Genomic DNA, 144179 nt, shown 5'->3' with positions numbered 1-144179 from the left:
GGCACTTTGTGTTGGCGAACTGTGTACTCCTAGATAGCTGCTATGTTTGTGGATTGTGACCTGGTGCATGAGGCATTGAACAATGCATAGAGACAATGTGCAGCCTGAGAACTTTAGCTTTGTGACTCTCTTTTGAGCTGGTGGCTGAATGAGGGTGAGAGATTACATGCTGAGATTACAAGCTGGGGATCGGCGAACTGCTTCATATGCACCCTGTGGTGAGTATGGCTAGAAGGTGTACCTTGAGGGGTGTGTTGCTTGCCTCAAGAAAAGGAGTGGGTGCTCTCAGAGAGAGAATGAAGCTTGCGAAGGATGCACAGAGAGAGAGAGAGAGAGAGAGAGAGAGAGAGAGAGAGGGAGAGAGATTGAGAGCCGCTGCATGTGGTAAAGGACTTCAGTAGAGTGTGCGGTTGTGGTGGGCCGACGCCTTGCATACCACTAAAATTAGTGAGCGAGACTCGACTGCATGTGAGGGAGAGATAGAGTATTGGGAAACAGTGTTGGGACGTTGCATGGTGGGCTGGAAGTGGAGGTGTGTGTGCACCCATAAAGCACAGAAGGGGCGATAAATGTGTGCGTGTCTGCCAGTAGGTCAAACTTCAAACAGAAAACAACGGCTAGATTTTGGCAGTCAGGGTGGGTGCATGACGACAAAGGGTGGGCACACAGATGACACTGCAGGTGGGCGCCCCCTTTTATTTTTTATTTTTTTCTTTTGAGAATCTACATGGCGGCTAGAGGGCGAGAGGGAGAGAGAGAGAGAGAGAGAGAGAGAGAGAGAGAGAGAGAGAGAGAGAGAGAGAGAGAGAGAGAGAGAGAGAGAGAGAGAGAGAGAGAGAGAGAGAGAGAGAGATACATGGCTATTACTCTTGCAATGAACTAGCAACCATGTGTGTGTATGGAAGCTAGTTGCTTGACGGCACAGCCATGCAAGGATGGAACAATCGCAACCAGTGCGTCTATTAATTGGGTCGGCCGCTGAACTGTGTACTCATCATATCAAGTGGTTGAAGCAAAGCTGAATGGAGTGCAGTGCTCGGCCTTAAGATGGCTCTATCATCTAGGAGTTCCAGTGCGTCGGATGCATCAAGAGATGAGAGAGAGAGAGAGAGAGAGAGAGAGAGAGAGAGAGAGAGATGACACCGCATGGTCAGTGGGTGGCGAGACTGGAGTGGAGAGAGAGAATGGCATTTGAGAGAGAGAGAGAGATAGAAATAAAAAAGTTGAATCGATGGTGATCTGCCGAATGGTAGGCACTGCCACTGCCGCAGCATTGGTCCTCCCTGATCAGTTTGGGCAGCATCGGCAATGGATGGACAGTGTGGGCCGTTTTGATGATTTGATGGACAGAGACGTTTGTTTGATTGCTGCGAGCAAGCAACTAGAAGCGAAAATTCTATAGTCTAAGGGATTGTTCCTACATGATGTGATTTTATCCGACTAATCTTCTTCTTAAACCTCCTCTTCTCCTACAAATTTCTTGTTGTAAGCAGTCAAAGCTTCGCTAGTCCTCGTATATCCTCTTTCTCATCATCTTCCACTATATATGCTCTCGTGAAGCTGATTCTATGACACGCAAGTGAGAAGAAAGAAAGAAAAAGAAAATTTCATGCATCATATTAACGCATACTATGCTCGAGAGTGTAGTTATCGTACAACCAATTATCCTTACCTATATAGATATGCGATTAAACACACACACACACAAATAAAAAGACAAAAAAATCCAATATCTTTAAACAATTCGAAATACTTATGCTGCGAGGAGGTTCGTAATTATCACATACCTCTAATTTTAAACAAGAAAAAAAAATTAATTGTAAGTAAGCATGACTTATCTTCGTTCACCGTAATCTCCATAGCTATCATCGCTGCAAGTCCAAGAGCATAGCCACAGCTCTGATACCACTGCTACAAACGGGAGCGCGATGGCCCTGCAAAATACTCATAATAACACAATTCATACCATAAAATTATAAATCGGTATACCTGAATCATCACACACGCACATAATCAACGACGTACGCGAACAGAGAGACATAGAGCGAGAGAGAGAGAGAGAGAGAGGAAGAGCACGTGCAGATGCGCCTCCTAGAGCGGAGTGCCACATCGGCACAACGAGAGAGAGAGAGAGAGAGAGAGAGAGAGAGAGAGAGAGAGAGAGAGAGAGAGAGAGGGAGAAGAATAGACACAGGCGTTGGGTGCAATCTCCCCCCGTGCAAGAGTGACCAAATCCCTCTTGCACGTATTTGTTTCATAGATTTCTTAAATGGTCAATTGTGAGTACAAACTGGCCGGCCGGTCATAAATGGCTAAAGCTCATAAAGAGCACTTGAATAATAAAATGTACAATATATATATTTCCATTCGCATAGGCCTAGCTCGGTCTAGTCTTTTCCACATGTCAGCTGCAATAAGTAATAAAATATCAATTCTATAACACTCCCGGCCCAAAAAGGCGCCTGTCATAGATTTTTTATTGTTGGTTTTTGTGCACTTTGTGTGTCATTTCTTGCTATGGATGGTTGTTATTGCATCAAGTCTGGGATGTGTTACTAAACGTAATGATATTTCCACCTTTAGGATATCGACTACTCACTATGGTGTCGATCATAAAACAATTGCTAATGGCTTTTTTAGGCTGGCAAGTATATGCATGTTGATGCAATCTCTGTTTTTAGAGATTTATGTTGGCTTGATAGACATAGTTGTGCTTGATACCCGAACTTAAACAAAAGGCATGTATGTTTCTTCTTAGACTTGTATCTAATGATGAAGTATAGGCTACTACGGTCTGCCTGATGATTTTACTAAAACCATGTACACTTGGTTAAAACTAGATGTGGTGTTTCATTTGCTACAACAAGAAAGAGCAGGACAACCTTGCAAAGAGTGTTATGGTGCTATAAGGTTGAGACATAAGTACCAAAAAATCATTGCGATTTTAAAAAAAGGGGGGTATTAGGACACTTGGATCGGAAGGGGTGATGGCCTTCCAATCAGAATGATATATATATTAATATCTTTTGAAAATCTATTAAAAAATAGGGCTATATAAAACGTTACATATAACTACCGCCATAATTCAAAAGGATAATACACACCTTGTACCTTACAAAAACACTTTGAACATTTGTTTTAGGTTTAAAAAATTGTAAGTTGGACATGGATAACAATTGATATAGTCCGTTGACACCTGTAAAACGCATTCAAGGCTTACATGCTTGTTGTCTTGTTTTGATGGATGCAGGTGAGGACTCTATTCTTTCTTGGAATTTTTTTGACTTAAAGCAAATGTCTACCCTTGACATACCAGGCTTTTGTCATCTCATGAAACATACATTGTACTTCTACAGTGGAATGAGACCTCATTCTTATAGCAATGTACAAAAATAGTTCTAAGACTGAGTTATTTTTGTACTAATCATTATCACTTGTCTAAATCAAGTTGTCCTTTAAATTGAAAAGTTCATTTATGTTGTATTACTTAAGTAAAGAAACCACACACACACACACACACCTCCCCCAACAAGCACACAGACATAAAATAGTTAAAAATATATTTTTTTACAATTAATTTTTATATTTATATTTATTGAAAGGTGATAAATAGGGGGGACATAGATCATTTGTTCTTCATCTCTTTCTCTCTTTGTTAAGTTCCATCTTTCTCTGTGTCTCCTAATATCTGTCTTTTTTTTCAAGTTCTAACTCTCCTTCATCTCTCAATTTACTATCAACCTTAATCTCTCTCTCTCTCTCTCTCTCTCTCTCTCTCTCTCTCTCTCTCTCTCAATATATTTAGTTCAAATAAGCTCTCAACTTTCCCTCTTTCTCTAAAGCTTTCATTATCTATCAGGATCTTTCTCTTTCACTATGAGGACTCAAAATCTATCCAAAAGTGGTGTTGGAGATGAGATTCCCATTAATGGCATGCAAGAATTGCCTACACAAGCCACCGAAGAAAGTGATCAATCTCAAGCGGCTAGTTCTTTAGACCGTGTCGTGTTCATTGCGACAGGTGGAGCTGGAATTGAACGATCAAATGAAGGGTTGGATACTAAAGGGGAAGTTGCATCCGAAGTAGAGGACATCGGCAATGAGTTCTTTGGAAATATGGTCAACGAGCACATTTCTTTGGGTTGGATAGACACTCATAGAGATTCTTACCATAGCAAATTGCCACGCTTACCTTTTTGTTTCCTTCTTTCAAACCCTATCATTCGCATGCATGATGATCAGGTAATGGATTTGCAGCGCTCCATTGCAAACAAAGGTTACCAACCGACCATGGCAAGGTTTATTATGAGTGAGCGGATTCCCGGCAAATATTACAGTCGATTTATTCATCGCGGCCATTATGTTAGAGGTCTTGTGATGTCATACGATTTAGACGAGGAGCTTCATCTCATCCCAAGCTTAGTCATATGGTCAAGAGATATTTTGTGGTTTGGGATGGGAATCATAGGTTGGAGGCATGGATGCGTTGGATGAACAAAAACGACATCCCTACGGAAGAGGTGCCCCGTGTGAAGTGTGTGCTTATAGAGTTCAAATCGGAGGAGAATGCAAAATTCCTACTTGTTTTAGCAAAGATAAATAGGTACAATTGAATCGATTTTATGAATTTGTTTGCATGTTAATTTATTAGGCATCTTGTTTTACTTTTGAGTGTTTGGTAGGGCTACGAGGATATCAATCCCTCACAATACAACGCACGATATTTTTATGGTGCAAAAGCAGAGCCAATATCACTCCTTGAATTTTTTTCAAAAGAGCGAGATTAGAGGCAGAAAGGGCTTTGCACTTTCGCGGGCCAAATAAATCAAAGTGGCTCAAGTTGCCCATGGCTTTCCTTGCTCAACTAATTTGGAAGTATGTGTTGAAAGCAATGTGAAATGAGACTGTGTGGATCTTGCACATGTTTTGAGTGCATGTTTTGCAATCAACAGGAAGAGTTTGATGCTTTCTACAATAGCAAGATAGAAGGTCTGCCAAGAAAAGGGAGCTTCAATTACAATTTGGCACCGAAAGCATATGATTAGAGTATTGCTTAATCCATTTCTCAAATGGAGTAACATTTCTCTCTCAAAGACCTTGAAATAGCGACGGTTTCAAATCAAGAGAATGGCAATGAGTTCTTTCAAAAGTGCGTATCATATACCGGCTGGGGCAATAAGAACACAAAAATGACACCATCTAGAGTGGTTGAAATCGCATGCCCATTGTTGGGTGAAGAAGGGAGTGAGGGAAGCTATAGACGCGCACACACACACACACACACACCCGCAGATGCACACACACACACACACACACACACACAACAAGAAGCTTGATAGCTTGAATCTCCCTCACTTTGTTATGAGAAGTTCAAGTGTGAGTATGAGAGAAAGATACGAGTCTCCCTAAGTATGACGTACCACCACACATGCATATATTGTGTATATGTGGTTACACGGGGAAAAAACCTCTAGCCAGCACTAGAGTAAAAAGTGCCCGTGTATAGGGAAACGGTTCACATCAAAACTACCCGGGGGACACGTGAGTGTAACAAACCCCCCTGGAGTGAATGATGTGAACATGTACAAGGAGGTGACAGATCAGCCCCCACATGATAACAAGCCTAAAGCTTTCCGAAAATCTTCAAACTTTTCCCTTGGAAGAGCTTTGGTGAATAAGTCTGCCACATTGTCTTGTGTAGGTACATACGCCAAATCAATATCTCCTGCATGTAGCCGCTCTCTGACATAGTGATAATGCACCTCAATGTGTTTTGTGCGAGCATGAAACACGTGATTCCTCGCAACTGCCAATGCACTCTGACTATCAATGAAAATGGTCGTAGACTCATGTGGCTTCATGCATAGATCCATCAAGAGACGTCTGAGCCATACACACTCCACCATAGCCGTGAATGCTGCCCTGTACTCAGCCTCACAACTGGATGTGGCCATAGTTGGCTGCTTCTTACTCAACCATGATATGCATGATCCACCAAGAAGAAAGCAATTGCCACTAGTGGACACTCGTGTATCATAACAACCAGCCCAATCACTATCTGTAAATGCATGCAAGCATGGTTGATTATCTCTACCATAGAAGAGACCAAAGTTTATAGTGCCTTTGAGGTATCTAAAGACATGCTTCATAGCTTTCCAATGCTTAGTGTCGGGGCTATGCATAAACCTGCTCAACTGGGAAACAACATATTGTATGTCTGGCCGAGTGTTGCATACATAAATTAAGCATCCCACAGCTTGTGGTAGAGAGAAGTGTCAAATGCATCATCACAATCCTCAATTGAGAACCTGAATCCTGTCTCAACAGGAGTTGAAATGGACTTGCAATCCTCAAAACCAAAACGATGAAGCAGCTTCTCAATGTATTTTTCTTGATGTATGATAATACCCCCCTCAACAGAAACAAACTGGATACCAAGATAATAGCTCAAATGACCAAGATTTTTTATCTCGAAAGCTTGTTGCAAATCAGCCTTTAGTTCCTCAATTTTCAGATCACATGACCCAGTCAAAAGCATATCATCAACATAAAGAACAAAGTCATTGCCATCTTTGCGTACATAAAGTGTGTTCTCAATCGGACTATATTGGAAACCAAGAGCAATCAAGTGCCGATGCATCTTCTCATACCATGCACGTGATGCTTGCTTACGTCCATACAAAGCCTTTCACAAGCGACATACTTTATGCTCTTGACCTTTAATAGCAAAACCAGTTGGTTGTTTGACATAAACCTCTTCATGGACGTCACCATTCAAAAATGCAGTTATCACATCTAATTGATGCACTTTCCAACCACGATGAGTAGCCAATGCAACCACAGCACGAATGGTAGTCATGCGTGAAGTAGGCACAAAAGTCTCCTCATAGTCAATACCATATTGTTGCGCATAACCTTTTGCAACAAGTCTCACTTTATAACGTTCAATACTGCCATTAGACTTTCGCTTAACTTTGTAAACCCACTTAGTACCAATTGCGTGCTTACCTTTAGGTAAGTCACATAACTCCCAAGCACCATTCTAGAAAATCGAATCCAATTCGGATTGCGTAGCAGCCATCCACTCCTCATTTTCAGATGCATCTTCAAAAGATAGTGGTTCTTCATTACATGTTGTTGCAATGAGAGCTACATCCACAATCACACTCGATACATGGCGAGTAGATGATCTTGTTCTACCACGCAAAGGAGCACTCAACTTACTATCTTGTAAAGTTTTCTTCAACCATCTTGGCATTGCTTGTGCATCCCTCATAGAAGTGCAATTTATGTAATTCATGATCAACTTGTACATCATCAATGGGTTGAACTTCATGCTGATTTTCAGCCATGTTTGGATGCAATCATCTCTTTGAACCTCATTTGGCTGCTCTACATGGTCATTATCCAATGTACCACTTTGAAACAAAGGCATAAGTGTATCAAACATATCTTGTGACCCAATAATTGGCTGCGTTTTACATTCAAGCAAAGGATGGGCTAAATTTTTAGCAAATACCACATCATGACTTACAACAATCTTGTCCGCTAATGGATGATACAAACGATAACCTTTACTTTCAGCACTGTAGCATACAAAGATATATTTTATAGCCTTGTCTTGTAGTTTGTGACGTTGTTGTGAAGGCACAAGAGCATATACCAAACAACCAAACACACGTATATAGCTCACCATTGGCGACCATTCCAAGCCTCATAAGGTGTAACAACTCTCAAAGCTTTAGTGGGACATCTATTCAAAACATAGTTTGCACACATGAGCGCTTTCATCCAAAACTTAGCAGGAAGATGCTTTCCTTTAACCATACAACGTGCCATTTCCAAGAGAGTACAATTCTTACGCTCAGCAACACCATTTTGCTGAGGTGTATTTGGCACAGTACATTGATGCATAATACCTTTGTCACGAAGAAAGACATTAAACTCATGCGACATATATTTCCCACCACGATCTATGCGAAGAGTAATAAGTTTGTTGCCACTGAAATTTTCAGCCATAGTCACAAAGTTTTTAAAGCATGCAAAAACTTCATTCTTTGCTTTCAATGGATATACCTAAGTATGGCGAGTAGCATCATCTATGAAGGTAACAAAATATACATACTTTCCAAAAGATGGAGTCTTCACAGGACCACATACATCACTGTGTACAAACTGTAATTTTTTGGTAGCATGAAAAGAACCATCCTTCGGAAAAGAGGCACGATGCATTTTGCCAAGTATACAACCTTCACAAGCATGCTTCTCAATGGAGCCAAGTGTGGGCAAAACAACAACCATATCACGCTTTTGTAAATAGAGCAAGCTATTGAAGTTTAATTACCAAAACGTGCATGCCATAACTCCGTTTCAGTCATATGAACAAGCAAGGCATTTGATGCATGTCTCTCATAAGTATCCATGCGATACAAGCCATTGCATAACGTCACCAGACATAACAATAACATCACCATTGCTGAAGTCATGAACCATACATTTGGAATCCACAAAATGTACATGAAGACCCGAAGAGGCAATGGTAGGAACCGAAAGCAGGTTCTTCTTTATGCCTGGCACATACAAGGCATTCTTGAGAGTCACAACACCCCCATTTGTAGCCGTAAGCTTTATGTTCCCAACTCCAATGATAGGGTAAGAGGCATTATTTGCGCAAACAACATGCCCCCCCTTTGGTGCATCTTGCAAGGACAAAAATAACTTCTTACATGATGTTATGTGCTTAGAAGCACCACTATCAAAGTACCAATCAAGATCAGCCTCATGCACTGTCATACATGTAGAATGTAATGAAGAATCATATGTGTATGTAACAACACAAGCCCAAACATATTGAGCAAGATTAGCTTCATCATCCTTTGCATTACTCGTGCTCTCAATGATAGACATGTCCGGTTGCTTCTTCTTATCATTACGCTTTGCAAGCTTTCTACATTCCTCAATGGTATGTTCCGACTTCCGACAATACTTGCATCTCTTCTTTAATCACCATCACTAGAAGAATTAGTGGAAGAGGGAGTTGGGGGCTTTGGTTTTGATGTGCCCAAAGCTGGTCCGGACTTGTTTTTACCTCTTTGAGAGATAGCAAGTGCTTGAGTTCCCTCGATCAAACCACTTCTATTCATTCTAGATTGCTCTTCTTGTAAGAGAAGTGACACAACCTCATCAAAAGTATACACGTTGGGATTTCCTTTTGCAACCAAACAAAGAGTAGTAGCAAAGCTTTGAAAAGAATCTGGCAACCCTTTAAGCAAAGTGGAGATGAGAGAATTTTCCGAAATAATCTCATCTATGTTTGCCAATTGCTCTTTCAAATCCTTAATCTTTGTAACATACACATCAACGTACTCACCTTCAGCCATATGCATTTCCTCAAGTTGCTTCCTCAAGTAAGCCACAACGGCTTCATTGCACCCGACATACAAAGAAGCAAGTACATCCCAAACTTGCTTGGATGAAGTGCAAGACCGAATGTGCGGATGTGCGGAACAATATGACGCTTCACGGAAAGAGAAATTAAAGTATGTGCTTGGGCATCCTTTCCATCCCATCTAAGCTGATCATGTGTAGGTGGAGAAGATGAAGAAACAACTGTTGAAGAGCTACTTGCATCTGTAACAGTAGAAGTAGAACTGCAAGGTCTCTTGTCTACATCCGCCACAATGTTCCATAGTTGCTTTGCAACAAGCACATGTTTCATCATGTAAGACCACATCGGATAATTGGTCCCATCAAGCTTATCCTCAGCTTGAAACATGCCAAACAAGTCATTGTTGATTGCCATAGCACCCACGAACAATAAACTGGCAAGAAATGCACTCCCGACAAAAACTACAAAAAATCTATAGACCTGTAAATGTTGTTACATCAAAGCCTTAATGCATCCAGAAATGTTGATTCGTGATATCGTTGTGTAGTACTTGTTCTTAGCTTCGTTTTGAGTCCTAGGTTGAGCAAAACGGACACCCGGAGCACCCGTGGCGAGCAAAACGGTGACTAGCTGTCCCGAGGTTGCACCTCCTGCAAAACCTAATATGAGGTATGGAGGAAGGAGAATGCTTTTGGGAGCTAAAGAGCCTGATCTGATACCATTTTTGGGTGAATAAGGGAGTGAGGGAAGCTATAGACGCGCACACACACACCCGTAGATGCACACACACACACACACACAGAGCAAGAAGATGCACACACACACACACAGAGAGAACTCCCTCACTTTGTTATGAGAAGTTCAAGTGTGAGTATGAGAGAAAGATACGAGTCTCCCTAAGTACAACGTATCACCACACATGCGTATAGTGTGTATATGTGGTTACACGGGGAAAAAACCTCTAGCCAGCACTAGAGTAAAAAGTGCTTGTGTATAGGGAAACGGTTCACATCAAAACTACCCGAGGGACACGTGAGTGTAACACCCACAAATTAGCACAGAAGAGTAAGTTAAGTGTTTTTTGTTGTTCGTTTGTGGAATGACTAAAATTATGACCTCATAAACATTGTTTTCTTATTCTTTTTGCCAGAAAGTCTCATTTAATTGACATGCTGACTCAACCTTAAAGAAGAATGGCATAGTGTCGATGGAGAAGGGTGGTTGGATCCAATGGCTTCCGTACCATGTGTATTGGTGGAAACTAGAGAGGTGGGAGATGGTGATGATGTTTTAGTGGTTAGCTTGTTGGAAGTCCTAGACATGCATTGAATTTTGTGCAGGCAAGTGCTTGAGATGGTGGAGAAAATGGAGGCAAAAAATCAACATGTTGCCGACCTACACTTGAAGGTTGAAGAGATGCATGGTTGCACACTTATCGTAGAAAGTACTTACACAAAACTTTCAGGAAATGGAATGCACGGATCAAGTCCACACACGAGCCTGAAGAGCAACCACACTTTGCTTGCACGTCACAACACTTGTTTTATACATGTGACTTAAGTGCTCATCTCTTGACGTATGTTTTTTGTAATGAAAACGGCCTATGAACTTTGAGAATAGCGGAATTAAGAGAATTAGAGTGAGCATTTTTGTGACACTACTTTGAGAACATAGAGGGTGAACTTAATTAGCGGTAGCAACATAACCATAGTACTTAATTAGCTTGGCATGAACAATACTTTTGCAAGAGAGAGAGTTTAGAGAACTTGAGGACCGGATTTATGTGGATCCGGTCCCCCCTCCAATAGGCTTTTGTATTATAGATTCTCCCATCAAGGGAGACTTGGTACATTACAATCTTTGAGTTCCTTGTGATCTAGGTGATGCAATGAAGATGGAAAGCTTCATGCATCACGAGCATAACATAGACTTACTAGAAAGCATAAACCATCCCCGGCCTCAGTCCCAAGGTCTCAAACACCTTCAAATGTGGAGATAGCTAGCGGACAATGGGTGTAGGTAAGAGGAAGAAGAAACATTCATAGGAGAACGAAATAGTTCTTAACTTATCATCACTCTTCTTGCTTAGCATATATAATAGCATAATAATGAAGATGGAGAAGATGGCAAGCTTAAGCATTGGAGCACGACTCTTGGTTGGATTTGCATTCCATAGCCAAGAGTGTTGATGTAGGCTCTCAACTTCTCAACAAGCTTGGAGAAGGAGATGGAGCTCTTGCACTTTGCCCTTCACACAATGAGTTTGTGTGTGTGTGTGTGTGTGTGTGTGTGTGTGTGGGAGAGGGTATATGGGCAAGCACGCCCCCTACTTGCTTGGGGCGACCCCCTCTTCTAGCACTAGCCTACATTTGATTGGGCCTCCTCAAGCCTGGCCAATCACATGCTTAGTGCATATCAAGAAACAAGGGTAGCATTAGGACAAGTGTCCTTCTTACCCCTTTGAGAGAGAGTGCTTGAATAATGCTTTAAAAATTAATTAAATAAACTAATTCCTCATTGGACCCCTTGAGAGGCCAACTAGTAGGCTTTAGGAACCTTGTGAGGGCAACATGGAGAGGAGCTTGACATGTGTCCTTGTTGCCTCCTTGATTTAGGCTTGCCTTGTGTGAGTGTGTGTGTGCGTTCTCTCTCATGTCCCCAACTTGTAGGGCTTGCCCCCTCCTTGTAGGGATCCTTGTTGACTTTTTGACACCTCAAGCCCTTCAACCTTGGGCCCGGTTCCCACCACAAGCTCGACCCTTAAGCCCTTCAAGCTTGGGCCAGGTTCCTACCTCAAGTACAACCCTGGCATCTCAAGCACGAAAAGCCGCTCAAGCATATCAATAATCAAGCACCTCAAGCATCTCAGTCATCAAGCACCTCAATCATCAAGCACGACAAGCACCTCAAGCTTGGGCCGGGTTCCCACCTCAAGTACAACCCTAGCTTACCTAAGGTCCAAGGCTTTTCATACTAACTACTGGAAGTCTTTAATGAAGCTAACCATAAGGTCTTTTAAGCTCCATTAGCATTGCTCTTTGATAGACCATCTCCCGTTTGGCCCATTACCTTTGGGCCCGTGTTGAGATGCATCTAAAGCACATATCTATATTCTAACTCTTGTTCCCGTTTATTCTCTCCCATTAAGTGATCAATTTAATATGAGAAAATCTTCAGGTATAGTTAGAAATTAGATTTTATGACATCACCTCTCTCTTGAAATCATAGTCGTCCTTGACTATGAGGTAGAAGAGATAAAGCCTTAGTCATTAGTCAATGTTTCTTAGCGGGTAGAGGATCCCTTTTTACCCTACGACATCATTCCAAGATGGATGACTAATTCATTTGGTGCTTGGGAGACGTAGCTGTCGCAAGCATGTCTGCTCTTTACTCCATTTCATTCTCCCAAGTAGAGTGACAAATGCTACTTGGTGTTTGAGAGACGTCGTCATCACAAACATGATTCTAAGTATGCATACTACTTAAATTTGTGCACAATAAAAAGAGAATTAGTCTTATAAGACAAAAACATTGATCATTTAAAAGAAACATGTACATTTGCTTGCTCTAATGTAGCATTGTAAGCATTGACAAGGTTCATACTATCCTTAAGTTGTATTCCTTGCATTCATCTAGCATCTTCAAATAAGATACCGTTGAATAATCTTACCATGTCATAGTACCTTAATAAGATACCGTTGAATAATCTTACCATGTCATAGTACCTTGTCTTCATGTCAAAGGATAGCTTTGGGTTGTAGAACCTCTTCTTGGTCTTTGATTTTTGGAGGGGCTTCAATAATTGGTTCACTTGGGAGCTCTCCTTTGTAGGGCTTAAGTAGGCTCACATGAAAAGCATTGTGTATGAGCCAATGGTTGGGCAGCTTGAGTTGATAAGACATCTCATTGATTGGCTTCAAGATTTGAAAAGGACCACAATATCTTTTTGCTAGTTAAGCATAATACTTTTGATGGCTTGTAGAATTATTTCATGTCGTTTACCTCGATCGAGCCCTGGGAAACTTAAATAAGACCCAATCATTTTCTTTGAACGTGAACACCCTTCTCTGCTTGTCAGTGGTAGATTTTGGCCTTTTTTGAGAAATGGATATAGCCTCCTTAATCTTTTGGAAAGATTCTTGTAGGTCACAGCTGTACTCATCAAAAACGAAGATCTTTCCATGTACTTTAAGTAGCAAGGTGCTTTTAGGTCTTCCCTCTATGATTTCAAAAGTTGCTTTTCCCATAGAAGTATGGACAGTATTATTGTACGCATACTCTACAAGGGGTAGGTACTTCTCCCATTGTGAGCGTTGATCTACTTCTGTAATATAAGTCTTTCATAGATCGAGAATCGTAAGATTGGCTATCTCACTTTGGCCATCCGTTTGAGGGTGATAGGCCGAAGAGAAATTCAATCTTGTACCTAGATTTTCAAAGAGACCTTTCCAAAAATTAATGGTCTGTCTAAGATCTCTATCTGACATGATGGATGTTGGTAATCCATGGTGTTTGAAAATTTGAGATATGAAGAGAATTGCCATTTGGTGTGCCTTAATAGTCTTTTTTACATGAATAAAGTGTGCTTGCTTGCTCAACCTGTCGACTATTGTCCATATTCCCATATTCCCAAGGATAGACTTGGGTAATCCAAAGATAAAATCCATGGATATACTCTCCCATGGTGAATTAGGAATTGGCAATGGCTGGAGTAATCCAAGTTGCTTCCCTCTATCATATTTAGTCTTTCGGCATACCACACATATCGAAACATACTCTTGTATGTCCACTTTCATGGTAGGCCAATAGAAGTACGTCTCTACTCCTCGAAGAGTAGGTTGAATGCCTCTATGCTCTGCATAGGAAGGAGCATGGAATTTATACATGAATTTTTCACGAAGGGAGTGGGTAACACATAGCCTATTTCCATGGAGAAGATAACCATCCTCTAAGGTGAATTGTTCTCCTTTCTTCCCCAATGCAAGGATTGACATTATGTCTTTAAAGTCAGGGTCAAAAGCATACTCATCTATCATAGAAGATAGATCAATGCAAGTTGCTATAGACACTGAATTAACTTTTGGTCGTCATGAAAGTGCATCGACCACTTGATTGTGCTTACCAGCAACGTGAGAAATATGAAAATAAAATTACGAAAGAAAATTTTTCCACATCATTTGTTTGTCGGAAAGCTTGGTTTGCGCCATGAAGTACTTGAGACTTTGGTGGTCAATTCGGAAAATAAATGGATTCCCCAGTAGATAGTGCTTCCATGTGTCTAGGGCATGTAGAACATCTAAAAGCTCTTTTTCGTATATGCCCGAGACTCATTCATCGTTGTTGAGCCTTCGGATCTCATATGCTATGGCTTGCCCTTCTTGAAGCAAAACTGCTCCAAGGCAATCACCACAAGCATCACATTGGACCTCATATGGCTTTGAGAGAATTTTGTATGCACACATACCAATAAAGCTTCTTAGCTTATGTAGATTCCTTGGATTAGGCCATTCTTTTATTACCTCCAACTTTGATAGATCCATACGGATACCATCTTGAGAGATAATATGACCTAAGTATTGAATCTCTCTTGAAGGAAAACTTCACTCTTCTTTTGATTGATAAAAAGCTTGATCTCCCTCAAAGCTTGAAAAATCACTTGGAGATGTTGCTCGTGTTCCTCCAAGGACTTGGAGTAGATAATGATATCATCAAAGAAAACTCTTGTGAATTTGTGATAGGGTCTAAGTATTTTCTCCATTTAACAATTGAACATGGATGGTGCATTAGTCAAGCCAAAAGGCACGACTAGATATTCATAAATACCAAAGATTGTACGGAACGTGGTCTTTAGGATATCTTCATTCACTATCCTTATTTGATGATAGACACTTTTAAAGTCAATCCTACTGAAGTAGGTACAGCTTTGTAGCTTATCACACAGATCTTCTACCCGCAGTACGGGAAATCTGTTTTTGATAGTGATATGGTTTAGTGCTCGATAGTCCACACACATGCGGTACGTACCATCCTTTTTTTGCACTAAAAGAACCGGAGAACAAAAGGGAGAGGAGCTAGGCCTCACCATCCCTTTGTCTAACAATCGTTATACTTGCTTCATGATCTCCTCTTGTTGAGCTTGGGAAACTCGATAAGGAGGCTTGTTAGGTGGTGAGCTTCCTGGTAGTAGCTCAATTCGATGGTCATCATCCCCTCATTTTGGAGGTAAGTCCATAGAGATATCATCGATGAACACATCTTGGAATGCATTTAGAAATTAGATGTTAACCCTCACGGCTCACGGACACTCTATCACCTACGACGGACGTTGTAACCTACGGTGGACATTGTATTATTTATTTGGTAGAGTCAAGTACCGGGCTTGTCGGTCCAATAGGAAAAGGGTAAGAGTGATCGCCGATGAGAGGCGCACTCTAACTGGAACATTCAAGGGATTAGTTGGCTAAGCATGGGCGCCCAAGTGTGAATGGGGCGAGCTAATATAAAAGTCAACTAAACCTAAAATTCACTTATTCTCTCATTTGTGCAATAGAAGAGTGCTCTTGCTCCATCTCCATCTCCATCTCCATCTTCTTCTTCTTCACCTCCTTGTGTGTGTGTGTGTATGTGAGAGAGAGAGAGAGAGAGAGAGAGAGAGAGAGAGTGTGGGCAATCGAGCATTACGAAGGCACGACGGCGGTGAAGCAGTTGAGCGCGGCGTAGCGGCGTCTCCTTCTTCTTCGCGGCGAGGAATCCTCCACGAAGCAAGCGTAGAGCGGTGAGTGACACACCATCGCTTTCTTTGAGCTTACTAGTTTAGGCTTGTTGTGTGCTTGGAGCCATTTGTGGCTCGCACCCAGTGTATCGGCAAATTCCTTGCATTGACAGGTGCGACATACGCGCACATTTTTGGCGCTGTTGCCGGGGAGTGCCATACATGAAGCTCGAGTAGCACTCTGTGCTTCTCCGTGGTGCAATTTCTATTGTAGGAAAGGTAAGGAAGGAGTGTGTGTGTGTGTGTGTGTGTGTGTGTGTGTGTATGTGTTGAGAAGAGGGATTTGGTGTTATATTGTGTGTTTTTTATTATTAATGGAGTTTTCAAAGGTTCTGTGTTTATTCTCTGTGTATTAAGGTAGTTAGTTTTCTTTGTTAATAGAGATTTCAAAGGTTCTGTGTTTATTCTCTGTGTATTAAGGTAGTTAGTTTTCTGTGTACAGTAAGTAGGAAGTAGATTAGTGAGAGTTAATAGAGTGTGTTAGTGTGTAAGAGTAGGTGTATTAGTTAGAAGTAGGTAGAGAGAGTGTGTGTGTGCTCTCGCGCAGGCCGCGGCGGCTTTATCCTTTAAAATTAAAAATAAAAAATAAATAATAATAATTTCAAAAAATATTTTTTACAAAAATTAAAAAAATAATTTTAAAGGTAGGACCGGGATCGGGAATATCTCCCAGACCCAAGCCCAAGCTCACGCTCAGGCCTAGGCCTCAGTCACCTTTAAAAAATAAATAAATTGAATTTTAGCTTCACACGTAGCTAAAAATCGATTTTTTGAAGACCAACGGAACGTCAGATGCCCAAAAATTGTGTTGTAAAGCACACAGCGACCCTTTAACTGATACGCTCGTTTCGAGCTATCACACACTTCAATCAAAAAAATCAAACATTAAAAACGTAAAACACGCGAGTGAGAACGGACGCTTAAAAAAGGTAAGCGGTTAACCTTCGATGTTATTCGCAGACACTTGTAGGGCACCCAAAGCACATGTATCTACGCTCTGGTCGTGTGCTAGAGTCCGAACAACTAGCTAGTGCTTCGATTTACGAGGGTACTCACTATCCTTCCACGCTAGGGTCTACGCCCTCGGCGGGGACCCCAGGTAGTGCAACCCAAGACCCAAATATAGCGGCTAGCGACTCTTCCTCTGACTACGATATTATGGAAGAGCATCTTACACAAAGCCCCGAGGGAACAAATGAAACCGTGCCTAGCTGGGCCCAACAACCTGGAACTAGTGTTTTTACCTGTTTGATGGAAACTTTTAGTAGAGCTACGCGCTCTGAACCTACGGCTAGTGAAGTAAACGAAGGGGGTGGGGAAGTAGAATCACCATTCACATCTCCTGTAGACCCCACACTCCCTCAGAGTGTCCACGTGAACATTCTGCCTACCTCATTTAATGAGGGCCCTACCGAACTACCACCTTCCACAGTCACCTCTAAGGTAGCGGTGACTAAAAGTCAAAACATGGGAAGCAACATTGCATCAACCTCACAGCAACCCTCTAGTACACCAATTTTGGACGGGGTATTTCTCAATGAAAATTGGGAATATGACCTACACACGGAGACTTTGACCGACCTATACAAGGGCTACACATACCATGTGGGTTGGTTAGAAGTTGTACAATCCACATCTAGTGCCACTAGTCTAGAGGAACAACAACACATGATCTGCAATGTCATCCATAGGATTATCCAGTCCGAGAGGCAAGATCGAGGAATAAACATACCTTCGACGGGTCCTATGCGATTTTTAGACACGGGCAAAGGGAAACAACCCACTCTATCACAAATGGAGACTCCCCCAGTGAGTCCCATCGATCCCCCATATGTTGTTTCGCCAGGGGTCTCAATGCAATCTGAGCCCACAAGTGATAGCTTTACTTTTCCAAGTCTAGCTCATCTTTCCCTGGATGACACCACGGATACCATGCCTACCCCAATGATGGGCATGCCAAGAACCACACCATGGACCTCGTTTGTTAGTAAAGCACCGCTACATGGTAGCTCAATGCCTGCAATAGTACCTACAAGTGCGAACCAATCGTATGCACCTATGGGTCCACGTACTCATGTAGTCCCTACCCCTCCCATTGTTTCAACTACCTATGCTCCACAACCACAATACACAAGTTCTTATTTCCATGGGACTATACCGGCTAGCATTAGCATGTCACATCCGACGTCTGCTATGCCTAGGGCCACTCCTATGAACTATGGACCACCACATGGCATAACATCGAACCCAACATGGAACCCAAGGGGTTCCTATGCGCCAAGCCCAATGCCAATACCTACTCCACATGTAGTCTCTGGAGCGCCTTCACCCACGGTGCCTGCTCACTTAGGTGACTTGGCAACATTTGCTCAAGCTATTGGTCGATCTATTGCTGAGAATATGCGTAACACGCCTGATAGAGAGCCTAGAAGTAAGGCAGTACAAATAGCCAAGCTCACACAAAAATTTAGTGGAGACGGGGATGTGAGAAAGCATATCGAAGTGTTTGAACAAATATGCGATTCTCTAGGAGAACACAATGACCTACATAAGAGCAATGCTTTAAGCCTAACCTTAAGTGGACAGGCTGGGGATTGGTATAGAACCCTAAGGGTGGAAGAAAAAACGATTTACCCTACTCTTAGGAGACTGTTCTTAAAAGAATACATACGAGAGGGAGTGCTTTGGGGTGTAGCCTCTCAGCTCCAGAAAGCCCAACGAGAGAAAGGAGAGTCGGTGAGAGACTTTATAAGTCGCTTGAAGCATTTGAATTCTCGTTGTAATCCAAATGAGTGCTTCAACAATAACCAATTGCTTGATAGATTCATCAGGGGATTACGACATGAGGATATCTACAATGGCCTAGTCATTAGAGGTATCACCACTTGGGAAACAATCACCACCAATGCGATCCAATTGGAGGATAATTTAATGATTCAAGGAGAAAGAGTGTCTGTTGAGCCTAAATCTATTAGCTCGCAAGCATCACGACATCAGCCAATGACCCTAAAGCCTATTGCTAAGGAGCCAAAGATATATGAGATGACTTTAGCAGATCTCACCAAGGCTATTCAAGAGAGTCTTAGAGACAATCGTGCTCTGCAAAACAATCATATGTATCCAAGAAGGGAGCAGCAATGGTGCTCAGTATGCTATGGACCGCATAGTACCAGTGAATGCCCTACTTTTAGAGTAAAATTCAATGGGAATTGCAATGCATGTGGGAGGTATGGTCATCAAGCTAAGGATTGCATAGTATTTATGTGTGCGATGGCCAATAGACCAACCTTAGCATGGACAGACACACCTCGAGTGCCTGCCTTGATGCCGGCCCCACCTCTTGAACAAACAACACAACACATGGTCCCTAGGGCCCAAAATGTTGTTCAAAAAACACCCTTACCACCTCCAGTGCTAGGATCGCAACCACCACATCCGAGAATCACTTTTGTGAATCAAGTGGGTTGTGAGTCATCTATTTCTTGTTTGGAAGGCTATGAGGAAGATATAGATCCTAATATCGCCTATGGAATGGATGTCCTTGAAGAAAGTCCACGATACTACATGGAGGACTATTGGGGACAAGTCAAACCTGTATATCAAGTAGCTGCTCTTGCAGCAAGAGGCCAAAATATCAACTACACTGTTAAGAGACCACCTCTTCAATGCTATGAGTGTGGAGGTCCACATCGTATAGCCGAGTGTCCTATTAGGCTACAAAAGAACGCCACACTAATTCAAACCAATCAAGCGAGCACGTCTACAATGTCGATACTCATGTGTAATCGATGTGGCATAGATCATTTGATTGCCCAATGTCCAAATAATCCAAATGCACCGAAGATCACGCCATTAAACTTGATTGAAGTTACCGAGGAGCCATCACTGAGTACACCCGTGGTACCAGTAAATGTACTCACACGATCGATGCTCCAAAAACAAAATTATATTCTTGAGGAAAGAGACACGGCATCAATTGCCCAATCTCAGAAAAAGAAGAAAACACGAAGAAAGAGATCTCAAAAAGCAGCGAAGTCAGACCCCAGTTCAAAGACCAACATAGGGACTGGTGATGACCCCGTATATATGAACGACGCTGAAGAAGATTCTGATTCAGGTGAAACCATGGAGACCAAAACGACCACTAACATAGAAACCAACAAGGAAGATCTTCATGAGCCACAATGGCCAAGATCCAAAAAGAAGATAGGAACTTACCCAAACCCTACAGAGGAGATTGAGAGAGTCAAGCAATTAAGGAGTTTGGTAGAAGATACCCAAAGGGATCTAGAACCAGCACCTAGGAAGATCCAGATTACAGACACCGTGTTCCCTACGCAACAACAACCTCACCAAGTCCATAGACCCTTGGACATACCTAGTGTCATCCAAGAAGAAAGTGACTTAAAGTCATGGGAAAGTGGGCGTACTCACTTCTTGATGGAAAGAATGTTTACAGAGGGACTACCTGATCCTATCGAAGAAATGGAGATCCCATCTTCCCCACGTCAAGGGACTCAAGGCCAAAAGGTGCCGTTAAACATTGCCAAATTGATGGATTTCATGTCTTCAGAAGTTAGAACCACCATCATGTCCAAACTATATAAAGACCCCGAGCTAGTCTCAGCCCTTCGAGCCTTCCTCAATGGAGAACTGAAGTTTGGGCTACCACAATTGTTACGAGACTAGGCACCCTCCTGTTGTAGTGGTTAACTGCAATTGGGATAGCTGGGCGTAATGGTTAATTATGTGCTGTCTATTTATTTTACTAATTGAGTTGATGATGATTTTGTAGAGTGGAATGCGGGGAGTTGATGAAGAGGCGACGGCAATTATTCTTGGCCATTTTATAGTTGCACAGTATCTTAGAATCTCATTTCAATAAGCCACTATGGCTCTGTAAATATTTGTAGTGGGAACTCCCCTTATGGGTCATGCAAGAACCAATGAGCTTCACTCATTTACAAAAGTGAAGTGGTTGTAAAAGAGGGGCCTCAATTTTTGGCACCTCAAACTCAAAAATAATATATTAAATACCAACTCCACAAGAGAGGTGCCGTGGAGTTTGGGGCTAGATTTAGGCCTTTCTCTTGCAAATTCTCTTCTCTACTCTCTTAAGCTATGGTTATTTTGCTGTGTACTCTCTAATCTAGTCTCCATCTCTTACACATCTCTTACACCTCCTTACAAGCTTGTCTATATCAATTCTCTGTTTACTGTGTGTGTGTGTCATAGTCTAGGTGAGTGTGTGTGCTTGGAAATTGGAAGAAGAGGTGGACAATTTGATGGTGATGGCTTGAAAGCTTATGTTGAGTACTTTAAGCGGTCGATCTCCCCCTCTTCTCCCAACAGTGGTATCAGAGCCTCAGGTTCGAGGATTAATCGGCACCAGATTTCAGTTTTAAGAAGGAGTTTTCTCTAATCGACAAAACCCCAATTGCAATTCATCGACTTTGCAATTCAAGGATTCAAGGGTTCGTGGAAATTCGAAGTATAATTGATCGAGTTCACAGAAGAAAAACTCGATTGTTAATTGGTGGCTAGTCGGCAATCAATTTTCAATTTCGGCTTCAAGACGATCAAGAACGGGTATGTTCAACGGTTAAATTTAAGCACTCGCTAAGCTTGCGTATACATGAAGATACGGACGAGAACAATCTGCGAGAACACCCTCCTGCACACAAGAAAAGCTAAATGTCAACCTTATCAAAAGCTGCAGAAAATACTGTCAAAAGTATTGGCTTAGTTTATGCATCAATTCTTGCTTTTGTCTTGTAGCCTGGAAAACTTCTAGAGGTCGCCATCTCAATTTTTTTTGGCTTGAGTTGTTCTTCCACAGAATTCCATGCAAACTTAAAAGTTAAAGTTAACTTCAAAGACTTAAAGTTAAGCTCAAAGAGGTATTTCAGTGGTCAGCCGTCCATTTCATCTTCAAGCTTAATAACCTTGAAAGAAGACAAACACCCTTTCAATATCCTCAACACTTTGGCTTTGGACACAATTAGTAAGCCTTGCACCCCTTGGTCGGCACCACTACAAACACAACCGTAAAAATCACATACTCCGCCTTCATTAAGAATTCTTGGGCCGCCAACCTTCAAAAAAAAAATAAAAATCTTCGGCTGTCTTTCGGGATTGCTGATTGCCATTGCTTTTGAGATACGGGAGATCGGGTGCCACGAAATTCAACTAGCTCGGTGACACACCGTCGGACTGTCTATTCTCTGGCAATTTCCTAGCGCATCGCCATTCTAGACTGGATGCCACTGCTCTTTTTCAGCTAAGTACATTATATTTTTGTTATTTATTTTATTTTATTCCGCATATTGCATCTGTGAATATCAGCAAATAGCCTTTTTAAGCATTACCATTTAATTATTTATTTTTTTTAAGAAAAACAAGAGAAAAAAATTAAAAAAAAGAAAAAAGAAAAAGAAAAGCACGCAATCATGGCACATCTTCCTCATGCACCCACGATTGCAAAGCAACTTCAAAATTTGCAGCAGTCACTCACATATGAACGCATGCGAAGGCAAGAACTTGAAGATAAATTATTACATTTTGCACGCACCGAATCTGCACCGGCACCCAAGAAAAACAAAATTAGCAGAAAAGCCTTCACTTTCAAAGATTTTGATGGCACTAAAGATGCTAGCACGGTTCTAGCATGGGTTAGTCAGTTAGATGACTACTTTCATGATGAAGACTTTCCCGAGCGTGAAATGGTAAAATGTGCATCCAATCATCTCACTAGCAGCGCTGCATTGTGGTGGAACGCCACCAAACAACATGGAAGAAGACCACGCACCTGGAATGCATTCCAAAAAGTGTTTTTACCCCAATTTTTGCCAACACAGTACAAAGCTAAAGCACGACGTCAATGGGATTTAATTCGACAGGGTAGAAATGAAGATGTAAAGGGTTACACTGACCGTTTTTGGAATTGTTTAATTCAATTGCAAGCTATTGAACATGTTAGTCGTAGGAAATTGAAGCGAAAGTACATATCAGGCTTGGCACTACAAATTAGTGCTGAGGTAGATATGTTCGAACCAGATTCTCTGTCAAAGGCCATTAACTTGGCTCTCAACGCAGAAAAGAAGAAAGGTGGACATTCCTCTCACACTGATCAACCTGCTAACACTAACCGCAACAAGAGACCTCCTTTCTCTCCTAACTCTGACAGAAGCAAACACCAAAGCCGTACCTTTTTCAAAAGACGAAGATTTGACAATCCTCTTACCACTGCTCAACCTCATATGAGCAACAACCACAAAAACACTCAGCAACGAGGCAACCAACATCCTTTCAACCAGCGTTCTCCTCCAAATTCTAATGGTAACAAAAAGTTGAAGTGTTTTAAATGCTTTCAATATGGTCACTATGCAGATAAGTGCCCAAATGGTCATGCTAAGGGCAATGGTCAATCCAATGGCCATTCAAATGGAGTCAACAGGAATTCAAGTCAAAAACCCTTCAACAACAACCGCCCCAACGGAGCTACTCTTAACCTCATCGAAGATGCTACACCCGACGACAATGAAGTGGAAGTTAACTACGGTGAGGGATATGATCCTGATTATGATAACGATGACAACCCATCCTCAGGTACTCCTATATCTCCTCACACTTTGTTTAAAGTGCAAGGCACTGTTAAGGGTGAAAATGTCACCATTCTGCTAGATGATGGTAGTAGCCATGATTTCATTTCCACACGATTGGCACAACAACTATCACTCTCTGAAATTTGATCACCCCACAAGGTCAAAACTGTTTTTAATAATCAACGTTTTAATTGTAAAACTCAAGTCACTGTTGAAGTTTGCATTGGTGAATTCACACAAGCACGTACATTTTTGGTAGCACCATTGCATGGACTCAATATGATTTTGGGAATGCCATTTCGTCATGAATTTGACCCGTTGATTAATTATAAAACACGTACAATGTCTCTCACTCATAATAATAAAAAATTCTCCATCCAAGCAACACTGGCACATCAAAAATTTCCACTCCTCTCTCACACTCAAGCCAAACGAGAAATTTGAAAACAGGGGAAAACATATCTAGTATTGGTAAATCAAATTTCTGTTGAAACTGAAACTTCACGTAACTCCACACACGATGAATTTCTCTCACAATTTAAAGATTGTTTCATGCATGATCTCCCACTTGGAATTCCACCATCACGCCCAGAAGACCACCAAATTGACATCATACCGGGTAGTGAACCTCCTTGTAGAGCACCTTATCGTGTATATCCTACCGCACACAGGGAAATACAAACTCAAATCACTGATTTACTTGACCAAGGCCTAATCCGACCTAGTAGTTCACCATACGGAGCTCCAGTACTTCTTGTCAAGAAGAAAAATGGAACCTTTCGTATGTGTATCGACTACAGGGCTTTAAACAAGATCACCATTAAGAATAGGTTTCCTATTCCTAGAGCGGATGATCTACTAGACAAGCTGAAAGGGGCAAACATCTTTAGCAAAATTGACCTTAAATCGGGATATCACCAAGTCAAAATGTTTGAACATGATGTCTACAAAACTGCTTTCAGAACACAAACTGGGCACTATGAATTTCTTGTCATGCCATTTGGTTTGACAAATGCACCAGCTACATTCACACGCATGATGAATCAAATTTTCATTGACCATCAAGATTTTGTGATGACATTTTGGTATTCAGTAAATCTGAAGAAGACCATAAGCAACATTTAACACGTGTATTTGATCTGCTTGCACAAAATCACTTGTATTTGAATCCTGAAAAGAGTTCATTTTTCCAATCTGAAATTGAATATTTGGGACATATTGTATCGGGTAAAGGAATTCATGTCGATCCAAAGAAAATTGAAGCCATTCAATCCTGGCCTAGACCCAAAAACTTGCATGAGCTACGATCTTTTCTTGGTCTTTGCAGCTATTACAGGAAATTTGTTCGTAATTTTGCTTACAAAGCACATTATTTGACTCTCTTGTTGAAGAAAAACACGCCTTATGAATGGACTGATTTGCAAGAAAGCTCATTTAATGCACTTAAACATGCTTTGACTAATGCACCTGTATTGCAATTGTCTGATTTTGAACGACCATTCTTTGTGGTAGTCACTGATGCTAGTGGTAAAGGTATCGGTGCAGTCCTTATGCAAGATAACCATCCCATTGCTTTCGAAAGTCGTAAATTCAAACCGTCTGAAATAAAGTTTAGTACTTATGATAAAGAATTGACTGTTGTGGTACATGCATTGAAAATCTGGAAACACTATGTAATGGGTACTGACTTGATCATTAAAACTGATCAACAAAGTATCAAATATTTACTTTCTCAGCCTTTAATAGATGATAGACATATTAAGTGGGCCGCTTTTATTCAAAGTTTTCAGCCCAACATTCAATACCAACCTGGTAAAGAAAACGTTGTAGCCAATGCTTTGAGTAGACGACCCTCACTTAATCATCTATCAACCATTACGGGAACTTCATTTGACACTATGCTTGACACTTATGCACATGATGATGACTTCAAAACGACATGGTTGCACATGCTTGATAATTCTGTACACACATTTCTCGAATACACTATTCAAGAAAACTTCCTTTATTTCAAACAAAAATTGTGTGTGACTAAATCTTTTCGTACATTAATTATTGAAGAATTGCACAAACCACCTTATGCTGGACATAGAGGATTTGCTGCAACTTTTCAAAATTTATGTCGTGATTTCTATTGGCCTGCTATGAGAATGGATGTTAAACAGTATGTGTCAACTTGTTTGATTTGTCAAAAAATCAAAGCAGCTACAGGTAAGAAATTGGGACTTTTACACCCTCTCCCCATTCCTGAAAGACCTTGGGAATATATTTCCATAGATTTTGTTACTGGTTTCCCACTCACAATGCACAAACATGACATGATATGGACTATTATTGATCGTTTCTCTAAACAAGCGTATTTTGTTCCGTGTAAGAAAACACTCACAGCACATCAAGCTGCACTTTTGTTTCTGAAGACTGTTTTTCCACATCATGGTTTGCCTAAAGTGATTATTTCCGATCGAGACTCAAAATTTTGTAGTGCTTTTTGGACTACTGTATTTGAAAATCTTGGCACTACACTTGACTTTACTTTTGCATTTCATCCTGAATCTAATGGTCAAACCGAAGTCACCAACCGCACTATTATTGACTTATTGAAGGCTTATGTTTCCTCTCAACCTAAGAAATGGGATGACTACCTACATATTTTGCAATTTGCATACAACAACACCACTCACACTGCCATGGGTAAATCTCCCTTTGAAATTGTATACGGTCACTCACTTCCTACTCCTGCTTCACGTCTTTCTAATGTTGTGCCTGCCGCTGATGATTTCACGACTGACTTTCATGCTATTTATGCAAGTGTGCATTCTGCCATTAAACACTCACAAGAACTTTACACCAAGCATGCTAACAAGCACCGCAAGGCACACCAATTCAAAGAAGGTGATCATGTTTTACTTCGCATCGAAAAACGAAGGATCAAAAGTGTTGATACTAATGTCTTTGTTAAGCTTGCTCCTCGTTTTTATGGACCTTTCAAAATTTCAGCTGTCATTAATGATGTTTCTTTTCGTTTAGAATTACCTGCACATTGGCACATTCACAATGCATTTCACATTAGTCTTTTACGACCATTAGGAGGACCCCTACCTACACACCACATTTACGAAGACCCACCTTCACTTGTAGACCAAGAAGAGCAACTCATCCCTGACAAAATAGTTGACCATGAGACCACCACTACACGCACTGGAATGGTTTATAACCGTTACCTTTTGACTTTCAAGGGCCACCCTAGAGAGGATGCCAAATGGATGCCTGAAAATTTTTTTCGCAACTTTCCCAACCTTCTCCACACTTTCCATCACTCACGGTCCAGTTGATTTCTCTATTGAGCAACTGAGGACAGTTGCTATCCCTGGTGGGAGGGATGTTACGAGACTGGGCACCCTCCTGTTGTAGTGGTTAACTGCAATTGGGATAGCTGGGCGTAATGGTTAATTATGTGCTGTCTATTTATTTTACTAATTGAGTTGATGATGATTTTGTAGAGTGGAATGCGGGGAGTTGATGAAGAGGCGACGGCAATTATTCTTGGCCATTTTATAGTTTCACAGTATCTTAGAATCTCATTTCAATAAGCCACTATGGCTCTGTAAATATTTGTAGTGGGAACTCCCCTTATGGGTCATGCAAGAACTAATGAGCTTCACTCGTTTACAAAAGTGAAGTGGTTGTAAAAGAGGGGCCTCAATTTTTGGCACCTCAAACTCAAAAATAATATATTAAATACCAACTCCACAAGAGAGGTGCCGTGGAGTTTGGGGCTAGATTTAGGCCATTCTCTTGCAGATTCTCTTCTCTACTCTCTTAAGCTATGGTTATTTTGCTGTGTACTCTCTAATCTAATCTCCATCTCTTACACATCTCTTACACCTCCTTACAAGCTTGTCTATATCAATTCTCTGTTTACTGTGTGTGTGTGTGTCATAGTCTAGGTGAGTGTGTGTGCTTGGAAATTGGAAGAAGAGGTGGACAGTTTGATGGTGATGGCTTGAAAGCTTATGTTGAGTACTTTAAGCGGTCGATCTCCCCCTCTTCTCCCAACAACAATTTGCACAGATGGATGGAGCTGGGGAGATGCCAATAGAGGAGGAATACATAGATCCACAACCGAACCTAGATGAGAACCTTGTTATAGAAATACATGTTAACAAGTTAGGACAATACTTTGAGGGTGATGAATCTAATGCGACTATACCAATCACTACTAAGGGATTAACTGTGAAGGGAATCCTTGATGGTGGTGTTGGGGTTAGCATTGTGACTAAAAATTGTTGGGAAACTATGGGAAAACCTCGCCTTGCGACCACAACCATAGTAGTGAAGATGGCCAATGGGTCTATTGTTAAACCTATTGGGATGCTAGAAGATCTCAAGATCAAGGTCTTTGGACATAAAATACGAGTTACCTTCATTGTAACACACTATGGCATCTGAGATGATCTTAGGACGTCCTTTCATGAGGGAAGCAAAAATGGTGCATGACTGGTCTAAAAACCATGTCTACTTGCAGTTCCAAGATTCTGTCATTCAAGTGGATCTGGTGACGGGTCGAGCACATCCTCTAGGAAAAAGGTTTATAATTGATCATAGATCTGACACCACAGTTCACTCGGCCCCATTGCAGTATTGTTACACGTGTAAAGCGGACACTGATGTTAGGGAAGATTCTCCTTATATGGATGTACTACCTGGGATGGCTGAGTCGGACAATGTGGATTGGGTCCACCTAGCAGCAACCATAGACACTTGGGGAAATAGGGAGACGACCGGGGTAACACCTGAAGGGGATGAAATGCCCGTACCCTTAAATATGCTACAAGCCATGCATATAGCTTCTGACAAGACTCATCCTTATATGACGAAGAAAATATACAAGTGGGTCCCTAAAGCATCTTTAGCGACCATAACTAGTGCTAAAAAATAGAAGCCTTGTAAGAAACGTACCACTTGCTCCAAGAAAAAGTACGAAAATGTTGCGATGGATACCTAAACGACTATTGGAAGCCCAAGGCTACTATCAAGGAAATGATCGAATCTGGGTGCCAAAACGTAGATTGTGTTCTTACCTGTCACCTAACCCATGTGAGCCCAATCTCGTAGCTCCAAAACAAATTAACGACCGTGGAAAGAAAAAAATCACAGAATGCTACACACCCGCTCCAGAGCTAGTTTGGGTACCAAATAAAGAACGATTTGTTCCACCTAGCTCAGGAAGTGGGGAGTCCCATGAAGCTTCTAGCTCCTCATGTAATGCATCCATAGAGGTAAAAGCTTCTCCACAGCCTCCACCTACAATAGTCGACCTCCATAAAGTTACAAAGGAATCCACACCTCTCACTGTTCAAGAATCACCTGATGAACCACTTCAAGTTCGATCCTGGGAGAGTACCTTACCACCCTTGCAACTTGACGAGGCACCTAAGGTAAGAGAAAACTATTGGCAAAAATCCTCACCTATTACCAACTGGAACGATTGGTTTCAAAGGGTGACAAGCTCATTTCAAACGGTATGATCTACCCAAGGAAGGGGGGAATGTTTGCTAATAGTCATCATTCACTTGCTCCTCTCTCAACCTTGTTTCCCTGACCTCTCAATATCCGAATCTTAGGGAATGTATATATAAATCCTTATACTCACAAAAAAAATAAAGAGCAAGAGCAATTAGCAAACGAGTATGCACAATAAAAGTCAAAACATTGACTCAGACCTACACATTCATATCCGGTACACTAAAACAGAAACCTATGTCATAAAACACCTTTGATCCTCATCACTCAAGTGAAGGAGGGTAGGTAGAATTAGTACGATAGGAGTAATTGTGTTTGAGAGTTGAGTGATTAGCAAAGTTCCCTTTCCCACTGATGTGCCTCCTAGAGGTATTCTTGTGTTTCATAGTGTGTACAGGAACATGTTGTTGTTGTTAGGATTTGGACCTTCATGGGATCTTTATCTCGACTCACTCTTCAAATCAAGCGCGACCATCAACACAAACAGGTGTTTCTTGTCCATTAGCATTGCCCCTTATCTTTTTTGCATCTATGATTGTCTGCTTTGATTGTGATTGGTAGCATAATATCCAACACATTTGCTTAGTATCAAACATTTAATTCAATGTAATTTTTTGTCATAATCACTTGTCTAGGTTTAAAAATCAAGCAAGTTCGACTAAGCTAGTTTGACCAAGTTAAGTGTTAGAGATCTTCTCTTAATACCATGGGGAATGCCTTCCTAATAATCAATGGTTACTTAGGTTCTTAATCCAGTTTAGGCAGCATTGTGTGAAATGTACTAGGGCTTTCTAGTGGGCTTGACCCTATTGACCTTTAGCTTAAGTATTATAAAGGGAGTTTGCTTGTGTGATGAGCCTGGGGAGGTGTATCAGTGTTATACGACCCCCCAAAGTTACAAAAATGTTGAAAACAAACAAACAAAAAATCAAAGTGCCACAATGTAAAATCTTAAGCTAGAAGAGAAATCTCAGCTTGATTGGGTACTTCACTCACATGTATCGCCTATGGTACTAGAGCCCTAGAGGTTCCCAGTATAGGCGCTTTTCTTTGAAAAGCAAAAAACCCAAGGCATACAAAATAAGCACACACATCAAAATTGAATCACTGTGAAAAGACTTTGGGGGATCAAAGAAAAGGTAATCAGTCACGCAATGATTTCATGAGAAATTCCTTTTATCGTAGCTTAACTACAAGGTCTTCTAGGTATAGCCTCTAGTCAGCCCTCAAACATGAAATACTTGGCTCTCGCGATTAAACAACTTAATTGACCAGAGAAAATTAAGAAGCTTACCCATGGTATTAATAGTCGATCTCTAGTGCCTTTCGACCGTTAAATTAGCGACCCCAGACTTGTTTAATTTTTTACCTTTACATATGTTTATGCATTTGATTATTTGCAATTTAATGTTTATTGCTAACAAATTGTTTAAAATTCATTACGAATCAATTTGTCTGCCTAAAACTACATATGCTTTTTAATCGCTTATGAGAATGCAATTACTGTGCCAATGTTGTTTGATTTTGCAGTGAGACTGAAGAAGGCTAAGGACATTCATCTCAAATGCTCTTCCACCTCGACGAACGAGCTTCAACTCAATAGCTTCCGAGGACGGAATCTACATCAGGAAGGGGGGCATGTTAACCCTCACGGCTCACGGACACTCTATCACCTACGACGGACGTTGTAACCTACGGCGGACATTGTATTATTTATTTGGTAGAGTCAGGTACCGGGCTTGTCAGTCCAATAGGAAAAGGGTAAGAGTGATCGCCGATGAGAGGCGCACTCTAACTGGAACATTCAAGGGATTAGTTGGCTAAGCATGGGCGCCCAAGTGTGAATGGGGCGAGCTAATATAAAAGTCAACTAAACCTAAAATTCACTCATTCTCTCATTTGTGCAATAGAAGAGTGCTCTTGCTCCATCTCCATCTCCATCTTCTTCTTCTTCACCTCCTTTGTGTATGTGTGTGTGTGTATGTGTGTGTGTGTGTGTGTGTGTGTGTGTGTGTGAGAGAGAGAGAGAGAGAGAGAGAGAGAGAGAGAGTGTGGGCAATCGAGCATTACGAAGGCACGACGGCGATGAAGCGGTGTGCGTGGCGTAGCGGCGTCTCCTTCTTCTTCGCGGCGAGGAATCCTCCACGAAACAAGCGTAGAGCGGTGAGTGACACACCATCGCTTTCTTTGAGCTTACTAGTTTAGGCTTGTTGTGTGCTTGGAGCCATTTGTGGCTCGCACCCGGTGTATCGGCAAGTTCCTTGCATTGACACGTGCAACATACGCGCACATTAGACAAGTCTAACTCTTCTTGATTCCTACCATTTACTTTTGATGAAACATTAGGACCTTTTAAGGACTCTTTGACAAAAATCATGTACGCAAAAACTGAGCTTTTTATTGATTTGTCAAAAGAAGAAGAATTTACGAGTGGTATAGTATGACCAGACTCACTAGCATCTATATACGTGCTCTTTTCCATGTAGATGAAGTAGATTCTCCTTTCAGGGAGCTTCACGTCGGTAGCCATGCGGTTGAACCATGGTGCCCCCCTAGGATAACATCCTCATGTTGGAGAGGAGATATGAAAATTTTTTCTTTATCGGCATAGCTTTGGACATGAAGCTTCAAATTCCTAATCAAGGGAGTAACGGAGGCTTGCTATCCCTTAAAAGCTCCATCGGTAGTTACAGTATTTCCCATCTCGAAAGCTTGAATGCCCAACTTAGTGGCCAACTCCATTGATATGAAGTTGTGAGTAGAGCCATGGTCAAACAAGATAAAGGCATCATGTTCCCTTACCTTTCCCCAAGCATAGGAGAGAGGCGATCCTTTGCAATGAGCATCCTCTTTTGGAGCTTTGATCATGGAAGCTCTAGGAGTCTCATTGTGGGCTTTTCTCTTGGGACAAGAACGATAGCCATGTCCTTGCTCCCCACACTTAAAACATTTGTGGTCCTTACAAAAAGCATCAAGCTCTTTAAGAGAGAGTTTAATTTTACCTTTGTAAACTCCCTTCTCCTTGGACCGTTTGTTGTTGTTGTTGTTGGAATTGCCTTGGGAAGAATTTTGGGCATTGGTTTTCCCTTTTGCATCACTTTTGTCTTTGCTTTTCATGGGCTTGGCATTCCTTCTAGCCCCTTGTTGGAAATTGATGTGCGAAGCAACCATGGTGTGGTGGATTACTTCTGTGATAAAACCGGTGGATTACTTCGGTGATAAAACCAAGCCGTTGGGAGTTGACATACTCAGCCATCTCTTCAGGTAATCCCGCACATAATTGTTGCTTCTGCTCGGCGAAGTCTATCATTTGAAAGACAATAGCCTTGAGATGTAAATCCCAAAACTTGTCCACATATTTGTGGATAGACTCATGGGAGAGAAGCTTCAAACTCTTCCATTCAGTAAGTACTTTATCCTTTGCATCACTTGCAAGGAATTGCTTCATGATGGAAACCGAGTTTTCCATGGCTTTGGGGCTTCGCCCTTGCCACGAAGGCTAGCCCACCATTGACGAGAAGATTTCTGAAAGTGCATAGCTACATGGCGTAGCTTTGGGGCTTCGCCCTTGCCACGAAAGCTAGCCCACCATTAAGATTTCTGAAAGTGCATAGCTACATGGCGTAGCTTAGAGGACTCTGTGAAGCCCTCGTCTCCAAAGGCCAGATGAAATTGTTGGATAAAGGCCAATACTTTGTCCATAGCACCAAATGTGCCATCATAGGTGAGAAAAGAGATACTCTTTCCTCTCTCTTTGAGATTCTTGAGCTTTTGGAACCTTCGCCATGCAGGGTAAGATTTGTGATGTCCTCTCCTCTTATATTCTCTAGGAGAATAGCTGTTGCTTTCGTTGGAGGAGGAGAAAGGTGAAGAAGCAAGAGAAGAGGGTGACCTCTTTCTTACCCTTTTCTTCCTTTTTTTCCTCTCTTCCCGTTCGGAGTGACGAGGAGAAGGACTATGGGTTGACTGTTTCCTCTTGGGAGGAGTTGGTGACCGTCTAGACCGCCGTCTTTGTGGAGCCACATCTTCAGAGGAACTTAGGGATTCGCTTTTTTCTCGTTCTTTGGATTCCTCCTCTCTTATGGGAGAGAGACTTCTTTTGGGGGTCTCGTCAAGAGGTCTCCTAAGCTCTCTCTCCTCTTGGAGAGGAAGGGGAATCCCATAAGCACAAAGTTGTTAACTTCGGCTTGCAAAGCAGGGTTGCCCATAGCTTGGTACAACCTAGTAACAAGATAATTGACAAACATGGGGGCATCATAATTAGCACCTTCATGTGCAAAATCAAAGTTATCAATGTTCATTCTACTCTCTTGGTTATTGTCATCCATGCTAATTAAACTTATGTATAGATTACTATGTGATTTTGTACCCTCAAAACCCTTAGTCGCTACTCTTCTTTACCTTTAAAAATTAGTTCTCAAGCAGCCACACCTGTGGTTTAGACACTGTTGATTGCAAAGACTAGTGGAGAGGGTCTAACATTGCTCGGTTGATTATGGTTCCTGTTGAGCTTGCTCGTAGCTCAATATTCGTTAAACCAAAGGCAAGCCCCGAGAGTCTGTATTATTAGGACTATAGTTCCCAACGATGTACCTCAAACTAAGTCCTTCTCAACCAAGATAATAGATCCCTATCCTACTTACCCTATTGCAATAAACAGGCCCAACCTTTCATGGACAACTTAAGGACCTCTCTTTTTAAGCAAGAAAAGAGAAACCAAATGCTCTGATACCAATTTAATGGAAATGGCATATGGACTTTGAGAATAGCGGAATTAAGAGAATTAGAGTGAGCATTTTTGTGATACTACTTTGAGAACATAGAGGCCGAACTTAATTAGCGGTAGCAACATAACCATAGTACTTGATTAACTTGGCACGAACAATAATTTTGCAAGAGAGAGAGTTTAGAGAACTTGAGGACCAGATTTATGTGGATCTGGTCCCCCTCCAATAGGCTTTTGTATTATAGATTCTCCCATCAAGAGAGACTTGGTACAATACAATCTTTGTGTTCCGTGTGACCTAGGTGATGCAATGAAGATGGAAAGCTTCATGCATCACGAGCATAACATAGACTTACTAGAAAGCATAAACCATTCCCAGCCTCAGTCCCAAGGCCTCAAAGACCTTCAAAGGTGGAGATAGCTAGCGGACAATGGGTGTAGGAAAGAGGAAGAAGAAACATTTATAGGAGAATGAAATAGTTCCTCACTTATTATCACTCTTCTTGCTTAGCATATATAATAGCATAATAATGAAGATGGAGAAGATGGCAAGCTTAAGCATTGGAGCATGGCTCTTGGTTGAATTTGCATTCCATAGCCAAGAGTGTTGATGTAGGCTCTCAACTTCTCAACAAGCTTGGAGAAGGAGATGGAGTTCTTGCACTTTGCACTTCACGCAATGAGTTTGTGTGTGTGTGTGTGTGTGTGTGTGTGTGTGTGTGTGTGTGTGTGGGAGAGGGTATATGGGCAAGCACACCCCCTACTTGCTTGGGGCAACCCCCTCTTCTAGCACTAGCCTGCATTTGATTGGGCCTCCTCAAGCCTGGCCAATCACATGCTTAGTGCATATCAAGAAACAAGGGTAGAGTTAGGACAAGTGTTCTTCTTACCCCTTTGAGAGAGAGGGCTTGAATAATTCTTTTAAAAATTAATTAAATAAACTAATTCCTCATTGGACCCCTTGAGAGGCCAACCAATAGGCTTTAGGCACCTTGTGAGGGCAACATGGAGAGGAGCTTGACACGTGTCCTTGTTGCCTCTTTGATCTAGGTTTGCCTTGTGTGAGGATGTGTGTGTTCTCTCTCATGTAGGGCTTGCCCCCTCCTTGTAGGGATCCTTGTTGACTTTTTGACACCTCAAGCCCCTCAACCTTGGGCCCGGTTCCCACCACAAGGTCGGTCCTTAAGCCCTTCAAACTTGGACTGGGTTCCTACCTCAAGTACAACCCTAGCATCTCAAGCAAGACAAGCCACTCAAGCATCTTAGTCATCAAGCACCTCATTCATCAAGCACGACAAGCACCTCAAGCTTGGACCGGGTTCCCACCTCAAGTACAACCCTAGCTTACCTAAGGTCCAAGACTTTTCACACTAACTACTGTAAGTCTTTAATGAAGCTAACCATAATGTCTTTTAAGCTCCATTAGCATTGCTCTTTGATAGACCATCTCCCATTTGGGCCCGTTACCTTTGGCCCCGTGCTGAGATGCATCTAAAGCACATATCTATATTCTAACTCTTGTTCCCGTTTATTCTCTCCCATTAAGTGATCAGTTTAATATGAGAAAATCATTTGGGTATAGTTATATATTAGATTTTATGACATTTTTTAAGTTGGACTTTTGTGCCATGCAACATTTTTCTCATATTGTGTATTATCATCTCACATTGTATACCATTTTTCAGATGGTGGAGAGATGCTCTAGTCTTCCCCATTCCCAAGCACCCGAGTGATGCATAGTGCAGGTCCGAGAGAGAGGAGACAAGCTTATATCCAGATGCATGTATAGATGACCTGTGACCAATACCTTCAATAGAAGCCCTTTTTTCCATTCGATAGAAACCAATGGATTGCTGCCAAGTGGTGCAATTCTCCTTGCAACTTTTTGAGAATCTCTCTTACACAATCAAGGTAAAGAATCTTTCAAATAAATAAGCACCCCATGCTTTCAATTTTTATTGCCCAAAATCTCCACAGGTTCCTCCACTTTGTTCCTTGCCTTGCTAGGAGAGTAAAAACTCCAAATGCCTTGTAGGTTTTGAACTCTCGCAGCCCGTACATGAGCCTCAAAAACTCCGCTCTAGCCATGTTGCACCCGAGCGATTGGTGCTCGTAGGGGTAATTTCAATTATTATAAAAAAATATTTCCCAGCGCTATGCGGCATTGTCGCTGCCTCCCGAGATTTTGCCTTGGACCGGTGGCTCGCATACATGTTCCACTTGGCCCCCTGCGCGTCATCTCGTTGGAAACCACTTGCCACTTGCGATTTCTTAGAGCTGCGACCCCCTGGGGACATACAAAATGTACAGTGCATGGCTTCCGCTCCATGTAAGCAGTCCCACAAAGTTATCCTGAGACCTGGAGCGCATCGAGGTTGCACTCTAGCAGGTCTTGTGCGGGACGCAGCTCCTAATCAAAGGGGGCCGCATGCACAGTATTTCTCTGGACTATTTATTTTCAAGAATCGTGGACACATATTTTGCACCAAAATTTCCAGTCACCCGGTTAAAGGGAGGGAAGAGAGCGCGCGAGAATCACCCGGTTAAAGGGAGGGAAGAGAGCGCGCGAGAAAAGAAATTCTGAGTTAAGTACTGGCATCGCCATCGTTATATCATCGTCGTCCGCCTCCGCCTCAACCTTGCAGACTCCAGGTTCGATTTTCGCGCGCCAGATCTCTTCTCCTTTCTGTGCTCTTTTGGTTTTAGGTTAAAGAGTTCCAAGTCGTAGATTTGTACGATGCTGTTTCTATTTGTTTTAGCTCATTTTCATTGCTCCATCGTTGAGCAAGCTGTGCACAAATTGTAATCTCTGCATTTTCACACACAGCCAGAGAGCTGTATTGCAGGTTGCAACCTCCGATGCTATGAACATGAAACTATATTATATCTATGTGGTGGATGAATCTATGCTATATAACAGCTTCTAGGCACATTGACAACAGATAGAACCGTTGGAAGCACCTAATGCATGTGTATATGTGATGTAGATAATGTAGATTACACCCAATTCATGTGGAGTCATGTTGTGGAGCTGCTCCATGCTTAAATTATCTTTGCAGGCTGCATGTGCGGGGCCTGAGAGAGAGAGAAAGTGAGAGAGAGGGACTTTTTGGCAGAGTGGATAATGTCTACTTGGAAAAAATATTTTGAGTCTGGTGCCTTTTTGTTCTTGTAGGTGGTTTTGTGTTAAGTGCAATGCATTAGTGTATTCACTGAATCACAGGTATTTTATTGTTTGCTAATATCAATGAATTTTCTCTCTCTACTCTCTTGCCCCTTTCCCTTTTTATTGTTTGCAATTTTATACTGATTTGTCTCTACTTTTTCTTGGCCTGCAACAAACCCCCCCCCCCCCCCCGTTCCTCCCCTTCCCTTTCGTGATTATCAGAATGGTTCAGTGCTGTTCAAAGGTAGTCTCTAGTACTTTTGTTGAAGGTTCATTAGCCTTTTATCACTTAGAAGCCTTAAGTAAGTTTTTACATTTTAGGGCCTTTTTCAGTCTATGAGCCAATAGCCGTATTCTAGGATCTGATTGTGTGGTTTTTTTATGGTTATCTTTTACTAAGAAGGTCTGTGTTAAATTGACTCATTATTCTTAGAGAGGAGCTCATAAAACTTTTGGGTCTTTTAGTGGAGGCCTTTCTTGGCAAAGAACGTTGTATGTTGCCAATTGTGATGTGAGGTAGGAAAATACACCCAATTTGTTTCTTGATTTTTTTTGCATTTTTTGTAGGAGACATTGCAAGGCTTTGACATAGAGGATTCAAAAAAGTAGCATCTTGCTTTTTCATTTGATTACTGTGGGGAGTCACAAAAAGCTGGTGTGGCATCACCAAACTGGACCAGACAGAGTAGAGTCAAACGGGAAGCCAAACTAACAGTCCAGGTATCAGCACAGCAACTCAGATTTTGTGCCGCGGATTGTGCGCTGCAAATCATGAGACTGTACTGACAGATGCTATGTGGCAGCCGCGGATTGTGCGCTGGAAATCATGAGACTGTACAGACAGATGCTATGTGGCAGCCGGACATGTTAGCACGGCAGCATGCAAACAAGGCTTACATGGTAGATTTTGCGTTGGGAGCTGCTTTTTGGGGCCAGTTAACAAAAGCAGAAGCCTTTTGCAGGCGTAATCAAGGGTGATTACTTTTCTTTGACGGTGGGGGTGTGTCACAAAAAGGTAACGTGGCATCATTGAATTGGACTGGACAGAGTAGAGCTGAACACAGAGCCGAGATATCAGCGCAGCAACGTGCACTTTCCGTCACAAGTCATGGGACTATATGGACAAATGTTGACATTGCTGGCTGATGAAACCAGAGGGGCACCACGTGCCTACTGGAAAGAACAGCTGGAAACAACTTTAGCACTTAAACACTTGAATTGAAAAGAGAACACTCAAGACGAGATGTGAAGTGACGGAGTTCCACTCTCAGATGCACTGGCCCTGAACTAGGTGCCTCTTGACGGTAGTTTTTATTGCCACTCACCTAGTGCTGAATCCCAAAATAACTCCCCCTAGGCTCATATTTGAAGGTCCTTCATCACGTGCACATCTAACTCTATGTGCATGTTGTAATGTGCAGCAGAAGAGATTGATGGTATATGCTTAGGATGAGTGATCAGTGAGTGCTCAAGGTTCCTTTCACTTAGAGGAAGGGAGAGCCTTCCTTAAACGAGAGAATGTGCAGTGACCCAAACTCGAGTGGAAACTGTGAGAGAAAGTGCACAGAGAGAGAGAGAGAATAAATGCGACATTAGATGGTCCCAAACCCCCTCCAAGGGCCCCCCCTCTATTAAAGAGGTATTTGCTTTAGGCTGCACAAAGTCTGGTACAATGGTTCTAAATGATGTGATGCTTGATGACGATGACAACGATGATGTTGAGGCTAAGGGCTGAAATCTGAAAATGCTCTTGATGCTGGTGTCTGAAATCTGAAATCGTTGGGAATGTTGATGGGAATTTGCTAGTGTGGTGAGGCTATGGCTGACCGGCCGTCGTCGGCGACGACGATGGCTGAAAACTGAAAAACACTACCTGATCTACTGGCTGAAACCTATTCTGCTAGCTTGGTCGCAATGGAACGGGCCACCGCGACGAGGGAAGTGCTGGTCCCCGGTGGTGTTGCGGCGGGAAGCCGGGGAAAGCAAAACGCTGCTGTTGGCTGAAAATGCTGATGCCAAAACGCTATGTACTGCTTGAGAAAACACCAGGAGATGCTTGGTATCCCAGGCACGGCTTGGTGCTACCATGCTTCTGTGTCTTCTGCCTTCTTCAAGCGCCCAATGGGTCACTTATATAGGTGCCAGAGCTTGGGTCGAGCAGCTCTCCAGAAAGCCCCACGATTTGGGTAGTTGAAAAGTCACTTCATTAATAAATTGACTGCAAGAGGTGGTTCACGGGCAGTTTGGGAAAATTGAGTTCATGCTGTGAAAATGCTTATGCTGGGTACTGATGCTACTGCTAATTGGTTGTGCAATCAGAGGGTATGCAACTACTCTTAAGTGCCTAGACATGCACGTCCTGCGTACAGGCTCACAAAGGTACCAGAACACCTCCTACGTTGCCACTCTCAGACTCTACGTCCAGATGCTCTGAGAAGTGAGGGCCGAACCACTTATTTACTGGTTACAAGGGATGCCCAAAAGCAGAGCCCCAAAATCAAAAGCTTAAAGGCTTTTCAAAAATAAAGCAATTTATCCCAAAAGCTTCCAATTCAGCCTCAGTAGGTTTCAGCCAGCGCAAAAGCAGCAATTTCTGTACGCATGTCAGCGCTTTTTGCGGTGCAAAATCCGGAAGTCCGTACATCTTGCCACGTCAACCTATCGACGCGTTTTACGTGGGTTCCATACAGTCTGCTACCACGTCATTGTCCGGGCAGTCTGCTACACATCACCGGTTTGTGATACCACCCGAAGTGGAATGGATACTTTGCATGAAGGTGATGGGAGTGGAGTTGCAGGAGACATTTTCTACACCAGGAGGACCAGGAGGACTGTTCCCCGATCTTCCCCCATCCCAATCTACGCCATGAATTTGTACCAAGCTCTATGGAACCTTTGATCAAGTCAATGATGGAGATGATACTATAACAAGAGGCTCAATGTGCCGCCATGGATAGGGAACAAGAAGAACGAAGGACAACTATGGAGCTTGAGCGTGAGCAAGCACGCGAAGCTCAACGCATAGCAGCTCAAGAAAGAAGAGCAGCTATGGAGCTCGAGCGTGAGCAAGCACGCAAGCCTCAATGCATAGCGACTGAAGAAAAGCGAGCGGCTCTAGAGTTAGAGCGAGAGGCACAGAGGGACCAGAAGTTGATCCTAGAGGTACTCTCTACGAAGAGCGAGCCACTCAAGGAGGAGGCCAAGTCATCACGTAGCACAGGTAGAGGCGACGACTTCAACAATCCAGTCAGTGAGAAGGTGACGTTCAGTAAGTATGATGGTAAGATGGATGCTTCTGTGATTCATTCTTGGTTGCATCAATTTAATGCTCACTTTGCGACCAACAAGAAAACAAGCAACAGTAAAGTTCTGATTGCTTCCATGTATCTAGCACATGATGCCATTAATTGATATCAAGCTTGGCAGGAGTCACAGTTGGCTGAGCATCTTGAGCATGCCGAGGAAGGCATACCCCTCTCTCAGTTGGAGCGACTTCCAAGACAAGTTCAAGGCTCGTTTCATGCCACCGGAGTACCTAGATCGGTTAATAGAAGATTGCGTGGTCTTAAGCAAAATGGCACTCCTGTTATGTCCTTTTCTAATCGTATTCCAATGTAATGTGCAGCGGAAGAGAATGATGGTGTATGCTCAGAATGAGTAATCAGTGAGTGCTTAGGGTTCCTTTTAAGAGGAAGGGAGAGCCTTCATTAACTTAATGAGAGAATGAGCAATGACCCAAACAAGAGAGTGGAAACTGTGAGAGAAAGTACTGGGAGTGATAGAGAGAGAGAGAAGATACGACACCAGATGGGGTCCCAAACCCCCCTCCAAGGGCTCCCCTCTCTATTAGAGAGGTTGGTTAACTCTTGAAGAACGAACCGAATTTGCAAAGGAAGGAAGATGTTTTGAATGTCACACTAAAGGTCACAATAAAAGAGTTTGTCCTAAGAAAGCACCAAAAGAACCCACAGAATTTGTCGAGATGTCGAGCTCTACATCTTGAGTTGGCATCCACTACGGGTCTTGGTCGCTTATGGCATTTACTCATTGGCGCGTTAGGTGACCGACACGGAGGATCTCTTCCAATGATTCTATAGCTGGACTACACTTATAGTGCCAGCCTAGTACGCTTCTAGCGAGTTCACACTTAGTGACCGCATGTACATATGTGCTACTTTTCAGTTTTAGCACTTAGTCATTTTGTACTCTCTTTTCTGTGAGGTGAAGAAGAAGCTTTCCATCTCTGTGTGCTTTGTGCTTGTCTTGTGTAGCTCTCTTGCATCCTCTTTCTTTACAGAATTAACATCATCTGTTAATGCAATCACTGAAAGCACTAATGTGTCCCAAGTTTCTCATAATCATGTAGATGTGTCAGGTGCAACGAAAGATGTTTAAGGATTTAGCTCGGATCTAGTACTTCGTACAAACACAATAGACACGTCACACTTTACTTCACTAGAAAGAACTACACTCAACTAAATGAAAAGAGAGAGAGAGAGAGAGAGAGAGAGAGAGAGAGAGAGAGAGAGAGAGAGAGAGAGAGAGAGAGAGAGAGAGAGAGGACATACCGAAACCCTCAAGGGCCCCCTTGCTCTGTTGCCAAAGGAAGTACTTTTTTATTCTTGCACAATGCTGAGCTAAATATTGAGATGCTGATGCTAATGGGTATTGATGCTTTTGATGCTAGGTACTGGTGGGTACTAATGGTACCGAGTGTACTGTGGGGTACTGAGGTACTAATGGGTTTTATGTCAACGACGAGGTGCTGTTGGGATCTATGTCAACGACGATGATGTCGACGACAACGAGGTTCTGATGGGTCTATGTCGACGACGATGACGGATGATGTCGACGACGGCGAGATTCTTGATGGGTTCTGTGGGTCCTTATGCCGAGCCAAGGTACAAGGGGTACTAGGTGTTGGGGTCTATGTCAACGACGACGACGACGATGTCGACAACGATGACGACGACGCTATGACTGAATGTCGGAATCTGCTAGTGATGTCGATGGCTAGGGAACTGCAAACATGATGAGGCTAGGCTGAAAGCTACTAGCGCTTCCAAGATAAAAACGCTGGCCATTCTGGCTGAAAAACTCTGGTCATCAAGGGCTGAAAACGCTGGTGAGAAGGGGCAGAAAATGCTAGGTGCTGGCCTGCAATTCCAAGTCTGCAAGTTCTTCTATTGCTGCTGCCTCTTCTGCCAAATCCTAGCGCCCAAAGGCTCCTTATATAGGAGGGAAAAGCTGGGTCGAGTAGGGACAAAGACAGCCCCACAACCTTGCAAATTATAAGCCAAAAAATAACTTATTAAAAATAGCATGCTAAGAGGTGGTTCACGAGCGGCAAATTACCTACATGCTGAAATGTTGTCTTGTGCAAGAGAGGGTATGCAACTATGACCGGCTTGGGCATGCACGTCCTGCTAGAGGCTCACAAAGTGCCAGGCTAGGTCCCAAGCTAAGACTCATGCTAGATTGTAGTAGAAGCATGTCCACGTAGCGCAAGTGAAGTGCGTGACATCCCCCCCTATTAAAGGTGAGGCACAACTACCGAAATTCCATCTTTGGATGCTTTCTGGACTTCTGATGTTGACTGCTTCTAATGCTTGTGGATGCATAAGCTGATGAAAACTCCTCTGAACTTGTGGATACTACGGATGTAGGTCTGGTGCAATGTAAACACCAACCATACGAGTCGCTAGGTAGCCTTACTACTGTCATAGAATACCAGCCTTGGTGCTGACTCTGCCTTGCGAATAAGTACGACCACTCGAATAGTCCTGTCATGAAAACATTGCGGGTGAAGCTGAAAGGTAAGGGTGCTCGGAGGTATTCCCAAGTGTTTCTTGTCGGCGGAAATGGATGCACGCTACATGCGAATGCGAATGCGTCCCTTCCATATCCGCATAAGAGGCAAGTAGATCTTGCTACTCAAGATCTAGATTTACGTGTATTTGATGTCGATCTTCCTTCAAAGACATGGCAATAAAGAGGGGAGCTAATAAGTCCGGGATCCGGGCTTGAAGATTCTTTTAGGAAAAAAAAAACCAGGAAAGATTCTTTGGGTTCTTGGTTCTACTTGGGTTCTTTGGGTTCTTGGTGGTTCTTGGGATACTTGATGGTTCTTCCCTTGAGTTTGCGAAGTCGAAGCACGCAGAGAGCTCTGATACCAATGTCAGGTGCAGTGGAAGATGTTTAAGGATTTAGCTCGGATCTAGTACTCCACACAAACATAAGGGACACTTTACTTCACTTGAAAGAATTGAACTGAATGGAAAGAGAGACACGAGAGAGAGAGAGAGAGAGAGAGAGAGAGAGAGAGAGAGAGAGAGAGAGAGAGAGAGAGGACACGGTATGTTGGTCCCAAACCCTCAAGGGCCCCCTTGCTCTCTTGCCAGAGAAAGTACTTTCTTTATTCTTGCACGATGCTCATACAATGGTGCTAAATGTTGAGATGTTGATGCTAATGGGTATTGATGCTATTGATGCTGGGGACTAGTGGGTATTGATGGTATTGCAGGTACTGCGGGGTACTAAAGTACTGATGAGTTCTATGTCAACAACGATGACGAGGTATTGCTAGGGTCTATGTCGGCGACAGCGAGGTTCTGATGGATCTATGTCGACGACGATGTACTGATGGGTCTATGTCGACGACGATGACGGATGATGTCGACAACCGTAAGGTTCTTGATGGGTTATGTGGGTCCTTATGTTGAGCCAAGGCACAAGAGGTACTAGGTGTTGGGGTCTATGTCGACGACAATGACAACGACGCTATGGCTGAACGCCAGAATCTGCTAGCAATGTCAATGGCTAGGGAACTACAACCATGATGAGGCTAGGCTGAAAGTTGTTGGCGCTTCCAAGATGAAAACGTTGGTTGTTCAGGCTGAAAAATGCTGGTCATCAAGGGCTGAAAACGCTGATTATCTAGGGTTGAAAACGTTGGTGAGAAGGGGCTGAAATTGCTAGGTGATGGCCTATGATTCCAAGTCTGCAAGTTCTTCTTCTGCTGCTGCTGCCCCTTCTGCCAAATCCTAGCGCCCAAAGGCTCCTTATATAGGAGGGAAAAGTTGGGTCGAGCAGGGACAAAGACAGCCCCACGACCTTGCAAATTATAAGCCAAAAAATAACTTATCAAAAAAAAATTTGAGTCTCTCATTCGTGACGGTCTCTTATATTTTTGTCACCGTCTTTATGTGTTACCTTTTCATAGGAATGCCATATTGCATGATGCACATGATTCACTCACGGATAAGCACAGATGCATGAACAACACTGTAGAAAAGATAGAAATTTCGCATTCAAGGAATCCACAATGTTTCACGATTGTACGTCATGTCAGCAGGTTTTGCATGTTCATTCCTTGGCAGGACACAATCACAGCAAAAGCACTAGCACGATTGTCCGTCAAGCATTGGCATTTCCGTTGTGGTATGCCACAATCAACAGTTTTAGGTTAAGTTTAGATCGCATTTTTTGCATGTACTTAGTGAACGGTTTGGCACTCCGTCACATCGTTCGTTTACATTTCATGCAAAGTCATTTAGGAAGAATAGTCTTTTCTCAATCACTCGACAAGGAACGGATATGTCTATATATTGTGTTTGAAGTGGTTTCAGGGATATTCCTCAGAGAAGATTTTAGAAGATGGACCTGAAGCATTGGAGCAGAAGTAGATTCTTCTGTCGCTTTCGCGCTGCCCATAGAAGAAAGCACTGCAGACCATCCTGAAGTTCAAGTATCGCGGGACCCACCCAGTAGTGTGGCCGACGAAGAATGCTCCAAGAGTTGTTGGCAGATTATACATGCCATATAGCTCGGTACCAGTACCTCACCTTGAAAAGGGGGGGGGGGGATGTCACGTGCACATCAAACCCTATGTGCATGGGGACAAGCTGTACCTACTTCTAGGGTTTAGAGCACCTACCTGCTCTCTTGTACTTTGAACACAGATTAATACAAAAAGAAATACCGAAAGGGGCGCCAGTCTTTGGGGCCAATATCTCTAGGCACAAAACTACTCCGGGCCATGTCGACTCAAGTGTGAAATTGTGAATTGTTTTGAAGTGAATCTCTGACTTGGGGTGTCGAAGTTTGTTAGAGTGGTATCAGAGCGCGGCCGATTTCTATTCTACCGGGAAATTCGATCCTTTTCTCGCGACACTTACGGATTCCAACAGAGAACAATCGACTTTTTTTGCATCTGGGAATGCGGGAGGAGATCACGAAGAAGATTCGCATGAAGAGTATGGCCCACCTCGGCCTACTCAGGCAGAGATTGAAGAGATGGAACGTCGACAAGTGGTTGACGACGCAACAAAGATGATGATCAACATTGCGAAGGATCCAAAATTTACGAAATTTTTGACTCAGCAATCCTTCGAAGAGGTGCACACCCAGTGGGGCAGAAGGCCAGAGAGCCACCCATCAAACCAGCACTCAAGAAACCTCCAGCTCGGAGGATGTTTACAAAACAAGAATTGGAAGAGGTGGTTGATGCACGGATCAGTCAGCTTTTGGACGCAAACAACAAAGCCAAAAAGCATGACAAAAAGCCGAAGAAAGGAACCGACTTCCCGGGATATTTGGGTCATCAATCTACTTTTGCATCGGCAAAAAAGCAGAAGAAGCGTGTACGATTTGAAGATCTATCCAGTTCTTTTTCTTCTTCTTCTAACAGTTCTTCTAGCTCTCCTGACTCGAGCGAAGAAGACAGGAAAGGGAAAAAGCGAAGCAAAAAGCAAAGCCTCGGAAAGGGCAAGAAAAAGGCAAAGAAGCTTAAGTTTTGCCCAATTTCTAACAGTTCTACAGAGGACTCATCCTCAAATAGTTCGGACTCCGACGATCACATGTTTTACACAAAGAAGCATTTCTATAAAGCCAACCAGTACGACTTCCTCGAAGATAAAAGCAAGAAAGCTAGAGAATTTAAAGAAGGTGGACAGTCAATTAAGTTTGACACTTTTTCTGGATTCTGAGATGCTTCGAGGGCTTTGGCCTTCATATAGCAGTTTGACATAGCTTTCTCTGGAGGGCATAACTCAGAGCACTCCAAGATTTGGAGGGCTACCTCTTTCTTCAAGGGAAACGCTCGAACATGGTGGTCCACCCTTCTACTGAACAAGGAAGCTCCGGTTAAATGATTGAAATTCAAAAGGCTTTTTATTTCTTTTTGGCTGACTCGGGAGCACGAACGAGATATACAAACTGCTTGAAATCATTTTCTGATGACCAAGAGAGATTCTCCGGACGCGTATTGCGAGAGAGTTTGGAGCTCTTTTCTACCAGCTTCTTCATTTAAGAAGAACTCGTTTAAAGAACAGATTGAGCGGTTTTGTTGTGGACTTTCTACAGAGATCTAAGATCATTGCTTAGAATAAAAGTCAGATTCTATTCAAGAATTGATGGGCCATGCAAAACGGGGTTTCGCCATACATTCAGGCAATCTGACTTACCCCACAGATGAGATCCTTACTCAGAGAACCGAACAGACTTCTAATAATGAAAGTAGAAAGAAAAAGAGCCCCCAAGAAAAGAAAGATAAGGATTCATGACCCCGGCTCACTCTTCGAGAGAGGGCCAAGAGGGGAAGTGTTTTGGATGCGGGGAACATGGGCACGTCTCCGTGAAGTGCCTTAAAAAGGCACAACAAGAATAGAATGAAGACGGGCCAGAGAGTTCGAGAGCAGTTGAGGAACTTGGACGAAAAGGCAAGATGAAAGCAGGACTGGTTCCAGATTGCATGGGTACTGACCCAAGCACGATAGATGAAAGTACAGAACTTTGCCGAGCTTGGGGCAAAGTGAAAGATCAAGAAGCCTTGATTTTCTTTGATGGAGGAGCCAAGGCCAACTTCATTTCACTTGAATTGGCGGCGCGGCTCGAGATTACACATGATCCGATGGGACCACAAGCAGAGGCAGTTCTAGCGGCACCCGGCGGCAGGGATGTGGCCATTACACCTGTCATTGGCAAACTTCGGTTGCATTGTCAGGGGTATTTGGGGCACGAGGACTTCTACATAATGCCCTTGGAAGATTGCGATGTCCTCTTGGGAGTCCCTTGGTACCATAAGAACAACCCCGTGATCGATTATCGAGCGAAGAAGGCGACATTGACTACTGAAAAGGGCCGAAACATTGTACCTGATGTGAAACTGAAGGGCGAGTCCGTCCCTATTGTATCGGCTTTGACCGTTTCTAAATTAATGAAATCCAGTTTGTTTGTTTACTCGATCTTTTTGAAAAGAGTTGAATGATGAACATAAGACAAATATATGTGAACTTGATGAAGTACGCCAAGATTTTCTCCATACTCATGCCGATTGCTTTTCAGAGGGCCTGCCAGGCGAGTTGCCACCAGCTCGTCCTGAGGATCATACCATTGACCTAATACCTAGAAGCACACCACCGAACCGGCCACCTTACCGTGTGAGCCGAGCCCAAAATGAAGAGATTATGAACCAAGTGAAAGACCTCTTGGAAAAGGGTCTTATCCAACCGAGTACTTCACCTTACTGCTCTCCGGTGTTCTTGGTTTTGAAGAAAGACGGATCTTGGAGAATGTGCATTGATTATAGAGCTCTCAATAAAATCACTATCAAGAATAGATTTCCGATTCCAAGGATCGGTGATATTCTTGACCGACTATAGGGATCCTCTTGTTTTAGCATGATCGATTTGAAGAGTAGATATCATCAGATCCGAATTGCGCCGGGAGATGTCTATAAGACAGCTTTTCGGACGAGCTTCGGTTTATATGAATTTTTGGTGATGCCTTTTGGCCTTATCAATGCTCGAACGACTTTTAACCGAATGATGGACATGATTTGTAGAGAGTACAGATCTTTTGTTGGCACTTTCTTTGATGACATTATTGTCTTCTCCAAGGATGAGGCAGAACATAGAGAACATCTGCTACAGGTCTTTCAAGCATTGCGAGATCACAAGTTGGTGATCAATGCAAAGAAGAGTAAATTTTTCTTATCAGAGATACACTTTTTGGGACACATCGTCTCAGCAGCAGGAGTGAGAATGGACTCGGCCAAGATTAAGACTGTTCGTGATTGGCCTGCGTTGAAGAATGTCCATGAAGTTAGAAGCTTCTTGGGCTTATGTTCTTACTATCGGCGGTTCATTAGAAAGTTTGCAGAGGTTGCTTCCCCTTTGCATATCTTGACACTAAAAGGAGTCGTTTTCTCGTGGGGACCCACAGAGGTGAAAGCCTTTCAGACTTTGAAATAGAATTTGACTACGGGACCAATTTTGACTTTGCCGGATATGCAGAAGTCATTCGAAGTATATTGTGATGCTTGTGGTCGTAGTCTGGGTGCGGTCTTAATGCAAGAAGGCCATGTCATTGCCTATGAGAGCCAATTGTTCTCAAGGCCGGAATTGACAACACATATATATGAGAAAGAGCTTTTGGCGGGTATCCATGCTCTTACTCAGTGACGATATTATCTACTTGGAGTCGATTTTACGGTCTTCACTGAAAAGCAGATGCGGTGGGCTAACATCTTGTCACAGTTTCACTTCCAGATTGTCCATGTGCAGGGAGGGACAAAAGAACTTGGTGGCAGATGCTTTGTCTCGGAAGCTGTTGGTCTTGGCTATTTCCGCGATTCATCATAGAAGCCTCGAGGACATGGTCGATTAGTACGCCATAGATCAAGATTTTGCAGATGTATTCAGTCGAGTACAGAATGGGGAGGTAGTAGCGGGATATTCCATTCGGGATGGCTACTCGATGAAGAAAACGGTGTTGTGCGTTACACAGCCGTTGAGGGAAAAGGTTCTAACTGAATGCCACTGTCCACCATTTATGGGTCACCGTGGCATTGATACCACCTTGAAAGATGTGGAGCGATACTTCTTTTGGCCGAGACTCAAGAAGGACGTGGACGATTTTGAACGCAGTTGCTTGGTATGCCAAAAGGTCAAGTTTGACAAGCATAAAGCACAGGGATTGTTACAGCCTTTACCCATTCCCACTTAAGTATTGCTATGGATTTCATATTTGATCTTCCGAAGACACGGAGTGGGCACGATGGTATCTGGACTGTTATTAACAGATTTAGCAAGCATGCTCGTTTCATTCCAGTGAAGAAAACAGTCAAGCCGGATCATTTAGCGAGACTGTTTATTGCCCAGATATTCAGATTACATGGCATGCCTGAGACAACAGTCTTTGACAGAGATCCTTGATTCATGAGTTTATTTTGAAAGGCTATTTGGGAGAACATTGGCACTCGGTTACAGTTCTCGTCATCTTTCCACCTGTAGACAGATGGGCAATCTGAGATTGCAAATTCAAGCGTATTGGATTTATTGAAGTCTTACATTTCGGATTAAAAGACTCAATGGGCAAAGTTTTTTCCTTTGGTGGAATTTGCTTACAATAACACGATTCACTCTTCGACGAGGAAGGCGCCATTTGAGATTATTGAAGGTGCTCCGAAGGTTCCACCCTTCCTAAGCACGAAAGATAAGATTTTTGAAGCCGACCAATACACGAGGGACTTGGACACTGCTTTTGCCAAGGTCCGGGAGGTTTTAGAGAAATATCAAGAAAGACACAAGAAGGCAGCAGATCGACACTGTGGTAATTTGAAATTAAAGGAGGATGATTGGGTGCTCTTACGTTCTGAGAAGGCACGCCTCAGAAAGAAAAAGGGAAAGGCGCGGCTTTTTCCAAAGCTTAGCATGAGATACTATGGTCCTTTCCAGATCAAAGAAAAGATAAACACGGTCTCCTTTAGATTGAAGCTGCCCGATACTTAGAGAATTCACAATGCTTTTCATGTGAGTCTCTTTAAGCCTTTTAAAGGCGATGTGCCCGATGATGGGGAGCCAGATGAGCACCCAAAATGGAGGAAAGCGAGGAGATACTCGTTCCAGAATAGATACTGGCACATAAAGATAGAAAGATTAAAGGTAAAGTGATTAGGTGGTTCTTGGTTAAATTCAAGAACTATCATGCATTGGATGCAAAGTGGATTGAGGAGGACCTAGCAGATACTCCTCAGATTGTGGAACTTTACCTTGAAGCATCCGGTTTAGCATAGTCTACTCCGATAGAACCCCCGCCGACTTCAGCATGGGCGAATTTAGTGCAGGGGGTTTGCACAAGAGGGGAGTCACTCCGCTCCTTTGTCGACAGATTGCCTCGATATTTTGATATAGAGTCACTAATGTTTCTTTGGGTTTCAGGGATATTGCTGGGTTGACAGTATTCTGCTTTATGACTTTATGAACTGGAATTCCTGATAATGAAAATGATAATGATTGATTTGTACTTGACTTGTTTGAGTGCAGGAACTGATAGACGAAATGACTGCAGCATTTTGGTCTCATAAATCTCTATAGACATGTATGCAAGATGGATTAGTTAATCGGGCATCTGTGAGGTCCCGATTGGATCTAGATGTGATTGCTAAATACGTTGCTGATTAATCATGGTTTGAGATTTGGAATGATTTTTGAATGTGATTTGTCAAGTGATGTCCTGTGATGTGACCGTCGATTGGTACATGTGCTAGATGTGTTGTCTAGTGCGTCGGTACTAACAGTCAGTGTCTGCTAAGACAGTTTATGGCCTCTATCTGTTTTGCAGGCGTAATTGAGGGTGATTACAATGCTTTCAAGGGGGGGGGGGGGGGGTATGTCACAAACCGGTGGCAGACTGCCCGAACAGTGATGTGGTAGCAGACTGTACAAAACCCCCGTAAAACGCGTCGACAAGCTGACGTGGCAGGATGTACGGACTTTCAGATTTTGCGTCGCAAAAAGCGCTGACATGTGTACGAAAATTGTTGCTTTTGCGTTGGTTGAAACCTACGTAGGCTGAATTGGCAGCTTTTGGAATGAATTGCTTTATTTTTGAAAAGCCTTTAAGCTTTTGATTTTGGGGCTCTGCTTTTGGGTATCCCTTGTAACCAATAAATAAGTGGTTAGGCCCTCACTTCTTAGAGCATGTGGATGCAGAGTCTGAAGTAAGAACCTACTCGCTCTCTTGTACTTTGAACACAGATAAATACAAAAAGAAATACCGAAAGGCGCCAGTCTTTGGGGCCAATATCTTTAGGCACGGAACTACGCCGGGCCATGTCGACTGAAGTGTGAAATTGTGAACTGTTTTGAAGTGAATCTCTGTTGTGTAGTGGTAGAATCTTGACTTGGGGTGTCCAAGTTTGTTACATGATGACCATGCACCGAGTTCTTGGGTACTTGGTGTTCTTTGGTACTTGGGTTCTTGGCTTGCAAACTGCATTTAAGAAGGCTTTTTTCTTACCCACGCTCAACTCCTTCTTGCGGGTGCACCCCTTGGCCGCCTTGCACTCACACCAAGGTTTCTTTTTCCCACCTCACGTTGATTGGCTTACCGCTAAGTGCAAGGTTTGCTCTCAATGAGTGGAAAAGAGGAACGAGGGGAGTCTGGACAAGCCCTTCTTTTCTGGGTTATCTGCCACTCTTCAAAAACACAGATTAGGGATCAACATGCCCAAGTGGTCTTGGGTTACGTGCGATCACAACAAGCAAAAAAATAATTGTGGTTCTTTGTGCTTCTTTCCTTGAGTGATGATACCGAACACTGCCAAAGAGCTCTGATATCAATGTAATGTGCAGCGGAAGAGAATGATGGTGAATGCTCAAGATGAGTGATGAGTGAGTGCTCAAGGTTCCTTAGAGGAAGGGAGAGCCTTCCTTAACTTAATGAGAGAATGTGCAATGACTCAAATAAGAGAGAGAGAGAGAGAGAGAGAGAGAGCGAGAGAGAGAGAGAGAGAGAGAGAGAGAGAGAGAGAGAGATACGACACCAAATGGGGTCCCAAACGGTAAACCCCCCTCCAAGGGCCCCTCTCTCTATTAGATAGGTATTTGCTTTAGATTGCACAGTGTTTGGTACAATGGTTCTAAATGTTGTGATGCTTGACGATGACGACAATGATGTCGACGACGACGATGTCGAGGCCAAGGGCTGAAATCTGAAAATGCTCTTGATGCTGGTGGCTGAAATCTGAAATTACTGGGAATGCTTATGAGGATCTGCTAGGGTGGCGAGGCTACGGTTGATCGGCTGTCGTCGAACGACGATGGCTGAAAACTGAAAAACCTAACTGATGTGCTGGCTGAAAACCGTTTTGCTGTCTTGGTCGCGACGGAACGCGCGACCGCGACGAGGGAAGTGCTGGTCTGTTGTGGTATTGCGGCGGGAAGCCGGGGAAAGCAAAACGTTGTTGCTGGTTGAAAACGTTGATGCCAAAACGCTAGGTACTGCTTGCGAAAACGCTAGGAGATGCTTGGTATTGCGGGCACTGCTTGGTGCTATTGTGCTGCTGTGTCTTCTGCCTTCTTCAAGCACCCAATGGGTCACTTATATAGGTGCTAGAGCCTGGGTCGAGTAGCTCTCTAGAAAGCTTGTAACGGACTTGGACACTTCAAGTCAAGAATCTACCGCGACAACACCAAATAACCACTTCAAAACAGTTCACAGTTCACAATTTATTCGACATTGGCCCGGCGGAGTTCCGTGCCTAGAGATATTGGCCCCAAAGATTGGCGCCCCTTTTGGTATTTCTTTTTGTGTTCACAGTACAAGAGTGCGGGCAGGCGCTCACACTCAGACTCTGCGTCCAGATGCTCTGAGTTGTAAGAGGCCTTACCTGCTTATTTAAAGATACAAGGGATGCTAAAAGCAGAGCCTCAAAAGCTTTAAAAACCAAAAGCTGTAAATTTCTAAAAGTTGGCCTCTCACAAGGCTTAATTAAATTAAAGAAAAAAGGTTTTCTCTCTACTGCCTTGCGTGAAAATTAAAGCAACTATTTTTGTGTAGCTTTCAGCCCCTTATTTCACGTAGCCAAAAGCTGTCCCCCAAAAGCTTACCGTCCCCCCTGTTGCCACGTGTCAACAACTGCGCCAAACGGGGGCGTCCGTACTGCAGCGCCACGTTAGCAGCAGCCACGCCAGCCCTGTAGCGTCATTTCCGGGACTGTTTTTTTTCCCGCGAGCTGGGGTGTGTACCGCTGCCCATAGCCAAGCCATGCCACGTCACTGATTTGTGACATACCCCCTCTTGAAAGCATTGTAATCGCCCTTGATTACGCCTCCAAAATAGACAAAAGCCATAAATTGCCTTAGCAGCCATAAATTGCCTTAGCAGACACTGACTGTTAGTACCGATGCACTAGGAACACATCTAGCACATGTACCAATCGAGAGTCACATCACACGATGTAACAAACTGCTGACGTGTCGACCTACTGAAGAACGGAGCTACCGACCGAGGGGCCTAAACTCTAAAAGGAACAAGCAACAGAAGAAGTGTCACAGAGTGATGACGTGGTTGACCGAGAGCAGAAACCCTAACCCTAATTTCTGCCAAAAACCCTTACTGCTGAAACCCTAATTCTGGAAACCCTAACCCTAAAACCTGCAAACCCTAATTTCTGCCAGAAACCCTAACTGCTGAACCCTAATTCTGGAAACCCTAACCCTAAAACCTGCAAACCCTGATTTCTGCCAGAAACCCTAACTGCTGAACCCTAATTCTGGAAACCCTAACCCTAAAACCTGCAAACCCTAATTCTGCTGCCAGAAACCCTAAAACTGCAGAAACCCTAACCCTAACCTTAACCCTAAGGACAGATTTCTGCGTTTTGCGACGTGGCAGGCTGTACGGATTTCCATGATTTACGCTGGCAGCTTTTTGGCTTTGCTTCTGGACCAGAAGCTTTTGAGTTTTAAAGGCTTTTTACTATAACTGCTTTTCAGGCCAAGGGCCTTTAAATATGAGGCTAGGGCTCATTCTTTGGCATGCTTCAGTACGAAGGTGCAGAGTTTGGAGTACCGGCTTGTACTGTGTTGATGCAATATAAAGAAATACCGAAAGGGGCGCCAAGGTTTGGGGCCAATACTCTCTGGGGTGGAATTCTGCCACTCCGTGTCGCGTGTCGTCTCTCTCTCCATTTCAGTTCAGTTGTTATTTGAAGTGCTTAAAGTTGTTTAGTCTGTTGTTTTCTATTGGCACGTGGTGCCCGCCTTGTGACAGTGGTATCAGAGCATCAGGCGTGTGCTTTTTTGAAAGCATACCGGTCCTACAAAAGAGCAGACAGAGGTTTATTCGAGGATATCTTCGCCCTCCAACCCGGACTTATTAAAGAGCAGACAGCTTTATTCGAGGATATCTGCGCCCTCCAACCCGGACTTATTAGCCACTCCTCCAACCCGGACTTCATCGCGCATCGGGCGCGCTCCCGTCTTCACCGCAGTGTCTTACAGGGCATAAGCCAATTAAGATCACTTGCAAGAGAAGGATCCAGATTTGTTTCAAGTCACTGTTTTTCTCAGAAGCAGTGCTATGCAGGTGTTGATTTCTACAGCTACCAAGCAGCATACTCCAAGTACTTGGCAAGCTTTCAAGAAAATTTTTGCCCGAAGTTGTATGGTTTATGACATCTTCCTTCGGAGTGCAACTTCTGGCAAAGTGGGGTATCCTGAAATGCTTGCCATGGAAACCCTAGCAGATTATAAATTGAAATTTCTCGACATCTCTCAATAGATGTCTCTTCACGAGCAGATGACCTTGGAGGTTCAGTGTGATTGCTATCTCTTGGGACTACCATCGCCGCCAAAGAAACACCGTCTGTCCAAGAGTTGATGGACCATGTTGTGCTCGGCTACGACCTCATGGAAGGAACCTAACCCTAATTTTTGGTGCAGGTTTCAAGATGGAAAGTCAGTCGACTTTTCGAGCTCGATTGATGTCGAGATTGCTTTTTAAGTTTAAGTTCTCTTTGATCTTGTTTGGTGATCCTGTTTGGAATTTGTTTGAAATGGATGATATCTGTTTTGAACCTGTTTTGGTGCCGATTTGAATTGTTTGACTCTGGTTTGATACTGGTTTCAATGATTGGTGATTTTACTCCCGGGTGGAGAAGTGAGAAATACTGTTTTGGTATTGTTTGAACCTCGGAACGACGCAGGCCGATGCTTGGGGAGCGTTTCGTTGTATGTTTGAAAACCTCCAAACGACGCAGGCCGATGCGTGGGGAGCGTTTGGTTGTATGCTTGTAAAATAATTGTTGGTGTGACTCTCGGCCCGGACCTGGATGGTTATGCGGGAGGAGTATTAAGAAGTCTGAGCAGTGGTTACTCTCAGCACCTCCAAACGACGCAGGCTGCGGTCTGGGGGGCGTTTGGTTGTAAAAGGCCTCTATATCTCCCGGCCCGGACCTTTCTAGGTTATGCGGGAGGAGTGATGAGGGAGTCGTTGAATATCTCCCGGCCCGGACCTTGTTAGGTTATGCGGGAGGAGTGTTCATCGGCGGCTTTATGTTTTTATGTCCTGTAACATGCATATGTGAGCATTTGTGTTGCATTGTGATGTGCCAACCATTGAATATTCCTAATTGGATGAGATTGCCTGGGTATGTAATTTTAGTGCATCAAGACACTCGAGGAAGATCAGTACGGTCTGGGTGTGATGGCTAATTTTACTACGCCGGAATATCAAGAGTTCCGATCTGGACGAAAGGAGAAGCTAACTCCTTGATCAAAACAGCCGATAGGAGCAGCTAACTCCTTGATCAAAAGAGCAGAAAGGAGAAGCTAACTCCTTAATAAAAAGAGCAAATTGATTGTCCCTCGGAATGACCCTCGGAAATTTTTGAACTAACTTGAGTTGTTTTGTAGGTATGCTGTAATCGCGGACGATTATTCTCTTTCAAGAAGGGGAGATGTAACAAACTGCTGACGTGTCGACCTACTGAAGAACGGAGCTACCGGCCGAGGGGCCTAAACTCTAAATGGAACAAGCAACAGAAGAAGTGTCAAAGAGTGATGACGTGGTTGACCGAGAGCAGAAACCCTAACCCTAATTTTTGCCAAAAACCCTAACTGTTGAAACCCTAACCCTAAAACCTGCAAACCCTAATTCTGAAAACCCTAACCCTAAAACCTGCAAACCCTAATTTCTGCCAGAAACCCTAACTGCTGAACCCTAATTCTGGAAACCCTAACCCTAAAACCTGCAAACCCTAATTTCTGCCAGAAACCTTAACTGCTGAACCCTAATTCTGGAAACCCTAACCCTAACCCTAACCCTAAGGACAGATTTCTGCGTTTTGCGACGTGGCAGGCTGTACGGATTTCCATGATTTACGCTGGCAGCTTTTTGGCTTTGCTTTTGAACCAGAAGCTTTTGAGTTTTAAAGGCTTTTTACTATAACTGCTTTTCAGGCCAAGGGCCTTTAAATATGAGGCTAGGGCTCATTCTCTGGCATGCTTCAGTACGAAGGTGCAGAGTCTGGAGTACCGGCTTGTACTGTGTTGATGCAATATAAAGAAATACCGAAAGGGGCGCCAAGGTTTGGGGCCAATACTCTCTGGGGTGGAATTCCGCTACTCCGTGTCGCGTGTCGTCTCTCTCTCCATTTCAGTTCAGTTGTTATTTGAAGTGCTTAAAGTTGTTCAGTCTGTTGTTTTCTATTGGCACGTGGTGCCCGCCTTGTGACACACGACATCACAGGACATCACATGACATTCAACATTCATTCGGATCTTAGACCATGATATATCGGGAGTGCAGTTAGCAATCGCATCTAGATCCAGCTTGGACCTCATAGATGTCCGATTGACTAACCCCTATTGCAACCATGTCTCTTCGAGATCAATTAGACCAAAATATTGAAGTCATTTCGTCTATCAGTTCCTGCACTTTAAAAACAAGTCAAGAATAAATCAGTTTCATATTCAGGAATTCCATTTCATGTAATCATACAGCAGAATACTGTCAGCTCTCAGTATCCCTGAAGCTCAAAGAGACATCAGTGACTTCTAGTATTCTAGAATCAAGGCATCTGTTGACAAAGGAGCGGAGTAACTCCCCTCTTGTGCATCCCACTGCACCAGATCTGCGGCCAAGCTGAATTCTGGGTTCCATTTGGAATAGACTATGCTAAATCAAAAGCTTCAAGGTAGAGGTTCACGATCTGAGGAGTATCTGCTAGGTCCTCCTCCTCCATCCACTTCGCATCCAATGCAGGATAGTTCTTGAATTTAACCAAGAACCGCCTTCTTACTTTACCCTTATTCTTTGTGTCCTATGTGCCAAAATTTATTCAGGAACAAGGATCTCCTCGTTTTCCTCCACTTCGGGTTGCTCGTCAGGCTTCCCATTGTCAGGCACATCACCTTTAAAAGTTTTCAAGAGACTCACATGAAACGCATTGTGCCAGGCAGTTTCAGTCGGAAGGAGACATCACTGATCTTTCTGGAGATCCGGAAAGGTCCGTAGTATCTCATACCAAGCTTTGGAAAAAGCCTCTCCTTTTCCTTCTTCTTTCTCAGGCGTGCCTTCTCAAAGCGTAAGAGCACCCAATCATCCTCCTTCAATTTCAAATCGCGACGATGGCGATCCGCTGCCTTTTTCTGTCGTTCTTGAGATTTTTGCAAAGCCTCGCGGACCTTGGCAAAAGCCGTGTCTAAGTCGTGCGTATACTCATCAGCTTCAAAAGTCTTATCTTTCGTGCTTAGGAAGGGTGGAACCTTCACAACACCTTCAACAATCTCAAATGGCACCTTCCCTGTCGAAGGGTGTATTGTGTTATTGTAGGCAAATTCCACCAAAGGTAGATACTTTTTGTCACAAGGCGGGCACCACGTGCCAATAGAAAAGAACAGATTGAACACGCTTTTAGCACTTCAATAACAACTGAACTGAAAGAGAGAGAGACGACACGCGACATGGAGTGGTGGAATTCCACCCCAGAGAGTATTGGCCCCAAACCTTGGTGCCCCTTTCGATATTTCTTTATATTGCATCAACATAGTACAAGCCGGTACTCCAGACTCTGCACCTCCAGGAAGCATGCCAGAGAATGAGCCCTAACCTCATATTTAAAGGCCCTTGGCCTAAAAAGCAATTACAGTGAAAAGCCTTCAAATTTAAAAGCATCCGGTCCAAAAGCAAAGCCAAAAAGTTGCCAGCGTAAATCACGGAAATCCGTACAGCTTGCCACGTCATCAACCAACGCAATTTTTGGAAATCTCCTTGCTGCCCTTAAGGTTAGGGTTTCCAAAATTAGGGTTTTAGGAGTTAGGGTTTCTGGCAGAAATTAGGGTTTAGGCCCCTCGGCCACATTTGTAAGTTGGCTCCATTCTTTAGGCTTTGACACGTCAGTAGTTTGTTACACTTTTCCCATTGAGTCTTTTGATCCGAGATATAAGACTTCAATAAATCTAAAACCATTGAATTGGCAATCTCAGATTGCCCGTCAGTCTGCGCGTAGAAAGAAGACGAGAACTGCAACTGCGTGCCAATGTTCTCCCAAATTGCCTTCCAAAACAAACTCGTAAATATGGGGTCTCTGTCGGAGACAATCGTCTCAGACATGCCATGTAATTTGATCTGGGCCACAAACAGTCTCGCTAAGTGATCCGGCTTGACTGTTTTCTTCACTGGAATGAAATGAGCCTGCTTGCTAAATCTGTCAATAACAGTCCAGATACCATCGTGACCACTCTGTGTTCTCGGGAGATAAAAAATGAAATCCATTGCAATACTTTCCCAAGGGCGGGTGGGTATGGGCAAAGGCTGTAACAATCCCTGTGCTTTATGCCTGTCAACTTGACCTTTTGGCATACCAAGCACCTGCGCACAAACTCTTCCACATCCTTCTTGAGTCTCGGCCAAAAGAAGGATCTCTCTATCCCTTTCACGGTGGTAGCAATGCCGCGGTAACCTGTAAAAGGTGGACAATGGCATTCAATCATAACCTTTTCCCTCAACTGTTGTGTAAGGCACAACATGGTTTTCCTCATCAAGTAGCCATCCTGAATGGAATATCTTGCTACTGTCTCCATCTCGTATCCGTGTGAAAACATCTGCAAAATCTGGATCTGTGGCAATACTGGTCAACCATATCCTTGAAGCTCCTGTGATGTATCGCGGAAATACCCAGAACCAACGGCTTCCGAGACAAAGCATCTACCACCGCACTCTTCTTTCCCTAAACATGGACAATCTGGAAGTGAAACTGTGACAAGATGTTCGCCCACCACATCTGCTTTTCCGAAAGCTGCTTCTGTGACAAGAAGTAGGGTAAACTCTGATGGTCTGTAAAGACAGTAAAATCCGCTCCAAGTAGGTAATGCCGCCACTGAGTAAGAGCATGGATAACCGCCAAAAGCTCTTTCTCATAAATCTGTGCTGTGATTTCCGGCCTTGAGAACAATCGGCTCTCGTAAGCAATGACATGGCCTTCTTGCATTAAGACCGCACCTAGACTACGACCACAAGCATCACAATATACTTCAAATGACTTCTGCAAGTCAGCCAAAGTCAAAAATGGTCTCGTAGTCAATTTTCTTTCAAAGTCTGAAAGGCAGTCACTTCTGTGGGTCTCCCCGAGAAAAAGACTCCTTTCTGTGTCAAGATATGCAAATTGGAAGCAACCTCTGCAAACTTTCGAATGAACCGCCTGTAGTAAGAACTCAGTCCCAAGAAGCTTCTAACTTCATGGACATTCTTCAATTCGGGCCAATATGGATAGTCTCTATCTTGGCTAGATCCATTTGCACTTCTGCTGTTGACACGATGTGTCCCAAAAAGTGTATCTCTAGTAGGAAAAATTCACTTTTTCTTCGCATTAATCACTAACTTGTGATCTCGTAATGCCTGAAAGACCTGAAGTAGATGATCTCTATGTTCTGCCTCATTCTTGGAGAAAACAATGATATCGTCAAAGAAAGTGCCAACAAATAGCTTGTACTCTCAAAAAATCCTGTCCATCATCCGGTTAAATGTCGCAGGAGCATTGGTTAAGCCAAAAGGCATCACCAAAAACTCAAATAACCCAAAAGTCGTCCGAAAGCTGTCTTGTAGACGTCTCCCGACGCGATTCTGATCTGATGATATCCACTCTTCAATCAATCTTGCTAAAACACGAGGATCCTTGTAATCTGTCGAGTATATCATCGATCCTAGGAATCGAAAATCTGTTCTTGACGACGATTTTGTTGAGAGCTCTATAATCGATGCACATTCTCCAAGATCCGTCTTTCTTCAAAACCAACAACACTGGAGAGCAATACGGTGAAGTACTAGGGTGGACAAGACCCTTTTCCAATAGGTCTTTCACTTGGTTCATAATCTCTTCATTCTGTGCTCGGCTCACACGGTAAGGTGGCCAGTTCGGTGGTGTGCTTCCAGGAACCAGATCAATGGTACGATCTTCAGGACGAGCAGGTGGTAACTCACTTGGCAGGCCCTTTGAGAAGCAGTCGGCATGAGACTGGAGAAAATCTTGGCGTTCTTTATTAAGTTCAGACATATTTGTCCTATCCTCATCACTCAACTCTTTCATAAAGATCGAGTAAACAAACAAACTGGATTTCATTAATTTTGAAACGGCCGAAGCCAATACAATAGGGACAGACTCGCCCTTAAGTTTAATATCAAGTATAATTGTTCTGCCCTTCTTTGTAGTCAATGTCGCTTTCCTTGTCCGATAGTCGACCACGGCATTGTTCTTGTGGTACCAGGGAATTCCCAAGAGGACATCACAACCTTCCAAAGGCATTATGTAAAAATCCTCGTGCCCCAAATACCCTTGGCAATGCAACCGAAGTTTGCCAATGATAGGTGTAATGACTACGTCTTTACCGGGTGCTGCTAGAACTGCCTCCGCAAGTGGTCCCATTCGATCGGGAGTGATCTCAAGCCGCGCTGCCAATTCCGGTGAAATGAAGTCAGCCTTGGCTCCTCCATCAAAGAAGATCATGGCTTCTTGGTCTTTCACTTGGCCCCAAGCTCGACAAAGTTCTGTACTCTCGTCCAACGTGCTCGGATTGATACCCATGCAATCTGGAACCAGTCATGTTTTCATCTTGCCTTTTCTTCCATGTTCCTCAGTTGCTCTCGAACTCTCAGGTCTTTCGTCGTCCTTGTCGTTCTGTCCTTTCTGTGCCTTTTTAGGGCACTTCGCGGAGATATTTCGAGCTTCCCCGCATCCAAAACACTTCCCTTCCCTGATGAAGCGAGCTCGCTCCTGAGGAGTAAGCTTGGGTCGTGTATCTTTCTTTTCTGAGTTGCTCTTTCTCTTTCTACTTTCATTTATTGAAGTCTGTTCAGCTCTTTGTGTCATGATCTCATCGGTGGGGTAAGTCAGACTGCCAGAGTGAATGGCAAAACCCCGTTTCGCATGACTCATCAACTCCTGAATAGAAGCTGACTTCTATTCCAAGCAATGATCTCGGATCTCTGTAGGAAGACCCAAGGTAAACCGCTCAATCTGCTCCTTGAACGAGATCTTCTTAAATGAAGAGGCGGGTAGAAAAGAGCTCCAGAATCTCTCGCAATAAGCGTCCACTGTATCTTTCTTGGTCATCCGAAGATGGGTCCAAGCAGTTCGTATATCGTGTTCATACTCTCGAGTCAGCCAAGAAGAAATAAAAAGCCTCTTGAATTTCAGCCAGTGTTGCTTAATAGAAGCGTGGACCACCAAGTTCGAGCATTCCCCTTAAAGAGAGAGAGAGAGAGAGAGAGAGAGAGAGACGCACTCGTGGGCTGCCAACCAACCCTCTCAAGGGTCCCCCTACACTGTTACCAATGTGGTGTCGCTTTAATTTGCTTAAATGGAATGCACACCAATGCAATGCCTCAATGCAAGACCTTGACCCGACTTGAGTGGATGATGTAGTCGTGATAACTCTTTGGAATGAAGCACGGAGGCTGATTTGATGCACCTTCGTAATTTGGCTCTATGTGGACTGTAGATGGCCTGTGCGACGAACATCTGGGGGTGATTTGCACACTTGATGTGAGAGGATTTTAGGCTGAATGCTGGCTGCAAAAGTGCAGATTTGCAACGCTGAAAATGTAATAAAATTTGCTGCAAGAGCAATGCAGAAAATGCAACAGATGATGGTGCCAATAATGGGCAACGGAAGTGGCCTAGAAAGAGTGCGGGCATAGATGGCTGCCGATAAAGCTATGTGAAGCTGCAGATGGGATGGTGAACTGTGACTTGGAACTGGAAAACGCTACGAGAGAGAGAGAGAGAGAGAGAGAGAGAGAGAGAGAGAGAGAGAGAGAGAGAGAGAGAGAGAGAGAGAGAGAGAGAGAGAGAGAGAGAGAGAGCGACCACCTGCCAAATTTCAGATGCAGCGTAATTGAGAGAATAGGTAGAATTGAGAATTCACACTTCACAATCCTTTGTTTTTCCTTGCGTTAGTGATGCTTCTTTTTAGATACTTGAGAGAGAGTGTCAGAGAGATAAGGTAGAGATGCAGAGAGATAGAGAGAGGAGAAAGACTCACTGGTGTGCTCCCAACAAACCCTCTTGAGTCTCAAGGCCCCCCACACTGTATTGACCACATATCACTGCAGACAACAATTCTAAAAGCTCAAATTTTTAGTTGGTGTTTAAAGCTAAAAGAAAGCAACTGTCCAAGCCAAAAAAACTAGAAAACCAAGAGAACCCATGGTATTCTGAATGTGACCCTTCACCTTGTTTTCCCATGCTTTGTGACACCTCATCTACCTTCTCTTTACTTGTTAATTTTTTTGTTTTTATTTTTGTTTTGTTAGCATGCTCTTTGGAAAGTGCAAAATTATCTCAAATTATCGTTTGGTGGTACAAAAAACAGACCAATTTTTTCTCTACTAATGAGAAAGTGAGGACTTGTAAAAAAGTTGTAGTTTGAGTTAAAACTTGTCATACATTCTTCTAGGTTTCTTTCACAGTTCTATCCATTAGTACCAAATGATGTCTAATACAATCGGTAGTTTCTCATGTGACCTGGATAAAGTGTATCACAAAAATTTGTTTAAGCTACTGTAAAGGACCCTTTTTTTGTACCACCAAACCATATTTTTACAAATTGTATTCCCATCAAGATTTCACAGATAATCACTTTGTACGTTTAAGATGATTGGCATGTACGCATCCTTTCACCTCTTGGAATTTAGCAAGACGCTACCAAAAGGATGGGTTGCATCTAGAGAGGGGCAACGCTAGCAGATGGAGGGTGAGGGTGCCTTCTTCAAAACGCCTGCATGGTAGATAGAGGGAGCACTCAGAAACTTATGAGCCTATGTAGAGGTTCTTGTGTCTTTACATATTACTCGTGAGGCCTTAAGTATTCAATTCATTTAAAGGCATTTTTTTGACTGAGCTATCAAGAGGCTTAGTTTCTTGGTGAAGCTGTTGCACATCTCCCAACTTAAGAATTCGATAGTCATGGGCATTGGCCCGCAGATAACCTCCTGTCACAAGGGAGAGGTACATTGGGCTGAAATGACCGTCAATACAGCCTGCCCCACTTTTCCGATCAACTCCCTCTTGCTGGCTGGCTGAAAACGTAGGGGTATCACCTTTAGTATGAGCTGAAACTGCTGCATAGGAGCCCCCCCTTGCCCTCAAAACATAGATGTACAAGCAATAGCACTTTGCCGATCAACTTCCTCTTGCTGGCTGGCTGAAAATGCAATATAACACTTCCCCGATCTCTTCCGGATGAAAAAATGCAGATCAACGAGGTTTACGAAAGAATCGTCCCACCAGCAGCCCTCTTTGGATGCAAAAGCACAAGAAGAAAGTCCTTCAAATGAAAACATAGCCACGAGTCACCGTGGCTGAAATTTAGCACCGCACCCCGATCAACATTTCGCCATATGCTATCTATTACCCATAGAAATGGGAATGAGGAGAGACAACCCATAAAAGGGCGCCCTCATAACCTTGGCACATTAGTGTAGTGGCTACGGGCACCGCTCAAGATCCACACACGGAAGTCCCACAAGGCCGGACAGAGCCGCAAAGAAGACCTTCCTCCTCAAATCTAGGAAAATTACTTCAAACACATTAATCTCTCAGGTCTCAATCCCGGGACGTAAGATGATCCGCCTTGCCGATGGCCGTTCCGCTTACGGTTATTGGTGAGAGCCGGTAACCAACTAAGAGATCATCATAGACAAAAGATTGACTTTTACTTTTTTGTTGATAGAAACCGAGTTTGATTGGAAAAGAAATATCACTAGGGATGCCTACATTTGGGGTCAATCATCTCCAAGAAAACTCTGCCTCTTACTTGTCTCTTGCAATTGTTATTTTGGTTCAGTATTTTGCAGTTCCGAGTGGTGTTTGAAGTTTGTTTAGTCTCCACTGTAATAGACTTGGACACCCAAGTCGAGAATATGATACAACACACGTGAGAGAAACTGAAAACAACTTAATATACTTAATCACAAATGAGAGAGAGCGACACGACTCGGTGTAGTTTTGTGCCCAGAGAGGTTGGCCCCAAAGTTTGGCGTTCCTTTTGGTATTTCTTTTATATTAATGCTTGGCAAAGTACAATGTCCGAGGGTCCTCTCTCTCGCAGTGCTCCCAAGCAAAATCTGAGGGAGAGAGGCCCTTGTAACTCTTTTATGGGGCCATGTCCTTCTAAAAGTAGTTACATGAAAAGCTGCTAGTCCAAAAGCAGCTGGTCCCAATTCTCTAGCGCCAAAAGCTGCCAGTGCAAATTGCGTTGCAACTTGCGGAAATCCATACGTTGTGCCACGTCAGCAGCCCACGCAAATTGGGTCCTTGCTTTGTTTAGTGTCCCCTGGCGCCCATCATACGGCGATCCCATAAGTTGGAACAACTTATAATATCAAATTTGTCAATTTCACTAGGGTTTGTCTGGTCGGACATGCTTATCACTTGTGACATATACCCCCCCCCTCCATTACGCTTGCAAAACCGACAAGCCAGAAACTAGCTCAGTAGACACTGACTCTAAGTACTGACGCACTATACACCACATATCCAACACTTGCTCAAAGACGACAGTCATTGTGAACATTCATATCACAATCACATCACTACCCCCGTCGAGATCTTGGATGAAAATTATGATCTACTGTAGCGTATTTAGTTAGCAATCACATCTAGATCTGTCTCTGATCTCTCGCGGATGTCTTGATTGACTTAATCTTGTTACTATCATGTCCATCTCATTTCTTCGGAAAACAAGACCGAAATGCTGCAGTCCTTTCGTCTTTCAAACATGCACTCAAACACTACTTATACGAGAGGGCAAATAGAACAAATTCATTTTGGGAATTTCCATTTTGAAGTACTTTCATAAAATCATACAACAGAATACAGTCAGCCTCATCAGTATCCCTGAAATCCAAAGGAAGTCGGTGACTTTAATCCATCTAGGTAATCTGTGACAAAGGAGCGGAGTAACTCCCCTCTTGTGGAGTCTTGGTTGCACCAGATTAAACCGTTGATCCTCGGGAACTCTTGTAGTCGAAGCTAGTCCAAAAGCCTCAAGGTAAAGCTCCAATATCTGAGGAGTATCTGCTAGGTCCTCCTCCATCCACTTCGCATCCAATGTCGGATAGTTCTTGAACTTAACTAAGAATCGCCGTATCACTTTACCTTTCTCTTTCCTTTCCTTGTGAGCCAATATTTGTTCTGGAACGAGAATCTCCTCGGTCTCTTCCACTTTAGGTTGCTCCTTAGGCTCCTTGTCAACTGGCACCTCATCTCTGAAAGGTTGCAACAGACTAACATGAAATACATTGTGAATCTTCCAAGTATCTGGCAACTTCAATCTGAAGGATACATCATTGATCTTTTCTTGAATCTGGAAAGGGCCATACTTAGCTTTGGGAAAAGCCGCTCCTTACCCTTTCGTTTCCTTAGGTGTGCCTTCTCAAACCGTAAAAGCACCCAATCATTCTCCTTCAGTTGCAAGTCTCGTTGATGCTTGTCTGGTGCCTTCTTATGCAGTGCTTGGGACTTCTCAAGAGCCTCATGCACCTTGGCAAAAGCAGTGTCCAGATCTCAAGTGTACAGATCTGCTTCAAAAATCTTATCTTTGGTGCTTAGAAACGGTGGAACCTTCTTAGCACCGTCGACGAATGAACTGTGTTGTTGTAGGCAAACTCCACCAAGGGCAAATATTTTTCCCATTGAGTCTTTTGATCCGAAATATAAGACTTCAACAAATCGAAAACCACTGAATTGGCTATCTCAGATTGCCCGTCTATCTCTTGGTGGAATAGAATGAGAACTACAACTGTGTGCCCTTCAAAACAAACTAGTGAATCGGGGATCTCTGTCCAAGACAATGGACTCGGGCATACCATATAATTGGAAAATTTGTGAGACAAACAATTTTGCCAAATGATCGGGCTTAACTATCTTCTTCACGGAATGAAGTGAGCGTGCTTACTGAATTTGTCGATGACTGTCCAAATGCTATTATGCCCACTGTGAGTCTTGGGTAGAGAAAAAATAAAGTCCATAGCTATGCTTTCCCATGGTCGAGAAGGTATGGGTAAAGGCTGTAGAAGTCTTGGTGCCTTATGCCTGTCAAACTTGACCTCTTGGCATACTAAACAATTGCGAACAAAACTCGTCCACATCCTTTTTGAGCCTCGACCAATAGAAATAACGCTCGACACCTTTCAAGGTGGTATCTATGCTGCGGTGACCCGAAAAAGGTGGACAATGGCACTGTCAAAACCGTTTCCCTCAAAGGTTACGTAACACACAACATCGTTTTCCGCATCATATAGCCTTCCTGTATGGAATAGCTTGCAATTGTCTCTCCACTTTGTAACCGGTTAAGGATGTCTGCAAAATCAGGATCGGTGGCGTACTGATCTACCATATCCTTGAAGCTTCTATGATGAATCGTTGACATAGCCAACACCAATGGCTTATGAGACAACGCGTCGGCCAATAAATTCTTCTGTCCGTGCACATGGACGATCTGGAAGTGAAAGTGTGACAGGATATTAGCCCACTGCAGTTGCTTTTCCGAGAGCTGTTATGAGACAGGAAGTAGCGTAAACTTTGATGATCGGTGAACAAAGTAAAGTCTGCTTCGAGTAGGAAATGTTGCCATTGTGTAAGAGCATGGATAATTGCCAAAAGATCTTTCTCATAAATCTGTCCAACCCGTTTAGGATGTGAAAACATTCTACTCTCGTAATCTATAACATGGCCCTCTTGCATCAAAGATTGCTCCCAAACTGCGACCACAAGCATCACAGTGAACGTCAAAGGGCTTTTGCGAGTCTGGCAAAGCCAACACTGAACCCGTTGTCAACTTCTCCGACGGTCCTCAAGTAAAAGGAACCCCTTTCTGAGTCAACACATGCAATGGAGAAGCTATCTCTACAAAATTTCGAATGAACCGTCTGATAGTAACCCAAAAAACTTCGAACCTCATGAACATTTTTCAAATCTGGCCAATCACGAATGGTCTCAACCTTGGTCGGGCCCATCTTTAGACCTGCTTAGACGATGTGTCCCAAGAAGTGTATCTTTGGCAAGAAAAACTCGCTCTTTTGTCCATTTACTACCAATCGATGTTGCCGCAATGCTTGGAAGACCTGTAACATATGGTGTCTGTGCTCTGCCTTAATCTTGGAGAAAACGATGTCGTCGTCAAAAAAAGTGCTTACAAATGATCTATACTCTAAAAATCCTATCCATCATGCGGTTGAATGTGGCCGGAGCATTCGTGAGACCAAATGGTGTCACCAAAGACTCTACAAGTCAAAAGATGTCCTGTAAGCTGTTTTGTAGACATCCCCAGGAGTAATTCGGATCTGACGATAACCACTCTTCAGATCGATTCTGCTAAAGCGAGTAGAACCGTGAAGTTTGTCTAGTATATTATCGATCCTTGGAATAAGGAATCTGTTCCTGATGGTGATTTTGTTAAAAGATCTATAGTCAATGCATATTCTCATCTTCTTTACAACTAGTAACACAAACAGAACGATGAAGTATTGGGCTGGATGAGACCCTTCTCAAGAAGCTCTCTTTCACCTGGTTCATTATTTCTTCATTTTGGGCTCGGCTAACTAGGTAAGGTGGTCGATTCGCTGGTGTACTACTTGGAATCAAGTCAATCGTGTGATCTTCAGGTCGCGAAGGAGGTGACTCCCTTGGTAAGCCTTCAGAGAAACAATTAGCCTGAGCTTAAAGAAAATCTTGTCCTCCTTTTTCTAGGTCGAAGATATTTGACCTTTGATTATCATTTAATTCTTTCAAGAAGATCGAGTAAACAAAAAGATTGGATTTCATTAATTTGGAAACGGTTGAAGCTGATACAAGTGGGATAGACTCGCCCTTCAATTTTACATGAAGTACAATCTCTTTACCCTTCTCATTCTTCAAGATGGCTTTTCTTGCCCTATAATCGACCACTGTGCTGCTCTTGTGGAACGAAGGGATTTCTGAGAATGTCACACCCTTCCAAAGGCTTGATGTAAAAGTCCTCGTGCCCTAAATACCCCTGACAATGCAACCGTAGTTTGCCAATGACAGGTGTAATGGAAACATTCTGTCTGGGTGCTTGCCTCTGCCGGTGGTCCCATTTCCTCTGGTGTAATTCCAAGTTGAGTTGCCAATTCGGCTGAAACGAAGTTGGCCTTGGCTCCTCCATCAAAGAAAATCAGGGCTTCTTGGTCTCGCACTTTTCCCCATGCACTGCAAAGTTCAGTACTCTCGTCCGTCAGATCTGGATTGTCCCCACAAAATCTGTTACGAGTCCTGATTTCATCTTCTCTTTTCGTGCACACTCTTCTGATGCTCTGGAACTCTCTGGCTTTTCCTCTGGCTGCCCTCTGGTGCCTTATGTGGATACTTGGCCAACACATGCCCCCGTTCTCCACAACCGAAACATTTATCCTCCTTGAAAAACTCAGCTCGTTCTCCTACTGACAACCGAGGGCCTGAAGTTTTCTTTTTTTGAAGTTTTCCTCTTCTCTTGTTACTATTGTTTGAATTCTGTCCTGTCCTTGCTATCAAGAGCTGATCAGTGGGATACTTAAGAGTACCCGCGTGCATTGCAAACCCTTGTTTGGCATGCCCCATTGATTGTTGTATGGACTCGGACTTTTGCAACAAACAATAATCCCGTATCTCTTTAGGTAGACCACAACAAAATCACTCAATTTGTTGCTTAAAGGTGATCCTTTTGAAAGAAGAGGCCAGTAGAAAAGTATTCCAAAATCTCTGCCCGTAAATGTTTAATGTATCTTCCTTGGTCATCCACAGATGATTCCAAGCTATAAAACATCTGCTCATCGAAGTCCGAACTTTCAGAGGAATATGTGTCCTCATCCGAGCTGTCAGAATACTTCCGGGATCTCTGGTGGGATCTGCTCTTCTTTGCCTTCTTCTTGTTCTTGTTGTGCCTTTGAGTCTTTCGTTTCTGTCCTCGTCATTAGAGTCGGAGGAGGAAGAACTGTGTGAACTGTCAGAAGAGGATGAGGATGAACTAGAAATTCTTTGTCTTCCGTGCATTCTCAAAAGTAGATTTCCGATCCAAGTAGCCAAGATATTCTGCTGCTCGACTCTATCTCCTCGGCTGCTTCTTGGTCTTCAATAGTCGACTGACTCGCCTTTCGACTGCTTCATCAAATTCATCCTCCGAATATATCCTCTGAGTGGGTGCAACCAACGTATGTGTTTTCTTTAGGGCTTGCTTCAGAGGTGAATTGATGGCCGTGTGCCATCGAGAATGCATTTCGTCAATCGGGTTCTTGATAAAAAAAATTGCATATTGGGATCTTGTGAATAGTGGAGCATCTGTTGGGCACAGGCATCAACCTGTTGTTGATGTTGCATCTCCATTCGTTCATACTCCGCGGGTGGAGGTGGTCCGTACTCCCCTTTCGAGTCGACAGAAGGTGGCCGTCATCCATTTGAATCTTCCTTATTTTCACTCGAACGTGAATGGTTAGGTGCAACAATTTCCTCCCCACGGGGTTTGCCGATTGAATCCATGTGTGTCGCGATAAAAGGGATCGGATTCTCTGTAGAAGGAAAAATCGACTGAGCTCTGATAACACTGTAACAAACTTGGACACCCCAAGTCGAGAATTTGACACATCACACGGGAGAGAAACTGAAAATAACAAAATATACTGAATCACAACTAAGAGAGAGTGACACCGCCCGACATAGTTCCGCACCCAGAGAGATCGGCCCCAAAGTTAGGCGCCCCTTTCGGTATTTCATTTTATATGCTTTGCAAAGTACAATGTCCGAGGGTCCTCTCTCTCTGCAGTGCTCCCAAGAAAAATATGAGAGAGAGCGACCCTGGCAATTCTTTTATAGGGCCATGGCCTTCTAAAAGTAGTTACATGAAAAGCTGCTAGTCCAAAAGCAGTTGGTCCCAATTCTCTAGTGCCAAAAGATGCTAGCGCAAATTGCGCTGCGATTTGTGGAAATCCGTACGCTTTGCCACGTCAACAATCCCCCACAATTTTTGGAAATCCCTACGTTGTGCCACTTTAGCAACCCACACAAATTTGGTCCTTGCTTTATTTAATGTCTAGTGGGCCCCATCGGACGGGGACCCCATAAGTTGGAACAACTTATAATATCAAGTTTGTTAGTTTCACTAGGGCTTGTCTGGTCGGACATGCCATGTCATCACTTTGTGACATCTACCGTGTGTCAAAGTAGTGCCAGTCAGTTACAATGGTATTAAAGTCTAGCACTTCTCTTGTTCTCACAAAAGGAGCGACCAATTCCGCAAGATGTAGCCAGGGTTCAGTCCTACAACATTAGGCTTACATCAGGATCACAAAAATGAAGAAGTTTGTGCCTCAAATTCTATGGATTGGGAATATTTGGTCGATTCGATACGTGAGTTGCAAAGTGCTATCTCCTTGGAACAATATGCTCATTTGGTGGAAGGTGATGATTTCAAGAGCCATCTTGCCATATTAGCTTGTACTCTACCATGACAAACTACTAGCTCTTAATAGTAGCAGATTGTTCCACTGATTTTCCTACCACCAATTCCATCCATTTCTATTGCATTGTTGCTTATTAGACTCCATGATCTACCATTTGGAGTCTTATATTTTTTCTTTCTTCTAGTCTCGTTTTTCACATATCCTCCCTCAATGTTCGTCACTTATGGGAGGAGTTTTCCACACCATGGCTAATGAAACTTCTCATTTGCGATTGTTCTCAATAACATGCTTCTACTATTGATCCATCTATGCCAATACCTAGTTACAATCGATTCTCCAGAGCATATCCTCTCATGTACCTTGGGTTCTATCCTTACTGTTGCCCATCCATGCTCGTTGGATCTATCCTTACTGTTGCCCATCCATGCTCGTTGGATCAGAAACCCTTTGAGGATGGAGGCTCCACGGTCAAGGTTGATATCTTTTCGGGTGTTAAGGATCACCATCAAGCCTTACATTTTTAGTCACGGATTGCATTGATTGCACAACCAAACACACATTGGACTCGACAATAATTGAAAGTTGCCTTTGCCAAGAATTATCTAATTGTTAACCAACCAATCAACCATGTAATGGATTGCATTGATTACACAACCAAATGCGCCTAAGACTTGTCAACAATTTGAAGTTGGCTTTGTTAAGAAATGTAACCAACCAACTATGTATCCGAAGCAGATACTACAACACTTCACACGTCAATATTCAAGGATCTACCTTCACATCTATTGTTTGAAGTAAAGTGCCCACTATGCAAGAACTCGGGGATCATGAAGCCCTCAGATATCGATGGTGGAAGGCAAACTCTGCTTTGCATTAGAGAAAGCTACCACTAAGCCTTCTTTTGCCACTCTTACAACTACTCAAATCTACTAAAGCAATGTTTGAACTTACTGGGAGTGTTAGTAGTATCATTGCTTTTAGAGTGGTTATACTTTTTCTTCTAGTCCCCTGATGAGGAAACTACCTCTTGCTTCAAATCAACCACTGTCTACATGCACGAAACCTTTTGTTGGGATGAGTGTGGACATGATTGGGACTCTTTCTCATGATGAGTGTAGCAAATTATGTACAGTCTTCGGCAGGTCAAGGGATAAAAGGCTCTCATTTTCTTTGATCAAGGAGCTTCAATTTTTTTTTGTCCGAACATTGCTGGGCAACTCTAAATCGATTATACGAAACCCCATAGTCAACTTTTGCTTAAGTCACTCAATTGTTGCAATCTCATTAGGCCCCCTAGTGGATGATACACCTTTCTATGTAAGGAAGTGCCACAATGAAGAAATCTTTGTAAACTATCTGATTAACCTTCAATAACACAATCTCGAGAGACTATGTACATCATCAAAGGTAACCAATTGCGAAAAGCCTCAACCACAGGCAGATCCATGCTAACGCTCTCACGAGATATCATATGCTCCAAGAAGTGTATTGCTCGCATACAAAACCTTCTTCTTGCCATTGATCACCATTTTGTGTTTCCTTAGTGCTCTGAAAACTTGTGTTAGATGCTCTCTATGCTCTGCTTCAGATTTGTAGAAAACGATGATATATCAAAGAATGTTTCCACATATTGCTCATTTTCGTGTGTTTTTGTTCTTTTCAAAGCTGAAATGGAAATTAAGGAAAGGTAAAAAGGCATTTTTACTTCTTTTATGGTTTTGAGCAGGCAACGATGTGTATGGCACTTATAAGCATCATTTGGTGATGTAGATCAAAACTTTACTAAAGATCAATGGATAAGGTACATCTTTGTATGTGAGATGTCACCATGTGCAGTGATGCTGCGAATGGTCCATATGAAGACTTCAAGGTTAATCACGAAATTGGATGCTCATGGGAAGGAGAGGCCTCAACATCAGAAAGCAGACTCCACCTTAGCGACATCTTGGAAATGCTAGTAAGGTGCAAAACTACTCTGTACGTTTTATGTGGATCACAATCTTGGTGATAATTAACAGAAAATTTTACCTCAATGCTTCTGCTTTAGAATGTTTTATATTCTTGTAATTCTGCGTGTGTGTTGCTTGCAAAATTTTGCAGAGTTGAACTTAATGCTCCGGATTTAGAATGTGTCCTTTAACATGCATTTGTAAATATACACCTTGCACTTTAAAAGTAACATCATTTTCTGAACTTTTTAAATGCTTTCAGTTCAGACATGGAAAGTCCCTACTGTTGTGAACAAAATTTGCACCTATACATGTAGGGAAGAAAAATTGTAGAATCATGTATTTGGTCCCCTTATGTAGCATTTTCACCTGTTCTCGTTCACAGCTCTGTATAAGGGGTAGTTGTGTGGTTTTCTTTTGAGCTAGGTTTGTGGTCTTCATTGTAATAGCCGAACATGGAGAGAGAGAGAGAGAGAGAGAGAGAGAGAGAGAGAGAGAGAGAGAGAGAGAGAGAGAGAGAGAGAGAGAGAGAGAGAGAGAGAGAGAGAGAGAGAGAGAGAGAGAGAGAGAGAGAGAAATGAAATGAAATGTTATATTAACGTCTTCAAAAGGCCAAAATGACCTATGAGACCAATCAGTTACAAAATAGTGAATCTAATACCATGTCTGGGTACAAAAGAACTAGAAAAGAACTAGAAGTGGAACAAAATACTACTACTACTACTACAATCTAAAACTACGTGGGTGTAGCAGCTGATACAATAGGTACCCGGTAAACTGGATGTAACAGTGTGTGTGAGAGAGAGAGAGAGAGAGAGAGAGAGAGAGAGAGAGAGAGAGAGAGAGAGAGAGAGAGAGAGAGAGAGATGATGATGATGATGATGTTGTATTTACGTCCTCTGGGGGCCAAAATGACCCATGGGACCACAAAAAAAATAAAATCTACAAGAGGCTCCCCTCATGTGTGTAGAGGGGGTAGTGGGCTAGCAGCTTTCTTGTGTGTTAGTGTTGTGTGATGATCCAATACTTTGGCAAAATAGATTCCTAAAGCTACTGGGGAGGGGTGTGTCCGAGAGAGAAGCTCCTCAAAGGTGACATCTCCTTGCAATAGCAGTGGGAAATCAGCATGGATGTGTGCGTATGCTGGGCACTCGATGGTGACATGGGCCTCGCTTTCCGCTTTGTTTAAATTGCATTGTGTGCATGTCCTTCTATTTTCCTTAATATTCAGCCACCCTCCCGTTTCAATCTTGAGCATGTGTGATCGCGTCCGCATCAAAGTAATGGCCCGTCTTGCCCGGTGGGACATAGGTGTCCTGATATGCATCTGGGTGTCCCCAGTCTTGTAGGTCTCCCAATATTGTGTATTGATGTGTTTGCCGTAGTATTCAAATTTGGACCTGTGTACTGCTGTACTCCATCTAGTGTGTAGGGCTTCAAGTATGCTTCTGTCAAAATTCAGCCCATGCTCATGTTCAGTGCCTTCCTCTATGTGCATGTCCACATGGTCTCCCACATTCCATCTAGAGAACCATTTCCGTATGTCTTCTACGAGACTGGATGTGAGAAATTTACTCTTGTAATTCTTTTGCGGTTTACATCTGGCTTGCCATGCCATGTGGGGTAGACGGCTCTCCGGCATCATCTTAACTTTCATGAGGTATCTGTGTACCCTCTGTAAGGCTTGCATTTCCAAGGGTCTCTTGCTTGTCTCCAAAAGCATCACTGAGTATGGGGTGGTAGTTTTGATCCCCATGTGTCTACATAGGAATTTTTTCTGTATCTTTTCAATGTCATTCCAAGTGCTAGCGAGGATACTCCCCCCCCATACCTCTACACCGTAAAGTATTGTTTGGACCACGCATACATCAAATGCTAGAGACTTGATTTCCCATCGCCTTGTGACACTTTGCTTGCACATGTTCTCAAATTCATAGTATTTCGCTTGTCCTGCATCAATTCTGTTTTGCGCGCAACTTCCCCATGCATGGTTTGAAGAGAGAGAGAGAGAGAAAGAAAGAAAGAAAGATTTTTAACGTCTATGTCAGGCCGAAATCGGCCTATGAGACAAATCAAATGTACATGGTGTGTATGTCATCCGTCTATCGGAAAGACAAATGAAACAAAACTGATACAAAACTGAACTGAATGTAGGTAGTGGAGTATCTGAGGAGGGATGGAGCTCTATCTCTAGGGGTATATGCATGTCTATATGCTCAAGGTAGTACAATCATGAGAATGCATCAAGCTATCTAGCTCCATCCTGTACTAATGGGGGGATGTAAGATGTGGTACATGGGCGGGGCTGGTGCCAAGGCTACCCGGATGAAAGCTGTCGGGTCGGCCCTCATCTGAGCTACTCGCTCCTCAGTGGCACGGCGCTCCCGGGCTCGGATCTCCTCGATCTGTCGGTGGTGGGAGCTCGCGCCCCTGTAGCCTGTGACTCGTGGTCGTCGTCTAGCTCGGCTCACCTCCGCCTGTGGGAGTCACTCCCCTCTGAGTGTCTGGTGAGGGAGGGGCGGCAATCCTCTGAAAGAAGTCTGTGAGCTGCGACTGTCTCCCCTCTGTCTGTGTAGCTGTGTGTGGCTGTAGTAGTGTGTCCCGATGGCTCTGTATCTCTAGTAAGAAACGTCCGAGCTGTCTCTGATCTCGAGAGTCCATGATCTCTCGGAGAGTGGGTTGTCCTCTGAATAAGGCCTCATACCTGCCTCTGATCTCAGCGTATGCTCTGCATCTACATACAAAGTGCTCCTCACTCTCCACCTCCTCTGTGCAGGCTCTGCAGACTCGCTCCTCCCTGGGAACACCAGTATGTCTCCCGATCTCAATCTCTAACCTGTGTGAAGCCACTCTCAGCTGACCAATCGCCACCCGTGAGCTATGTGGCATATATGTGTCCATATAGCGTGGTCTCTGTATGAACCCCCCAGACAATATGGTGAGAAACTGGTCTCTGTAATCTGACATCCTCGTCCCCAAGCCAGGTGACTCCCAGACTCTCCTAGTATATAGCTGCCACAGATCCTGTCTCAATACCAAGTTCCTCTCACTGCGAGAGAGGTGAACATATGGTGAGTGGGGGTCGTACTGGAATGGTGGTAGGCTCTCCATGTCAAGACCGTGTCCCTCAAACCATGCTCTGACCTGTGAGTACCATGCTCTCTCATGCCCACTCTCTGATAGCTGTATAGCTGCCTCAAATGCTCTACGAGTAAGTCTGTCAGGAGGTAGCTCTCTCATCCTCTGGATGAAGCAGACTGTTTGGAATAGTGCCTCTACAACCATAGGTGGTGTGGCGAGCTCGGCTCTAATAATGTCATGTGGCACTGTCTTCTTGCTGCGGAGCAAGCGTGAGATCATACATACCTGTGGCCTCTCAAGCTGTGTCCACTGGTCAACTGTCAATCTTGGTGCCCATACTGCCGCCGAGTACATCAGGGCCGGGGTGACTAAGGTGTCGAAAAGCCACCCCTTCGTGCGGGGCTCCTGAAAGTGTGCCTGGTGGCATCTCCGCTCTAGCATGGTCAGAGCTGCATATCCTCGGGTGAGCCTGTCAGCAGCAGCCTGCCTCATAGTGAAGGGTCCTGGTAGGCTGGTGAATGTGATGCCAAGGTAGACATAGGAGGTGACTACATCAACCTATCCTCCTGCTGCTGTGAGGGTGGCAGCGCTCCTCACTGCACTGGATGTGTGAAAGATCATGACCTTGGTTTTGCCAAGGTTCACAGTCAACCCCCTGTGTGTGCTGAATTCGTCCAAGGCCTCAAGATGGCGTTGCAAGACCTCGGGTGACTCTGAAATCAACACAATATCATCAGCATATAACATGATGTGGACCGGAGTACCTGCCAAGTCGCTCCCCCCTCCCTCTGCTCGCAGTATGTAGTCGGAGATCTCGTCGATGTAGAGCCCAAAGAGTGTCGGGGAGAGTGGGCATCCTTGCTTAACACCAATGGTGCTAGCAATGGTCTTTGAAAAACCGCCTGGGCAATGAACTCGACCCGTCACCCTCTCGTAGAGAGTATATATGGCCCAAATCATCTCTGTTGGTACCCCAATGCTGTGAAGGCGTTGGAAGAGTCTCTCACGTGGGACTGTGTCAAAGGCCTTGCGGAAATCCACAAAGCAGCAGTAAAGCCTCTTCTTCCGCGCCTTTGCCCCATCAATGAGGCAGCGCAGAACGAAGATGTGATCAGTGGTGGAGAAAGCTCGTCTGAAACCTGCCTGGCCTGGAGCTCGTAAACCCTCGGTCTCTGCGTAGCAGCTGAGCTGTGCCTCAAGTATTGCTCCATATAGCTTGGCCATCGTGTGGCCAATCATGATAGTCCTGTAGTTCCCTGGGTCCAGGGTGTCGCCAGATTTGTGGATAGGCACTATGGTGTGCTGTGTCCACTCCTCTGGGAAGCCCTCCCCTATAGCCCGGTTGAAGACATGTGCAATCAACGGGGCTATAGTGGAGGCCGCATAAATGATGTGCTCACTCTGTAATCCAGTATGGTCAGCTGATCGTCTGTGCTGCATGCGGCGTATGGCCCTCTCTACCATCTCTGGGTGCGCCATGCCGTCGCGCTATCCATGCTCATGAATAGGCGGTATAGCTCAAGCTCCTGTGCCTCTTCGAATGCTCGCCGCTTTTGGCGTGTCAGCGTCTTCATATGCCGTCTGGCCTCTCTCTCTGTGATCTCTCCTAAGGCTCGCCGTGCACGGAGGCGTCGGTATAGCTCTCTGCACTCGTCATCATACCAGCGGTTCTGAGGCATAGTCCCGGGGGGGGGGAGTGCGTCCTGTGTGAGTGGTGTGTGGAAAAGAGCTAATAGCTGAAGTGTGGAGAACGGAAGAGATATGTGATGTGAGAATTGAGAGTGGTGTGGATGGGTGGAGGAGGCATAGGCCATGCTCGACCTCGGCCGAGTAAAGAGAGGCTAGCTCATGTGTGAAATGGATGGTGGTGTGTGGAGTGTGTGCTGTGGAGCTGTGGGATGGTATCTCCGGTGATGGAGAAAGAGAGGTATGTGTGGTCGGCTCCGATGGGTATGGGTGGAATGGTGAAGGATGTGATAAGGTGTGTAGCCTCCCTGGGTCCCATAATATAGTCGACTGTACTCCCCCCTCCCTCTGTAACTCCATGTGGCATACAAGTCAGGCCCCCTGAGGTGGGCCACTGGGCCATCCCGTTATAAATAACGAGACGGTGCTGGGAGCCAAGTCGAAGTAGATGTCGTCCGTAGGTTGTGAGTGGAGCTCTGTCTGCTGTATCTCTCATAGTAGCCTCCTCATCTAGAGTGTGTAGTGCCTCTGGGTCCTCGTGGTCATATGCCTCACACTGCTCACTGCGCGTACGAGCATTGAAGTCTCCCATAAGGAAGACTTCACCCAGTGTGGAGTACTCCATAATCTCCTCCGTGAGGCATGCGTACGGTGACTCCTGCTCAATAGGGGCGAATCTGGAGCCTGTGGGAGCAAAGTAGCAAAGGGCAATGTAGACGATCCTGTCTCGTGAGAGCTCGAGGCGAATCCACATGTAGCGGGCCTGTGGGTCCCGTGCAACAATCTGTAGTCTGCTGTGAAGCCCCTGTCTAGAGAGAGAGAGAGAGAGAGAGAGAGAGAGAGAGAGAGAGAGAGAGAGAGAGAGAGAGAGAGAGAGATGAAAGAAATGATATATTAACGTCTACAAAAGGCCAAAATGACCTATGAGACCAACTGATTACAATGATGAGTCTAGTACCAAGTCTGGGTACAAACAAAGAAAACTACAAACAAAGAACTGATAGGAGTGCTATCGACTCCTATGGGTGGCTGGTAGGCTGAGCAATGGTATCATGCCATAAAGGTACAAAGTGTGGATAAGTGTCACCATGATACAATATAGCAGTAGCATGAAGCCTATCCTGATCGACACTCTGGGTGTCGTGCTAGAATCCTGTGGATCCTCTGCCGCAATCTGCGCCGGTGTTGCGTGGCTCCCCTCCCCAGTCGCGGTCGTCTCGATCTCCCCAACTCTATAGCTCGATAAATGAGAGTACAGCTGGTGTGTATGGGTGGGAACCGAGCTCTGTGATGGTGGTGTCCCCTCTGCCTCTGTGGTACTCAGACTGAAGAAATCTGAGATGCGTCTCTGGGACTGTCTATGTCTTTGCCCACTCAATAGAGCGTCTCTATGTCTCTGTATCTCAAGTAGGAATAATCCGAGACATCTTTGATCCTGATATCTCACGACTCTATCTAACGAGTCAAAACCATCTCTGAATAAACAATGAAAGCGTCCCCGTATCTCATAGTAGACTGTGCAGCGACATATGTAGTGAAACTCTGTCTCTGGCTCTGCATGGCATAACTGACATATCCTACTGTCTGCTGGTATGCCTTTGAATCTACCTGTCTCACTCCCAAGCTGGCGTGAAGATGTGCGAATCTGGCCTATGGCACATCGTAACCCATGAGATAGATGTGTGTCCATGTAACTGGGCCGTGTGACAAATCCGTATGTCGTGAGTTGGAGAAGATGCTCTCTATAGAAAACCCTCTTCGTACCCAACTCCCGTGATGGCTCTATCCATGTCCTCTTGCTATCAAGCTGGATAAGATCCTGCCGAATGAGTCTAGTAGTCTCCATCCGTGTAAGAGCCAAAGATGGTGCATCAAGAGAATACTGGAAAGGGGGCAGCCTGTCCATGCTGAAACCATGCCTCTGAAACCATGAGCTCATCTGTGCATACCAACATGATGTATCTCCCTGTAATGCCAGTTGTCTGGATGACTCAAGAGCAAGCCTGGCATACCTGTCCCTGGTGGTGTCCCATAAGCTGTGTACAAATGATACTGATCTGGTGAGTGCCTCAACCTCCATAGGTGGGGCAGCCAGCTCCACTCGTATGATGTCATGTGGGACTGATGCCTTGGCTCTAATCAGCCTAGAAATCATAGATATCAAGGGTCTCTCCATATTACTCCATCCAGCACCGTCAACAGACGGTCCCCAAACCTGAACCCCGTAGTGCATAATTGAAGCGACCAAAGTGTCGAAAAGCCAGAGCTTTGTTTGAGGTTCCTGGAACTGAACCTACGAACAAATCTTCTCTAAACCGCCTAGGGCTGCATAGGCACGAGTCAATCTAGTGTCTGCTGCCACTTTCAGTGTGAACCTTGGTCCACTAAAGACCACCCCAAGATATGTGTATGCATCAGTGTACTCCATACTATCTTGCCCATATGTGAAAGTAGGTGCTGATCTCCTAACCCACTGTGGCGTGGTATTAAATACCATGACCTTGGTTTTACCTAGGTTGACAGACAATCCACTATCCTCTACAAAACTATGCAATGCGTCCAAATGTCTCTGCATACCCTCTGGTGAGTTTGATATCAACACGATATCGTCAGCATACAATAAAAGAGGGATCCATGTCCCCGCAAGCTGAGCACCTCTATCTCCTCCTCTGTCAATATAATCAGAGACCTCATCAACATACATACCAAATAAAGTAGAGGACAATGGGCATCCTTGTTTCACTCCGATAGTGGAGTGAACTATGTCAGATATCCCCTCTGATGTGCATACATGACCCATCACTGAACTGTACAATGCCATAGTCCCCCATATCAGCTCTGTGGGTACCCCCAATTCCATAAGTCGGCGCATCAATCTGGCCCTCGGTACTATGTCAAAAGCTTTGCGGAAGTCCACAAAGTTGCAGTATATCCGTCTACCATGTGCTCGACCCTCCTCAATGATAGCTCTGAGTGTAAAGACATGATCTAGTGTGGAGAAACCCCTCCTGAAACCAGCCTGCCCAGGTGCCCGTATGCCCATAATCTCTGCCCAATTGCTCAGCCTATGCTCAAGGATGGATGCATACAACCGTGCCAATGTGTGTCCTACCATGATAGTACAGTAATTCCTCGGCATTGTGGGGTCTCCTGTCTTGAAGATAGGTACAATAGTAGTTAATCTCCAAGACTCAGGAAAGCCCTCACACATGACACGGTTGAATAACCGTGCAAGCATCTCTGCCAACAAATCCCCAGCATGTATAATGTGCTCTGCTACCAAACCCTCATGATCCTGTGCCCGTTTGGTCTTCATCCTGTAAATGGCCTCCTTTACCATCTCAGTGGTAAAGAAGGTGCTCGTGCCGGACATGACTGTGGTGGATCTAGTAGTGGTCGTTGTCCAGGTACAGTGTATAAAGATGTTGCATATTGCCCCCATATCTCTGTAGAAGTAATCACTGGTGGGGGAGATTGCTCATGGAATAGACGCCAAGCCTCTCCTCAATCTCTACTAAGGAAGAGCTGATATAAATCTTGCTCCATCTGGACCAAGAAAGCTCGCTTCTTCCGTCGCACTAGTCGTCGTGTAGCAATACGAGACTGCCTATAGGTGATCACTCCCAATGTAAGCTCCTGCTGTATCTGAGCTCTCCTCTGTCGACACTCCTCATCATACCAGTTGTTCTGAGGCATGTGCCCAGAACGACGTCTCTGACCAGGCTGAGTGTGTGGGGGTATGCCTCTGTCGCTACCCCATGTAATGTCACTGTCAGCATAGATGTGATCTCCTCCACTGTGTATACTGACTCTGATGTGCATAAAAGCCTACGTATCTCCTCTGCATAGACCGAGTCAGTCTTTGGTATAAAAGTATAGAATGGATGTCTTACCACCCCGTGAGGCCTGAGATGTATTGTACTCAAAGGAGACTGATAATGTCAAAAGTGCATGATCTACTGCTATCCCAACAGGCCTAGGCCCCACTTTGAAATCTTGAATGTGAGAGATAAAGCTCGGATGTGTCAGAACATAGTCTACAGTACTGGACCCATGTCTGTGTGGAAAACAAGTAAAACCTGTAGACAATGGGAAAGTCGGTAAGCCATTCATTATGGCTAAACTGTGAGTAGTTGTCATCTCCCTCAGGTATCTCCCATACTCTGTATGCTCTCTGTCGTGTGAGCATCTCTCAAGTCTCATGTCCTCTGGCTCTAGCTCTCTAAGCATCTCCTCTGAGGTGTCATAGAAGACCGTCTGTGAGCTGCCTGTACGGGCATTGAGATCCCCCAGAAGTATGATGTCTCCATCTCTGGAACTCCCAGATATCATCATCAAGTACAGAGTAAGGAGACTGTCCTCTGGGTGAAGCATATACTGAAGTGTTGGGAGGAAAATAGCATATGGCGATGTACAAGAAACGTCCAGTCTCTGCCCTTAGCCTCACCCACAAGTATCTGGCTTGATCATCTCTCCGAACTGTGCAGTGGTGCTTGGAGCTCCTCTCTGAAAAGAACTGCTACACCTCCTGATCCTCTAGTCCCATGCGCAGATCTGGTGCATGTCCAGCAAGCCGTCTCACATATGTATCCTGATATATGCGGCATCAACGGTCCCGGAGCCTGATGAGTCTTTGAGTAGAAAACAATGTCTCTGTCTCTGAAGCTGTCCTCAAAGGCCCCCACATCAAGTCTATACGAACCATTACAGTTCCAAACCGCCATCCTGAGAGTGGTCCCATAGGTCTCGCACCGTTATGTAGAGCGGTGCTCTGTAATCACTACTCATCCATTTCTATAGAAAGCTAACTTTTCCTTCTCCCTTGCTGCTATAATCTCTGGCATGACCTCTCTCATATGTGCAAGTTGTGAGAGCGTAAGATCATCTCCTAAAAAGATACCTGTTTTCTTGAGGGTTGGCCTCTTCTTTAAAAAGTCTTTCTTTTCTTCCATGGAGGGAAAGCGCAAAATGAGAGCCCGTTCTTTTGAACTCTCCCCGTTACCTTCACTCTTCTTGCCCACTCTCCAAGCTTGTGTGTGCGAGGGCTTCTCCACCCCCATCATGGACATGAGGCTCTTCACCTCTTGGTCCACCTTATTTGAATCTTTTAGGCCGGTCACTCTCACGTGTAGAGCGCGTACCCTTCTTCGTTGTTCCTCTTCTAGTGTCTTGTTGATGATGTCGGGTGTAGTCGGAATGTCCTTGCCCTTTCCCTTCTTGACAACTTCAATCCATTTTTCAGCCTCTTCCATCTTCTTTGCGTTTTGGAGAGAACCTCCACCCATGAGGTCTTCTTTTCTCCTTCCTCCTTTATTTCTTTGACTTGTGCTCGTATACTATTCAGCTCATCGATCATTGATGGCTGAATTTCTCCATCTTCAAGGCGTCCTCCCTCTTTGGTTTCGTCGAGTTCCTTTCGAAGGGTTGAGATGCTACCTTTTAAAGCTTGAATTTCATCCCGGAACTCCTTGCATTCTAGTTCCCTCGCCTGTTCCTCCCTCTTTTTCCATTCAAGAATTAAATTCTTCTCTTTCTTCCACTCATCCATGTGGGCTTTGCATTCTTTCAACTCCCTTTCAATGGCTGTCATCCTCTTGCTTGTGACCATGTAGTGCGCCGCCATCTTTCTTGCCTTATTGAGAGCAACCTATACGCACTGCATTATGCATACATGTGTTTCCACATTAAGCCTACATGGCATATATTTGCTTTTTGTACGTGTCAATTTGTAATTTCTGTGAGTTCTGCAGTTTCCAAATTCCTTGTAAAAATCCCTGTAAAATTTTGAGATTTGTACTTTGCACTCTCTGTTTTCAAATTTCCTGACGTGTAAATTCCCTGCACCTGCGGCAGGCGGGGGGGGGGGGCGCACGAAAAACTGCCTTCCACGCAGGTGAGCAGTGGCTGCGTGAGTAGGGACAGCACCCAGGTGAGCAGGGGCGGCATGAGCAGACAGACGTGAGCAGGGACAGCGCGTGGGTGGCTCAAGTGAGGCAGTGCGCAGGCATTGCAGTGCAGCAGGTGGCGAGTAGCAAACTTTAACGTGCAGGCATGTGTAGAAACCCTTACGTGCAGGTGATGACCAGCAAACCTAACGCGCACGCAACCTGCGCATGCAAAAACCCTAAACGCAGAGGCAGCCGAGAGAGAGAGAGAGAGGTGAAATGAAATGAAATGTTATATTAACGTCTTCAAAAGGCCAAATTGACCTATGAGACCAGAAAGTTACAATGTGGTGGATCTGATACAAAGTCAGAGTAACAAGATGATAGAATGACAAAATGACAAAATAAAATACTATGGAATCCTAAATTGCTAGGTGTGGACTAAGCAACTAAACAGGTAGCTGGGATAGCTAGATCATAGGAGATCCAGCATGGGTCGTTGGCGGATCTCATCAATCTCCTCCATGGTCAGTAGTCTGACCGGGCGTCGTGCATGTGGAGCCAAAGTGACCCGAATCCTCTGATGTAGCCTCTATCGATGCTGTGTAGTCCTCCGCAGTCGTGGGCGTCTGGATCTCCCCAGCTCAGTCGCTCGGTCGATCAGTATGCCTCTTGGTGTAAAGCGACGAGCTCTGCTGTGGTAGTAACTCCTCCGGGTGTCCAGTGGCAGCTCTAAAGAAGTCTGTGATCTGTCTCTGAGATTGGCTAGCCTCTCCTCTCATCAAGCTCTCTCTGTGTCTGCGCAACTCGAGCAAAAACAAACCCAAGCATCTCTGATCCTCGTACCGCATGACTCTAGAGAATGGTCCGAAGCCCTCTTTGAACAAGCAATGGAAGCGGCCTCGTATCTCGTAGTAGACGGGGCAGTGGAATGTGTAGTGCAACTCTGTCTCAGACTCGATGTCACACGGTGGCCATGTCCTGGCCTCTGCTGGTACTCCCCTGTATCTCCTAGTCTCGATCCGCAGCTGGTGTGAAGATGTGCGTATCTGGCCAATAGCATATGGTATCCCATGAGACAAGTGGGTGTCCATGTATCTGGGCCTCGTCACAAAACCATTCTCCGTAAGGTGGAGGAGATGCTTTCTGTAGAAAGCCATCTTCGTGCCCAACTCCTGTACTGGCTGTATCCATGTCCTCTTGGTGTATAGCTGAGTCAAGTCCTAGCGAATGAGCCTGGTGATCTCTGACTGTGTAAGAGTCAGAGAGGGCGCATCCAGTGAGTACTGGAAGGGAGGCAATCTGTCTATGCTGAACCCATGCGCCTGAAACCATGATGTCATCTCCCCATACCAGCATGCTGTATCTCCCTGCATGGCTAACTGTCGAGAGGACTCAAGTGCAAGGTGTGCATATCTGTCTCTGGGAAGTTCCCACATGCGGTGTATGAAGCAGACAGACCTGGTGAGCGCCTTAACCACCAGTGGGGAGGCAGCTAGCTCTGCTCGTACAATAGCACGTGGTACTGAAGCCTTGGCTCTAATGAGCCGCGAGATCATAGAGACCAGAGGCTTTTCCATGTCCCCCCATCCATCACTTCGGCTTGTCCTCCCGTGATGATCCAGTGAAGGTCCCCAAATCTCAGCTCCATAAAGCAATGCAGAAGCCACCGAAGTGTCAAAGAGCCAGAGTTTCGTTCGAGGCTCCTGAAACTGAACCTATGAACACATCCTTTCCAATCTACCCAATGCTGCATGGGCTCTGGTCAATCTAGTCTCTGCTGCCCTCATCAATGAAAATGCTGGCCCACTAAAAACCACTCCAAGGTAAGTGTAAGCATCTGTATACTCCACCTTCTCCTGGTCGTATGTGAAGGCGGACGCTGACCTCCTAATCCACTGTGGGGTGGTATTAAATACCATGACCTTGGTTTTACCAAGGTTGATGGACAAACCACTTTCCTAGGCAAACATATGCAAAGCATCCAAGTGACGTTGCAACACAATATCATCATCATATAACAATAGTGGAATCCATGTCCCTGCCAACTGTGCACCTCTATCACCATCTCTCTCAATGTTGTCAGAAACCTCATCTACATACATACCAAATAGAGTAGGAGAGAGCGGGCAGCCCTGCTTCACCCCAATAGTCGAGTAAACCGGTGTGGATAGACCCTCTGGGGTACGTACATGCCCCACTACTGACCTGTATAATGCCATGACCCCCCAAATGAGCTCTGTGGGTACTCCCATCTACTGTAATCTGCGCATCAATCTAGCTCTGGGCATTGTGTCAAATGCTTTGCGGAAATCCACATAGCTACAATAGATCCGTCTCCCACCCGATCTGCCCTCCTCAATGATGGCTCTGAGTGTTAAGATATGGTCAAGAGTAGAAAAACCCCTCCTGAAACCTGCTTGCCCGGTTGCGGGTATCCCCTCCCTCTCTGCCCATCTACTCAGCTGTTGCTCAAGAATAGATGCGTACAACCGTGCCAATGTGTGTCCAATCATGATAGTGCGATAGTTCCCAGGCTCCGTAGGGTCTCCCGACTTGAAGTGCGACCCAACAGTGTTATGACAAGTTTGTCTCCGTTGGTACATCCATTGCCAAAGAGGAAGGAGCTCTTTCTACGAAGCCCCCGCCGAGGCCAAGGTCAGGTTGTCGACTCGAACTTTGGGACTCATTAATGCGCGCCGGAAAGCTTGGAATAGGGTGAGAACCAAAAGTTTGAACTCTAGGGTTGGCCGGCAGGCGATTAGGGAGTACTAGGCAATAGCACTTCGTGCGAAGGCCGCTGTCCGTGACAGTAACCGAAGATCCTTCGAGCGCTTCGTGGAAAAAGGGAATGAGCTCCTGAGGGAGGGTCAAATGAAGAAATTCTTTACCCACCTCAAGAAAATTGTTGGGAAGGGGCAAGGAACTATTGCCAATCAACCTTTGAACGCAAATGGGGAGCTAGTAATGGAACCAGAGAGGCAATTACAAGTATGGGAGGGCCACTACTCCAGGATCTTCGCCGATATGGACGGTACCAACAAGGATCCCCTTGCTTGGTATGACAAACACGTGCGCATTTGGCCTGGTATGCCTGAAGTATGTGACCCGTTGAACTGGTACGAAGTGCGGGAGGCCTGTCGGCGGTTGAAGAGACACAAGGCAGCTGGAGGTGACGGGTTACCACCCGAATTCTTTAAGCTGCTTGTGAAAGATAAGGGGCTTAGGTCGGATCCGCGTAAGCCACGATCGGAGATGGGCAAGGCTTACTTGCACATGATTGAGGGCATTTATGATACCGGAGACATCCCGGCCGGGGCTAGCGATGCAGTGATTGTGTCAATTCCCAAGAAGGGCGATTTGACCAACACTGATAACTACCGCGGGATCGCGTTAATCTCCGTTGCCATAAAAGTCCTCACTACGGTCGTGATTAGGCGGATCACTAAGCTACTTGAAAAGAGGAATTTCTTCAATCTTGGCCAAGCAGGCTTCCGTACTAATGAGGAATGCATAGGGCAAGTCGCTTGTCTAAAAGAGATCGTGAAACTCCGTCACAAGGATGGGAAACCAACTTATGCGGCCTACATTGATTTCAAGAAGGCATACGACACAGTTCCGCACGAGGCGTTGTTCCTAAAGCTCGCTGCGGCTGGCCTGCAAGGTCGAGCACTTAGATTCTTCCAAGCGCTCTACAGGTCCACCTCTGTTAAAGTCCGACATATGGATCAACTGTTGGATTCGATTCCAGTGCAGCGGGGAGTCCGCCAAGGATGCCCGGGATTGCCCTGTCTATTCAATATATACATCAATGATATTTTAGACGCAGATGGGGAAACATGGGGCCTGGAAGTACCTAACCTCCTCAAGAGAATAAAAGGACTCCTTTTTGGCGACGACCTGGTTCTACTTGCTGACTCTCTTGAAAGCCTACAAACGAGCCTTGACAAGGTAAGTGAATGGGCAAAGACCTGGGGCATGACCTTTGGAATTGACAAATGCATGGTCACGGTGTTCCACGACGACCTGCAAGATCTCTCTATGAGGATCTTTACTGTGGGTGGTGAGATGGTTGAAGTAGGTGAAACGTACAGATACCTTGGCATCGACGTTGACTCCACCTTTTCCATTGAACGTATCGTTAAAGAGCGAGCGGACAAGGGGAGGAAAAGTCTCTTCGCATGTCAACACCTACTGGCGAACCGAGCCATCCCTATCTGGTCTCGACTGACTGTTTTTAAGGCGTGCGTGTATCCAGTGATTTGTTATGGCGCGGAAATTATGGGGGCCCATGACCAGCGTGTCCTTCACTCTCTGTAGTGCCTCGTCGCCACCGGGATGCGAATGTTACTCGGAAAGGGAGCAAGGTCAACCTCTGTAGGGACGGCAACTCGCCATCACGAGTTTAACATACCACCCGTACCTGCCTTTTGTGGGGGACAACGAGCACGGGCTTTTGACAAGTACCGCTCGGTTTCATCTACTTGGATAGGCTCCTTGGTAAACAAGAAGCCTAAGAACCAACCGAGAATTGGATGAATAAATATATCCCAGGGGCTGACTTCAGCTCAGTACGCTACCACGCATGGGACAAGTGGGACGAGAGGCATTCGTGCCTGGTGTTGGAGCCGTATAAGGAGGCCGGCTATGAACAAACACGTGGATACCTGCTGCAGCTCAATAGGAGCACTGTAGTCAATAGAAAGGAGGAGAGAATGCTGGCTCTCGCGAGAGTAGGTGGGCTCAAACTGGTTGATAGTTATATGCGCGGACACAGCATTTGCACGCTGTGCTCCCAGTTAGAGGGTTGTTCGCTTTCGCATTTGCTCATGAGGTGTCCGGCGGCAGATGATTCTAGGGGGAGGTGGCTAGACCGATTCAACTCCACCTTCAACGCACTCGACCCTTCGTTGGACCCTGAAGAAAGGACCGTTATCCTCCTTGGTGGGGAGGCTCGCGGGAAGCGGCTGCCCTTCTGGGTACGCCATGATCCACACTCGAGGGACGGAATTGCAAGGCACGTGCCTGTGGCGAAGTTCCTCGGTGAAGTTGTACCCCGGTATTTAGGTGCTCTGCATAGGCGGATGGGGAGATAATGCTTCCCTTCCTATGCCGTTATTTGAATCCGATCCCTTCCGAGGGAAATGACGTAATTCTCCCCAAGCGAAGCTAGATGAGCTACAAGAACACCCAACTGCCATTCCCTCCCGGGGGGGTCAACTTCACCTAAAAGGGGTTGGGAAATGCATAATGGGAGACATTACCAGCCTCAGTGGACGCCACCTGTGAGCCGACGCCCTTCCAAGCGGGTATGGCATTTCCTAGGGGAAAACCGTCGGGTTTCAAAGGCAGTTTAGTGAGGTGAGCGATAAGTTACCTGGAGGAGGCAACTTCAAAGGGAAGACCGAAGCAAGTCCCGCAGTACCTGGGCCTCTGAACAGAGGTACTTGGTCACTGTCACGCCCACCGAAATGGGTCTCTCAAGGGAAAAGTCATCGCCCTAAGAGTGTAGATAATTCTGGCCTCCCGAGTCTAGAGGAAACTAGTGACAAAAACGTCTGCCTTCGGTTTCTCGGAGCATAGTCCTGGTCGTTCTTCTTGTCCACTTTTATGGTGGATAAGGGGAGCGGCTGGGCTTGCCCCGCCCGACTCCGAAAACAAAACAAAAACAAAATAGGTACAATAGTAGATAGGCTCCAAGTATCAGGCAAGCCCTCACACATAGCACGGTTAAACATAACTGCTAGAAGCTCTGCTAGTAAATCTCTGGCATGCGTGAAATGCTCAGCCACTAAGCCATCATGATCATATGCTCTCCTAGTCCTCATCCTGCCAATGGCCTTCCTCACCATCTCAGTGGTGAAAAAAGCACATGTATGTGGGCATGGATCGGGGAGGTCGGGAAGGGGGGGTTGCTTAGGAACTGTGTACAAAGATGACGCATACTGGCCCCAAGCCTCTGTAGAAGTGATGGCAGAGGGGGGGGGGGGGGTAGTGCTCATGAAAGAGCCTCCATGCCTCAGGTGAGTCGTGACTCAAGAATAGCTGGTATAGATCTTGCTCTAGGCGAGCCAAAAATGCCCTCTTCTTTCGCCGCACTAGGCGTCGGAAGTCAATCTGTGACTGTCTGTGAGTGATGTCCCCCAAAAGCACCTCCCTCTGAAGTCTAGCTCTAGTGTCTCGGCATTCCTCATCATACCAACTGTTTTGGGGCATGCTCCCCGAATGGCGTCTCTGCTCAGGCTGGGTATGTGGGGATACCTCTGCTGCTGCATCATGTAGTGTCTGTGTCAGTATAGTAGTAAGCTCCTCTAGAGGTCGCCCTGGCTCCTCTGTGCACAGGCGTCTGTAGATCCCATCTATGTATACAGAGTCCGTCTCCGGCGTGAAGGTGTAGTGAGTAGGGGCTGCTGCTCGTAGCCTGTGTGCTACACTAAACTGAAAAGAAATGGTCAGCGACACAAGAGCATGATTCACTGCCACACCAACAGGTCTGGGTCCAACCATGAGGTCCTGGATACTAGAGATGAGGCTCGGCTGTGCCATGACATAATCCACTGTGCTGGCTCCATGTCTGTGTGGAAAGCATGTAAAACCCCCCGCAGCGGGAAAACTTTGTAGGCCATTCAAGATGGCCAATCCATGTGCCGTCCCCATGTCTATCAAGTGTCGTCCATACTCAGTGTGTTCTCCATCCTGTGATAGTTTGGATAGGCCCGTCTCTGTAACATCCAACTCTCTCAGCATCCCCTCTGAATTATCATAAAATACTGTCTGATGATGGGCAGTCCTAGCATTGAAATCCCCTAGAATGATGATGTCACCATCTCTAGAGAACTCCCATATGTCATCATCCAGAATAGAGAAGGGGGACTGTCCTCTGGGTGGTGCATAAACTGACGTACTCGGGGGAAAGTAGCAAATAGCAATGTAAAGATATCTGCCTGTCTTTGCTCTCAATCTCACCCACATGTACCTAGCTTGCTCATCCCTGCGGGCTATATGTATCAATGGCTGCAACTCCTCCCTGAATAACATTGCCACTCCTCCTGAGCCCCGCCCTCTGTGCTTTGATCGTGTCTCTTGTCTACAGGCCGTCTCCCATCTATATCCACTAATGTGAGGCATAGATTGCCCCGGGGCCTGATGTGTCTCAAAGTAGAAGACGATGTCTCTTCTCGTAAAACTATCCTCAAAAGAACCCACATTAAGGCGCATAGATCCATTACAATTCCGGGTGGCAACTTTGAGTGTGGTCCCATAGGTCTCGCATCGTCATGTGGAGCGCCGCTCTACAATCACCACCCGGCCATCTCTGTAGAAGGCCGTCTTTCCCTTCTCCCTTGTCGCTTGAATCTCTGGCATTACCTCTCTCATATGCGCAAGTTGTGTGAGAGTGAGGTCATCTCCAAGGAATATGCCTGTTTTCTTTAGTGTAGGGCGCTTCTTCAAGAAGTCCTTCTTTGCCTCCATGGATGGGAAACGGATGATTAAAGCTCTCCCTTTTGAAGTCTCCCCATTGCCTTGTGTCTTCTTCCCTACTCTCCATGCCTTTGTATGAGTAGCCTCACTACCCATCATGCGGAGAAGTTCTTCGACTTCCCCTTCCACATCATCTCGGTCTTTTAGACCGGTTACTCTTATATGCAAGGCTCTAGTTTTCCTTCGTTGCTCTTCTTCCAGAGTCATGTTGATGATTGTAGGAGTGGGGTCGGATATGGTTTCTTTCCCTTTCCCTTTCTTAGCGACTTCTATCCATTTCTCGGCCTCATCCGCCTTCTTCTGCGTCTTCGTGATCACATCCATCCACGAAGACGTCTTTACCACCTTCTGTTTCTCCTCTTCTGTGATCATCCGTACCTGCTCCTTGATGACCTTGATCTCGTCTATCACCGAGGGCTGAAATTCCCCTTCTTTCAGTCTACTGCTTACTCTATCCGCAAGCTCTCGCTTGAGGGCTGTGACCTCTTCTCTAAGTGCTTATGAATCCGCCTTAAATGCTTGTAGCTCTGCGTGCAAGTCCTCTTTCTCCTTCTTCCATTGCACGCCTTCATTGAGAAACATTTGAAGAAGGTTGGCCTTCTCTTTCCACCATCTGTCACGTGACACATCCAACCCTATGTGTTCGTGGACAAGCTATAGTATGATCAGGGTTCAATCAGTCCAGTCAGTCTAGATTTAGAAGTGATCTGGCACTTTTGTGAGTCTATTCTTAGACCGTGCATGCCCAGTCACGTAGTGTAGATGCATATCCTCTGGTTGCACACAGCATGATCATCAGTATTCCCATCAGAATCCATTAGAATCAGTTAGGGGATTTTTCCATTGCATTTAGCCTATTTTCCCTATTTTTGACATTTTTCACTTATTAATTTAAGTGACTTCCCAACAAAAGTAGGTAGGGCAATTTGGGTAAGAAAATTTATAAGCAAACCAAAGCTAGCACTATTTGGCAGAAGAGGTAGTAGGAGCTCCACGCTCAACAGGCAACTTCTCAGCAGAACCCCCCCCAAGAGAGCTAGCGTTTTTGGAGCAGAGCCATCACCTAGCGTTTTCATCACAGATCAGCCAGCGATTTGCTTTTGCAGATTCCGGCGACAGCAGAACCTCAGAGCAGCCTAGCGTTTTGCATTTTGCAGAGCAACTGGCGACAGCAGCAAAAATTCAGCCCTAGCGTTTTTGGTTTGCAGATCAGCCCCGGCGTTTTGCAGCTTTACCGCGACGGAATAGCAAGGAACATTAACGTTTTCAGTTTTCAGCAGTTAGTACCCGTAGATCAAGTCCCGAACCTCGCAGATCTCACCTTCCCGCAGCAGCTCCTCGCCGCACGGTCAGTTTCCGCAAGGTTTACAGTTTCAGCCCGGAAAACGCAGATTTCAGCATCTGTGTTTTCAGCGCATCGTCGTCGTACCATCGTCATCGACATAGAGTCAGAATTCAGCAGATAGAAGATTAGCAGATTTCAGCCCATAGCGTTTTTGGACAGCAGTAGAAAGATTGCAGATTTCAGCCCTTAGGTCGACTTCGTCATCACCGTTGTCATCGTCGACATAGCCTAGACTTGCATCAGTCTCATGCATACCATTTGTACTATATTGTGCAATCAATAGTAGACCACTCTCGCCGACGAGAGTGGGCCTTCGGAGGAGGGTTTTACAACGCCTCTGGTGTCGTATCTCTCTTCTCTCTCTATCTCTCAATCTCATACACTTGCACGCACAGTGTCCATTCACTTTGTTTGTGATCATAGCATTCTCTCATTAAGAACGGATGGCTCTACCTTCCATAAGAACGAAAGGAACCTTGAGCACAGTTCGGAGCACTCATCTTGAGCAAAGCGCAAACAATCATTCCGTTGCACCTAACATTGGTATCAGAGCTTTGGCAGTGTTCTATATCACTCAAGGAAAGAACCACAAGAATCACAAGAATTTTTTTTGCTTGTTGAGGTTGCACGAACCCAAGTTCGCTTGGGCGTGTCGATTTCTAATCGTGTTTTTGAAGAGTGACTAGAATCCCAGGAAAGAAGGGCTTGTCCAGTCTCCCCTTGTGTCTCTTTTCACTCATTGAGAGCGGACCGTGCACTTAGCGGCCGGCAAATCGACGTGAGGCGGGAAAAAGCAACCTTGGTGTGAGCGCAAGGCCCCTAAGGGGTGCGCCGGCGGAAAGGAGTAGAACTTGGGTGAAGAGAAGATCCTTCTCAAACACGGTTTGCAAGCGTAAGAAAACCTCAAGAACCTCAAGCACTCAAGACTCCCAAGAACCCAAGTTCCTCGTGAACTTAAGAACCCAAGACCACAAGAACCCACAAGAACCCACGACTTCAGAATGGTCATCACTTGAAGCGGAATGGATACTTCGCTTGGAGGTGATGAGCATGAGAGAGGTGAAGAAGAATTTTCCTCACCAGGAGGTTTTTCCAACCCTCCCCCTTCCCCATCTACGTCAAGGATTGCACTAACTCCTATGGAGGAGTTGAAGCAGTTGTTTAAGGAAAGACAGTTAGAACGCGAAGAAAGAAAAGCAGAAAGAGAAGCAGAAAGAAAGGCCTACGAAGAACGAAGGGCAACCATAGATCGTGAATACAAAGAAGGAATGGCAGCCATAGAGCGTCAGTACGACTTGGAAGAAAAAGAAAGTCAAGCCAAATTTGATCGCGAGAACAAAGCAAGACAATCAGAATTTGATCGCGAGAACAAAGCAAGAATGCAAGAGATGTTGCGGCTCTTTTCTCAAGTGCAGGCACAGATGCAAGAGATTCGGGAAAAGGAGTCTCTCTCAGTCTCTTCTTCTCCAAACCATGACACACAAGATTTGCATGATGGTAAGTATGATGATTTGATTGACAATGATTTGCATGATGATTTGCATGATCAAGATGTGATTTCTCACAAGCATGATGAGTTGCATGAAGATGATGTGATTGTTCACAAGGATGATGTGTTAGTGGATGCTTTTGTCTAGCGAAGCTAACCTCGTTGTAGATTCGATCAAACACGAAGAACCGATCTTGGCTTTCGAGTCGAGGTCCAAAGAACCCCCATAGGACGATTCGATCATTCAAGAAGAACGGATCTTAGCTCTCGAGCCTAAGTCCAAAGAACCCTCACAGGAAGTATTATGCGCACTCATGATTGATACGCACGCATTGTTTGAGTGTTTCATTCGTGATTGTTTCTTGAATTTTAGTCAGCGTCTTTATGTGATCCCTTTTCCTAGGCATGGCATATTGTATGTTGAGCACGTTTCACTCATGGATGAGCATGAATGTATGCGGATTTTTCATGAAAAGCTGAAAAGTATGCATTCAAGGAAGTCACATTCCATGTCTCTTCCTTGGCATGACACATTCATAGAAAGAGCACATAAAAGTATGAGCACCAAGCATGGGTATTTCCATTGTGAATTGCCGCAGTTGATTGCTTTAGATCAAAAGAGAGAGATTCAATCTCATTGTTTGCATGTGTTTGATGAACGGTTTGTCACTCCGTCTCTATGTTCATCTACATTGCATACATAGTCTTTAGAGAAGACAAGATTTTTTCCATTCACTTTACATGGAATAGGTATGTTCATGGTTTTGTGTTGGAAATGATTTCAGGAATTTTCAGCCATGGAGATTCTTGAAGAAGAAAGAAGCATGACTCTAGACGAAGTTGAAGCATCGAAGGAGCCACAGAAGACTTTGTGTCGCTTTTGGCACGGCCCAAAGAAGAAGGCATTGCAGACCTTTGAAGTTCAAGTACCGCACAACCCACACATCAGAGTGGGCCGACGAAGAGTCCCTTCCAGGATTCCGGATGCTATTGGTGATTTCCCTCGACGCCATACAGTTCGGTACCAGTACCTCACTTTGGAAAGTAGGGGATGTCACGTGACACATCCAACCCTATGTGTCCGTGGACAAGCTACAGCATGATCAGGGTTCAGTCAGCCTAGTCAGTCTAAATTTATAGGTGATCTAGCACTTTTGTGAGTCTATTCGTAGACCGTGCATGCCCAATCACGTAGTGTAGATGCATATCCTCTGGTTGCACACAGCATGATCATCAATATTCCCATCAGAATCCATTAGAATTAGTTAGGGGGTTTTTCCAGTGCATTTTGCCTATTTTTGACATTTTTCACTTATTAATTTAAGTGACTTCCCAACAAAAGTAGGTAGGGCAATTTGGGTAAGAAAATATATAAGCAAACCAAAGCTAGCACTATTTGGCAGAAGAGGCAGCAGGAGCTCCACGCTCAACAAGCAACTTCTCAGTAGAAACCCCCCAGAAGACCTAGCGTTTTCATCACAGATCAGCCAACGATTTTTTGCAGATTCCGGCGACAGCAGAACCTCAGAGCAGCCTAGCGTTCTGCATTTTGCAGAGCAACTGGCGACAACAGCAGAAATTCAGCCCTAGCGTTTTTGGTTTGCAGATCAGCCTTGGCGTTTTGCAGCTTTACCACGACGGAACAGCAAGGAATATTAGCGTTTTCAGTTTTCAGTAGTTAGGACCCGCAGATCAAGTCCCGAACGTCACAGATCTCACCTTCCTGCAGCAGCTCCTCGCCGCACGGTCAGTTTCCGCAAGGTTTACAGTTTTAGCCCGGAAAACGCAGATTTCAGCATTTGCGTTTTCAGCGTGTCGTAGTCGTACCGTCGTCATCGATATCGTCATCGACATAGAGTCAGAATTCAACAGATAGAAGATTAGCAGATTTCAGCCCATAGCGTTTTTGGACAGCAGTAGAAAGATTGCAGATTTCAGCCCTTAGGTCGACTTTGTCATCACCGTCGTCATCGTCGACATAGCCTAGACTTGCATCAGTCTCATGCATTCAGTTTGTACCAGTTTGTGCAATCATAAGTAGACCACTCTCGCCGACGAGAGTGGGGCCTTCGGAGGAGGGTTTTACAACGCCTTTGGTGTCGTATCTCTCTTCTCTCTCTATCTCTCAATCTCATACACTTGCATGCACAATGTCCATTCACTTTGTTTGTGATCATAGCATTCTCTCATTAAGAACGGAAGGCTCTATCTTCCATAAGAACAAAAGGAACCTTGAGCACAGTTCGGAGCACTCATCTTGAGCAAAGCGCAAACAATCATTCCGTTGCACCTAACACCATTCCTCCGTCTCTGCTTTCCATTCTTTCATCTCTCTTTCCATTTGTGTTATCCGCTTGTTTGTAAGCACAAAAGTTGTCTTCATATGGGGCTTACATAGTGGCGAAATGATCATGGCCTCCACTGGCGAAGCGCTCATGGCCTCCATTGGCGATGCGGGTATAGCTCGATGCTCTGGCTCGGCTGAGTCCATGCGGACAGGGCACACTAGAAACCAATCCAAAAACAAGGATAGGCGAGCGAGGGTATATCCTCCTCAGCTCGGCGAGCCCACCACGGCTTACAATACAAAATGGTGAGGGATCGGAACACGCTGGCTCACCCAACTACTTGCATACAAAGATGTGGGTTCGTGGCCCACTCGAGGAATCAGCATAACCTCCAAAACAGCTCGATGCTCTGGCTCAGCAAAGTCCAAGCGGAGAAAACAAAATACCACAACCCGAGGCGGGTTTATACATCAACTCAGCCCACTGCGGGGGCTCGACCAGTACTGCCAAAGTCATAGAGGCTCAGCCCCTTGAAATTACGCTGTTGTCACCTGTACCTGCCAATAGAAACCAGAGCACGCAGCTCTTGCTCACGCACCTGCACCTGTTAATAGCAAACAGCACTAGGCTCCCTTGTTGGGTCAACCCACGGCGAGAAGACTTCCAACCTGCCCAAGCCTCGTTGGTTCCTTGCGGGTACCGAACCTGCTGTGCCTTACTGTATCCACGCAAAGCCCCTGCGTAGCAGCCTGTTGCAGACGCTAATGAAAAACAAGGACAGAACCCCCGTTGCCCCTCCAATCTGCTGGTAATGCTAAGTGAGAGCACGCAGCCCCCCAATAGGGTCAGCCCGCAACTCAGACAGGCCTCCGCCGGGCTCTGGTTCAATATTCGCGCGACCCCCACTGTGGGAGAAGCTCATGCCTTGAAATATCCTCTGCCGAGCAGCAACAACCTGCTACCCGCAACCCCTGCTTTGGGATTAGCCTGCTGACACGAATATCCTGTGGTGCAGAGGACGAAGCCCCGTGTGTGTGTGTGTGTGTGTGTGAGAGAGAGAGAGAGAGAGAGAGAGAGAGAGAGAGAGAGAGAGAGAGAGAGGTAGGTGGGCTGGGTTCCAAGGGTTGGCATCAGTGTTGGACGTATGAACGGCCTGCACTTTGTAAGCCCTGTGTGTGTGTGTGTGTGTGAGAGAGAGAGAGAGAGAGAGAGAGAGAGAGAGAGAGAGAGAGAGAGAGAGAGAGAGAGAGAGATGCAAAAGGCAGACAATCTTAGATGCTGAACATGAAATCATTTGGCTAGAGGCTTTTTTTTACAGCTCCTCTCACAAAACATTGATACACCTCTTGAGAGAGAGAGAGAGAAGAAGAGAGTTTTAACGTCGTAGGAAACTATTCCAAGAGACCTTAAATATCTAGCCAACGAGAAGAGTTGAACTCAAGACTTGTTATTCAAGAGGGAAATGGTATAACCAATCTACCACACTTGGGTGATAGAAAGGTTGATTAACTAGTATGCTTAAACTAGGAGGATCTAATTAGCGAGCTAGTTAATTAATGGTTGGTCTAGGAGTAACCATAGGCTCGTGATACCAATTGACGAGATTAGGGAGGGAAGATTAGAGAACCATTCATGTTAATGTCATGATAAAGCAACACTTGAATACACAATGAGAGTAGAGTAGAATCTAGACACAAAACTAGATTGATTGATTGAACTTAAAATGACTACGAAGGTGTCTCTTATATAGGCATAGGCTAGAGCTTGTTGCTTACATCATAGATGAGGTGTGAGAGGGCTCAAGGATCAGCAGCCCAAATGGGGAGAATCAAGCGGAGAACCCATATGCACTCTTTTAAGGGACTGTTTTGACCTATCTCTTGGCTTCATATGTGGGTGGAACATGCGTAGAAACACCCATGGGTTATGTACCTATGTATGGGCATCATTTGGGATCGCTAAACATACATCAATGGTTAGGGAAAGGCTCCATACGGAGGTACAAAATATCTCACACACTCCAACAATCGGAGTCAGATGACGAGGAGCTCTATGAACGGTTAGATGATGAAGTAAGATCATCCTCCAAGCGAACATGCTTCTTGAATTTGCTTGCTTCTTTGAAAGTAGACTTCCAAGCCAAATAACCGGGATAGTCTATTGATAGGCTCTTCTTTCAAAAAGTCTTCTTTGTCTTCATCAGTTTATTGACCTTCTGCTCAAGAGCATTGTGAAATTCTTCTTGTGGGTACAATTTTTGCTTATCTGCACTTGGCTTCTCTTTCTACTTCAAGGCCGACTCGAGAGGTGAGTGTATGGCAACATGCCATCGTGAATGACCTTTGTCAAGTGGGTGATTCTTCAGCTTTTTTGCATACAGTGGATCCTTGGAGTACTCGATCAACTGCTTAGTATATGTGTCAACATGCAGATGACGTTGAAACTCCATGTTGTCAAATTCGCTTTGGTGGGAACTAGGGTAGTTCTTGTTCGTCGAACGGAACGTCTCGTTCCGTTCAGTCTTTCTTGTACGTTTTGTATGACTAGTACATTCTGTTCGACAGTTTTTTTGACGACTGTTTCTAGCCATTGGCCCTTTAGACTATTTACCATTGATTGTTGAACACATCTTTTTAGGTAGTTTTGGGACTAGAATTTAGCCAGTTTTGCCCTCATTGTATTCCATTGTTGGGGCTCCTTGAGCTTTGGATGCTCCCCTTCCACATGAAGCCCATGTGACATTGGATGCTCGGAGAGGCACTTGATTTGTCTCTTGAAAGCTTGTGGTAGCATTGGAGCATTTGAAAGGGGAGAGCAAATTCATAATGAGATTGTTTTCACGTTCTGAACGGGTTGCACAGATTTATGAGAAAGAGCTTTTGGCAATTATCCATGCTGTTACGCAGTGGCAACACTATCTACTCGGAGCTGACTTTATCGTCTTTACAGACCATCAGAGTATACGCTACCGCAGAAGCAACTTTCGGAAAAGTAAATGCAGTGGGCTAATAGCTTGTCATAGTTCCATTTCTAGATAGTCCATAATCAAGGACGTAAGAACTTAGTGGCGGATGCATTGTCTCAAAAGCCCTTGGTTTTGGCTATTTCTGCAATACATCATCGAAGCTTCAAGGATATGGTAGATTAGTACGCCACAGATCCCGACTTTGGAGCATCTTTCACCGGATACAAAGTGAAGAAACAGTTGCACACTATTCCATACGAGATGATTGTTTCATGCGGAAAACGATGTTGTGTTACACAGCCTTTGAGGAAAAATGTTTTGACAGAGTCCCATTGTCGACCTTTTTCGGGCCACCACGGCATCGATACCACCTTGAAGGGTGTTGAGCATTACTTTTGCTGACAGAGGCTCAAAAAGGATGTGGACGAGTTTGTTCGCACTTGTTTAGTATGCCAAAAGGTCAAGTTTGACAAGCATAAGGCACCAGGACTTCTACAGCCTTTACCCATACCCTCCCGTCCCTAGGAAAGCATTGCCAGGGTTTGTTTTGAAGGGCAATGTGGGAGAACATTGGCACACGGTTGCAGTTCTCGTCATCGTTCCACCTGCAGACAGATGGGCAATTTGAGATAGCCAATTCAGTGGTTTAGGATTTGTTGAAGTCTTATAATTTGGATTCGAAGACTCAATGAGAAAAGTATTTACCCTTGTTGGAGTTTGCCTACAACAACACAGTTTATTCTTCGACGAGGAAGGCGCCATTTGAAGTAATTGAGGATGACTAAGAAAGATACATTGGATGATTATTGCCAAATTTTTTGGCATACTTATTTACCAAAGAGACCATTGTATAAACCAAAAGTAGTCCTGAAAGCTGTCTTGTAGACGTCTCCAGGAGCAATTTGGACCTGATGATAACCACTCTTTAGATCAATTCGGCTAAAGCAAGTGGAAACTTGAAGTCTATCGAGTGTATCATCGATCCTCGGCATGGGGAATCTGTTCTGGTTCATTACTTCTTTATTTTGGGCTCGGCTAACTCTGTAAGGTGGCCGGTTTGGTGATGCACTATCGGGAATCAAATCAATGGTGTGATCTTCAGGACATGAAGGAGGCAACTCCCCTGGTAAGCCTCAGAGAAATGGTCAGCCTGAGCTTGTAGAAAATCTTGTCGTTCTTTTTTCGAGGTCTGACATATCACCTTTAATCATCATTCAGTTCTTTCAAGAAAATCGAATAAAAACAAAAAGACTGGGTTTCATCAAGTCGGACGGACTCGCCTTTTAGTTTTACATTGTAAGGTGCAAAAAAAAACGCTGATGAAGCTAGGCTTTGGCTGCGTTTTTGCTGTTGTGATCGTAGGCTGGAAACGCTGATGAAGTGCAAGTCAAGGCTGTGTTTTAGGGGCTAAATTCCCTGCCGTAAACACTGTCAAGGGCTGCGTTTTTCAAGGGCTGAATAGCTGATGTAAAACGCTGATCTCTGCTGAGTGTTGGCGATCCAAAAACGCTAGGGTTTGGGCTGTCTGAAGGGGGGAAAAACGCCAGGGGAAGGAGCTTTTATGGCGATGGCTGAAGCTTGGGAAAACGCCAAGGGAGAGACAGGCTTGATGGCGATGGGAGGTGGCCTCACCAAGGTGGCTTGGGGAGGGTCTTGCTGAGAGAGGGAGGGAACACCTGTTGCTTGGTAGCCTGCTGTGCTCCTTGCTCATCTGCCCTATTGTGCTAACTTGGGTTTGTTTATATATTAACTTACCCAATTTGCCCTACCGAGTTCCCAACAAAATTCACTTAATAAATAAGTGAAAATGTCAAAAATAGGGAAAAATAGGATAAAGTCACTTGAAAAATCCCCAAATTGACTCTGATGGAATTTGATGGAAATGCTTATGCTTATGCAGTGTGCAACCAGAGGATATGCATCTACACTGAGTGACTGGGCATGCACGGTCTACGAATAGACTCACAAAAGTGCCAGATCACTTCTAATCTAACCCGACTGGACTTGACGGAAACCCTGTTATGGTGTAGCTTGTCCACGGACACATAGGGTTGGATGTGTCACGTGACATCCTCTCCTTTTTAAAGTGAGCTACTGGTACCGAGCTACATGGCTTCCTTGTAGTCCGCCAACAACTCTGGATAATCCTTGAAGAACTCTTCGTCTACCCACACGGCTTCATGGGTTCCTCGATCTTTGAACTTCAAAAAATATTGTCGTACTTGTTTCTTCGAACCATGGCGAAACCGATGCAACAAGACTTGCTCCGGCTCCATGACTTCAGCTTCATCGATGATCCCCGGTTCTTCTTCTTCCGAAACGTCCTTTGGAGGTGTTCCCTGAAACACTTTCAACCAAGAAACATGGAAAACGTTGTGCATTGACCATGAGTTAGGTAATTGCAATTTCATTGAAACCTCATTAATCTTTTTGATGACTGGAAATGGACCATACATATGAAAAGATAATATAGGACATTTCTTTCCAACTAGCTTAAGACGCTGTTTCATGATTCGTAGATACACCCAATCTCCTTCCTTGATCGAGACCTCGTGACAATGCTTGTTAGCCTGTCGAGAATAAGATTCCTGAACCTTGCTTAGCCGAAGCTTCACACTCTCAGAAATCTCATCCAATGACCGACTCTCAGCATTGGCATCAGGCATTTGACTGACCAATCTAGTCAAAAGTGACTGGAACCGACGGCCAAAAGCTTCCTTATACGGAGTTCGACCAATAGCAGAAGAAAAGGAATCATTTAGAATACCCTGAACCAATGGGAGATAGAGCTCCCATTGAGATTGTTGATCATGGACATAAGATTTTAACACATCTAAAGCCAACTGATTATAAATTTCCATTTTGACCATGTGACTATGGATGAAAGGCGGATGAAAAATTCAACTTTGTGCCAAAATTTTCAAACAGTGCACGCCAAAAGTTGGACGTGAACTTAACATCCCTGTCTCAAACAATGAACTTTGGCAAACCACAGAGGGGGTACCAATGCTTAATGAACAATCGTGCAACATCCTGTGCAGTAACTGTGGCTTTACAAGGAATCAACATGCAAAATTTGCTGAAACGATCAACAATTGTTAAACATTGAGTGTTCCTTGAATGCAAACTTGGTGGTAAGTTAGTCACAAAATCCATAGAGATATCCTGAAAAGGTCCCTTGGGAATAGGCAGCGGAAGCAAGAGGCCTTGCTGCTTACCCCGAGGAGCTTTTACTTTTTGACATATAGTGCACTGTGTGACATAACGAAACACATCTTTTCACATTTTAGGCCAATAAAAAAAACGTTCAATCTTTTCCAATGTGGTGTTCATTCCCCTGCGCCCACTCGTGAGAGAATCATGTGCATCATGCAATATGGTTGGCTTGAGAGAGGGCAACACACATAGACGCTGACGAAAAAATAACAATCTATCACGAATGAGATAGTTGCTGGGTCCTTGGGAAGCAAGAGCCTGCAACCAATACTTACCAAACTTCGAACCTGCATGCTGTCAAAAGACTCACCTTGTATAGAAAATGTGGTTCTTGACTCAAGAGCCAAAATCTGTCCTTTGTGACTCAACGCATCTGCAACAGGGTTAGCTTTTCCAGGTACATACTCAATCAAACAGCCAAATTGCTCAAAAAATTGTGACCACCGCGCTTGGCGATCACTCCAATGTGCACTAGGCATAGACTGGAGCCACTTGAGGGCTTGATGATCTGTGCGCACTGTAAACTCTCTACCATATAAAAAATGCTTCCAATGCTTAAGAGAGTGAGTGACAGACAAAAGTTCTTTATCATAAACTGAATAATTCTTTTCTGCACTATTGAGCTTCCGGCTAAGGAAAGCACAGGACGACCTTGTTGTTGGAGCAGAGCGCCTATAGCGACATTGCTCACATCCGTCCATACCTCAAAGGGATCATCCCAAGAAGCAATGATAAGACACGAAGCTTCTGTCATCGCAACCTTGAGAGCTGCGAAAGCCTCAATGGCTGCCTCGGGCAAGTCTACGTGCTGACGGCGAGTCTTTACCCCTTTCAAAACATCAGTCATAGGTGCAGCAATGCGTGCAAAATTCTCTATGTGTGAACTATATGCTTGACATAAACCAAGAAAAGAACGCACATCATATACAGTTTTGGGCAAATCCCAATTACGAACCTGTTCCACCTTCGCGGGGTCTAGCTTGACGTCGTTTACAGAAATGATATAACCCAGATAAGTGACTTCAGTAAGAAAAAAATCAGACTTCTTAGCTGCAATGTACAACTTACACTCATCCAAACGAGTTAGTACTCTTTCAACATCTTTTATGTTGTTCCCACGATGCAAAAAAAATGAGAATATCATCTAAAAAGATGAACATACATACACCTACCATATCGCCGAAACGACCTACCATGAGACGATTGAACGTACCCACGGCTCTTGTCAATCCAAAAGGCATAACAATATACTCCCATTGCCCTCGCTCGGTGCGAAAGGCGGTCTTGAAAATGTCACCTTTGAATACCCGTACCTGATGGTATCCACTTTTGAGATCGACCTTGCTAAAAATCTTTGCCCCATTGAGCCTATCGAGGATATACTCAATGCGAGGCATTGGAAACTTGTCCTTGACGGTCATCTTGTTTAATGCCCTGTATCAACACACAAACGAGACGAACCATCCTTCTTGTGAACGAACAAAATAGGGGCAGCAAAAGGACTTACACTAGGACATATGAATCCTCTAGCCACCAACTCCGTGAGTTGTCTCTCTAACTCTTCCTCTTGTGACTTGTTCAAACGGTAGGGAGCCTTACTGACAGATGTTCCCTCCATAAGCTCGATGCGATGGTCTTCCGGCCGCTCGGGTGGGAGACGAGGTGGAAGATCATCCTGCAAAAAGAGATGTTTAAACTTCGTAAACAACTCCGAATACTTACCTGGAGTCTGAATGCTCTGGGAAACTGGAGGAGCATAAATGAATGTCGCTTGTGCGCCTCGTCGTAATTCACCTTTACTTGCACATGAGAGATGAGAGGCAAAAATGCAAGCCCTCCTCAGCACGAATGATGAGGGGGGGATCAGTTTTGGCATGTAAAGTAAGAGTATTAGCCTCCCAATCAATGAGAGGGTTCAGTTCACGAAACCATTTAATGCCTAAAATCATATCACATCCTAAGAGAGGAGACACAAGAAATTTCCTACTAAAAGAAGCTTGTTGAACGATAAACAGCGCATCAAGGCACTCCTTCATGATGAGAGAGTCCATACCAGGAGCGAAGCCAGAAACCTCGAGAGGAGATTTCTGACTAACCTCTAGGCGTGCACTCTCAACAAGAGGGGGACTAATCACATCATGCATACTGCCTGGATCAAACAATATGATAAAATGCTGTCCTTTTACATGACCATAACACTTCATGAGAGATTCATCAATGTGTGTATCAGAGTCATGAGAAGATGCAGGTTGTGTTGTGACAGTGCTTGTGGTAGCTGTGGGAGCCTTTGGTTCTTTTGGGGGGATTGTCTTAGGACAGGCCTTCTTAATGTGACCCTTGGCGTGACATTGAAAACATCTACCTTCTTTAGCATAAATCACTTGTTCTTCAGCCGTGATGTATCCTCTTATAATTCCTTGTGAAGCTTTTTTGTCAGGGGTTAGCTTAGGTTTTGCAGGTGCTTTAGCTTTACCCTTAGATTCATTGTTCAGAGTTCTTTTCCGAGGAATCGGAGAAAGAAGGGCTAGAAGAATTACCATTCTTACCATTCTGTGTGTTCTGAGAATTCTGAGATGTCTCTTGAGAAGACTTGTTCTGCTTAGGCTTTCCCTCCTTGTGCTTCATCTCTTGGGCGAGAGCGATTGCTACCGCCTTGTTGAGATCCGCGGGGTCAAAGACTTCAACATCAAACTTGATGTATTCGTCCAACCCAAAGAGAAAAGCCTCTTTGCGCTCATCATCCGATTTGCGTAATTGAGTGCCGAACTGCAAAACACGGTTAGAAAAAGACATGACTGGCATACCATGTTGCTTGAGATTGTGCCAATCCTCTTTCAATCGTGCGAGGTACTGAGGTGGCATAAACCGTGCCTTGAGCTTGTCTTGGAATCAGCCCAACTAAAAGAGAGGGGCGTGAAATCATCGGCTGCCTCTAGGTGCGCGGCTAGCTGTGCCTCTTGCCATGCGTGGTACTAATTCATGGCATCACCGGCAAGGTACATAGCTGCTGTCAAAACTTTGCTATTTCCTGTTTTCTTAGTTGTCGCAAAATAAGCATTAAATTGATGCAACCAAGAATGAATCACCGAAGCATCCATCTTACCATCATACTTACTGAAAGTCAACTTTTCGGTGACTGGGTTGTTGGAATCCGCATCGTGGCTTGCACCACTTGAGGAACTCCCACGATCTTTGGGTGGTTCGGTCTTCGCGGCTAGCACTTGGGAAATAAATTCTTGAGTGCGTATCTCCCTTTGAGCTTCACGCTCGGCCTCCCTTTTTGCTTTTCATTCATTTCGTTCATCGCGCTCGCGTTCGAAAGCAAGGCGATTGGCTTCTTGTTGTGCCATCACAACTCGATTCGCTTCTATGGTAAGGCGAGTCGCTTCTTGTTGTTGTAGTGCGTTTCTTTCATTTCGTTCCATCGTAATGTGAGTCGTTTCTTGTTGTGCCAGCATTATGTCCATCATTGACTTGACCATCATCTCCATAGGAGTTAGAACAACTCGTGGTGTAGATGGCGAAGGGGGAGGGTTGGAAAAATCTCTTGGTGATTCTTCGCCGCCTCTCTCATGCTCATCACCTGTATGCGAAGTATCCATTCCGCTTCGGGTGATGACCATGCATTAGGATCTTTGGTTCTTAAGTTCACGAGGAACTTGGTTCTTGAGGGTCTTGAGGTTCTTGAGGGTTTCTTTTGCTTGCAAATCGTGTTGGAGAAGGATCTTCTCTTCACCCGAGTTCTACTCTTTTCTGCGGGTGCACCCCTTGGCGGCCTTGCGCTCACACCAAGGTTGCTTTTTCCCACCTCACGTCGATTGGCCGGCCGCTAAGTGCACGGTCCGCTCTCAATGAGTGAAAAGAGACACAAGGGGAGGCTGGACAAGCCCTTCTTTCTTGGGATTCCTGTCACTCTTCAACAAAACACGATTAGGAATTGACACGCCCAAGTAAACTTGGGTTCATGCGACCGCAACAAGCAAAAAAATTCTTGTGGTTCTTTCCTTGAGTAATGCAAAACACTTCCAAAGCTCTGATACCAATGTAAGGTGCAGCGGAATGAATGTTGTATTTTCTCAAGATTAGTGATCTTTATTTGCTCAAGGTTCTTTTTAGTTCTTAGGGAAGGAGAGAGCCTTCCGTCTTATGGAGAGTGCTATGATCACGAACAAAGTGAGTGGATATTGTGCGTGCAAGTGAATGAGACCACTCTCGTCGGCGAGAGTGGGCTAACTTTGATTGCACAAAGGTGTACAATGATGATGCATGGATTGATGCAAATGGGGGCTATGTCGATGACGACGATGATGACCTTAGGGCTGAATTTGGTCCTCTTCTATCTGCTGTCCACAAGGGGGAAAATACTGAGGATCTGGGTGATCTTGGGGGTGCTTTATATGGCTGAAAATCCCTGGTTTTGGCAAGGGAATTAGGGCTGATAAAAAACGCTGATGAAGCTAGGCTTTGGCTGCGTTTTTGCTGCTGTGATCGTAGGTTGGAAACGCTGATGAACTGCAAGTCAAGGCTGCGTTTTAGGGGCTAAATTCCCTGCTGTAAACACTGTCAAGGGCTGCGTTTTTCAAGGGCTGAATAGCTGATGTAAAACGCTGATCTTTGTTGAGTGTTGGCGATCCAAAAACGCCAGGGTTTGGGCTGCCTGAAGGGGGGAAAAACGCCAGGGGAAGGAGCTTTTATGGCGATGGCTGAAGCTTGGAAAACACCAAGGGAGAGATAGGCTTGATGGCGATGGGAGGTGGCCTCACCAAGGTGGCTTGGGGAGGGTCTTGCTGAGAGAGGGAGGGAACACCTGTTGCTTGGTAGCCTGCTGTGCTCCTTGCTCGTCTGCCCTATTGTGCTAACTTGGGTTTGCTTATATATTAACTTACCCAATTTGCCCTACCGAGTTCCCAACAAAATTCACTTAATAAATAAGTGAAAATGTCAAAAATAGGGAAAAATAGGATAAAGTCACTTGAAAAATCCCCAAATTGACTCTGATGGAATTTGATGGAAATGCTTATGCTTATGCAGTGTGCAACCAGAGGATATGCATCTACACTGAGTGACTGGGCATGCACGGTCTACGAATAGACTCACAAAAGTGCCAGATCACTTCTAATCTAACCCGACTGGACTTGACGAAAACCCTGTTATGGTGTAGCTTGTCCACGGACACATAGGGTTGGATGTGTCATGTGACATACATCAAGTACAACCTCTTTGCCCTTCTCATTCTTCAAGATGTCCTTCCTTGCCCTATAATCGACCACGACACTGTTCTTGGGGAACCAAGGGATTCCTTGGAGGACATCACACCCTTCGAAAGGCATGATGTAAAAGTCCTTGTGCCCTAAATACCCCTGACAATGCAAACGTAGTTTGCCAATGGCAGGCGTAATGGCAGCATTCGATCCGGGTGCCTCTAGAACAGCCTTAGCCAGTGGCCCCATTTTCTCGGGCATAATTCTAAGTCAAGCCGCCAATTCGGCTGAATTGAAGTTGGCCTTGGCTTCTCCATCAAAGAACATAAGGGCTTCCTGGTCTGGCACTTTGCCCCATGCTTTGCAAAGTTCAGTACTTTCGTTCATCTGGTCAGGGTTGGCAGTCCTTGTAAAATCTGGTACCAGTCTTGCTTTCGTCTTTCCTTTTCTTCCATGCTCGGCTGTTGCTCTGTAACTCTCTGGCTTATCTTCCGGTGGTCCTCTGGTTCATCTTCTTTTCAAGAGTTCTGTCCAGCTCTTTCTGCGAGTACAGGTTTCTCTTTTTTTTTTTTTGCACTTGTCTATCCTTTCAGCTGGCCATCTTGAGTAAATCTCATCAATCGGGTAAGTTTTGAGATATTTCGCAAATCTCGGGTCTCTAGAGTACTTGATCAATCTTTTCACTCATGTATCAACTTGCAATTGATGTTTGTACACCGCTCTGACAAACTTTTCCGCGAAGAATTTGTTCAAATCTTTATTCTTTTCTTCAGTTCCGGTGTTGGATTGCAACTATTCTTGCCTGCCCACCGAGAGGTGTTATCTCTGTGAGATTCTCCGCAAAAACCCATGTGTAATTATGGGTTCTTTATGGCTTATGCCCTGTAATACAGAGCGATGAAGATGGGAACGCGCTCGATGTGCGATGAAGTAAGGGTGGGAGTGGCTAATAAATCCGGGGTCGATACACAAAGATTCTCTCGCAAAAACTTGCATGTGCTGCAAACAAGATCGGATCATCCATAGAAGAAGAATGTTTATGAGCTCTGATACCACTCTCGAAGCGAGAAATCAATAGCAACACGGGTCGGGACATGAAGATTCTCTTGCAAAAACCTGCATGTGCTACAAAAAGGATCGGATCCTCCATAGAAGAAGAATCTTTTTGAGGTCTGGTACCACTGTAACAGGCTTGGACACTCCCAAGCGAGAAATCAATAGCAACACACGAACAAAAACTTCAAAATTAGTGAACTTTAATAGAGAGATAAAGAGAGAAAGTCGACACGGCCCATCGTGGTTCCGTGCCCAGAGGTGCTGGCCCCAAAGTCTGGCACCTCTTTCGGTATTTCTTTATCTTTAATCATTGCAAAGTACAACTCCGGAGGGACCTCTGCTCTTAGATTCTGCGTCGAGATGCTCTACAGAGTGAGGCCCCAAGGGCTCTTTTATTCTTACAAGGGATGCCCCAAGAGTAGAGCCCCAAAAGCAATACATGAAAAGCTTCAAGTTTCAAAAGCGTCTGGTCCAAAACTGACGCCTCAAAAGCTGCCAGCGCGAATCGCGGAAATCTGTACAGCCTGCCATGTCAACCAGCAACGCATTTTGCAACATCCGTATGCAGCAATGGGGCACTGAGAGGCTTAATTTGTGGTGCGGAATTTGGCTTAAACAAATACACACAATGTGACGAATAAGTAATGCAATGGCTAGATGCAATGCAAAAGGGGTTGAATTAAGCGATTACATCAAGCAAGAGAGTGAGAGCACGCTTAATGTGATCTGGCTTTCGAGATATGCAAATGCAAATAGGATCTAGTGTTAGATTAAGGAAACACCTTGCTTTAAGCTCCGAAACCACATGTTCAGTAGGGAGTAATTATGGGGGATAGATTAAGCTTGCATTCATGGCTTAATCATGGAGTTAATCAGAGTACGCTGATGATGATTAGAGAGAAACTATATCACGGCAAACTTGAACACAACTAGGCTTGATTGGAATTCACTTGAACCAAGTAAAAGGGCCGTTATGTAGGCTTAGGAGGTGAGCTCCCACCGACATCATTGATGATGTACCTAGTGTGTAAGAACCTACCAAATATAGCAAAGGGATCTCTAGTCCAAGTGCAATGCATCTAGTCAAGATGTGCTAGGGGAGTGTTCCATGGTGTGAGCTAAGGCACAAATCCCAACACAGAGCTCTAGGTCACTTTTAGCACTATAAAAGGTGACCTCTGTCCCTCATTCTCATCAATCGGTATGAGCATTGTTTTGAGTTATTGAGGTATATGCCAAAGCGATGATGTGGCATATCCTGCCAAATGGAGGATTGTATGGACGGGAACAAATGATTATTATCGAAGTGGCATTCTGTATGTGTAGCTTGATGGTGTGTCAGGTTTTATGGACTGCTGATGTAGCAGGCTGATGGTGGATTGTACCGACGCGGGTCTACGGATGTGTCAGGCAGCCCGGACACAGGTGATGACATTATAATCGCTTTTTTCAGTGCAGCCCATGCAGCCAAAACAGTCAACAGGTTGCTTCTATTATACCTGTTGGTTTTGGCACTTGCACTTGCTTTTAAGGTTGCTTTTAGCAACCAGGTAGTGTGCCGGTTGTATCTGAGATTGTGAGAGTGGTCTGTTCTCGAGCAAGAGAGAATTGTAATCAATAAAGATGGCTACGTGCCGACGCGGGTCTACGGATGTGTCAGGCAGCCCGGACACAGGTGATGACATTATAATCGCTTTTTTCAGTGCAGCCCATGCAGCCAAAACAGTCAACAGGTTGCTTCTATTATTCCTGTTGGTTTTGGCACTTGCACTTGCTTTTAAGGTTGCTTTTAGCAACCAGGTAGTGTGCCGGTTGTATCTGAGATTGTGAGAGTGGTCTGTTCTCGAGCAAGAGAGAATTGTAATCAATAAAGATGGCTACGTGAGCCTAGTTCAGGGGACAATCCATTTCGGAGGGGAACTCCAGTCTCTGCCCCTCCTCATCTCTGCACAAGTGTTTTGTAAGGTCAAGTTCTTAAATTTCAGGGTGTTTGAAGTATGTTGTTAGTTTACTGCCTGTTCCTGCTCGGCTAGGCAGCTTCAGCTGATCTCATCCAGAGAATGTAGAAAAAGTGGTATTTTGTCTGTGCTGAAACCATGTAAATTAAACCATCTAACATCTGCACCTCCCAGTGGGTAGCTTCACTTAAGTAACAACCAAGATGATTACAGCTCTACACGTGAATGTTTCTCTCTGTAAAGCACCCATCATAGTTGAGGCACTCACTAGGTGCGTGCCATTGGTCAGTAGCTCGCATATGTTCTCTAGGCACCATCTGGCTTCTCTGGTCTCCTTGGTGACTTCTCTTCCTCATCCGGACACATTGCTGGGATATATATTCCTTTGGCAGGGTTAGCTTACTGATCATGGAGCTGTTCTAAAAGTTGTCCCATTGCCAGTGCCGCATCTATTTTGCTACTTTTAGGGGCCTATCCGTCGGAAGCTTGCATGGATGTCTCTCTTCTTGGTTTCTGCAAATAGTTAATGCATGGCAATTTGAAAAGCTTTTGGATGGGTTATTTCCTCGTTTATTTGGCCTTAGGGCCTCTAGTGATATTGGCTTTGTGTCATAGTTCTTTTCGAGGTTTTATGCCTCATTTGCTGGTTTGCCCAATAGCTCTCTCTCTCTCTCTCCACAAAGCTACAATAGATCCGTCTCCCATGAAATTTGCCTTCCTCGATGATGGCCCTGAGTGTCAAGATATGGTCAAGAGTAGAGAAGCCTCTCCTGAACCCTGCCTGCCCAATTGCACGCATTCCTTCCCTCTCTGCCCATCTACTTAGCTGTTGCTCAAGAATGGATTCATACAACCGTGCCAGTGTGTGCCCAATCATAATAGTGCGATAATTCCCAGGCTCCATGGGGTCTCCTGACTTGAAGATAGGTATGATCGTAGATAGGCTCCAAGTGTCCGGTAGGCCCTCACACATGGCACGGTTAAACATAACTGCTAGGAGCTCTGCTAGTAGGTCTTTGGCATGCATGAAATGCTCGGCGACTAATCCATCATGATCATATGCTCTCCCAGTCCTCATCGTGTCAATAGCTTTCTTCACCATCTCAACGGTGAAAAAAGCACATGTGTGTGGGCATGGGTCGGGGGGATTGGGGAGGGGCGGCTGTCCAGGTACTGTGTACAAAGATGACGCATACTGACCCCAGATCTCTGTGGAGGAAATAGCGGGGGGGGGGGGGGGGATTGCTCATGAAAGAGCCGCCACGCCTCACGCGAGTCTTGAGTCAAGAATAGCTGATATAGATCTTGCTCGAGTCGAGCCAAAAAAGCCCTCTTCTTCCACCGTACCAGGTGTCGGAAGTCAATCTGTGACTGTCTGTGAGTGATGTCCCCCAAAAGCACCTCCCTCTGAATTCTGGCTCTAGTCTGGCTGCACTACTCATCGTACCAGTTGTTCTGAGGCATGCTCCCTGATCGGTAGCTTTGCTCAGGCTGGGTGTGTGGGTATGCTTCTACTGTTGCCTCATGTAATGTCTGTGTTAGTATAGTAGTTAGCTCCTCCAGAGGTCGCCCCGGGTCCTCAATGCATAGGCGTCTGTAGATCCCGTCCATGTATACAGAATCCGTCTCCCGTGTGAATGTGTAGCGAGTAGGGGTTGCTACCCATGGCCTGTGTGCTACACTGAACTGGAAAGAGATGGTCATCGACACCAGAGCATGATCTATTGCTACCCCGATCGGTTTGGGCCCAACTGTGAGATCTTGGATACTAGAGATGAGATTCGGCTGTGCCATGACATAGTCCACTGTGTTGGCTCCATGTTTGTGTGGGAAGCATGTAAAACCTCTCGCAGCAGCAGGAAATCTCTGTAGGCCGTTCAAGATGGCCAATCCATGTGTAGTGCCCATTTCTATCAAGTGTTGCCCATACTCCGTATATTCCACATCGTGTGATAGTCTGGACAGGCCCGTCCCCACAACATCTAGCTCTCTTAGCATCTCCTCTGAAGTATCATAAAACACTGTCTGGTGATGGGCAGTCCTAGCATTGAAGTCCCCTAGGATGATAATGTCACCATCCCTGGAGAACTCCCATATATCATCGTCCAGAATAGATAAAGGGGATTGTCCTCTGGGTGATGCATAAACTCATGTACTCGGGGGAAAGTAGCAAATAGCTAGGTAGAGATATCTGCCTGTCTCTGCTTTCAATCTCACCCACATGTACCTAGCCTGCTTATCCCTGCGGGCTATATGTATCAGTGGCTGCAGATCCTCTCTAAATAACATTGCCACTCCCCCCGAGCCCCGCCCTCTGTGCTCTGAGCGTGTCTCCTGTCTGTAAGCTGTCTCCCACCTGTATCCATTGATGTGAGGCATGGATTGCCCAGGGGCCTAGTGTGTCTCAGAGTAAAAGATGATGTCTCTTCCAGTAAAGCTATCCTCAAAAGCACCTATATCAAGACACATAGATCCATTACAGTTCCAGGCAGCCACTTTGAGTGTGGTCCCATAAGTCTTGCACCGTCATGTGGAGCGTCGCTCTAGTATTACCACTTTTCCATCTCGGTAAAAGGCAATCTTGCCTTTTCCCCTTGCCGCTCTAATCTCCGGCATTACTTCCTGCATATGAGCGATCTGCGAGAGGGTGAGATCATCCCCGAGAAAGATGCCAGTCTCTTTAAGAGTTGGTCTTTTCTTTAAGAATGACTTCTTTGCTTCCATGGAGGGAAAACGGAGGATGAGTGCTGTTTCTTTTGAGGTTTCTCCACTGCTTCCATTTTTCTTTATGTTGCCCACTCTCCATGCCCTTGTGTGCGTCGGCTCATGAACACCCATCAAGGCTGTGAGTTCCTTTACTTCTTCGTCCACATTGCCTTTGTCTTTAAGACCGCAAATTCTCACATGTAAAGCGCGCACCCGTCTCCTTTGCTCCTCCTCTAGTGTCTGATTAATGATAGTGGGTGTGGACGTGGGCGTTATCTCCTTGCCTTTTCCTTTCTTGGCCACCTTGATCCATTTCTCGGCTTCATCTGCCTTCTGTTGAGTTTTGGTAAGAACATCCACCCAAGAAGTCGTCATTTCTTTGTGTTGCTCTTCTCCCTCTTTGATGGCCCGTACTTGCTCCTTGATTGTGTTGATTTCTTCGATTACCGAGGGTTGCAGTTTGCCCTCTTCCAGTGTGTTTCTTGATCGTGCTTCGGCGAGATCTTTCTTGAGCGACGCAATCTCTTTCTCTTGAGTCGTCACTCGGTCTTTCAACGTACTTATCTTGCTCTCTTGGATCAGCACGCATCCTTCGAGCATGTTGATTGTGCCCAAGAGATTGCGGTTCATCTTGGTAATGATCTTCGTCATTTCCTCTTTGCACTTTTGAATGGCATCCTTTAGGGGGTCGGCTTTATCGTTCAGCTTCCTCATGCTTGATCGCCGTCCGCCAAGGAGTCCCTAAACGTACGTGTGCACCACACTAGCAGCGCGGGCGCAGTAGCTGGGCGAGTGGGGGAGCGGGAGGCGGTATGGCAAGGGAGGGGGAGCGATAGAGTGCATAGAGAGAGAGAGAGAGAGAGAGAGAGAGAGAGAGAGAGAGAGAGAGAGGGGGGGGGGGAGGAGGGGGAAGGGGGGAAGGGCTGCCCGCTCTCTCCTACTCTTTTCGGTATGTATGTGGATGAGGTTTCTGACTACATTGATAGCGATGGGGATAAAGGTGCACAGTTGGTAGGGACATGGATTCCACTTTTGTTATATGCTGATGATATTGTGTTGATCACCGAATCCCCAGAGGGAATGCAACGTCAATTGGATGCTTTGCATGCGTTTGCCCACGAAAGTGGTTTGTTTGTCAACCTTGGTAAAACCAAGGTTATGGTGTTTAATACCACCCCACAGTGGATCAGGAGGTCAACACCTACATTCACATACGGCTAGGAGATTGTGGAGTACAGAGACGCTTACACTTACCTTGGAGTGGTTTTAGCGGACCTACATTCTCACTCAAAAGAGCAGCAGAGACCAGATTGACTAGAGCCCACGCAGCATTGGGTAGACTGGAGAGGATGTGTTCGCAGGTTCAGTTTCAGGAACCCCGGACGAAGCTCTGGCTCTTTGACACCTTGGTGGCTTCAGCATTGCTCTATGGGGTTGAGATATGGGGACCTTCATTGGATCACCACGGGAGGCCGGGTCGCACAGACGGATGGGGGAACATGGAGAAACCTCTCGTCTCTATGATCACGTGGCTCATTAGAGCCAAGGCATCAGTACCACGGGCCATTATCCGAGCAGAGCTAGCGGCCCCCCCACTAGTGGTGGAGGCGCTCACCAGATCAGTCTCCTTCATAGACCGCACATGGGAACTTCCTAGAGACAGATATGCTCGCATAGCACTTGAGTCCTCTCGACAGTTAGCCATACAAGGAGATACAACATGCCAGTATGGGGAGATGACATCATGGTTTCAGGCGCATGGGTTCAGCATAGACAGGCTGCCACCATTCCAGTACTCATTGGATGCACCATCTCTCATTCTTACATAGTCAGAGGTCACCAAGCTCATCCGCCAAGACTTGACCCAGCTAGACATCAGGAGGACCACCTTCTGCAGCTGACTGAAGATGGTTTTGTGACGAGACCCAGATACATGGATACCCACTTGTCTCACGGGATACGATGTGCTATTGGCCAGTTACGCACATCGTCTCACCTGCTGCGGATTGAGACTGGGAGATACAGCGGAGTACCAGCAGAGGCTAGGACATGCCCCTTGTGTGACATGGAACCTGAGACAGAGCTGCATTATACATGCCGCTGCCCCGTCTACTGCGAGATACGAGGCCGCTTCCATTGCTTGTTCAGAGAGGGTTTTGGACCTCTCTCAAGAGTAATGGGATACGAAGACCAGAGATGCCTGGGTTTGTTCTTGCTCGAGCTGCGCAGACACAGAGATAGCCTGATGAATGGAGAGGCTAGCCAGTCTCAAAGACGGATCACAAACTTCTTCAGAGCAGACACGGGACAGTCGTAAGAGCCACTCCCACAGCAGAGCTCCCCCTCGTCTCACACCAGAGGCACACTGATCGACTGAGCGATTGAACTCGGGAAATCCAAGTGCCCACGACTGCGAAGGACTACATAGCATCGACGGAGGCTACGTCAGAAGATTCGGAGCATGCTGGCCAGGCATGCACGACGCCCGGTCAGACTACTAACCATGGAGGAAATTGATGAGATTCGCCAACGACCGATGCTAGATCTTTTGTGATCCAGCTATCCCAACAAGCCGCCCATTTTTGCTGAGTTTTTTGCTTAGCTCACATCGACCAATCTAGGATCCCATAGTATATATCTTTGTTTTGTACTGTTGTTAGGTTATTTATTTTGTTACTCTTTGTATCAGATTCACCACCTTGTAACTTTCTGGTCTCATAGGTCACTATGGCCTTTTGAAGACGTTAATATAACATTTCATTTCATTTCATTTCTCTCTCTCTCTCTCTCTCTCTCTCTCTCTCTCTGGGAGCATGCTGGCCAAGCATGCACGACGCCCGGTCAGACTACTAACCATGGAGGAGATTGATGGGATCCGCCAACGACCGATGCTAGATCTCCTGTGATTCAGCTATCCCAGCAAGCCGCCCATTTTTGCTTAGTTTTTTGCTCAGTTCACATCGACCAATCTAGGATCCCATAGTATATATCTTTGTTTTGTACTGTTGTTATTTTGTTACTCTGACTTTGTATCAGATCCACCACCTTGTAACTTTCTGGTCTCATAGGTAACTATGGCCTCTTGAAGACGTTAATATAACATTTCATTTCATTTCATCTCTCTCTCTCTCTCTCTCTCTCACGGTTGATTGTGTGACCCTTTATCTAGTCACAATCTCTCTCACCCAAATGATTTTGATTGGCCTGTCTCTTGCACTTCATATCAGCGACCTTGTTTTGTTTTCTGGTTATGTAATCTTCTATTTCATAACCCGAGGATGTGGTGGCCCCTCTGATCATGAAATTACAGCCATTGTCATTGAGACTTGAAGGGCAATTAACCTTCCTTCAAAGGAGGCATTCAAGCTGACTGCCGGCTGCCGGTTAGCTTGAATGCTGGTTGATGATGTGAGGCATGATTTCGCGAATTGTATTTACCACTTTACTTTTTTCAAGCTCTGTTCTAAGTTCCATATCGTAACACAGTCATACATAATGCATTGCTTCAATGGATTGAGCCATTCACCCAATGTCAATCACTGCTTTTTAGTTGCCATCCTTGTCCAACTTTTCAAGTACCAACCAAAATGCATTTGGTCCGAAGTATCATTTCAATTTCAGCTTCTCCTCCAGGCTCGACTGAGATTTTTGCATCTCATGTGACTAGTTGCTTTCATGACAAATATGTGTGCATTGGTAGCAACACACAATGGAACACAAATAGTAATACAGTGGAATTAGATTTGAAGGATCAAGTGAATTCATGTTTTAGGTCATGCCTGATTTGGTGGAGTGCCTTGTAATTAATAGTGAAATACATGTCCATGGATAAAACAATTTGCAACTGAAACAGGCTTGATCAACAGGGCGTTTTCATGAACCCTGTGGATGATTCCATAGCACCAAATTATTCCAAAGTAATCAAGAACCCCATGTGCTTCCTTAGGATGCAACACAAGGTTTTTACCGAACAATATACATCATGGCTTGCCTTTGTGGTGAGTATAACTCTGGCTGAATCTACATAGTTAGTATTCAGGAAATTTTCAGCTTGAGAAATGTAAATTCAGCTTACTTTTCAGGAAGATTTTAAGCTCATATGCTACAATGCCATGACATATAATCAAAAGCGGTCGCAGATTTGGAATGCTGCCAACTTGATGCTTCGCCAAGGCAAGAGATGTTTGGAGCAGCAGTTTTCTAAACACTCTGTCATATTAGGTTTGAACAGGATGCACAAGGGCCATAATCATCAAGAAAAAATTGCAGCTGATGCCACATTGGGTCCAGTTGCTGCTGATGTACTCGCTTGCAAAAATCCAGGTGCAAAGATTCAAGTTACTGCAGACAGGAACTTCGAGTCAAGAGAAAGAGGGAGAGCAGACCAAATGATAGCCAAGGATAATTCATCAGTTTGTGAAGTGGATGTAGCAGAGGAAAACATGGCCTATTTCTCACCTGCAAAGAGCTTGACCAAGAATGTCAGCGGTAACATTGTGAGGCCTGAACCTGAAGAAAATTCCAGAATACTCCTTGATGACCAAGCAACAGAATACTCTAGTTCATTTAGTGGTACCCAAAGCGAGTTGGAGGACGACTACTGTACAGTGGACTCTGAGCTTCGTGATGGAAACGGAGCTAATGCTCCAACTACAGAAAATATTTCAAAAAGGTAGATTTCGATTGCACAAGCAAAAAGGAATATTCTCATTCGATTGTAATAATCGTTGACAATAACAACAGTTGTGTTTTATTTGGTGTTTTCCAGGAAGAAGAGAGCTCTGGATGGGGATTGGAAGTTGTGCAAACAGGGGATTGAATGGCGGTGTCGCTGGCTTAAGCTTCAAATTCAAATGCTTCAGGCTGAGTCTAACAAGTACAGGAGAATAGCAGAACTACACAAGAGTGAATGCCAGCAAGACAGTGACGTGGGTGTAAATACTACGAGGTGCCGTGTTTTAAGACGCAGATGTCGGCGGAGGGTTGAGGAAAATGTGGACTCCATGTTGGACATGTCTGTGCATCCTGTATTTTCCAGATATGGTATTGTCTCATACTTGATAAACTTTGCATTGATAAGTGTATCTTGTGAGACTTAACTTTGTCTAAGGTTGGATTTCCTGTTGACTCAAAATAACAGGAATGTGTAAAAACGTTTGTAAAATTTTCTTACATTGTGGGTATCTTTCATTTGGGGAAAAATAATTGCTGGTAGCTGCCCTGCAGAAAAGCAGAATCATCACAATCAAGAATCATCATCAACTGAGGAAGCTGTGAGACATGAGAGCTGGAAAAAGTTGGAATGTAAGATTTTAAAGGTTGTGACAAAATAGAGAATTAAAACTAAGGTACTTTGTTTCACTGCTTGCAGTTGACGACTTTGATTTTGACGCTGAGAACGACTATGAAGATAACATTGTGTTGGAGAAGGACTCTATTGAACAATACCTCTGGCAAATAGAAGCACTGCAAATGCAAATTTCTGATTTGAAGGATCAGCTAACCAGGAATTCACCAACTCTTGAAAATGAAACATACTTGACTTTTAAGTTGGATGCCCCGCAAAACATATCTGGGCTCTCGACACGGGTGCATCTGAGTCGTAGATCTGTTGCTCGGGAGTTGAAGGGTCAAGGGGGAACACCATCATCTCGAAGACGTACCAGTGACTTCGACATCAACAATGTGATAATGCCAGACTCCCTGATGGCAAATTATGTGCAACCCGCTCGTCATGTATTTATTGAAACTCCTCACTGGAGAGTAATAGCAGAATCAGCTGCACAAGATGAATTGTTGTCCTCAGAAGAAGTAAGACTAATAGTTTGTGTGGCACTATATTTGGTATCTTAGTCTGATGATTGATATCTGATGAATGTGCTTGCATTGCAGGATACTGATGATGAGGTGTACATAGCCCGGCATGCACATATGCAAGCTCAGGAAAGACAGTCCCTATACAGCCCTCTAGCCCTAAATAAAAGCAGAAATCTATCAACCACCAAAGAAAGGCCGAAAAGTAGTAGTACTAGGAGGGGGGCTCTTGCAAATGCAGTCAGTGTCAAAGACCTCCAACCAGCTATTCCAACAATTTTTGGGTACATTCCCAAGAGAAAAAGAAGAAAAAGAGACTGGAAACAGTGTGCAGCTTCGGGAAAAGATCCTCTATCTGCTTTGGACAAACTCAAGAAACATAGCCAATGAAGCATGTGAAGCAAGCAACTTAACCACACACTTGAAATTGCAGTGAAGATGTCAACTACTCCCCTTAATCAGAATACTTTCACAAGGTTGAGACTATCAGCTACATACATGTAAACTGCACATTTCACCTAGATAGACAAAGCCGCTTAAGCCTACATCCAGCAACTGGATGCTGTACATTACATGGAAGAATCCATGGTCGATAGAACATTGTAAAAGTACATGTCCCATTTTTGCCTTGACAATTGAAAATGACAGATTTGCCTGATGTCATTTTCAACAAATTGTGTAAACGTAATTAGGAAACAGGAGCTTGGTGATGCACTTGTTTAGCAAAATTGCCAAGTTAAATGTGTGGTCACTTTGGAGAAGTTGGAACTAATACTTACATGCATGATATCTGATCAGCGTGCAGGAAATCTGTACCATCCATATCCTACATTTAACTAGGCGCACAAAAGCTATGAGGGCATCAAAAAGTAAAGAGAAGGTGTAAAGGATGTAGGAGCAATCGGGGCAGCCGGCATCGTGAAACAGCATGGCACAGCCAAGGGTGCTCCTTGCTAGTTTTCTCCTTTGCCTGTGCTTCAGGTCTCGTGAGCTTTTTATCTCTGTCAACTTTCACATTGGTGATGTTTTCACCTATGTTCTGCCAAGCCACCGGATCTAAGCCGGCAGCTTCCCCTCCCCCCTTCAGGCATTCGGGTGTCAACCTTTCCCGTTTTCCTGTTTTCCTCTTTCGGCCCTTCCCTTTCTTGTTCCACATTCTCTTTCCTGAAATTATCTCCTCGAGTAGCTTGAGCAAGTAAACCAACCTGTTACAAAGGCATTCAAATGCCCATCTTCGGTAAATGCGCAGCATGGTTCTACTTGGTTGGATCCTCTCCATCTAACTCAGAGCTCTCTTTTGTTGGCCCACCTATCATAGTACTGGTGGTGTCATTTGTTCCTTTGTTACAAGAGACCTATTCTCGAAAGCTCGCAGGAGTCATCTCTCCCTTACGATAGGTTTTGATGGTCGCTTTTACTCCCACGGGAATGCTTTCCAGTTATCTGATTGTACTAGTTTTTTACAGTTGTGTTAGCTTTACTTGCTCTTCCATCGCTCATGCCTTCAGAACCATCTGTATCAATATTGTGTCTAGAAGGGTCTTTCAATGATGAGAAAGAAAGCTTATTTAGCGTCTTTAGATGGCAGAAGTCAGCCTATGAGACAGAACAATGTACACATGTATGTCCTCTGGATATCCAAGAAAAAAGGGACAAATGCGTCGAAAATAAACTTTACTTAAAAATAAAGCGGACTGAAGTGGGGTGTCTTTAAATGATACAAACAAGGGTTGGAGCTCTAAGACACGAGGGCGTGAATCTAAATGCTCAGGGAACACAAAGACTAGCTTAGCTCCATCAAGTACCAAACTTGGGTTGTGGGATGTAATGCATGGGTGGCTAGGGAATGAAGAATCCCCGTAGTATAGCAACAAGGTCTCAGACAAAATTGAAGAGAACACAAATAATAGATTGATGCAACTAATCACGCTGTAGACGCACCAAGTGGCAGTCCACCGGCCCATCAGACTGATCACAAGAAACCCCCTTCTTGGGTACTAACTAAAGTAGATAAAATATTGCTTTTAACTGGAGAAATAGTTCCATAGTATTGGAGCCATGCTCGACGAACATGCACTAGAATTGAAAGCAAACACCTTCAAGATGCTGAATTGTATGCTTCCCTTTATGAGAAGAAACTTGTAGCTCTAGTTCATGCTTGCTATGTTTAGAAGCATTACCTTCCTGGAACTGGTTTCATCATGAAGACATATCATTAGAATTTAACATATTCCCTCTCTCGAAAGAAATTATCTGAGATGCAAATGAGCTGGGCTAACTTTTCCTCTGCGTTCCACTTCAAGATTCTTGAAACATATGGTAGTTGCATCACACAAATTGTCCCTGAATGGTCAAAAGACCGCCTAAAAACAGCCAGTCAAATCCTCCTTTGGCTTGTTAAATAAAGCTTCTCACCCATCCACGGTTGACTGCTATTCCAGGCCCAGATCCGCTCCCCGCGGCAACCATTTAGTCTGTTGTAAAGCCTGGCTGTCCCCATCCAAATCTGGCCCACTCCGGTATCCCACTTGTCGAGTGGCCGTCCCAGATGCATTCTGCCCATCCTGCTTTTGTGTCGAAATCCAAAAGATTTGTCAGTTTTTACAATTAAATGTGTAGAATTTTGCTGGTTTTCTTCAAGAAAAACTTGAAATCTAGCTGGGTTTGGGAATTTCAGCCAGTAAGAAATACACTAAAGGTGGGTTTTCCGTGAGCTCTGGGCTCGTCCCTGTACTTACCATGACAGAGAGGTAAACTGCCTGTGAGAAAAATAAAATAAAATTATATTAATCTGTTCGATGCCCGCAGCCCACCTGACCTCATGGCTAGTAATGTCATTGTTGACTGAGCCTAAGCCCATGCATCCTGGTCCTACATTCTGCAACTATTCAAGCAATATGCTGTGTAAACAATTATACCCAGCCTGGGGGATGTAGGATAAAAGTACATGGGTCTCTGCAGTCTCAGACCGGGATACTTTGATGGGCTGCCTCGATCCTCTCCCGACATTCCAGTTAAGATGTCCACAACCCACTGCTAACAGACAGAGCATAAACCATATGCAAAGCTCACAACAAGAAAAGCACAAGAGAAAACACCTGATTCGAGTATGCACAATTCACAACAAAGAGAACACAAGAGAAAACACCCGATTGGGGTACGAACAGCTCGCAACAAAGAGAGTACATGAGAAAACACCCCATTTGGGTTGGCTTTATGCAATGCCATGTCCACATGCATTGAAGCCTTGAGTCAAGTGGCTAATTTGTTGTCAAATTGTGCATGTACAAGCGGGGTTTGTGTGTGTGTGTGTGAGAGAGAGAGAGAGAGAGAGAGAGAGAGAGAGGACCTCTCTCATATAAAGCCAATGATTAGCATAGCATATCAGTGAAAATGCGAGATCTACAAGGGAAGCATGTGGATAACCTTGCTAGTATGAAAATGGAGAAGAAAATGGAGTAAGGAGTATGTCAGGAGGACCTAAATTGATGCAGTAAAAATTCACACGAAGTACCCATTCAAATCAATCAGTTTGGAGCAAGATGAAGCATAATTAGGTAGCTACTAGCAAAATTCAAGAGAGAGGAGGAGGAAATACTCAGAGTTTGAGGAACGGGGTAGCCATAGCCAGGTGAGCGAAATGCGAAGAAGGCACGTGACCAGTCCGGCGATCACTTGAGGTTGGCTTCCACGCATTCACTTGAGGTGGGTCTCTCCCCCCCCCCCTCTCTGTGAACTTGTCTGCCATCGCTTCAAAAGGGCGTCTCTCTCTCTCTCTCCGAAGTCTGATCCCCAGGGCAAGCCCTTACGGTTCGGTATTCAGAAAAGAGATTGCTGAAGAACGTGCTTTGAGATCCCTAGGGTAAGGCAAGGACAACTGCCCCCCCGGCCCCCCTCCCCCCACATTTCCTTCCCCTTCTCTCTCTCTCTCTCTCTCTCTCTCTCTCTCTCATAACCATTTTATAATAAAATATTATCCTGCCCCTCAGGATTGGAGAATTATCATCGTTTGCCCCATGGAATAGAGTCAATGGCCTCTTCCTCTCTCGAGTGTAAACTTTGTTCAATTTGCTAATTTTCCTTGCATGACTGCATGTAGGTAGGTGGGCTCAATTTTGTATCTTTGCAGATACCCGCTTTGAGATGGAAAACCCAATGCTAGCCTAAAAGGGGTGCGAGCTCCGGAGAGAGCTCTAAAGAGGAGGTAGGCAAGGGATAGAGAGGCATGGCAACAAGTGCGACGTGCAAAGGGGAGGAGGGCCATCAATTTTTTGCTTTTGTTCTTGTGTAGGTGCTCGCACACAGTGTAGCCAAGGCTTTGGCTGCAACGTGGCTTAGCCCATTTTGTTTCATCTCTACTACCATGTCTAGAGCTCGAATCCGCACTGCCTCCCGAGGTTTTACCCTTAATGAAAGACGAAGAAGCTTGTAGGGGTATCCTTGAAGATTCGATTTAAGAGAGCATTTGCACGAATGCTATGGCAATGTTTTGCTTACGCTATGAGCTTGCCAACATGTGTAGCTCGCCTGTCTTTTAGCGCTCGACATTTTGTCTTTATGCACGAAACGCTACCTTCCGTTACAAACTTTTTTCAAGTATCATAGTGAGTAATGGGACCAAGGGAATGTAAAGAGCCAGATGACTGGAAGCAAGAGATGTTGCAACAGTTCACTCTTGAAAATGCCAGACGCTCTACCAAAATTGGCAAAGTGAGCACTCAAGAGTGGCATTTTGTTGTGGTTAGTGTAACGTTGCCTATGGCTGCGTGCAAAACGTACCTAATGGATATATGGAAGTTGGAGCCAAATAGTTGCATCATGGTTCCTTCATAATCTACTTAGTTTGTAGCTTGTTTTGGCCTACCAACTAACTCTTGGGAGCAATTTCCCTTCGATTAGCTTTTAAATTGGCAAAGTATTTAATGGCAAAGTTTCAAAATCTTAAGTCCTTCAAAACATTGAAACCAAAGTATTGTGTGCCCCAAGTGTGTTCATACAATGCCTCTTGACACATCTTATTGATTTGTACAAAAGGTTTTCAGCTCTTTGAAGATTTCAATGCATGGGTCTCAAGAATCAAAATGCAAAATTTCTGTCAAGTGTACTTGTTACCTTAAGTGTTCAATGGATAGAGTAAGCATTGTACCACATTATAAAACTAACAAACGCATAAAAAAACATTTTTTGCTTTGTATAGAGCGAACACATGGAATTGCCATAGTAGACACACACGACATGACATAATTATATATACTCTTAGAGTAATTTCTTTGAAAACAAAATTTGGAAATATCCAATGAACGTGTAAATTATCAGTCACAATTTGTTAGAAGGTACAATGATTTGTTTTGGGGGTTATGATGTTGGTTTCCTCCAAACATTAACCACAACCTTGGATGGGTCCACTTAATGAGTGTGGTATGATACCACCATCAAAGTTGCAAAGTTATATTTTTTGACGAGCCTTTAGCTTACGTATTGAAACTTCTCAAGTAGTATTTACTATAAATTTGTCAAAAAAGGACACTTGTTCTGTTTTGATACCAAACTAGTGATGAATGCAACATACATCACTTCTTCGGCTTGTGTTTTGGATCCTTGTGAAGTGAGGGCCCCTCTTCTTCCATAAAGATGCTTGTGTAGTTTCGTGTCTCAATACGGGTTGGCCCACTCATCCATGTGCCGCTTGGGTAAGCTTTAGCTAATAACTAATAACATTCATGGTGTCTCCACTTGAGCTTTAAGGGTAGCTAGATAGTAGAGGGGCTTTTTCTTCCGTCGAAGCATCCTATGGTCCTAGTTTGCTAGAGTGGCATAGGGCCCATCCAATATCATCAATGTGGTAGAGAAAACTTTACTTACATTGTGTCTCTTGCTGATGTAAAGTTCTTGTTGTGGATTGTGTCTTATGTTCTTCTTTTCTCTATGTTTGTTAGGAAATATGACGTAGCTAAGTAGATGAATGAGTAGTTTACGTAATGAAGAGAGACAAATTTTCACACACGAGAGACTATAGAGTATAGAGAGAGAGAGCATGATGTACGTGGTTCACCCAATGTGAGCTATATCCACGGGAAAGCAGCCACTCAATGGCTTTAGTACTTCAAACAAGAAGTAGGTTACAAAAGGATTATACCCTTAATAGAGCTCCCGCCTTGCTTCACTCTCACCACCTCACACCCACTTTGTTGCATCAACTTCATATCCCAAAATGTGTGTAGAAATGGCATCCTTTTATAGGCCAAAAGGGCTGCCTCTCATGAGAGAGGGCAGCCGTGTGTTTTGGGGGTGGGGGGGATTACCATGAAACTCTCATCTTGCATCCATAGTTCATCCTTCTATAGGTCCACCGAGCGGCTCAACTCCTGTAATGGGCGCTTATACCATTCCTCTACTTGTTCATTGCTCGTTGAGGGCTTCAGACTATTCCTAACTGCTCGAAAATTGGCCTCATCAACAAGGAGTATCTCTTTAGCTTGAGGCACTCTAGTGGTTGCTCGAGGTTTCCATTGCCTCATCATCACTGCTATCTTCATAGAAAAAGCCACTCCTCTCCTTGTTGAATTTGGAGATGGTGCCTAGTGCAAGTCTTCCCTCAGGCGAAAGATACTTTGAATGTCATGGAGGGAAATGTATATCCTGTCTTGTTTCTCATTGAATCTAGTCAACATCCAATGGTAGCTTGATTTTTGATGTTTTTACAGACATCATTTTGCATTGTTCAACCTCCTTTGCTTTTGCCTCAAAGTTAATAGCCTCCTTTATCTCTTCCACTTCATTGTTGTCCTTCTCGATTTCCTCTTGTTCATCCGGTGGAAGATTTTGTTCCTCCATGATTTCATCAGGGTTTTTCATAAGACTAGAAAATAGTATATTCAGACATAAAAGAAAGCCAAAGGACTCCTAGATAAGCTTGCAATCCTTTTTGTTCATAGGCCACCCCATAAGGGTTTGTATGACAATGGTAATTGATTGTATTTTCTGTATGAACGTCCTTTGGGGTCACAATCTCTAAAGTGAACAACCACCATGTCATTAAGAATGACCCTGCCCTTTTGAAACTCCAGCTCAAACCTCTCTCTTTCAGGATTTAAGAAATTGGCATGCTGAGCTAGAAGATCATCAAGATTAAAGACGGATTAAAGATACCACATACCTTATGAAATTTATCATCAGCTCCTGTAGATATTACAAAGTCAAAAAGCCTTTCACTGATGACTGAAGATTCTTCCACAATAACGATCTCTTTTTTCATCTTCTCTTTCGTGTTGCGCTTTATAGGTGGCCCACAGACAATGCTTGATGAAAAATCCACCTTCCTCTTTAGTGAGTTGAGCACATGAACCAAGGGGGTTGCAGTGTCCTCCTTAATTGTGTAGAAGGTTCTGACTCCACCTTTGCAATATCCACATCTTAGTTCATGACAAGCTTCTCTGCTGCCATACCAAGAATCTCTAAAGGCTCTGTAAAGTCAATATTTCTCTTCATTGAACCTATTAACAACTGCAATGAAGTGACTACTGCATGTTGGTGCCCAAACAAACACTCCGGATCTACTTTTGGTCTCTTCCTTCTGTGAGCTCTGATGCCTGAAAATTCGAACAAAAACTATTTTAGAAATCGCAAGTCCTAAAAATCCAAACAAAAACTATTGAATACATATCAATATTCAATTTGTGTGTAATAAAAGACCACAAAAACACAAAGGTATATGGATGCATGTAGCATTCATAACTATATATTACTATATATACCATCCTCGTTAAAACACACACACACAGACACACACACACACACACACACTTTTTTGGTGTAATCTCTCTCTCTCTCTCTCTCTCTCTATAATTGTGTGCTTTTCTATGTGTGTGTGAGTGAGTCTGTGTGGGTGAGTGTGTGTGTGTGTTGATTCTCTATATGACTCTCTCTCTCTCTCTCTCTCTCTCTCTCTCTCTCTCTCTCTCTCTCTCTCTCTCTCTCTCTCTCTCTCTCTAACACAATAAACGATTGGACCATTGGTGCCATGCATCGAATTATGGTAAATTGGATTTTCACATATGTCAACATGCTAATCATAGCATACGGTCATTAAATGCATTAATCTCTCTCTCTCTCTCTCTATAATTGTGTGCTTTTCTGTGTGTGTGAGTGAGTGTGTGTGTGTGTGTGCGCGCGCTTCTCTTTCTCTGTGTGCGTGCACGAGAGTGCTTTTGTGTGTGTGTGTGTGTGTGTGTGTGTGTTGATTCTCTATATGACTCTCTCTCTCTCTCTCTCTCTCTCTCTCTCTCTCTCTCTCTCTCTCTCTCCCCCCCCCGAACACAATAAACGATTGGACTATTGGTGCCATGCATGGAATTATGGTAAATTGGATTTTCACATATGTCAACATGCTAATCATAGCATACGGTCATTAAATGCATTGTATGACTCCACTTACTTTTTGTGATTTGATATAACGGATTGCATATGCATGGAGAGAGAGAGAGAGAGAGAGAGAGAGAGAGAGAGAGAGAGAGAGAGAGAGAGAGAGAGAGAGAGAGAGATCAACACTACTGGTAAAGATTCCCATTTAGAACCAACAAAGAGACACATATCTTTTTTTTTAACCAAAGCAAGGCAATAGGTATTCTTTTGTTTTAACAGGTTGTTACCTATTCATTTTGTCTTTATTTACGTAGTTTCATGCTTTGAGCAGACGTAAAGGCCATTTTATTGAACCTCGGGATCATTTTTTCTTCCAACAGCGCGCGGGTGCTACATAGTTTATTTTTGGAAGTGCTCTCGCATGCCATAGTGCAATATTTGGTGCACGTGCACGCACGCGCACACACACACACAGCCCTTGAGAGTTCTCAGATAATTATACAATGGGGTGTGAACCATCAACCCCCCCTGTCGACTAGCTGCCAAGCCTCACCATATAGATGTTAGCAAACTGAGTACCACATACATAAAATGCCAATCCATGGGACGTAGCTAACCCGGTTAGTACATGGAGGCTACAAGAGATAGCTAATCTCTTGAAAAACCCAAGTCTAATGTGCTCACACCTAGATACGTCTGAGATGAGTGTCAAACATCAAAATCTACTTTCCTTACCACAAGCTTGATCCCGATGAATTTGTATAGATACAATGCTCCAAATCAATGAAACTTGCTACGCAGAATATGCCAAGTATCCTCAACATCTCCATGTGCTCAAAAGTCATTTCTGACACTCGAACAAAATCGCGCCTAAGATAAACAACATGTTTACCGCTGCAAGCCTAATATGTTGATTTGATGTAGCTACACTGCTCCAAATGTGACAAAACTTACTACCTAGAATGCGCAGAGTATCCTCAGCATCCCCATGTGCTCAAAAGTCATTTTTGACACTTGGACTAAATCGTACCTAAGATAAACATCATATTTTGGGCAGGTCGATTTCGGACTTTGAAGCACTCTATAGCTTCCTTAGGACATGCTCTATCTATTCCTATGGTCGAAAACCAGTTTGGATGCGTGTATGGTGCATAAGGAATGAAAACAACTCGTAGATGGACATGACTAAAATCACAACTTCATCGCAAGAAACTTACGTAGAAAGGAATAGCTTTCACCTGTGAGCACTTTGGTATGCTAGGAATCGCAATGCAACACCACATGAGGGAGACATGAATGATTGAAGTAGCAGAGAGTTCACAACACCATACTGCAATGTACACTCACTTTCATTATCCAAAACTTACAAAACCCTTACAAAAGTTGGCTTTTATACCTCAGCCATAAGGTTTAAAATGTGCAATGCCCGGGCCAAAGACCTTTAAGGCTCCACAACTTAATGTATTTGCAACCTAGGCACACTAACTAACCTATTCTTTACATCATGGAACTCTCATTGAGCGCGTACAAAAGTTGGCTTTTATACCTTAGCCATAAGGTTTAAAATGTGCAATGTCCGGGCCCAAGACCTTTGAGGCTCCACAACTTACTGTATTTGCAACCTAGGCACGCTAACTAACCTATTCTTTACATCATGGAACTATCATTGAGCGCGTAACATGTTACAATTATCACAATGGCCAATTAATTCGGGAAATTACAATACATGGCCATTTTGGGAAAATGTGTAACTCTAATGTTCACTACTTCTTCTATTTATCCTTGATGTGCAATTCATAATGCTTGAGCCTTTAGCAGCTTCTGTTAATTGACGTCGGCTCAATTAACATTCCCCCTTGCCGATTTTAGTGCCTATCCTTGGGCACTGTTGAGGAATGGGAGGGTTGAAGGTTGTTGATTGGTTGTTGATGGGTTGTATTGTCTTCATTTGTCCGTGAATTTTTTTATGAGGTTCAGTTGGCTATGTTACCATATACATGTGGTAGTGATGTGTGAACAAACTAGGACCACCGGGGCATTTTTTCCCTCTTTAGGAGGTTTTTTCCCCCGTGCATTGTATATACGCCCATATCTTTTCATTGCACACTAAGTAATACACTCTAATGTATGTGCCTTGACCTTCCTTCGTCTTCTCCAAGCCGTGTGCGTTTCTCTGCAACCCTAATTCCAACAATTGGTATCAAAGCAAGTTGCATCCTCCCGGGCTTAGTCACCAACAGCTCTAGCATGCCTACTCACTTTCTTCGATTTTTGTGAGCTTTGGTGAGCATTCGCAGGTCGACAAAAATTTCGGGAGAATTCGAAGAGCTCAATCTGCTCAAATTTCTGATTTGGGCTCATTTCGGCCTTCGTTTCCACTACAGCCAGGTCTACACAGACAATTTTGTCATTTTGTGCAGAATTTTTGCCAGTGGTGGCAAATACTACATAACAGGTCCCATACAATCTACTACGGATTGTGCTATATAGCACATGCTGGTCTCACTCAGTTTCTCCTCATTTCGGGCAATTTTCACATTAGGTGCAGACATTTCCCATGGTCGACAACAACACAGATGTGTTCAAGATGTTTGCTGTTGAGGACAGATTGGATGGGGACAATTACCCTATGTGGGCTTAGATGATGCAACATGTTCTTGTGTCAAAGGGCATTTGAAATATTGTGCAGGGCATTGATGCACGTCCTAGTTCTGAGGATGTAGGCGATGTTGAGGATGTTGCATGTCTTGCTGCTATTAGAGTTGTTTTGCTTACGGTAGAGCAAGCTCGTTGGGATGTAAAGGATATGCATGCTCATGCATTGATTGCATTGTCTGTGAAGTGCACCATTACTCCTCACATTCATTCAGCGAAATCTGCAAAACAGGCTTGGGATATTCTAGCAGGTCTTTATGCAAGCCGCAATGAGGCTAAAATTTCTTTGCTTCGTAAAGAGTTGGAATCAAAGATTATGCATGAGGAAGATGATATGGACACTTTCCTTGCTGGTGTCAAGGATATCAATGAGCAACTTATTTCTGCAGGTGAAGTCATTTCAGACAGTTCCCTTGTGCAGACTGTTCTTGATGCCTTACCAGATTCTTACCAAACTTTTGCTACTACTTGGAGACTTATGACCCAAGGAAATTATGAAGTTGTCAAGTTTGATGCATCATGCACATTGCTATTGCAAGAGTCACGTTCCAAAAAAAACAGGACTAGGTAGCACGCAATTGAACACGCTTTTATTGCTTCTCAAAGAAAGGGTGGTAACAATAATGCAACCACTTCTTATAGTTTTGCTGCGAGTGGCAAAAATTCTGTTCTTACTGCTTCTGCTGGATTCATCTGGTGTGCGCGTATGTCACACGTGTCAATGCAAGGAACTTGCCGATACACCGTGTGCGAGCCACAAATGGCTCCAAGCACACGACAAGCCTAAACTAGTAAGCTCAAAGAAGACGATGGTGTCACTCACCACTCTACGCTTGCTTCGTGGAGGATTCCTCGCCGCGAAGAAGAAGGAGCCGCCGCTTTGCCGCGCTCAATCGCTTCGCCGCCGCCGTGCCGTCGTCGCAATGCTCGATCGCATACTCTCTCTCTCTCTCTCTCTCTTTCTCTCTCTCACATACACACACACACACACACACACACACACACACACACACACACAAGGAGATGAAGAAGAAGAAGATGGAGATGGAGCAAGAGCACTCTTCTATTGCAAAAATGAGAGAATAAGTGAATTTTAGGTTTAGTTGACTTTTATATGAGCTCACCCCATTCACACTTGGGCGCCCATGCTTAGCCAACTAATCCCTTGAATGTTCCAGTTAGAGTGCGCCTCTCATCGGCGATCACTCTTACCCTTTTCCTATTGGACCGACAAGCCCGGTACCTGACTCTACCAAATAAATAATACAATGTCCGCTGTAGGTGATAGGGTGTCCGTGAGCCGTGAGGTTTAACATGCCCCCCTTCCTGATGTAGATTTCGTCCTCGGAAGCTATTGAGTTGAAGCTCGTTCGTCGAGGTGGAAGAGCATTTGAGATGAATGTCCTTAGCCTTCTTCAGTCACTGCAAAATCAAATAACATTGGCACAGTAATTGCATTCTCATAAGCGATTAAAAAGCATATGCAGTTTTAGGCAGACAATTGATTGGTAACAGAATTTTAAACAATTTGTCAGCAATAAACATTAAATTGCAATGTAATCAATGCATAAACAGATGTAAAGGTAAAAAATTAAACAAGTCTGGGGTAGCTAATTTAACGATCGAAAGGCACTAGAGATCAACTATTAATACCATGGGTAAGCTTCTTAATTTTCTCTGGTCAATTAATTTGTTTAATCGCAAGAGCCAAGTATTTCATGTTCGAGGGTTGACTAGAGGCTATACCTAGAAGACCTTGTAGTTAAGCTACGATAAAAGGAATCTCTCATGAAATTATCGCCTGACTGATTACCTTTTCTTTGACCCCCCAAAGTCTTTTCACAGTGATTCAATTTCGATGTGTGTGCTTATTTTGTATGCCTTGGGTTTTTTGCTTTTCAAGGAAAAGCGCCCACACTGGGAACCTCTAGGGCTCTAGTACCATAGGCGATACATGTGAGTGAAGTACCCAATCAAGCTGAGATTTCTCTTCCAGCTTAAGATTTTATAATGTGGTACTTTGAATTTTTGTTTGTTCATTTTCAGCATTTTAATTTTGTAACTTTGGGGGGTCATATAACACTATTACACCTCCCCAGGCTCATCACACAAGTAAACTCCCTTTATAATACTTAAGCTAAAGGTCAATAGGGTCAAGCCCACTAGAAAGCCCTAGTACATTTCACACAATGCTGCCTAAATCAGATTAAGAACCTAAGTAACCATTGATTATTAGAAAGGCATTCCCCATGGTATTAAGAGAAGATCTCTAACACCTAACTTGGTCAAACTAGCTTATTCAGACTTGCTTGATGTTTAAACCTAGACAAGTGATATGAAAAAAAATGACATTGAATTAAATGTTTGATACTAAGAAAATGTGTTGGATATTATGCTACCAATAACAATCAAAGCAGACAATCATAGATGCAAAAAAAATAAAGGGTAATGCTAATGGACAAGAAACACATGTTTGTGTTGATGATCGCGCTTGATTTGAAAAGTGGATGAGAGAAAGATTCCATGAAGGTCCAAATCCTAACCACAGCAACACGTTCCTGTACACACAAGGAAACACAAAGAATACCTCTAGGAGGCACATCAGTGGGAAAAAGGAACTTTGCTAATCACTCAACTTTAAAACAGAAACACTCTTATCGTACTAATCCTACCTACCCTCCATCAGTCGAGTGATGAGGATCAAAGGTGTTTTATGACATAGGTTTCTGTTTCAGTGTACTGGATGTGAATGTGTAGGTCTAGGTCAATGTTTTGACTTTTATTGTGCATACTCGTTTGCTAATTGCTCTTGCTCTTTATTTATTTTTTATTTTTTGTGAGTATAAGGCTTTATATATACATTCCCTAAGATTGGGAGATTAAGAGGTCAGGGAGAAAGGTTGAGAGGGAAGCAAGTGAATGATGGATGTCAAGAAACACTCTCCCCCCCTTCTTTGGGTAGATCATCCCGTTTGAAATGATGTCGTCAACCCTTTGAAACCAGTTGTTTCAAGTTGTTATAGGTGAAGGCTTTAACCAATAGTTTTCAACCTCTCTATGCGTTTCATCTAGTTGCAAGGGTGGTAAGGTCCTCTCCCATGATTTTATTTGCAACATCGTTGTAGGTGGTGAACTTACAACGGGAGGTGTAAACTCTTTCTTGCTTGTATGGATATGTACAATGGTAGGTGGAGGTTGTGTCGAAGCTTCTATTTCCGTATAGGAACTACATGAAGAGCAAGAAGCTTCATTTGCTTTTCCTGTTCCTGAGCTGGGTGGAACAAATCGTTCTTTCTTTGGTACCCAAACTAGCTCTGGAGCAAGTGTGTCGCATTCCGTGATTTTTTTCTTTCCACGATCTTCAATTTGTTTTGGAGCCACAGGATTGAGCTCACATGGGCCCGGTGACAAGTAAGAGCACAATTTACGTTTTGGCACCCAGATTTGATCATTTCCTTCATAGTAGCCTTGGGCTTCCAATAGTTTTTTAGGAATCCAACGCAACATTCCTTTAAATTTTTTGGGACAAATGGGATGTCTCTTACCAGGCTCCTGTCTTTTAGCATTGGCTATGGTTGCTAAAGAAGCTTTAGGGACCCACTTATATGTTTTCTTTGTTATATTGGGATGGTTCTTGTGTGTCTCAAGCTTTATTTCAGCTACATCAATTGAAGCTCTAGATACTTGGGCTATGGGTACATATGGTTCAACCTCTTGGACATGCAATGTTTTGGGTTTTATTTCCTTAAGAGGCAATATCTCAGGAACTATGGCTTGCGTGGCAGGGCTAAGAGTTGGTTTCTGTGTTGTGACACCCCCTGTCCCCCAATCAATAGTGCATTTGGTGGCTATCATCCACGTGCGTCCTAGGTTTATATTACCCTCCATAGTTCCAACAGGCATGACAAAAAAGTCTTGAGCTACAACCCCATTGTCATAACTGACAAAAGTGTGCCAGATTCCAAAAACCGCAGTTTTTTTCTTGTTGACACCCTTGACTTGGATAATACTCTCAAATAGAGGTGGCTTCCCTAACTGACACCACACCCCATATGATAGCAGATTATATTTAGCACCCGTGTCCAATAAGGCGTTATATAGCACTTTTCCATAGGTGTTGTTTAGCTCAATAGGGTATCGTAGAGGTGTGTCAGAGTCCAACCAATCCTCGTCGATTTCAACGTGGAATGCATGTGTGACTCCAAGGTTAGCCTCTCGTTTTCGTCTTATACGTTGTTGTTGCTCCTTAGCCTCGGCTTGAGCTTGTATCTTCTTCAATTCTATTTGTGCCTTGGCTGCCTTTTTTGTATGGATGGCACGCAACTCCTCTTGGCTTAAAGGATCATAGTATCTTTTAAATTGGCTCCCATTGAGGAATCCAATGGTTTCAACTCCATCAAGAGTCTCTACACGAATGGTTCCTTGTGGGGTGATCTCACATACTCTATAGGTCCTTTTCCCGCATATTTCAACTTTTTCTTTTCGTTACGCACTCCATACATAAGGACTTTATCACCAACATTGATATCTTTGTTCTTTAGATGACGGTCAAACCATTTCTTCCTCCTATCTTTCTCCACGAGTGCATTTTGCACAGCTAATTGCCTCTCTTCATCTAGCCTTTCAAGGATATATAATCGCTCAACTAAGGGGTTACCATCCCAACCTTCTTGAGAAGCTACTCGAAGACTAGGAACGACAAACTCCCATGGCATAACCGCTTCTTGGCCATACACCATCTTGAATGGTGTGCAGTTAATGGCAACTTTATACGCAGTACGATAAGCCCATAGAGCTGATGTAAGCTTTAAATCCCAATCTATGCGATGAGCTTCCACCATTTTGGTTAAGATAGAGATTAAGGTCTTATTGGTGCTCTCAGCTTGGCCATTTGCTTGTGGATAATAAGGTGTGGATTTATGGTGAGCTATCATAAAGTTGGTAGTGAGTTCTTTTATTACTCCATTTATAAAATGAGTACCATTGTCACTCACAATCTCAAAAGGACAACCAAATCGTGTAATAATGTTCTCAAAGAGAAACTTGGCAGTTGACCTCGCATTGGCCTTACGTGTCGCCCTGGCTTCCGCCCACTTTGTCACATAGTCAGTGGCAACGATAATATATCGAGATTGAGTGCTACGCTAATTGGGCCTACAAAATCCAAATCCCATTTTTCAAATGGTTGAGTCACTTTAACAGGATGTAAGGGCATCCTATCCTTTTGTTGTGTGATCTTGTAACGTTGGCATTCATCACATCCTTTTGCAAAAAGTGATGCATCCTTAAATAAGGTTGGCCACCAATAGCATGTGATTGCAACACCTTTCTAGTTGTTAGTTCCCCTGAGAAATGTCCTCCTGCTATACCCATGTGGGCTTCTTGCAGTATGTATAAATACTCATCCTCACGGGCACAATGTCTAAGAATATCATCCTTCCCTAGCCTGTAGAGAGTTCCCACAATGAGAGAGTAAGGTTCACATTCTTTTAACAGTTTTCGAGCTATGTCTTTACGAAGCTCTTTGGGTGGAAAACCATTAACTAGAAAGTTCACAATCTTCTCACTCCATTCAGGTATGGTTTCGACTAGGAATAGAGAAGTATCAGGCAATTCATCATGGACTCCAGTAGGGGCTTCACCATTGGGTATGCGAGACAAATGATCAGCCATGACATGTCTTTTACCAGGTCTCACCACAACAGTAAAATCAAACTCAAGGAGAATTAACAACCATCGTGTAATTCTTCCCGTGGAACAAGGTTTATTTACTAGATACAACAAGGCTTGATGATCAACATAGAACACAAACTTGTTGGCCAGAAGGTAGTAGCGAAATTTCTTCACTGCATAAATCATACCTAAATCTTCTCGCTCTGTAGTGGTGTAGTTTCTTTCGGCATCATTCAACTGACGACTTGCAAAGCTAATGGGGTAGTCCAGTTTATGTTCTTTTGGTTGAACTAGAACACACCCAATAGCAAAGTTTGATGCATCAATATGCACATGAAAAATTACATTCCAATTGGGAACTCGTAGAATAGGAGCGCTAGTCAAGGTCTTTTTCAATGACTCATAAGCATGGTCACACTCCGTAGTCCATTGGAAGTCAATAAGAAGCTTGTACAAAGAACGAGCTATCTCGGCAAAGTTTAAAATAAACCGTCGGTAATTTCTAACATGGCCCATGAACCTTTGAACTCCTTTATAATTTGTAGGTGGTGGCAATTCAGCAATGGCTTTAATTTTGCTCTCATCTGTGGAAATTCCATTTTTGGACACTTTATGCCCCAAAATGACTCCATATTTAACCCAAAATTGGCATTTGAAAGGGTTTAAGGAGATGCTATACAATCTACACTTCTCAAACACTTTTCGTAGGCATGATAGATGTTCTTTCCAAGAGGAATAAACACAAATGTCATCTAAGAAAGCTTCACAAAACTCCCTCAAATATTCTCTAAAAGCAGTGTTTATTAATCTTTGAAAGGTAGCAGGGGCATTGGTTAAACCAAAAGCCATAACACGAAATGCGAACACTCCAAATTCGATTGTAAAGGCTGTTTTAGCTTGGTCCTCCAGCGCAATTGTGATTTGATTGTAGCCAGAGTACCCATCTAAAAAGCTATAAGCTTCCTTCCCTGCAACTCTTTCAAGCACATGTTCTGAATATGGCAAGGGGTAATGGTCCCTCCTAGTGGCGGCATTGACCTTCTTGAGATCCACGCACACTCTGAGTTTCCCATTCTTCTTTGGCACAGTCACTATTGGAGACACCCATTCTGAGTGCTCAATAGGGTATATGAATCCGCATTCCACCAGCTTTTCAATCTCTTCTTGAACGATTTTTGCATATTTAGGATTCATTGGGTAGGGTCGTTGCTGAACTGGTTTAGCCATGCTATTCATAGGGGTTGTGTGTTGCACCATGGAAGGTGGAATACCTTTCATATCATGATAAGTCCAGGCAAATATATCCCTGAATTCCTTGAGAAGTTCTTTAAGTACACACTCCTCAGTCTCGATCAGATCTTGGGCAATGAAAATAGGTTCAGACTCTTCTCCTGGGTCTGCTAACTCTATTTCCTATCGCTGGACCATCATAGACTCCATTGCTCCCATCGATAGGTTTTCTTTGAGGCTTTGTATACAAAACCTTACGTTCCTCTGTGGTATAGGATTTGAAATGTTCAGGTGCAGGATGTAAGTCTGTGGGGTCCTGTTGTTCTGTGGACTGTGATTTAACTTTTGATTCCTTTTGTTGTTGAGCTAACTCTCGATTTTTTCGTCTCCTTACGGTACGACTCAACTTTGGATTCTCTGTAGCCTCTAGTTGTGCGATGTTAATGGGTTGTGGGCTACACCACATAACGCTTTGAAGGTATTCACCCCGGTTATCTACCAACTTTCGATGAGCATCACATGCCCCTATATAATTAAGCCATTCTGCGGTAGATTTCTTTTCATTTATTCTAGCACGCACATTTGCTCGATATCGTCGCCTCTTATATCTCTTACTCTTCTTGTTTAATTCTTGATTACGGTCGATTTCTAGTGAAGACTCACTAGATGAATCACTACTTGTGTCTTCTGCTCCCTTGGATAGATTGTCATCTAGGTTACCATTGTGGCCTGAATGGTTTGTCCCCACATTTGCACTAAGATTTAACTCAGATTCTTCGTCCTCAAAGTCAATTTCAATTGATGATTCTGACCCCAAATCGTGTGGGCTATAGTCTTGTGAGGCGCTACTGGTTCCAATGCTAGTCAAACTTTCATCTTGTAGATCATCAGAAGCTATATGCATTGCTTCTAGCATATTTAAGGGTACCAGTGGTGGTATTTCATCCCCCTCAGGTGTTATCCAAGTTGTCCCCATGTTTCCCCAAGTGTCTATGGTTGCTGCTAGGTGGACCCAATCCACATTGTCTGACTCAGTCATCCCAGGTAGTACATCCATATAAGGAGAATCTTCCCCAACATCAGTGTCCGCTTTACACATGTCACAATACTGCAATGGGGCCGAGTGAACTGTGGTGTCAGATCTATGGTCAATTATAAACCCATTTCCTAGAGGATGTGCTCGACCCGTCACAAGATCCACTCAAATGACAGAATCTTGGAACTGCAAGTAGACACGGTTTTTAGACCAGTCATGCACCATTTTTGCTTCCCTCATGAAAGGACGTCCTAAGATCATCTCCGATGCCATAGTGTGTTTGGAGAAATCCATAACAATGAAGGTAATCCTTATTTTATGTCCAAAGACCTTGATCTTGAGATCTTCTAGCATCCCAATAGGTTTAACAATAGACCCATTGGCCATCTTCACTACTATGGTTGTGGTTGCAAGGTGAGGTCTTCCCATAGTTTCCCAGCAATTTTTAGTCACAATGCTAACCCCAGCGCCACCATCAAGGATTCCCTTCACATTTAATCCCTTAGTAGTGATTGGTATGGTCGCATTGGATTCATCGCCCTCAAAGTATTGTCCCAACTTGTTAACAGGTATTTCTATAACAAGGTTCTCATCCAGGTTGGGTTGTGGATCTATGTATTCCTCCTCTATTGGCATCTCCCCAGCTCCATCCATCTGGGAAAATTGTGGTAGCCCAAACTTTAGTTCTCCATTGAGGAAGGCTCGAAGAGCTGAGACTAGCTCAGGGTCTTTATATAGTTTGGACATGATAGTGGTTCTAACTTCTGAAGACATGAAATCCATCAATTTGGCAATGTTTAACGGCACCTTTTGGCCATGAGTCCCTTGACGTGGGGAAGATGGGATCTCCATTTCTTCGATAGGATTAGGTAGTCCCTCTGTAAACATTCTTTCCATCAAGAAGTGAGTACGCCCACTTTCCCATGACTTTAAGTCACTTTCTTCTTGGATGACACTAGGTATGTCCAAGGGTCTATGGACTTGGTGAGGTTGTTGTTGTGTAGGGAACACGGTGTCTGTAATCTAGATCTTCCTAGGTGCTGGTTCTAGATCCCTTTGGGTATCTTCTACCAAACTCCTTAATTGCTTGACTCGCTCAATCTCCTCTGTATGGTTTGGGTAAGTTCCTATCTTCTTTTTGGATCCTGGCCATTGTGGCTCATGAAGATCTTCCTTGTTGGTTTCTATGTTAGTGGCCGTTTTGGTCTCCATGGTTTCACCTGAATCAGAATCTTCTTCAGCGTCATTCATATATACGGGGTCATCACCAGTCCCTATGTTGGTCTTTGAACTGGGGTCTGACTTCGTTGCTTTTTGCGATCTCTTTCTTTGTGTTTTCTTCTTTTTTTGAGATTGGGCAATTGATGCCGTGTCTCTTTCCTCACGAATATAATTTTGTTTTTGGAGCATCGATCGTGTGAGTACGTTTACTGGTACCATGGGTGTACTTGGTGATGGCTCCTCGGTAACTTCAATCAAGTTTAATGGCGTGATCTTCGATGCATTTGGATTATTTAGACATTGGGCAATCAAATGATCTATGCCACATCGATTACACATGAGTATCGGCATTGTAGACGTGCTCGCTTGATTGGTTTGCATTAGTGTGGCGTTCTTTTGTATCCTAATAGGACACTCGGCTACACGATGTGGACCTCCACACTCATAGCATTGAAGAGGTGGTCTCTTAGCAGTGTAATTGATATTTTGGCCTCTTGCCGCAAGAGCAACTACTTGATATACAGGTGTGACTTGTCCCCAATAGTCCTCCATGTAGTATTGTGGACTTTCTTTAAGCACATCCATCCCATAGGCGATATTAGGATCTATATCTTCCTCGCAGCCTTCCAAACAAGAAATAGATGACTCACAACCCACTTGATTCACATAAGTGATTCTCGGATGTGGTGGTTGCGGTCCTAGCACTGGAGGTGGTAAGGGTGTTGTTTGAACAACATTTTGGGCCCTAGGGACCATGTGTTGTGCTGTTTGTTCAAGAGGTGGGGCCGGCATCAATGCAGGCACTCGAGGTGTGTCTGTCCATGCTAAGGTTGGTCTATTGGCCATCGTGCGCTTAAATACTATGCAATCCTTTGCTTGATGACCATACCTTCTACATGCATTGCAGTTTCCATTGAATTTTACTCTAAAAGTAGGGCATTCACTGGTACTATGCGGTCCATAGCATAATGAGCACCATTGTTGCTCCCTTCTTGGATACATATGATTGTTTTGCGGAGCACGATTGTCTCTAAGACTCTCTTGAATAGCCTTGGTGAGATCTGCTAAAGTCATCTCAGATATCTTTGGCTCCTTAGCAATAAGCTTTAGGGTCATTGGCTGATGCCCTGGTGCTTGCGAGCTAATAGATTTAGTCTCAACAGACACTCTTTCTCCTTGAATCATTAAATTATCCTCCAATTGGATCGCATTGGTGGTGACTGCTTCCCAAGTGGTGATACCTCTAATGACTAGGCCATTGTAGATATCCTCATGTCATAATCCCCGAATGAATCTATCGAGCAATTGGTTATTGTTGAAGCGCTCATTTGGATTAAAACGAGAATTCAAATGCTTCTCTCGCCGACTCTCCCTGCTCTCGTTGGGCTTTCTGGAGAGGCTACACCCCAAAGCACTCCCTCTCGTATGTATTCTTTCAAGAACACCCTCCTAAGAGTAGGATAAATTGTTTTTTCTTCCACCCTTAGGGTTCTATACCAATCCCCAACCTTTCCACTTAAGGTTAGGCTTAAAGCATTGCTCTTATGTAGGTCATTGTGTTCTCCTAGAGAATCACATATTTGTTCAAACAATTCGATATGCTTTCTCACATCCCCGTCTCCACTAAATTTTTGTGTGAGCTTGGCTATTTGTACCGCCTTATTTCCAGGCTCTCTATCAGGCGTGTTACGCATATTCTTAGCAATAGATCAACCGATAGCTTGAGCAAATGTTGCCAAGTCACCTAAATGAGCAGGCACCGTGGGTGAAGGTGCTCCAGAGACTACATGTGGAGTAGGTATTGGCATTGGGATTGGCGCATAGGAAGCCCTTGGGTTCCACGTTGGGTACGATGTTGTGCCATGTGGTGGTCCATAGTTCATATGGGTGGCCCTAGGCATAGCAGACGTCGGATGTGACATGCTAATGCTAGCCGGTATAGTCCCATGGAAATAAGAACTTGTGTATTGTGGTTGTGGAGCATAGGTAGTTGAAACAATGGGAGGGGTAGGGACTACATGAGTGTGATGACCCATAGGTGCATACGATTGGTACACACTTGTAGGTGCTGTTTTGCAGGCATTGAGCTACCATGTAGTGGTGCTTTACTAACAAATGAGGTCCATGGAGTGTTTCTTAGCATGCCCATCATTGGGGTAGGCATGGTAGCCATGGTGTCATCAAGGGAAAGATGAGCTAGACTTGGAAAGGTGAAGCTATCACTTGTGGGCTCAGATTGCACTGACAACCCTGGAGAAACAACATATGGGGGATCCATCGGACTTACCGAGGGAGTTTTCGTTTGCGATAAGGTTGGTTGTTTAGCCTTCCCTGTATCCAAGAATCTCATGAGACCTGTTGAAGGCATGTTGATCCCCTTGTTCTGTCTCTCTAACTCAATGACCCTATGGACGACCTCACAAACTCTTTGTTGTTGATCCTCCACACTAGTAGAACCCATTGTGGATTGTAGGACATCAAACCAACCCACATGATACGTGTGACCTGTGTATAGGTCGGTCAGAGTCTCTGTTTGTAATTTGTACTCCCAGTTCTCATTTAAGAACACTCCATCTAGGATTGAGGTGCTAGGGGTGTCCTTTGAGCTAGATGCAATGTTGCTTTCTAGGGGTTGGCCCTTAGCGGTTGCTAAATCAGGAGCACTTGATTGCTCTCTTAGCAAGGATATTGACATAGGAGCTTTCTCTTTTAACTCTCTTTGTTGTTCCGCCTTGCGTAAGCTCTCGACTTCCTTTTCCCTCGCTGCAAGGATATATCGCTCAACCTCTTGTACTTCGACAAGGCTCGGGTAATATGACCTCGGAGGGAAATAACTCTGAAGAGTCAGGAGGTGCAGTGAACGAAGTATTCACGTGCACATTCTCTAACGGTATAGGGTCTACGTTTGTCACGAATGGAGAATTTACTTCCCCACCCCCCTCATTTACATCATTAGCTCCATGTTCAGAGCGAGTGGCTCTACTAAAGGTTTCCTTCAGGCGGCTAAGCACACTCGGCCAGGACCGCGGGCCCATGGCATGCATGTCTTGGCTCGAGCTATCGGGATTAGGCATTGAAAAACCCTCCATGACGTCGTAGTCAGAGGAAGAGTCACTAGCCGCTATGTTCGGGTCTTGGTTTGTACTGCCTTGGGTCCCCGTCGAGGGTCAAGAACCTAAAGTAGGTGGATATTGAGAACTCGCATAAGTCAAAATTCTCTCTAGTTGCTCTGTCTCTAGCACACGACCAGAGCGCAGATGCATGTGCCTTTGGCACCCTACAAACGTCGACGAATAACCTCGAAGGTTAACCGCTTACCTTTTTTAAGCGTCAGTTTTCACTCGTGTTTTTACGTTTTTAATGTTTGATTTTTTTGATTAAAGTGTGTGATAGCTCGAAATGAGCGTATCACTTTTAGAGGGTCGCTGTTGCATTACAACACAATTTTCGGGCATCTGACGTTACGTTGGTCCTCAAAAAATCGATTTTTAGCTACATGTGAAGCTAAAAATCCTTTTTTTAAAAAAAGGCGACTAGGCGTGAGCGTGAGCTTGGGCTTGGGTCTGGGAGATATTCCCGATCTCGGTTGTACCTTTAAATTTTTTTATTTTTTTAAAAAAATTTTAATTAAAAAAAAAGGATAAGGTCGCCGCGGCCTACGCAAGAGTACACACACACTCTATCTACCTACTTCTAATTAATACACCTAGTGTTACACATTAACACACTCTATTAGCTCTCATAGATCTACTTCCTACTTACTGTACACAGAAAACTAACTACCTTAATACACAAAGAATAAACACAATACTTTTGAAATCTCCATTAACAAAGAAAACTAACAACCTTAATACACAGAGAATAAACACAGTACCTTTGAAAAATCCATTAAAAAAAAACACACAGTGTAACACCAAATACACACACCCTCCTTTCTTACCTTTCCTACAATAGAAATTGCACCATGGAGAAGCACAGAGTGCTACTCGAGCTTAATGTATGGCATTCCCCGGCAGCGGCGCAAAAAATGTGTGCGTATGTCGCACGTGTCAATGCAAGGAACTTGCCGATACACCGTGTGTGAGCCACAAATGGCTCCAAGCGCACAACAAGCCTAAACTAATAAGCTCAAAGAAGGCGATGGTGTGTCACTCACTGCTCTACGCTTGCTTCATGGAGGATTCCTCGCCGCGAAGAAGAAGGAGCCGCCGCTTCGCCGCCACCGTGCCGTCGTCGCAATGCTCAATCGCATACTCTCTCTCACACACACACACACACACACACAAGGAGATGAAGAAGAAGAAGATGGAGATAGAGCAAGAGCACTCTTCTATTGCACAAATGAGAGAATAAGTGAATTTTAGGTTTAGTTGCTTTTTATATGAGCTCGCCCCATTCACACTTGGGCGCCCATGCTTAGCCAACTAATCCCTTGAATGTTCCAGTGCACCTCTCATCGACGATCACTCTTACCCTTCTCCTATTGGACCGACAAGCCCGGTACCTGACTCTATCAAATAAATAATACAATGTCCGCCGTAGGTGATAGGGTGTCCGTGAGCCGTGAGGGTTAACATCTGGAAATTCTCGTGGTAAGGGCAAAAAGAAGAGCATTGCCATTATTGTAAATCTAATGATCACTTGATCAAGCAGTGTCCTAAGTTGAAGGCCAAAGAGCCTAAGAAGAAAGAGGGTGGTTCCACTGCAAATGTTGGTTCCACTACAAATGCAGCTATTGTTGAGTCTTTTGTGAAAGGAGACTGTGATGTTGATGTTGATGCAAAATGGGATTTTAGTGCAGAGTGCACTTACAATCCTGTTGTCCATGATGCATGCATGTCAGTTGCTACTGCAGATTCACATGTGTGGTATTTCGACAGTGGTGCTACAAAGCACATTACCTCACATCGTGAATTGTTCACCTCTCTTGAGTCTGTCCCTCATGTGAATTCAGTCACTTATGCC

The 144179-nt window shown here is 44.3% G+C and overlaps 1 protein-coding gene across 8 annotated transcripts; it reads left to right on the top strand.

Moving 5' to 3' along the window:
- The first annotated feature begins 36524 nt into the window (after window positions 1-36524).
- On the top strand, window positions 36525-119696 carry LOC147457189 (uncharacterized). Of its 8 annotated transcripts, XM_086512155.1 has the most exons (9): window positions 36578-36665; window positions 37189-37236; window positions 72688-72879; window positions 117078-117222; window positions 117295-117896; window positions 117993-118267; window positions 118451-118528; window positions 118596-119035; window positions 119117-119696. In XM_086512155.1, the coding sequence occupies exons 3-9, from the start codon at window positions 72746-72748 to the stop codon at window positions 119426-119428; spliced, it is 1986 nt and encodes a 661-aa protein (XP_086368281.1). In that variant the 5' UTR covers window positions 36578-36665; window positions 37189-37236; window positions 72688-72745; the 3' UTR covers window positions 119429-119696. The 8 variants fall into 8 exon arrangements, with proteins under 8 accessions (XP_086368284.1, XP_086368283.1, XP_086368279.1 ...); XM_086512158.1 differs by lacking the exon at window positions 37189-37236 and having other exon boundaries at window positions 36525-36665; window positions 72688-72874; window positions 117091-117222; XM_086512157.1 differs by lacking the exon at window positions 37189-37236 and having other exon boundaries at window positions 36525-36665; window positions 117307-117896.
- The last annotated feature ends 24483 nt before the right edge of the window (window positions 119697-144179 follow it).

The sequence above is a fragment of the Adiantum capillus-veneris genome, chromosome 5 (assembly GCF_014529385.1).
Source record: "Adiantum capillus-veneris isolate H3 chromosome 5, ASM1452938v2, whole genome shotgun sequence".
NCBI classification, from domain to species: domain Eukaryota; kingdom Viridiplantae; phylum Streptophyta; class Polypodiopsida; order Polypodiales; family Pteridaceae; genus Adiantum; species Adiantum capillus-veneris.
This window is presented reverse-complemented; position numbering and strand designations above follow the sequence as displayed.

Excerpts from the sequence above, each read along its gene's own strand:
- LOC147457189 (XM_086512153.1), top strand. The coding sequence starts at position 72,746 with ATGTGCAGTGATGCTGCGAATGGTCCATATGAAGACTTCAAGGTTAAT. Across the intron at positions 118,268-118,450 it reads TCCTGTATTTTCCAGATATG|AAAAGCAGAATCATCACAAT; the intron begins GTATTGTCTCAT and ends GCTGCCCTGCAG. Across the intron at positions 119,036-119,116 it reads AATTGTTGTCCTCAGAAGAA|GATACTGATGATGAGGTGTA; the intron begins GTAAGACTAATA and ends CTTGCATTGCAG.